At 32.1% G+C, this 142160-nt stretch overlaps 23 protein-coding genes and 1 non-coding gene across 31 annotated transcripts, besides 3 other annotated features; 14 read left to right on the top strand and 10 right to left on the bottom strand.

Annotated features, from left to right (window-relative positions):
• Nucleotides 1-1044: 1044 nt before the first annotated feature.
• Bm10532 (Uncharacterized protein) lies at nucleotides 1045-8910 on the top strand (the record flags this gene model as incomplete). Its single annotated transcript, XM_043082124.1, has 19 exons — nucleotides 1045-1113; nucleotides 2122-2253; nucleotides 2369-2524; nucleotides 2966-3100; nucleotides 3716-3906; nucleotides 4249-4314; nucleotides 4625-4768; nucleotides 4921-5075; nucleotides 5330-5439; nucleotides 5732-5821; nucleotides 6039-6175; nucleotides 6245-6466; nucleotides 6631-6724; nucleotides 6965-7122; nucleotides 7206-7322; nucleotides 7590-7808; nucleotides 8362-8413; nucleotides 8555-8680; nucleotides 8899-8910. 19 exons carry the CDS (start codon nucleotides 1045-1047, stop codon nucleotides 8908-8910), a joined length of 2385 nt encoding a protein of 794 aa, XP_042938058.1.
• Nucleotides 8911-10248: 1338 nt separating this feature from the next.
• Bm10533 (Uncharacterized protein) lies at nucleotides 10249-13182 on the bottom strand (the record flags this gene model as incomplete). The annotated part of the gene is made up of 4 exons (XM_001901528.2): nucleotides 10249-10794; nucleotides 11047-11210; nucleotides 11729-12071; nucleotides 12361-13182. 4 exons carry the CDS (start codon nucleotides 13180-13182, stop codon nucleotides 10249-10251), a joined length of 1875 nt encoding a protein of 624 aa, XP_001901563.2.
• A 3966-nt stretch (nucleotides 13183-17148) lies between these two features.
• On the top strand, nucleotides 17149-22675 carry Bm10534 (Uncharacterized protein; the record flags this gene model as incomplete). The annotated part of the gene is made up of 3 exons (XM_043082123.1): nucleotides 17149-17220; nucleotides 21128-21278; nucleotides 22539-22675. 3 exons carry the CDS (start codon nucleotides 17149-17151, stop codon nucleotides 22673-22675), a joined length of 360 nt encoding a protein of 119 aa, XP_042938057.1.
• Nucleotides 22676-23558: 883 nt separating this feature from the next.
• On the top strand, nucleotides 23559-26690 carry Bm2172 (Uncharacterized protein; the record flags this gene model as incomplete). Its single annotated transcript, XM_001901530.1, has 7 exons — nucleotides 23559-23757; nucleotides 23981-24172; nucleotides 24260-24365; nucleotides 24829-25078; nucleotides 25426-25512; nucleotides 25949-26193; nucleotides 26522-26690. 7 exons carry the CDS (start codon nucleotides 23559-23561, stop codon nucleotides 26688-26690), a joined length of 1248 nt encoding a protein of 415 aa, XP_001901565.1.
• A 3325-nt stretch (nucleotides 26691-30015) lies between these two features.
• On the bottom strand, nucleotides 30016-31564 carry Bma-dnj-22 (Uncharacterized protein; the record flags this gene model as incomplete). The annotated part of the gene is made up of 7 exons (XM_001901531.1): nucleotides 30016-30131; nucleotides 30243-30354; nucleotides 30438-30518; nucleotides 30676-30764; nucleotides 30857-30965; nucleotides 31105-31343; nucleotides 31420-31564. 7 exons carry the CDS (start codon nucleotides 31562-31564, stop codon nucleotides 30016-30018), a joined length of 891 nt encoding a protein of 296 aa, XP_001901566.1.
• A 907-nt stretch (nucleotides 31565-32471) lies between these two features.
• On the bottom strand, nucleotides 32472-37689 carry Bm5942 (Uncharacterized protein; the record flags this gene model as incomplete). Of its 2 annotated transcripts, none has more annotated exons than XM_043082121.1 (18): nucleotides 32472-32609; nucleotides 32930-33112; nucleotides 33243-33372; nucleotides 33513-33609; nucleotides 33740-33892; nucleotides 34055-34225; nucleotides 34316-34513; nucleotides 34744-34866; nucleotides 35016-35194; nucleotides 35374-35501; nucleotides 35641-35721; nucleotides 35967-36076; nucleotides 36132-36234; nucleotides 36479-36693; nucleotides 36805-36962; nucleotides 37058-37131; nucleotides 37331-37376; nucleotides 37595-37689. In XM_043082121.1, the coding sequence occupies 18 exons, from the start codon at nucleotides 37687-37689 to the stop codon at nucleotides 32472-32474; spliced, it is 2382 nt and encodes a 793-aa protein (XP_042938055.1). The 2 variants fall into 2 exon arrangements, with proteins under 2 accessions (XP_042938055.1, XP_042938056.1); XM_043082122.1 differs by having other exon boundaries at nucleotides 35967-36061.
• Nucleotides 37690-38514: 825 nt separating this feature from the next.
• On the bottom strand, nucleotides 38515-39819 carry Bm1692 (Uncharacterized protein; the record flags this gene model as incomplete). Of its 2 annotated transcripts, XM_043082120.1 has the most annotated exons (6): nucleotides 38515-38595; nucleotides 38713-38817; nucleotides 38909-39030; nucleotides 39095-39223; nucleotides 39326-39487; nucleotides 39774-39819. In XM_043082120.1, 6 exons carry the CDS (start codon nucleotides 39817-39819, stop codon nucleotides 38515-38517), a joined length of 645 nt encoding a protein of 214 aa, XP_042938054.1. The 2 variants fall into 2 exon arrangements, with proteins under 2 accessions (XP_042938054.1, XP_001901568.1); XM_001901533.1 differs by lacking the exon at nucleotides 39774-39819 and having other exon boundaries at nucleotides 39326-39482.
• A 618-nt stretch (nucleotides 39820-40437) lies between these two features.
• Bm1436 (Uncharacterized protein) lies at nucleotides 40438-40533 on the top strand (the record flags this gene model as incomplete). Of its 2 annotated transcripts, none has more annotated exons than XM_043082118.1 (1): nucleotides 40438-40533. In XM_043082118.1, a coding segment is annotated over one exon (96 nt), but the record flags the coding sequence as incomplete, so codon positions are not given. The 2 variants fall into 2 exon arrangements, with proteins under 2 accessions (XP_042938052.1, XP_042938053.1); XM_043082119.1 differs by having other exon boundaries at nucleotides 40441-40533.
• A 1099-nt stretch (nucleotides 40534-41632) lies between these two features.
• On the top strand, nucleotides 41633-45187 carry Bm10536 (Uncharacterized protein; the record flags this gene model as incomplete). Its single annotated transcript, XM_001901534.2, has 10 exons — nucleotides 41633-41728; nucleotides 42059-42183; nucleotides 42460-42535; nucleotides 43099-43142; nucleotides 43287-43335; nucleotides 43449-43517; nucleotides 43746-43796; nucleotides 44333-44410; nucleotides 44609-44762; nucleotides 45012-45187. 10 exons carry the CDS (start codon nucleotides 41633-41635, stop codon nucleotides 45185-45187), a joined length of 918 nt encoding a protein of 305 aa, XP_001901569.1.
• Nucleotides 45188-52626: 7439 nt separating this feature from the next.
• On the top strand, nucleotides 52627-55952 carry Bm10537 (Uncharacterized protein; the record flags this gene model as incomplete). The annotated part of the gene is made up of 6 exons (XM_001901535.2): nucleotides 52627-52731; nucleotides 53364-53487; nucleotides 53697-53789; nucleotides 55087-55255; nucleotides 55528-55572; nucleotides 55850-55952. The coding sequence occupies 6 exons, from the start codon at nucleotides 52627-52629 to the stop codon at nucleotides 55950-55952; spliced, it is 639 nt and encodes a 212-aa protein (XP_001901570.2).
• A 4173-nt stretch (nucleotides 55953-60125) lies between these two features.
• Nucleotides 60126-61986, top strand: Bma-mig-18 (Uncharacterized protein; the record flags this gene model as incomplete). Its single annotated transcript, XM_001901536.1, has 5 exons — nucleotides 60126-60308; nucleotides 60734-60927; nucleotides 61164-61288; nucleotides 61474-61597; nucleotides 61902-61986. 5 exons carry the CDS (start codon nucleotides 60126-60128, stop codon nucleotides 61984-61986), a joined length of 711 nt encoding a protein of 236 aa, XP_001901571.1.
• Nucleotides 61987-64353: 2367 nt separating this feature from the next.
• Bma-uba-1 (Uncharacterized protein) lies at nucleotides 64354-73831 on the top strand (the record flags this gene model as incomplete). 2 transcript variants are annotated; one of them, XM_043082117.1, is made up of 23 exons in its annotated part: nucleotides 64354-64437; nucleotides 67189-67298; nucleotides 67476-67644; nucleotides 67857-67991; nucleotides 68217-68390; nucleotides 68474-68627; nucleotides 68859-69076; nucleotides 69300-69410; nucleotides 69693-69878; nucleotides 70075-70165; nucleotides 70251-70396; nucleotides 70511-70676; nucleotides 70870-70984; nucleotides 71212-71410; nucleotides 71574-71666; nucleotides 71737-71865; nucleotides 72062-72166; nucleotides 72248-72338; nucleotides 72439-72626; nucleotides 72715-72921; nucleotides 73023-73106; nucleotides 73449-73549; nucleotides 73696-73831. In XM_043082117.1, 23 exons carry the CDS (start codon nucleotides 64354-64356, stop codon nucleotides 73829-73831), a joined length of 3192 nt encoding a protein of 1063 aa, XP_042938051.1. The 2 variants fall into 2 exon arrangements, with proteins under 2 accessions (XP_042938051.1, XP_001901573.2); XM_001901538.2 differs by having other exon boundaries at nucleotides 72715-72933.
• A 2147-nt stretch (nucleotides 73832-75978) lies between these two features.
• Nucleotides 75979-79709, top strand: Bma-lap-2 (Uncharacterized protein; the record flags this gene model as incomplete). Its single annotated transcript, XM_001901539.2, has 12 exons — nucleotides 75979-75995; nucleotides 76378-76522; nucleotides 76735-76889; nucleotides 77101-77242; nucleotides 77488-77649; nucleotides 77822-77960; nucleotides 78016-78152; nucleotides 78255-78416; nucleotides 78614-78802; nucleotides 79011-79171; nucleotides 79355-79438; nucleotides 79670-79709. The coding sequence occupies 12 exons, from the start codon at nucleotides 75979-75981 to the stop codon at nucleotides 79707-79709; spliced, it is 1533 nt and encodes a 510-aa protein (XP_001901574.2).
• A 162-nt stretch (nucleotides 79710-79871) lies between these two features.
• Nucleotides 79872-82109, bottom strand: Bm1437 (Uncharacterized protein; the record flags this gene model as incomplete). The annotated part of the gene is made up of 4 exons (XM_001901540.2): nucleotides 79872-79958; nucleotides 80046-80171; nucleotides 81445-81603; nucleotides 82014-82109. The coding sequence occupies 4 exons, from the start codon at nucleotides 82107-82109 to the stop codon at nucleotides 79872-79874; spliced, it is 468 nt and encodes a 155-aa protein (XP_001901575.1).
• Nucleotides 82110-82618: 509 nt separating this feature from the next.
• Nucleotides 82619-82643: a sequence feature (Short protein (BM_BM584, VIO98869.1) was converted to a misc_feature.).
• Bm584 (Uncharacterized protein) lies at nucleotides 82619-83928 on the bottom strand (the record flags this gene model as incomplete). The annotated part of the gene is made up of 2 exons (XM_043082116.1): nucleotides 82619-82643; nucleotides 83768-83928. 2 exons carry the CDS (start codon nucleotides 83926-83928, stop codon nucleotides 82619-82621), a joined length of 186 nt encoding a protein of 61 aa, XP_042938050.1.
• Nucleotides 83434-83455: a sequence feature (Short protein (BM_BM584, VIO98869.1) was converted to a misc_feature.).
• Nucleotides 83768-83789: a sequence feature (Short protein (BM_BM584, VIO98869.1) was converted to a misc_feature.).
• A 2256-nt stretch (nucleotides 83929-86184) lies between the features above and the next one.
• On the top strand, nucleotides 86185-91321 carry Bma-gck-2 (Uncharacterized protein; the record flags this gene model as incomplete). Of its 2 annotated transcripts, XM_043082114.1 has the most annotated exons (17): nucleotides 86185-86291; nucleotides 86481-86680; nucleotides 87079-87225; nucleotides 87309-87381; nucleotides 87481-87675; nucleotides 88000-88081; nucleotides 88203-88343; nucleotides 88460-88630; nucleotides 88727-88859; nucleotides 89046-89239; nucleotides 89371-89602; nucleotides 89772-89916; nucleotides 90025-90235; nucleotides 90341-90490; nucleotides 90681-90845; nucleotides 90979-91058; nucleotides 91228-91321. In XM_043082114.1, the coding sequence occupies 17 exons, from the start codon at nucleotides 86185-86187 to the stop codon at nucleotides 91319-91321; spliced, it is 2520 nt and encodes an 839-aa protein (XP_042938048.1). The 2 variants fall into 2 exon arrangements, with proteins under 2 accessions (XP_042938048.1, XP_042938049.1); XM_043082115.1 differs by lacking the exon at nucleotides 86185-86291 and having other exon boundaries at nucleotides 86560-86680.
• Nucleotides 91322-93036: 1715 nt separating this feature from the next.
• Nucleotides 93037-95973, bottom strand: Bma-pst-1 (Uncharacterized protein; the record flags this gene model as incomplete). The annotated part of the gene is made up of 8 exons (XM_001901542.2): nucleotides 93037-93246; nucleotides 93599-93751; nucleotides 94076-94209; nucleotides 94550-94709; nucleotides 94874-94985; nucleotides 95134-95255; nucleotides 95512-95732; nucleotides 95853-95973. The coding sequence occupies 8 exons, from the start codon at nucleotides 95971-95973 to the stop codon at nucleotides 93037-93039; spliced, it is 1233 nt and encodes a 410-aa protein (XP_001901577.2).
• Nucleotides 95974-98813: 2840 nt separating this feature from the next.
• Nucleotides 98814-103644, bottom strand: Bm13922 (Uncharacterized protein; the record flags this gene model as incomplete). Its single annotated transcript, XM_001901543.2, has 14 exons — nucleotides 98814-99064; nucleotides 99157-99268; nucleotides 99855-100031; nucleotides 100200-100301; nucleotides 100407-100646; nucleotides 100831-101035; nucleotides 101327-101466; nucleotides 101590-101725; nucleotides 101908-102026; nucleotides 102246-102446; nucleotides 102602-102731; nucleotides 102826-103005; nucleotides 103193-103329; nucleotides 103567-103644. The coding sequence occupies 14 exons, from the start codon at nucleotides 103642-103644 to the stop codon at nucleotides 98814-98816; spliced, it is 2208 nt and encodes a 735-aa protein (XP_001901578.1).
• A 1002-nt stretch (nucleotides 103645-104646) lies between these two features.
• On the bottom strand, nucleotides 104647-111251 carry Bm3469 (Uncharacterized protein; the record flags this gene model as incomplete). 2 transcript variants are annotated; one of them, XM_043082112.1, is made up of 22 exons in its annotated part: nucleotides 104647-104770; nucleotides 104965-105155; nucleotides 105387-105487; nucleotides 105587-105728; nucleotides 105838-106041; nucleotides 106136-106259; nucleotides 106400-106565; nucleotides 106687-106862; nucleotides 106968-107065; nucleotides 107135-107221; nucleotides 107291-107425; nucleotides 107626-107761; nucleotides 107955-108026; nucleotides 108141-108222; nucleotides 108346-108492; nucleotides 108588-108760; nucleotides 109120-109337; nucleotides 109509-109653; nucleotides 109782-110000; nucleotides 110206-110384; nucleotides 110550-110779; nucleotides 111125-111251. In XM_043082112.1, the coding sequence occupies 22 exons, from the start codon at nucleotides 111249-111251 to the stop codon at nucleotides 104647-104649; spliced, it is 3276 nt and encodes a 1091-aa protein (XP_042938046.1). The 2 variants fall into 2 exon arrangements, with proteins under 2 accessions (XP_042938046.1, XP_042938047.1); XM_043082113.1 differs by lacking the exons at nucleotides 108588-108760; nucleotides 109120-109337; nucleotides 109509-109653; ... (2 more) ...; nucleotides 110550-110779; nucleotides 111125-111251 and having other exon boundaries at nucleotides 108346-108451.
• A 2985-nt stretch (nucleotides 111252-114236) lies between these two features.
• On the top strand, nucleotides 114237-115940 carry Bma-drap-1 (Uncharacterized protein; the record flags this gene model as incomplete). The annotated part of the gene is made up of 5 exons (XM_043082111.1): nucleotides 114237-114359; nucleotides 114651-114817; nucleotides 115029-115174; nucleotides 115327-115510; nucleotides 115697-115940. 5 exons carry the CDS (start codon nucleotides 114237-114239, stop codon nucleotides 115938-115940), a joined length of 864 nt encoding a protein of 287 aa, XP_042938045.1.
• Nucleotides 115941-116759: 819 nt separating this feature from the next.
• On the top strand, nucleotides 116760-119734 carry Bma-fntb-1 (Uncharacterized protein; the record flags this gene model as incomplete). The annotated part of the gene is made up of 10 exons (XM_043082110.1): nucleotides 116760-116855; nucleotides 117108-117266; nucleotides 117546-117637; nucleotides 117752-117789; nucleotides 117938-118034; nucleotides 118191-118361; nucleotides 118502-118676; nucleotides 118861-119051; nucleotides 119295-119394; nucleotides 119651-119734. 10 exons carry the CDS (start codon nucleotides 116760-116762, stop codon nucleotides 119732-119734), a joined length of 1203 nt encoding a protein of 400 aa, XP_042938044.1.
• Nucleotides 119735-121181: 1447 nt separating this feature from the next.
• On the top strand, nucleotides 121182-126372 carry Bm3537 (Uncharacterized protein; the record flags this gene model as incomplete). The annotated part of the gene is made up of 17 exons (XM_001901547.2): nucleotides 121182-121353; nucleotides 121523-121711; nucleotides 121858-121925; nucleotides 121992-122117; nucleotides 122204-122293; nucleotides 122472-122620; nucleotides 122741-122943; nucleotides 123250-123364; nucleotides 123639-123801; nucleotides 124050-124154; nucleotides 124403-124601; nucleotides 124757-124902; nucleotides 125052-125219; nucleotides 125356-125515; nucleotides 125678-125871; nucleotides 126037-126186; nucleotides 126274-126372. The coding sequence occupies 17 exons, from the start codon at nucleotides 121182-121184 to the stop codon at nucleotides 126370-126372; spliced, it is 2496 nt and encodes an 831-aa protein (XP_001901582.1).
• Nucleotides 126373-127487: 1115 nt separating this feature from the next.
• Nucleotides 127488-128482, bottom strand: Bm10539. The gene has a single exon (XR_006227884.1). It is a non-coding gene; the product is annotated as an Unclassified non-coding RNA Bm10539 (non-coding RNA).
• A 4895-nt stretch (nucleotides 128483-133377) lies between these two features.
• On the top strand, nucleotides 133378-135147 carry Bm10540 (Uncharacterized protein; the record flags this gene model as incomplete). Of its 2 annotated transcripts, XM_043082108.1 has the most annotated exons (7): nucleotides 133378-133404; nucleotides 133550-133636; nucleotides 133976-134110; nucleotides 134277-134363; nucleotides 134523-134681; nucleotides 134846-134919; nucleotides 135078-135147. In XM_043082108.1, 7 exons carry the CDS (start codon nucleotides 133378-133380, stop codon nucleotides 135145-135147), a joined length of 639 nt encoding a protein of 212 aa, XP_042938042.1. The 2 variants fall into 2 exon arrangements, with proteins under 2 accessions (XP_042938042.1, XP_042938043.1); XM_043082109.1 differs by lacking the exon at nucleotides 134277-134363.
• Nucleotides 135148-142160: the final 7013 nt, after the last annotated feature.

Genomic DNA, 142160 nt, shown 5'->3' with positions numbered 1-142160 from the left:
TTTGTTGGTTAAATTTATAGAATTCGATGATTGCTTATCATTATTTTTTGTTTCCAAAAGTAAAGTAGTACTGTTATTGCAGGAAGTTTTTTTATTTTACAGCACATTATAAGGACTTGAATGAGACATATGTTAATAGCAAAAAAATTTGGTGTCCTTTGGGGCACTTTCTCTGTCCCACAAACAATGGAGTTCATTTGAACGTTTTCCGTTAAAATGAAAGATCCTTCAAACAATGACCTATTTCTGCTCCTAAAAAAAATTTTTTTTTTTAAATATCACATTGAGAGAATGTTTGTGCAGTTTTTGTCACATCAAGGACGGAAATTTTTTCCGCATGAAGCACTAAGCGTGGTATATCAAACCGGGCATTTACCGGTATGTGATTTGTATCCGGACGTGTTTGTCACGTCGTTATTTATAAGGTTTTTAAGTACGATGCTAAAATTTGTAGAATGCTAAAATTTTTCAAAGATAAGTAAGGATGACTAATTTATTTAGCAGATCCTATGGCTGAATGCAATTTCGCTAAATTGAATTTTGTTTCCTTCCAACGGTTCCCTTGATTCCTATCGACTTGCCAGGTAAATGCCAAGGTCGACTGCTTCAAAAAATTCTTGAACATTCCTTTATTGAAGTAACAATACTTTCTTTATTTGGCGAAAGAAATGGATTTTCAAAACAATTTAATTCATAACTGTTTAGCAATAGAAATGTCCTTGTTTTGCATAACTTTGAAAAAGATTCAAAAATCCAATTTAAAAGGGGGTGCAATTCTGTCTTTTTACAGTTCATCAAGTTTCTGATTTCAGTAATAACACTGAAATTGTACTCTACCATATTCATGTACTTTAAATGAATGCTTCATTTCATCTCTTTTTCATCTCAACTCTAAATTTATATTTTTTTCATAGTTTGAGAAAATGAATTGAATACTGTCTTGCTGCTTTTTTGTTAGTTATCATTTACCTAGCTTAATGGAAATTTTATGCTGGCATCATATGCTTTCAAATAAGAATGATGTTATTATCTTGGCTTAAAACTATGAAATCAAAGGAGATATTAAGCGAAAAGAAAAAAGAAGAAAACGAGGACCATTTGTCAACTGTTAAGGTTACATGAATTGATTTAAAATTCCATTGTTACATTCGGAAGGAAGTCATTAACTGCAAGTTCTGTAGTTTATCTAACTCTTTGTTTTGTTAATTTCTTTGACATTAATCTAGTCATCATCTTTCCTTTCAGTAATTCACTGGAACAGAATAAGTGGTGCGTCATTTAGTTTAAATAAATTTGATCAATTATATTTATTTCGCATCATTACTAAGAATAAATTCGTGTTTTATAAGGTTATTACTTAATTTCAGTTACGTTTACGATCCAGTCAATATTAGTATAAGCAATGATTGTAGTGGGAGGGAGTTACTGATAAAATGCATAATTTTTTCTTCCAGAAACTTACCAGTCAATAAACTGGCTGTCCTAACTGTTACTTTTCTTCCATCCACATTTTTTCTTTTTTTTAATTGTGCAGTGAACTTTCACAATGTCAAAATTTTGATGTGACTATCAGCGCATCAACATTCCAGAAATTACTGAACAACTGCTGAATTCATCGAATCATGCACTTCCCACTTTTTGCGATTCAAAAAAGATGATCGATATATGCCATACCTATTGAAGAAGAATTTAAAAGTAGTTAGTAAATAAATAAACAAAACATGGTACTTTCATAGAATACTTTCATTTAACAAATAATAGCATACTTTCATTTCCTAAAAAAGAATACTTATAACTTCTAATACTTTCAGAATTATTTTATCCTCTTTCAATATGTTAGTATCAGAAATGATTTAATGATAACACTGATTGCAGTTTTTTTTTTTTTTGAATGCAGTGCTGAATTAATTACGAATGGAAGAGTCTCAATTGTTTTAATGAAAAACGATAAATTCATATCATACAGTTACAGTGATGATATGAGTATCATTGACAACAAAATAACAGTAGTATACATGGTCAATGGATGTAATAGCAATTAGTTTTCTTTAAAAACAAAGCAGATCGAATCTTCATATTGTTTAGCATTTACAGATATTCTGAAAGTACCCAATATTGCAGAACAATGAGGATATTTTCTCAGCGGAATGGAAAAGCTATTGGATATCTGCTAAATATCAGTTGGATCATTTTCGTACTATCGGCGACAATACTTATCATTTTTGGAAGTGTGCACCTATACATGCGCAATCGGTTTGTCACTTTCCTTTCCGAAAGCTTTTTTAATCACCGATTTTTTTTAATCCTCTTTTTGTGCAAAGTATTATTTTATACTTTTTTCAATTTTTATGGAAAAGTTTCTGTTTAGCTCAAGCAACCGGCACGTTTGCTATTGTGGAAGGCCGAAAATAAGCAGTTAGAAACAGCAGGTGTGATAAACGTATATGAGAATTCAACATGGACTACAGTGAGACATGGCTGGCTAGCGGTTGTTGTCTTTAATGATGCTGTTGCAGTTATTGAGGTTTTATAAAATGAATTTTGATTGTTGTTTAAAGGAAAATTATGGAAAATAAGTTTTAATTAGACCAACTACTCAACTACTCAATGAATCAGATATTATATTACTATAAGATTGAAAAGGATTTTGGAAAATTATCACCGCCAGGATAATTTAAAAATTTATTAAACAAAGATAGGTATAAAAAAAAGCCAATTTTATTGGGAACCGTAAAATGTTTAAGATGAATTATGGAGCTAATACTATGTAGTTATTTAGCAATGCCAAGCACTCTGATTTTGGGTGTAACAAATGATTACGTTAATGATTCGCTAAAAAACCAATTATACTCTACATGTTGTCCATTACGATCATCATGCCGAAAGTTGAATATTTTCGGATACCTTGTTAGGTCGATTGTGAAAATTCGTAGATTATAAATTAAAAGTTACAAAAAAAATCCAGAGACAAGATGTTATTGTGCTGAACTTTCCGCTGGTGTGGTTGGAAGTAAATAGGAAAGAAGATGACGAATATCTAGTACGGGTATTTGGACCAGAAAACAAATTTCATATTCGATTTGCAAATATTGAGTGCAAGGTATTGTATTTGGCATATTTCTTGCATTTTTTATGCATATCATTAAATACACCTATCCTCATATTTTTAAACGAGGATAGGTATTAAACATAGCAATTCTCGTTTCTTGTTTAGGTATGGAAACATTATCTATTTAATGTTATTCTCAACATAGCATTCATGCTACATATAAGACATACATTCTTAACAAACTTTGAGACAGTTTGATATAATGCAAAAAATATCGCCTTTCGAACGAAATGAGACAATGTTTATTTAATTCCAATAAGATTACTTATATTTCCTGTAATTGTTCCCTCAGAATCTCAGAGGATCTGTACATTTTTTTTTTTTATTTTTATGCAGTCCTGATTTCTCCCTTAATCGATATAGAGATTTCGAAAAAATAAGATTTTAAATCGTTTTGATTTGTTGCATCATTTTGTTAGTGCAAGTATTAGTGCATATTTATATATAGCAGTGAACTGGTGAAGTACCGATGAAATGCCAAAATTATTCATTTTATCTGCAAAGAATCATATAAACACTATTAGTTGCCACTCGATTACCAACATTATAATGAATTTTACAGTTTAATCGTTTTAATTGACAGCTAACATGCGTTTATTATTTTAGAATACATTTTTGCATGCTATGCGACAATGGAGACATTTCGATGAACGATATACGGCAGATAACCTTTTGGAGCAATATACCGTCGACCTACCCGGACGGCGATATGGTTACTACAAATTTTCATCTCGTCATCCTGATTTTGGAAGTTGCACTTACGATGGTTATTGGTTATGTGGCAAACCTCATGGAAGGTTTTCTTTCTGGCTCATTCTTCCTTCTATAAACTATAAACTTAGAAATAGATTTAATTATTTTTATGATGTTTCTTTCCTTCAATTTAGGCTTTCAGTAATCTTTTGATATGATAACTTTTACGCCAGAAAAATTAGTCTGTCATTTTTACTTAATGATTTCTTACTAATAAGTAAAAAAATACTATCAAATAATGAAATACTCGTCTATAGCGCTAACTCTGTGAGATTTGCAAATCCTTCGCTTAGGTTCTAGTTTATAGTGTATTCTAATTATATAGTTGACTTTTTATAAACCTATTCATATGCTTTGCAGTTCATTTTTACATTTTCTCATTTCAGAGGATGTCTTGTGTATCCAAGCAAATGGGAATACCAAGGATACTTTGTTGATGGGCGTTTAGAAGGGTGTGTTAATTTATGCTGCAGTGATTTTAGCATTTTGTCTTCGTGCTCGTTACGTAGTTTTTATATGAGAATGATAGTAAATGATAACTGTAATTTATGATTTTTTTCATTTTTCAAAAATTTACTCATTTTTTATTCTAAATAATTCATGAAACTTTCTTTTAACTGGTGAACGAATAGAATCAAATTATATGATTAGCTTGATTTTTAGTTATTGATCACTTCAGTTGCTATTAACTTATAGAATATTATTGTTTTTCTTCCTTTTTTCCTTAGCAGTATTCTAATAAGAATAAGCGATGAGTTATAGGTTTGGGAAAATGTCAATAACTACAGGTGGAAATTTACGGAAGATCAACCCATATTTTGGAGTGAAGGAGGAAGGAACACCAGAAGTTGATGTACACATTGGTTTCTGGCGTAACGGCTGTTTAGAAGGATTAGCTCATATCACGTAAGTATTTTTACATGTGAAATTTCATCAGAAACTAGAGAATATTCGCAATCCTTATATTGATTGACTGGAGCTTTTAATGCTGTGGTTATTGTTAAACCATACAGTTCTTGTTTTATCTGACGTTGTACTTTTCGTTCAGTTCTTTTCAGATTTTCAAATGGTGACACATATGATGGCTATATGCAAAGAGGACTAAGACATGGTTATGGATTATTACATGTATCTAAAGGTGATCAGACGGAAACATATTTCGGTGGTTGGCAAGCTGGAATGCGTTCTGGATATGGAGTTTCTACAAGCAATAGTATTATCCTTATTTCTGTTAAAATTTTGACAGAAAGTTAATGCCCCAAATTAATTTGCTAGCTATCGAATTTTAGAACATAAGTGCTAGTGGTTTTTTTTTTTTTTTCTTCTTTTTTTAAGTATTTCTTCTGCTGAATCTTGTACTGGCGCGAAATTCGCAGTTTCTAAAGTAATATTTAGTGCCTCCAAACTTATTCTAGATAAGTTAATGTTTTTATCACATTATGATAATATAAAATACTCTTTTTTCAGAAGAACGTTATTTGGGCATGTGGAAGAATGATTTAAGACATGGCAACGGTACTTTGATAACCATTGAAGGCGTGTATCACGAAGGACTTTTTGATAACAACCGTTTAGTGGTTCGTTTCTAATCTAAAGAAATTTCATGCAGTTTCTGGATTTCTAACTGAAAAAATAGCAGTTTATATAAATAAGTCGGAGAAGTAAGAGCAAGAAAATTTCAAGAACTGCTAGATCATCATCGTACACGTTTATAACTCATCTTTCATAGAAGAGATTGGATGATTGTAGTTTTCCTGTTCTTAATTTGTCTGCTAAAAACATAGTTGGTAATTGTCCGTTTGAAATGTATTTTGAAGTTTGATGGGTTTTCCAAGCTATTTAAGTAAGTTTCTTGGAAAAAAATTACAGCGCGGTCGTTTGATGCTGTCAGCAGCGGACGATTGTTCCGAAATAAGTTTCGAAGGCGATTTCGAGAAAGCTGGTATTATTTGTGGGAAGGTAATCATAGAAATAAAAGATATGTAAAAATAAAAGATTCACACATAAAAAAAAAAGATCTATACAATAACTGTTTGAAAGTATATGTTTGCTATTACATTATAAATGAATATGATTCGTTTTTTTTTTTTTTTTTTTTTTTTTTTTTTTTTTTGGTTTTTATAAATCTGTAAGGTAGATTTCAACCTATGAAAAAGAAAAAAAAATACGCTTGCAGGGGACGCTTTATCTGAATCAGTTTGATCGTGTAAAAGGGCGGATGACAGGTGACATCATCAATGGTGAAGTAAAAATTACCAATGCCACTTACTGGAGAGAAAAATCTGTACTGCTGACATCTTTTTCATTAGACAAGTGAATTCTGGTCAACTTCATCAATCTGAACTTTACGATTTTCTTGGAATTATAATTTCTGCATTTCAGTAATATCCTATCAACAGGAATTCAATGGACAACTGATGCAGAGCTGAAATGGAAGGAGCTTTTCCAAAGTTTCTTAGTGTATGATCTTGGTGTTCCTGTCCATATAACAAATGCTGCTGATGTTAGCGAAGTTGCTGACGATGAATGTCGTCTTGCTGCGTGGAATTCACTTGCATCGAGTATTGCGAAGATTCGTTTAGGAATGAACAAAGAAGAAATTAAGTATGTTGTTTATTATAATTTCTAATAGTGAGGACTTGCAAGTTATCGGTAATTACGAGTTATAAAATCAGATTATCAGTATTTATATCCACCAATAAATTAACAAAATTGATATCTGGCAGCTTTTTCCTTGTTATTTATCCCTTGGCAGTGTCTATTTTAAGAGTTGTATTTGATGAAAACCTTGAGAAAATCCCGCAATATACACAAAAATGGTCGAATGAATACTATGATATGGTGCAACAGTATTGGAGCCTAGTACATTTTCAAAGTTCTATATAATTTTTGCTATTTTATTCGAGGCCCTCTTTGTAGAACAAATTCAAATTATTTTTGTCATGAAAATTTTCATTTGTTATCTCTGGTACAAAACCTTTTTGACTGGGAGATCAGACACTAATCTTTGCTAAAACTGTCATATGATGGGCATTATTGCTTATTTTCTTATATAATTCTTTGTAAAAACTGACCCCATTTCTACACATTTTTTTATTACAGGCCCTGAGACACAAATATCACCCACTTCGGCGATTAGTGTTTGGTTTATCTGAAGTTTTCACGGGTTCTTATGGTACAATTGGCACTCATCGAGCTGTTTGTAGACAGGCTGTTTGCGAACTGCACAGTATACATTCGAGAATTTATTCTGTTATGAGGTAAAGCTAATAATGTAACTGTAAGTAGTCCTTACAAAATGTGTCGCGGAATGTTTTCATGCAAGCATTTTTCGTATTTTCAGATTATTATTTAACAATCTACCTCATACATTTGAAATGTTTGCTCCTATACCAGTATGTACTGATAATAATCTAGCATCCGGCAATATTGATTCTAATCCACAATTAGCTAAGAACAGGTGAGTTTTCGTTCTCCATCCTTTTTTGTCCTTCACTAACTATACAAACATGTACCGTAAATGTAAAACGGTTATTAAATTAGGCAGATCTGTTCAGTTATGAAATGTATCAGTATTTTAGATTTTTCAACAATTCAATTATTTAAAATGTTTGACAAATCTGTCAAAATATTATATACGATAGGAGCTTTTAGAAAAGTTATAATTCATTTACTAAACTGATTCTCTCAGTCGATCGCTAGTCGTTACGTATAATTAATATTTTAGAAGTATAACTGGACGAAGTGTTGAATCGAGCTTCACAACATCTCTTTTATATCCTTCATGCAATTTTATTATTGAAACACTCTTCTCTGAGTGCTATCCCGTGATTTTCACACTTTATTCAGTAAATTGTTCTGACTTGGATCGACGATATTGGGAACGTGTAGTTTATTTGAATGCCTTCACCGATGTGAAATTACTCGCTTATCTTGAAATAAATCGGTAAAGTTTGAATTTTTTTACGCGAAGAATTTTTTCCGGATGGAAGGGTTTTTCTCAACTGGAACATCTCAAAATCATCTCTTCTCATTTCTCGCAGAATATCTACGAAACCTGCACCCCCTATTTTTCTCAAGCCTACAGTATTTCGTCCTCAGTCTTTATATATATATATAAGCAACCAATACTCAAAGCGAAGCTTTCAGCTGAAGATAAAAAGTTTAGTACTTTAAATTTTCCTTGGGCCTTTGGAAAAGAAATTCTTATGGGAAGTCTCGTGGAACTTAATAAACATTATAAAATGCGAAAGTTTCATGGATATTAATGAAATTCTTATTTGAAGTTTTATGGAATTTAATAAAGTGCGTCTGAGTTTTCTCAATTTGGTTTGGTTCAATGCTCTCTTTATGAATTATGAATTCCCTGCTGCTTATTCGGTGTTTGTTTTGCATACACTTTATCTAAAGCATCGGCCAGCTCGTCCGCAACCGTTTCTAGAAATACTGTATGACCAAACAATTATAACTTATTCAAGTAATAAACTAATAATTTATAGGGATCTCTGGCCGATTAATACTGAAAATGTCGATGATTTTGACATGTCACTGGTAAGTTCTTAATCAAATCTAAATAGTGCTTCTTGGCTATTCTCTTACCTGCAGGACAAATGATAGTGATTCATCCGGGCACTTAGGTAAGGCATCCATGTGCTTAGAACTATTCAGAAGTAAATTCGGTCCATGATTTAGATTCGTGTAACTGCTCGTAGGAAGTTCTATAAATCGGCTATTCAAACATTACAGCAAATCAGTTCATATTTCAACCCAGTATCAAAACTTGCAGCGTTAGCGGATACATTCACGGAAATTGGAACGGTTAGTTTCTTGCTGTTATACCGTTTTGTAGTTTTTCAATGAGGTTTAGAATATCTCATGGAAAATCTTAAGCAGTGGAACATAACTTTACTGTAATTCCAACGCTTTATGTAAAATGATAGGCTGTATTTCCTTTTCTTGTCTCACTCCAATATCACTCGTCTATAGTTTATTCATTCCGAGTTCATACTTTCTGTTGGCATTGTTCTATACTTCAGCGACAGGGTTAAACTAGTATAAAAAACAATTCTTGGCAGCTGATAACAAATGAGTTTGTCTTATTGACTATATATTAAAGCCTTTCTCACTGTTAGAATAATACCGTTAAAACTTAAAATAAGTAAGTACTCAAACAGCTTGATCAAAATCGAGAAATTTGTCTTCGCAGATATGGGTTAGCATAGTTTCCCCGCATCTCTTTTCGTTCATGAAAGATGTAAACAAATATGAATGAAAAAGTGCAAATTATTTTCAAGTATGAAAAAATCAACCCTTATATATAGACAAAAAGCATATAGGCACACGACAACAATAAAAACAGTATCCATGAGATTTAACATTACACGTCAGGAAAATTAGTTTTTCTATAAAAAAAAAAAATTCAATCACTTTAACATCAAATCAAGCGGAAATTATATTGAGGTAGAAAATAGGAAGACCGTTTTTAGTGATCAGTTATGATAACAGATAAATGATGAGGTCTGAAAGCATTACTCCTGAACTATAATTCAATTATTTTCAGTTAATGAAGTTATAACAACAATAAAAGATCTCATGAAAGAAATTAGATATGAGGTACCACATATACTTATCCTGACTTTAAAGTTTAGTGTATATTTTATTGATGAGTAATTGCTATAGGAACAGCTCCTAAGCTTGAGATTACCAATTTATTTGATTTTTTTGAAATTCATTCAGTAACGACTAAAAACATCTATGATATAGGAATCAAATAACGGAAGTAAACTCTTAGAAAAAATTCATCAAGTACTAATAAGGGCACGGGATGTCCATGTTCCGATTTTTAGTTAAAATTTTTAGTTTGCCAAAGATCATTTCTTTTTAGTGTTGGTCATTTATACCTTATATTTCTATTTTTTGAGAGACCACTAAGCAAAATTTATAATACAGTTTTGATTGTCGGCAAATTTGCCATAGGATTGGGGTGGTTTGTCTTTCTAAATAATAAAAGATTACCAGAACATGAATTTGTGTTAGAAAGTACCGTTCTATTGAAAATCACGAGCGACTAATAAAAAAGTAAATTAACAGGTAGGGAGATTCAGGGAATACAGCTAGATTTTCAAAGATAAGAAAATTTTGAAAGCGCACTTACGCATGAAAAATTGACATGCTCAGCAGATTACTTCACTGAGAAGTTGTATTGTGATGAACATAAGTTTGTCTTAATATCAAACTTGATTTAACTTTCTTTCCTGATTGCGTTGGGAACCCTCTATGAACCACGAGTTCCACTAGTTCAAACACACGTTGATTTCTTCCGTCTTCAACTTGCATACAGAGCATGTGCTCAAAAATTTCAAAAATTCACATAAAAACTTACATAACTAGGAATCAAGCATAGTTTGTAGTATGCGATCTAAAAGTGTATTGAGAATTGGAATCGGCAAGGCAACTGATTCTGGTACCATTGTACATGGTGAAGCATTTTCTTGAGAGCATTTTTCGTCGGAAAAAGGTGATGAAGCCGAATCGGATAGCTTTGCCGGCAAAACGAATGCATGAATCACCGGGACATCCGAGTCCTTATAATTTTCTAGTTCTCTGCACAGTTCTTCATCTATTGCTGAATTTGGCCAATATTTTTTTTCATTCTCATTCGAAGTAACAGAAATATTTTCATTTGATCTACGCCGATCAGGTGTTGATATGTTTCTCAAATCTGTTCTGTTTGAATTTTCTGGTTCTGTATCGTTTATAAATTGCTTTTGTTTTTCCGATTTACCATTACCACCGTTTTCCTCCGCTCTACTCCTATTGATGTTTGTACTGCTGATCATATTTTCATCTTTGATTGGCAAAGGAATGTTTGAATGAAGGGCAATAGCTGCCATACATTCCAGGAATCGTGCTTCCATGGCTGGTGGACGATGCTGGAATAGTCACAAAGGGTGATGAAAAAAACATAAAATTGCATGGTCAGAGATGAGGTAACGTAGACAAACGACAAATGCCTCCATGTATCACCCAGCAAACATTACAAATTTGGTCGATTCAAAAGATGAAAAGAAGAAAAGAGTGGTGTCCGTATGTTCATATGCAACACACAAAAAGACCTACAGAACTTAGTGAGAGCGTATGGTCGAAAAGTTTGTAAATGGAATCATCAAGAAGAATAAACGAACATTTAGAGGATGATGACGGTCTGGCGAATTTTCATCATACGGATCGGATGTTACGCATTTTTCAGCAATTTTCTTGCTACTTTTCGAACTTTCTTCCAATAAATCTTTATTGTCGAGCTCCACCAGACACTGCTGTTGCTGTTGATTTTTCCCTGAATTACATGCTGAAAAAGAGAAATTGTCATACAAATCATCCCAGGTAGTCACAGAAAAAAATTTCTAGTTTCACTTACCACCACAACGCTGTGAAACACTATCCGTTTACAACTGATATGCTCTTAAAATACAGAGTCAGCGGACCGTAAAACTAATCTGCTAAACGGTTTTTGGTAATAATAAAAGTTTCTTGTGGTGACTTTTCAGTCTCTAATATCTATAATATGCTTCAGGTACAAAAGCAGACAAATCTTTTTGTAATAGCGCTTTCCCTACATCTTACAAAACACAGACTGGGGGTACAACCCATTTAGCAATGAAATCTCGGAAAGAAAAAAAAAAAATGCATGAAATAAAACAAGAGGGAAATTACACTGACTTTCTTGTGCTCTTAGATGATGCTGAAATGTGTTGAAAGAATATATAATGGAGAAAAGATTGAACTAGCAACGTTATAAACTCAGAACTGTCATAAAACGCTTCTAAAGTTCATTCTTTTTGTAGCCTAATTTATAATATAAAGAACCTTTCGTCAATTTCTGTAGGCTTCGTCGTCCACTTTCATCGGCTACAGCTAATTTACTTCGTTTTCCATACATCGTCGCCATTTCTTGCTCGCTGGTATAATTTTCACTACAAAGAGATCGTAGTATTGACATTTCATCATAAGGTCTTTTCATTTGCATGCGCTGTTGTTTATTGCCATTATTGGTATTATGTAGTGAGGAGTTATGATTCAATGTAGGATTTAGCTGTTGCACCAGGGAAGATGTGACACCGTTAGGTGATGTATCAGATGCCGTACCACTTACACATGTATGGTCACTGACAGCAGGCGATAATGACGATCCATTTGTCAACAAATTAATCTATAAATAGGATGATTAAATTAAAGCATAATATACTATGTCAGAATATAGAAAGTAGTGTATATTATAAAATAAACATGATGCCTGTAAATTTCTGAGGAATCTGACCAGTTGCATACTGAGGATTTTAAAATTTAGTTTGGATGTTACTTCCCTAAGATTCAAATTTGATTTTACGCATTCCTCCTTCAAATTTTTTTATGCATTCCCTTCACACATTCGCTTGAATCATAAAGTAGTGGTTTGACGTCTTGCAACTTAATTATGAAGAAAAGTTATAAATAAGGACCTGTGTTTGTAATAGAGATCTTTCGATAGCAGATGTGTCAGTGATACCCTTATTCATTACATCAGCCGCAAATATGCCATTCGTATTTGTTGAAGCTGAATATGGTGAGAAATTCAAATCACCAAGTTGTAGCATTCGAAACTGTGGTGCTAAAAGTCCTAGTGCGGCAGCAGTAACTGGTGGAAGGACATTAAAGGCAGCAGGGAAAAACCCAGCACTAGCAGCAGCCGTAGCCATTTGCATTTGCATGAGGAGTAACTCTACGGACTGCTGTGGTGCTACTGCTGCTATAGGAGGTATGGGAGGTGGCTGTGTAAGTAAGGAAGGAGCAGTGGACGTAACCGTACTAGTTAAATCCGTATTTATAGGTGAAAATGCTGAGAAATGATGTGTCAGTGAGGTATTCATTGATTGTTGTTGTTGCTGTTGTTGTATGAAGTTTCGTTGCTGTTGCTTTAAACAGTAATGTACTTGTGGTGACAGTAAAGAATACAACCGGTCATTATCAACAAATGCTGGTGAGGATTGCAGTGTTGTAGCTTTCTGTATTGCTGTGTGGATATTGTTGGCAGTAGTAGTAGATGTTGTTGTGATAGTAGAAGGTGATATAACAGCAGTTGTATTAACAGTAGCAACATTAGCAACAGCAGCAGCAGCAGCAGCATTAGCTAAATGAGAATTTTGCTGTAATTGGTTGTGTAGCTGAGCAGCAGCAATGTATGCTGTTTGCAATGCAACCGGATCAAATAATGGATTGATAGCAGCGGCTGAAGTAGCTGATACAATGGACGAAGTAGATGTAGGTAATTTGTTTGTCTCCATTTCCTTCACCACCACTACCTTAATACCAACCGTATTGCATCAGTTTGGTCTATAAAAGTACCGTTGAATTAAACAAATTTGCAAAATAAGAGGAAGAGGGATGTAGTATACGTATGAACGAAATGAATCCAAATAACGATGCTGCCCGTCTGTCACTTACGGTGACAATGAGAATGAATGGTGAAGAGTGAAAAGTGAAGAGCTGGGTGCAGGGAGAGGGCTGCTGTTACTACTACTGCTTTAGTGCCCACTTTTAACCGAAGTACAAACATCCCGTAAAATGAGAGAGGGAGGCAATTGTACTACACTACTCGTAAATATCAATAGGAAAAAAACATAAAGTGCATTTAGTGAAGTACTTCTTCTTTTCTTCATCTTCCTTTCGTTTCGCTTCAGTAGCGAGTAAAGAAATATTAATGGCATAATGGGCTGTACTTCAACGGATCGTTTCAAGCAGAATCTATCAAGCTCAGAACAAAATGGAAATACAAGTTTTAAAACAGTAAAGCAATCTTCGCTTCTTGCAGCTCTCTGTAACTGTACTATTTGTTGATCTCTTATAGTACCACCTCTCACTGCTTTTCTGTATTTTATTACCACGGTTGTTTTATTGTTTTACTGCCTATTTGCTACTGCTTATTTACTGATTCGTAGCTAAATAGTGCAAATAATATGGGTCTGTTCCTGAGCGGAAGAATTGACCCATTCCTTGTACTTAGCTGATCGATGAGCAGTACTATCAAAGTGCTAATATCTAGTGAAAAAAGCATGGAAGCATAGCTCTTTTTTTTAGTTCTGCTTATTTTCCAAGATTCTAATCATATAAACATGTACTGATGATAGGTGATCCACAAGAATTGAAACTGCAATCTTAAAAAGAATTAGTCAATTTATAGTGAGACAATCAGATACTCTCAAAATACAACCAAATATCGCTTAATATGTTAACTTCCGATTTTTCCCGAACAGTCCTGCCACCTACGCGACATTACCTACGAAACTCTAATCCTACAGTTATCGAATAACGGACAATTAAAACATAATGTGTGCATATCATCGGATATGCAAATTGTTTAAAATCAGTTATTACTGGGATGAATCGCGATTTACGACAAAATACATCCATTACTGTCCATTACAATTATTATTATGCTGTAACAAAATGCAAATTCCTTAAAACCCCATAGTTCAAAAATATTACATAAAATTTCGCCTCCTTGGTTAAAGGTATTTCTTGAAATTTCAGTTGTTCACTATAACTTTATGTATATTTATTGTTGATAGCATACTTTTCTACGGCTATATCACAACACTTGATAATATTTGGCCATAAAGTAAATTCAATATTGACTTCATAAGAGAAGTGTGTGACATTTGTTTCGAAAAGTGATGAAATCATTACAAATTACGCACAGTTTCTGCAGTCAAATGACAGCCTAAAATATATATAGTGAAATCTAACAGTTTTTTTCGCAATGAATTTCAATGAACAGAGATACCCACCTAAATGACACAATAACGTTTAATGTCTCACATTCAAAAACTTCTATGTCATTATACAAACGATCAGTCTGATGCTGGGTATAAATATAGAAGCGTATCATTCACGAATAAATAGGACAACAATGAACTATAAAACATTCTCACTAATTTTAAATTAAATTTGTATAAACCGTAAAGCATAAAAGAAACATCAGCAAGTTGAACTTAATATGTATGAGATAGTAAACATTTGTAATTACTTCTTTAGGTGCAATTATCAGTTTTAGTTTAAGAAATGTAAATTATTGACCAGTGAAATGAGATGAACTTACTTACTAGAATAGAGCAAGCTGTATAGTTCTTAAAGCACAGCAATAATAATATTTGCGTTAGCCTGCAAGGGAGTAGGATTATTTAGAATTGAACGTGAAATGAAAACAGATAGACAGCTGGTCGATGCAATATACAAGTATTTTTCATCAAATTTACCAGATAAATTTCTTCAGGAATGTTTAAATTTAAAAGAGAAAGACAGGAAGAGAAGGACTGCTCATAAAATACACAACCAATAGTACTATCAACAGAGTAAAAAAAAAAACATTGAGCAAAAGAGGCCTATGAAAAGAAATATTTACGATGGCCCAGACAGCAACAGGAAGATCAGTACACCCGAAACCTCTCTCCAAGAGCAACAATCTTGTTTTCAAACAAAATCGGCACCAAAGTGCATAGCTTTTTCCTCCGTAGAGTGCAATGTATACGAGGAATTTGTCATTTCTCCATTTATGTTTTTCGTCTAACAAAAAAACAACAGTGTATTTATATGGCCTCAATACATTTAAATCTCAGCTTTTTTTTTTCATTTAATTGGATGACAGAAGCTATTAAAATTACAGCTATTGATTATAAGTACGAAATGTTTTGGGACCTACTCTTATATTTTCTTTTTCTTCAATTTAATTTAAACCAAACTATTAAAAGTCTAAAACTAATCAATGAATTAAGAATAAATGTATGACTACTAGTTTTGTGATTTTTTTTTTTTTATTTTTTGAGATTCCCCGTATTCGTGTGAAAACATGCACAATTATACTTTCTTTGAAATATGTAACAAAATCAAAATGTCCTTCATAGACGAGGTAGAAGTAAGAGTGGACTGTATTTCTTTCTGAAGAGTCAAAAGTTATAAAATGTAAGTAATGGAGAAAGTGCATGTATACTTCTAATTAACTTGAATCTTCTGCATATATTCTATAAATCCATTTAGCCAACCCTCAACATATATGATAGTCTCGATTTATGCATGCTATATTTTACTTTTATTCTGCTTCTTCGCTCTCCCTATGCGATCATTTTGAACTCTGTCGTTGGGAAGGTTTAAATTCATTTCCCCGCAGGGAATCATTAATCGTTATCTTCCTATCTCAAAATTTACAAGGCTAGCTATTCGAGAATGTGACATCGGAGCGAATGCTATGTTAGCTTACACTGCTTTGTAGTATTCAAGATTTTACTTTAATAAACAAATCAGACAAAGCACAAGAATCAAGTGGATCAAGATTTCAACTATCGGGTAATATATCAAAATTTCAGAGCGCACTCCTCTGTATAAACAAGTCCTGTTAAACTTTAATTCGAAAAAAAAATTTCACAGTGAATTGCCCTCTCTCCCACATAATCTTTGAAGAGTACATTTCTTTAACTGCTCACTAGCACAAAAAAGCTCACTACTCATTCATCCTGAAAACACATCTCGCTATTAGAATACACTGATTCGAAATCTGTTAAGTCTCACAGCTCTTCGAAAGGTCGAAAGGTCACAGTAAATATCACTAACCAAAATTAATCTTTCCTTTTTATGGTGTTTCCTTTTCCAATCTCAGTAAAATTGTCACAGCAGTTTCACTAAATAGTAATCAAATACTAAGTCGTTGACTGCACAGTTCTCATCATAAATCGTAGTAAGTTGAAAATCATGTAAGAGAGTGACCTCAATCATCTTATTATTAAAGAGTGTATTAGGATACTTGATGGATTGAATGGTGTTGGTTCAAACTGTTATGACGGATATCTGACACAACTTCAGGAAACAAGTAGAGCTTGGATATGGTCAAGGTAAACGTAAGCAAAGTGACCGAAGATCGTTTAAATAGCGCATATGCATGAGTGACGTTGATTGTGTTGTACAGAAAGAATTGTAATAGTGAGTTAAATGTATGTTAAAAGTGGAAGTGAGACAGATGAGTGGGAAGAAGAGAGAGAGAAACTTGTTTGAAACTATTTTACGGCGCTAAATGAAGATCTCGCTTGGTTTAGCATTCATGTCTTCATATTGACAGCGAATGAATCGACGATTAGGGACAAACGTTGAAATTTCTTCTCTTGCTGTTGATAGATGGGTACCGCCCAGTAAGGCGGACATTCTTTGTCATCGTGACGAAACGACTACCACACAACAACGTTATCGAAGGAGCTGATAAGGAAATGAGCGGATGTAGTCGGCCAAGTGTCAAATGCTCGCGCGGAGAAAAAGGATCACTGCTGAGAAGCGCACGCGTGAGGTTTTCGTCTGATTGGATAGATGAGATGAAATAATGGAAAAAGTGGGAAAACATGAGGACGAAAGAGAATGACGAGAAAGAAAGGTTGTTGAAATGCGTGCAGGATAATGCAGGAGACTTGCAAGCAAGCAGTTGCCAGAGGAAGTAACGAGGGAGAGCGAGAGTAAGTGCTGCAACATTTCATTATCAAAGGGAGGAGTGGCGGTAGCGACGGCAATGATGACAACTACGAGGAGAAGACATAGACAGTACTGGAAGACTTTGAGGAAGTGGAGCATGGGGAGGGGACAGAGTGGGTGTGGCAGTGCGTACCTTCCAGCAATCACACTCACCAGTTTTCACATATTTTGTCGCTTCTAGCGATGAATTTCTGTGAGAGGATAGCATGTATCATGTCGATCGGATAGGTAGTAGTGGACATAGCAGTGTCGCATAGCGTATCTCATAGCGGCTGGTCTCGAAGGAAAAGACCGGAGGAGATGCTTCTTTTCATGATTCGTTCCTTTTCTTCAGACATTTACTTTGGATGTTGCTCATTGTTCTCAGTGAAAGGGATTGTTCCGTTTACATTATAGAAAATGCCATTCTTTGCGATGCACTACTGATGGCGGAATGATAGAGTTGTAGAAGTTTCCGTTATTTGTCTGTGATGTTCTACCAGTGAGCGAAGCGGGTTGCCATTGTTCGCAGTTATTTGTAATCTCACTTAATGGTTTAAACCATTGTGTTATAAGAATAGAAAATGATAAAAATGAGATAGCATTGAGAGAGTGATTCGAAGGTTGCATGAGATTCAGGAGAAATTTTTTTCACTAAGCCAGGTTACTCGTGCTTAGTGCGCCTCGCAATGCATTATGCGAAGTAAACTGACAGCATGTCGATCTTCTTTTGCAAAGTGGTAATGTCAGTTTGGAGAGAATATTACTACATTTTACGGTGCAGTAAGAGAGCGTTGTTCAAGTTCTTAACTTCTGGCATCTGCTTGAAAGTTTCTGATGTTAGCAACATCATAGTGACAAATGACTGCTTAGCTTTTGTTCTGCAACGTTCGGAGAAGTGGATAATCATCAGTGAAATTCATCGATGTTTAACATGGAAAATGTTAATATCTATGATAAAACATAGATTTATATTAATGCATAAATAGATAGTTAAAGTGAAAGAACACATGCCGCAAACATCAAAGAATAAGGTTTGCTTGATAGGAAGTGATAAAAATCAACAACTGATTAGTGTTACTTCTTCAGTACACCATAACACCTTCCCATTCATCTTTCTTCTTCATCTGCAATATATTGCTATCCTGCACTTCATGATTTGCAATTTATTTTGTCGGGAATTCGATAGCTAAAGTTTGAAAAGAGGCAGAAGGTGCCATATGAGTGCTGTTTCTGGGGCAGTCTTTGTGATTTCATTAAGCCTAAGTCTAAAGATACTGATGCACTCAGTTAGCACCGGAATTCTTCGTCAGTATTTTCTCAATGAAGAAAAGCAAGTGAAATGTAGTTCAGTGGATGTTTACGATAGCTTTAAAATGACAATTTCATCTGGAAGTGACTTCTCGTCAACAAACAGTCTGCTCTCCTTGCACATTTAATTGTCTGGCGAACAACCACATTCTTTGTTTGTTTAAGACTACAAGAGAAAAGGCATAGTAGTCATTATGTGTTGTAAAAGATATGGGCGGGATTGGGTGGTGCATACTCGTTTTCTCGTTCAAAAATTGAGAGTGCACAGGTCATTTCGATAAGGAAGGATAATGAGCAAAAGTGGACAGATGGACCTTGCATGAAAAAGTGGAGAAAGCAGTTTGCTTCGCAGTGATATAGTTACTAAAGAAAGCATCGTATTATGGTCTTTTTTAGCTTATCATCACTCAGAGATAAGCTGCTTTCTTTTTTACATTCATATTAAGTAATCGATATATGTCTAGAGTATTATTAGTTACCGCTCCGATTTTGAGCTATTTTAAAGTTGGGAAGATAAATTAGATATATCACTGGGGGTGGATTGAATAAACTTTTTATATTCATCCCTGTCACTAAATGAGAAAGAGGAAATTATATGCGATTGATCATTTCATTACTTAAATATTTACGTTTAGTAATGAGTAATATAATATAGTGATCCAATTTCATTAACTTATCATACTGATTACTTTTTTTTTTCATATGTCATAAAATGACATCCACGCATGGCACTATCTCAGTAAATTATTCTTCGCGAAAATATTCTAGTAGGAATTGTCTTTTTCAAAAATTGATGCACTCAAATAACGGAAAGATTAATATGGAAGTAATGGTTTATGTTGTTGTGCCACAATTGAGACATAAGACTCAGTGATACTGACCACAAATATTTGCGATATCATTTGTCATTCTCATCAGTATGACAAAGAGAGAGTATGAATAGAAGACAGTTTGCAGTTTCAGCCTCAAAGCATTGGATGAATCGGTCTCTTTCGGCTTTGATTCATCTTTCTGTCCATTTAAATGATTTTGTTCTCTTTCTTTTCTTCAAAATTCTTGGCCAACTATACTCCTTCCTTTCTGTTTGTGCACTCGCAATGCCAAACAATAATAATTTGCTGTGGAAAGCATTGTGTATATGACTTAAGCATGAAGGAAATGAGCATAGCAAAAATATTGCTATGTCTAGAGAAGAAATACTATCTTTCAAATGGCATCATAGATCGGGTCATTATTATGCCTGCTTGTTTAGAAATGACGAGAGAATTAATTAGCTAGAATTAAAAATACCAAAAGTATCACTAGAGGAGTTTGGATAGATGAAGTAAACAATATAAATAAGATAATTATTTCACGTTTAAATTTAATGATAAATTGATACCTGGGAAAATGTCTTGCAGAAGCATATAAGTTGATCCTGCAGTTTGCCATTAATAGAATCAAACTTGCAACTAAAAATAGATTCGCGACTTGAAAGTACAATACAACGCTTGGGATTTGTAATATTTTGGCCAGATTTCGCAAAAAAAAATGTTTTAAAAATATTTTGTATTTAGCCTAGCAAGTTAATCACATCCAAAGATTTTCCGCCATACAAAAAAAGATATTATCAAAGATTAATTACAGATTTAATTCGGAAATGTTTCGACCGTTGGAAATCAAGCTTAGAATTTGAAGGACTTGTCAGAGTTAAAAAATTGCTTTCGGACTGAACTGAAGTCGACTTTTAGTTAGCCAATTACTTTAACTTCAATTTCCATTTTAGCTTTCCATCCCTTATCCACGTTTGTTCCAGTTCCGTAAACCTGAACAGAATGCTACCTGCTGTGAAAATATTCAGTCGTTGATATCATTAAGTGTAATAGCAGTCGATTTAACGTCCACATTTTTTCCATCTCTTACTCTTTGTATCAAAGTTGTGTGAAATTTGGAAGATATACGGGATTTAGTTACCACGACTAAGTCCCTTAATTCATATTATTTGAGAAGAAAATAAAAAAGAAATATTTCCAGAAAGATATTACTTCAAGAAGCATTGTTAGTTGAATGAATACACTTTTAGTGTAAATGAAATCGACCGGAACATATCCTTTGCCTTTTATGTAACTCAATGTTTGTCTATACACCATAAGATGCTGCAGAAATAGGGTTTTCTTATGTTTCTCTGAGTTGTTATTAAAAGTTGTTCTGTGTTGTGTTATGTAATGAATGTAAAAAATTTGAAGTAAGGCTGCGGGACGGTTCAAAGGTCAAGCGGAATTGAGGTGAATCTCTTATCCATCTTTATGTTTTCCTTCAGAAAGTGCCTATAAATAAGACTGGAATAGGCATGAGTAGATAAAATAATTGGTTATGAAATTTAAGTCCAATTTATAATTTCATTATTGGTCGTCATTTTAAACGATTGATTATAATGATAATTTATGATTTCAGTGTGTGTCGCAGTTTGCACCAGCTGGTGATAGCCATGTTTGGACTACAGATGATCTTCTTCCAGCATTCGTATATGTGACCGTACGTGCTCAGCTACAACATTTAGGCGCCGAGATTCGTCTTATTGAAGATTTTACACCGCAACTACAAGGTAGTGGACAAACTGAACTGATGTTCACCACCCTTAGAGCTAGCTATTTTCAAATTTGCAATGATAAGAATTTGCCTTGAAGCTTGTTTTTTTTTTTTTTTTTTTAAATCTTCAGTGCCTTCAGAAGAAACGAGAAATTTCTTAATAACATATATACCATTTGATGAAGGTTGATTAACTTCCAGTTCTACTACGAATCCTTGCACTTCATATCTCGTTACTATATCTTGTTATTGCATAACAAATTTTAAAAGTTTTAACCATTCATTTCAGTCTTAAAACTTTCGATATGATGATATTATTACGTGATGAATTCACATTTGTCACATCTTTGCTAGGATTATTTGATATGTACATATTTGCTATTGTTAAGCTTTTTCAAATAATAGGAAGGACTTATTTTTTGTGACAGATTTATTTGGTAACAGTCTTTTTTATGAAGGATCTTATAGTTTATAACAAAGATCATTTTATATTTCCATCAAGGAACGTTTTGGCATTATTGGTAGATCATTTCTGATGGTATCATTTGATTTTTTCAGAATAACTGTATTATTAAAATTTGAATTTCAAAGTCGATTACTTTGATTATCCAGGAAGTGAGATTGGATGGCATACAGTACTCAGAATATCTCATTCTCATTCTCGCCATTGTAAGCTGATATTTTTCTTTGAGCTTATCACCTTAACGTTGTATCTCATCGTCTATTTCAATTATTTAGCATATATTATATGGTCTTCAAACTTCTTTTTCATATCTTTTGAATAGTAATTCTACAAGTGCAGATATATGTTGTACAGATGTCTATCATTGTTTTATACGGATCTTTAGGTAAATTCATTGAATGATTTATGATTTCATGAAGTATAAAATTTCATCAGTCCATATATGAAGTCTTGCACAATGGGACAGAAATTAGAATACATAAATGAGTTGTGGGCTGTTAAGGCAAATGGTTCTTCAACTGGTGATATTCCAGTTTTCTCAGCAATTCCTATTCCTAACTATTCAATCATATTCAGTTTGTTTATTTGTCTTATCGATGGAATTGAAAGTTGATATCATAATGAAACATATTTTAAGAATTCAGGAGAAATATCGAAGAATTCGATCTCCGATGTTTATTAACACTCAAAGTACATAACATTATGCGATTAATTTTACTTATAGTGCTACTATGTTTATTTTGAATTACAGCCGAAACTGGTTGTAATATTTTGAAAACTTCTGAATTCAGTTGAGAGTGAAAAGTAAATTAGGTGAATTGAAAAATAAAATGAGATTGAACAGGCAGCAGAAAGAAAATAGAAGGGTACGAATCGAAAGAATTGTCGTAAAATGGCCGGTAGTGTCGGCTGACACCTTAGAAGCCCTTCGGCATTCGCATCTTCTCTGACATCATGCATTACCATTTTCTAGTAACCGTTTAGCAATCAAAATTTCAATCTACCAGTTGAAACTTTCCCTAAAATGCAGTGTTGAATTTATATGAGTTTAAAAATTTCTCCGTTATCAGATAACTTCGATTCTTTCCATTCTCCTCCCACGCAAGATTCTGTAACAAATTTTATAACTTAGATTAGTTTACTAACGGTAAAAGTTATTTTGCTAAATTTCGTGCTTAAAAAACTTCTACGTGTGTCAATTTAACATATGATACAGTGATGCAATATCATTTAGCATGAATGCATTTTACTGCATGCTTCCAACTTTCATTCATGTTGATTTAAGTTTAAAAATCAATGAAAAAGTTAAATGAAAATTTTCAGATCTCATTTTATTCAAAGTACTATTTTGCAATTTCAGTTATTTTTGGATGTGTTTTCTTAAATTTTTTTCCCCTATTCTATAATAATGTAAACAATTCCTGACTTGACATTACTTGACTATACTATTTCATATTCTATGCATATTTTGTACTTGAAGGCCTGAAACTCAACTCACGTTGCCAATGAAATTGTTATTTTATTTATAAGTACCATAATTGACATTACGATTAACAAACACATTTATCATTGTCATTTTATTACGATGGAAAATAGCAATTGATTTTGGAATCAAATCAGACCGATGGTGCATATGATACAGTGATCGTTCTCCATTTTCAGCGCAGTATCGTTGCCTGTCGTTACGATTGGTAATAAAAGTTGTTCAGCATCATTTTCTGGATAAACGAATATCCATCCAATTTCGTTTCTAATTCATTTTATATTCATTATTGCTCTTCATCAGTACCAAAAAGAGGAGGAAAAAATTGACCGGGTAATTCAGGGATAAATATGTTCATTTTGAATGGTTTATGGTTGTTAAATTCATCGAGCAGAACCAATAACCACGTCGTCTCAGTGCTTCTGATCATAGTTGTCCTATGTGTCACTCTAACAATCGTCCACTCTCAACAACGACAAACGCTTATTGACTATGACGATAATCTTTATATTCTCATTGATGAAATTAGTGTTTATACATGTCGAGGAGGTATGCATTTCTATAGTTTATTAAGGAAGAAAATACAGCAAATATCTCATTTTTGCCTTCCTATATTATCTTTAGGGTTTGATGAAAGAAAATGATTGGAAATGAATGCAACGAATTTTTACACTTGAAAATATCATTTATTTAACTGAACAGGAATTGTTATTACTTACTATTTAATTATACCTTCGATTGATCACTTTCTTTTCATTCATAATATTTGCAGCTAAAAATGAGATTAAGTTAACAGAAGATGATATTGATATTGTGAATGAGAAAGGTAATCGTGTGTACTTCATCAAGGCACCCGGCAGTTACTCTTTACATTTCAAGAAACTTGTTGTTACCAGAGATATTGGATATTTAAGCGGCGAGATTGGTGTCACACTTCAAGTGCCAATAATCGAAGGTCCTGCAGGTTAGCATTCAAATTTAAATGCAGATTTTCGAAATGTTTCGAACAAACGATATTATAGAAATATTTGTTTCGTAATTGGTACTTTAGGAATTCGTTTTGACTTGCCTTATACAGTAGTACCGGAAACGGGAATTTTGGATCAAGAATGTGACAAGCACAGCGGCGTTGTAGAGCGTGGCAATCGACAGTACTGGTAAAATTATAATAATTATGGATTGTGGGGGATTTCGCAGACTTTAAGTCTAGAACACTGGAAGCCTACGAGACATAACGTTTCTGGAAGGTCCCTCATTGAAGTACTATGGCAATGGTAGCGAATGCTACATAAAAAAGTTGATTTGAGTGAAAGATTCCAAACTTCCTTTTTCTTCGTTTGAAATCAAATTGTTCAGTAGAAGTTTGCTAAATTCAGATTTTTCCTGAATATAAAAAAATATATTAAAAATTCAGAAAAGAAGCCCATAAAAAGATTCAGAATCAAAATGTTTCATTTTTTTTGAAGGAATAATATATGGCAATAGATTCCCACCGGAATAGTACTTATCAAGTATTCAACGTTTTTCATTATCATTAGAGCTACTGAATCTTATCAGTGCAACATAATATTCCATTACTATTCCATATGTCACGCTTACCGAACTTACTGGATATTCCAGTCGTTATTGCGATATTTGTGGGCTTACCGCTAAGCTAGAGACAGATTTGAATGATAAAGGCCATTTATTTTTGCCTGAAGTGGCACGTGGCACAGAGGAGAAATTTGCGCCAGTTTGTAATCGAATTGCGTCGAATATTTACGAGTTTAATCGAACGATTAATTTGCCTGGTAGACGTGAACTGTTAGCACGGATCAACGAAAAGGTTCAAGGCCTGGATGGTGAGATTCGTGAACGCCTAAACAAAAAAGTATTTTGTTTATGTTCACTCAGCAGATTTGAAAGAAGATTCATTTCCTTTACACTAATTTGAGAACGAAAAGAATCGAGTATGTGACCTTCATAGACCGATAGGTTTATATTCCTGAACTTCTCAATCTTAGCAAATGCTGCTGAAAATGACGTGACCTAACTGAGTGCGCAAGTGAAGCACGTTACTTTCTATTTAATGCAACTGAAGTAGCAAGGTAGGAGAAGCCCTTTTCGCTACTTTAAGAAACTATTTCATATTGAAAGATAAGCATAAAGAAGGATTCTATAAATGTGTTCATAATTAATGTCTTGTTTTTGAGGTTCTTAAATAAAAAACATTTTCAGCGAGGCCGATTTCAAATATTTCTGAACTTAATCAGTGCCGAACAACCAGCAATCAAGCAAGATGATTGGTTTGCGAAATCTGCTGATGTAAAATTTTGTTGTCTTGTTAGGAACTCAATAGTCAGTTTACTTGATTCTTATTTGATTAATGATTTATCGTTGGGACGTTCAGATTCCCTTCTTGTTGTCATGATAATAAAAGACAAAAGTTTCTGTTACTCAATTTGAATCCTAAGCCTGAACTATGAGTAGATTAGGAAATCAAGTAAGCTCTAGATAATCTTTTGTAATTACTTAAATGATTACTTCATAAATTCAATTTTAACTAAAAATTTATTTCCTATCGAATAAATTTGTGCTTCAAATATTTTGAAATAAAAGTGAGGCACGTGAATCCCTTGCTAATCTACAACCTTTCATAATTTTTATCCAAAATTTAATAATTTCTCGCATCTAGGAAATAGTATGCAAAATTACAAGATTAAAAGGAAAGGAAAAAAAAAAACAAAAAACAAAATTTCAGTGTCAGTGCTGCTGGGATGATCGTGACGCTTCGTGCCATGGTGTACTAAGCTTCTTGTACTGCAGTAAAGAAGAGTGCAAGAATAACTGGGCACGGCGCTGTTTGCATCATACAGCACGCATCGTTGCATGCTATACAGTTGAATTTAATTATCGCACGACAACATCATATGCAGACGTTATTCAATTCTTGAAAGAAAACAATTATCCAAATCAGGAAGCTATTACTTCAATACCGATAATACAGTGAGTTTCACATTACTTGAAAATTTTTTGTTAAATTATATTGGAATTTAAATTTCAGTGATTTAACATATTTGTAATGTGCATATGTATATCACCAAATTACTCAACTGTGAAAGCTGGTAAGTCGATTTCTTCTGGCTCTATAATTCTTTGTCAGCAAATTCAACTTAAACCTATTCATTCATTCCATCATTCCCAAGATCATGTGACTGATCTATGATTTTAAATCGACCTCACACTAAAGATTATTGGGGAATTTGAATGTTACCAAATTTGTATAATATAATCGTACTGCAAGTTCTCTTTAACCTTAAGGATTTATTTTCAGACGAATTCCACCACATCCAAGGGGTACTGTTGAAGTCAAGGATATTGCCCAATCTCTAGCCGAAAGATGTGTGGCAAAAATGCCTCAAAGACTGACCCATTTACGACGTTATTGCACAATCTTCTGGAATGACAAGTTATGTTGTTCGCATTGTCCTGGTGTATGTTAATTTTTGGTTTTTCATGTTTCAAGTTTAACAGAATTTTCTTTCATTAACGGACGGGTCCATCACATACATATTTTGATTTGGTACTTGATATCGAGATAAATCGCATCGAGTGATACACAGTATCATCAAGACAACCCAGTCCAGTCGCTCTCTCTCTCTCTCTCTCTCTCTCTCTCGATGCTTCCTGATAACAGCTGTTCTTATACGAATTCCGCTCTTACTGCTCTCCACCATGGATTCTTTCCTATATCGTTTTCTACGTAGAGAGAGCCTTATAATATCAATTATCAAATATCCGACTTAAGCGATTTCTCATTATTAAGAAATCAGTAAAAGTTTGTATTAACTGGCGATATGCTTTGGGAAGTTTTATTCTGCAACAAAAAGAAAATTGCTCGTTTTAAAAAGAAAAGAAATGAAATTCAGAGATGAACTTTCAGCTGAATTTATTTTTTGTTTGTAAAACTGACATGTTTTTCCTCTTTAATCAGTAGTGATTAACTTCTCTCAGTACAGTTAGCCTTGTTATTTTAATTCACTTGAATACCGTGCAATATATGTTCAATAAACAAAGTTCTGTTATGTTATAACGAGTTGAAAGAGTAGTTTAATTTGAAATTAATCCTTAACGTACATTTTACTATCGTCATACCTCCCTTTATTTATTCACTAGAAGAGGAAGATAAAAGTAATTTAAATTACGTAGCAAATTTGAATATGAAATATCGTGCAAGTTGTTTGTGTCACCTCAAAATAAAAGAAATATTTTGCATTTATATTTTATTATTGTTGTAACAATATTATGACTCTAAATAGTTTAACTTCAAACCATATCAAATTCTGCGAAGGAATTCAATGAATACAGTACATAGTAACTGGTAAAAGTACACATAATGGATTATAGCGAAAGTCATACTGTAGAGAATCACTTTTTAGCTTTCCTTTATTGGAAATGTGAGAATGTTCAAAGATCAGATGAATCCTTCAAGAAGGATATTAGACTTTTTTTTAAATCATTCAGTTATTTGGAAAAATCGATTAAAAAGCATGTTTTAGAAACTATGGGATTCCGTTCTACATTTTTTGCTGTGGAATACAAATGATAATAGCTTGAGAGAATGACAATTGCTTCGGGACGGAATGATTGCATTCGATTGGGTTCTATTTACTATTTACAGTTTCTTTCTCCATAAATGGTTTCTATTAAGTGGAATGAGGAGCTGTATCGTTCGTATTTTTGAGAAAATTGTAAATGTTGTAAAAATTATAAATGTCTTTACTGGAAATGGAATAGCTTCAGGAAGGAAAAGAGAAATACACTGAAAAGATTCTTAATTTGATAATTCTATCATTTAGTGATAAAGTGGCTCATGCCTATCGTAACACAGCTAACTGATCAGAAAGCTGAGAAAATTGTCATTCTTTCACTGGCAAAGCCTTGATAAGTTTATTACTAATTTAGCTTACGAAGTAATCATGTCTAAATAAAACCCAGTGTAAATTGTTAAGATGGATTTATATCAACTGATGATCATTCGGATTTTGCTTGTGCTAATTAATGGCTGAGTAACGACATAACATACTATTGTCAATCTCTCGACACTCAATTGTGATGCCAACAAAAAATTGCTCTTTCTGATAAGAAAAATCGTTTTTGATAACTTCATAAGGATTGCGTTTCGCCTCATAAAATTAACTATGTTTTTAATTTAATGTTCCCAAAGGATAGTTTAAACTGAGAGGTATAAAAAGAAAGATTTGAAGAAGCTACTTGTTCGTATATGTCTATAACCAATAAGGAAAAGATGTCCTCTAAGAAAGTACTTTACTCAAAAAAAGTTTTTTATTCAGATTATATTGAACTGAAGAGAAATTAAATGATTGAAACCACTCTCCATTAAGCTAATATAGATTAAGCTGTTTGGATCACATATATTATAAAGTTCATTCCACTTCATTCTAGAATGAAACAAATTCAGCTAAACTGAATTCATCACCCATTTAGGGAATGAAATAAATTAAAATTTGGGTATTTCGATTGGTATTTTCTACTACTTTGCTTCAGCTCATTTTGATCTGACTAACAGAATGATACTACTTTTTTTGAAATAATGGTACATCTCCTGAATGCTACATCTTCGAGATGTGCACGTATTGAATAGAACCGTTAATTGACTGAATTGAACCTGCTAACCTTAACAGAAATACTAATGTAGTTATAAGCTCTTTTAAAATGACAATCAAAATACGTATGTGTTTTAACTTAAAGTATGCTACTTAAATCTCTGCTCATGCATTTTCATGACTGTCTAAAAACATTCTCCTATGAGCTTAGTTATCTAATCGAAGTACTGATGAAGAAGACATCATCATTTCTTCAATACCGATGACTAATGAATAAGAAATAAACTACTGTTAACATTAAAATATTGGATATAGTTGTGTAAACAAATATAATTTCTGAAGAGTGAGTGCAGTAAGTTATTCAACAAATTAATCAATGTTATATTTAGATTAATATTATCCGTCTAAGATTTTGATTGTACGATTCAGTGTAACTACGAACAGTTTCAGAAATTTTAAACTTCCTGTAGGATCCTATTAAAAACGATCCAATCCGTTACAGCTAAATTTGAACATTTAGAACAAACAGAAGTAAAATTAAAAGACTAAAATATAAAGAGAAAAAACAATCCTTCTGCCTGAAATCTTAAACTAATACATGAAAATAAAGAATAATAAGAATTTCATGAAAAACAACATCATCCACAACAAGCATTATTTTCAGTGTAAACAAATTAGGCCCCCTTTGCAAAACAATCAATATCATTAATGAATGCACAGACTATAAAAAATCATGAAGAATTTGCTTAAACATATAATGATGTAATCTTGTTTGCATTTGATGTAACACGAATGAAAGATTTTATATTGAGGTTACTGAGTACGTCGAGCGAGGTATGAAATGAAACATTAATCACATAAAAAAATAATATTTACAAATAATACATTACAAATTTCAATGAAGCAAAGCAGTGAGAGTTCCACTTGTCTAATAACCGCAAAAGTTTAGACTGCAAAAATCTGACAAAAAAAATCTAGCTGGAGATTTAAATTTTTAAAAATCCGAAGTACTTCAGTTTTACTAATTGCGATTTTTTTTTAGAGAACTGAAAAAAAAAAATTTTTTTTTCGACTCTGGTAACAACAAAATGATTCAATTCTAGTTTTTTTTTCTTTTTTTTTTTAGTCTTAATTTTTTTTTTCCATTGTGTTCTATTGAAAAATTGCTACCAGCACAAAAATTATCAGCTAAAAATTCGAATTAAAAATTATCAAATTTGCTTTCGCCTTTATCACCTTTCCGCTTTGACCCAGCCATCATCGTCGCCAAAACTTCAGCTTCAAAATCAGCGAATTCAACAGATGTCATCGGCCGTTCTGCAGTGCAGTATTTCATGATGGTCTCACTTTCTGGTCAATTATAAAAATTTATTTGTAGAACAAAAAGTGTTTTTAATCGAAGTTTTACGCAAAAGAAACAAATCTTACCTACTGGTCTACTTCGTTGTATTTCCGAACTTCTCAACCTGGAAGACGGTTTTTGCAAACATGTCGTAGCAATTGGAACATCAGGTTTCCCCGTTTCTTTTTCAATCCCATCCTGAAAATAAAGACAACATATGAAATTTGTGAAACCAAACAAATTTTCGAATATTGACAAACGTTTTCATCCACAATACTTACTACATCCAACAATTCATCGAATTCCAAAATTGCCATGCCTTTGCTATTGCTTGAAACGATTATATCGGAAATGTGTCCATACTGAAATAACATGTAACATATTTCACCGTATTCGAGGGTCAAACACCGCTAAGTTGACTGCATTTGAAGTAACCACTCTGAGTGTGAAAAAGAAAACAACCTTTCTCTTATTTGAGAAATTTAGAAATTCCACGACAAATAATTTTAAAAAATTCACCTTAGAGAATAATTTCCTTAAATCATCTTCATCATAATTACATTGATCAGTTTCACACTTCCATCTTAATTTATAACAGGCTAATAACCCTGGAAATACAAATAGATTTCTTGGAGAATTCAATTTCCTTAAATAAAGTAAAGTGATTAAAACCTAAAACGAAGAAGGCGTTAAAAGTTACGTTTATCACCGCTTTGCTCTTCCACAGTCGCATTTTTACGAATTTGTTGTTCAATATTTTCTCTTTCACGTTGTAGCAGTTTGGAACCTTCCTTCCGTAGACGTTGAATCTGAAACTTTTCTTTCTCAAATAAAATAAGAACTGTGAGTTATGAACTGACTTTGACCAAATTTTATAAATATCATAAAATGGAGTCATATTAAGTAAATTACAAGCCAATTAACAAGAATGGGCAAATTTGAAAATACCTCTTTCTCAAGCTCCCTTTTGGCCTTTTCTTTCTCGTGTTGAACGTTTAACACATTAGCCTCTCGCCTTTCAAGTTCCTCACGTAATTTCCGTCGTTTCTCGCCTTCATTATTTCGTCTTCTTCGTACATAAATGGTATGTGCTGTTCTAGCAGCCAGTACATGGTCATAAGCAGCTCGAGCCGCTGCATCCGACAACAACTCAAAAGCCTTGGATATCTTTAGGAACATTTCTTGTGCTAAAATTAATGAACGCACTATGTTTTGGGGAAGAACGGTTTAAAAAATCTTGATTGAATAAACGAAATAGAATACCTGCTTGTTTACGATCGGGATTTTTGTCGGGATGCCACTTCAGAGCAGCTTTCCTGAATGCTTTTACAATTTGCGCATCCGTGCAGTCCGGTTTCAAATCTAACAACTCATATGGATCGAAATCTATCAAGGAGTTGCCAGCCATACTGTAAATCTAATAAAACAATAATTAGAATTTCAATTAATAGCAGATTGCTCTAACAAAACACCAATGAAGATTCTGGGTTACCAAGCACAGAAGCATAAATACTATCATAAAGTATGACTTGTGCTACAGATTTTTGCTCTGATAACGTTTTAAGAATTCAAATGTTTTATTTGGAAAAGAAAGGCTTCATAAATTAACTCATAATATTTTTGACAGGTCAGAACAGCAAACGAGTTATATGATCCATTGAAATTTGGAAATGAAGAAAGAACAACGTGGATACATTTATGAACGAACTACAAACATTAAACATTATGAAACTGATGTTTATTTACTATCACAGTAATAATCAAAAAAACTTTGAAAAAAGTGTTTCTTGAAATACTATAAAGACATGTCAATAACAGGATGACCACACTGAAGTTACACGATATAATCAAATAAAATAGTGTGATGAAGTCCTGAAGTCTACACTACTGTTTCACATATTTTCACGATAATTATCCTTCTAATCATCATTGGCTTCACTATGCGTGACTGCATTTCACAACAAACCCTATGTCAATATACACATTTTCGAAACAAATAACACCTAGAAAAAACATATGCTATTAACTACATTCAATCGATGGTCTTTTAGTCATTTTAAAATGCAATCACCAAGTTTATTTGGCATTCCATTGAAGTGCGCGCAACGCAACATTGTAGAGATTTTCGCATATATATTATTTACAAATACAAAAAAATTTTTTTCGATGAAAAATCAATGAAAAATGAAAAATCAAGCTAAACTACAGAAACCATAGGGAAAAGAGTTTATTCAAATTAAATACAAATAATTTATCACAGAAGAATGAAAAAATATAACTTTCTGTACATTTATTAATAAATAAGAAGATTGCTTCTAGTAGTGGCGTTGACAATCCAGTTCGGATAAATGTACGGAGGATGCATGCGGTGTATTTGACGGTGTTGTGCTCAAGCTTGCACAACAAATCTCACAATCATCAATCAAACGGAGAAGTTCATCAGGAGTTGGTCCCTAAAAAACAAAAACTTTAAATCTTATGGAAATTACCCCTTAAAGATGGACTGAAATCTCGAATTTTTTAGAACTCGACTTCTAAACAACGTAAATAAAACACAATACATAAACCTTAATAAATGTCACCAAACCAGCCTAAATATTTATTGCAGCACCCCAATTACAGTAATGCTTCTGGTGTTTTCTATGTCTCCTGACTAATTATTGATTAAATAATTATTACGTTGTAGATAAACTGTTACTTATTACGTTATAGATAAAGTATTAACGATTTAATAATATACAACTATTAAATCGTTAATAAATGAAATACTGACTTGCCGTATGGTACCACTGGCTCGACCTGCAAAAAGTATAGCATTGGCGTTAATAGATGCTGTAGTAGTCGAAGATACAGTACCAGCTGTTTTATCAGCTGCACTTGTTTGATTACTTAAAGAAAAATTTGGGAATGATAAAGTAGCGTGATACTGGTCCAAAGCTGTTGTTAAGTCCCACATCTGAAATAAATGCGGAAATTCAACAGAAGAGATATTAAATCATCTTCACTAGTAGCATTACAACTCCTGGAACCAATTACTGATTTAAAATGATTCAGTCCTAGCAATAAGGTCGGAACAAATATCTCACTTGAATGGAACCATTGGAAGTTCCAGTGAACAAAAATCTCCTCGGTCTTGAATTTACGCGTGAACCTTCACATTCGTGAACCAAAAAGGCAGTTATTGCTGAATCACCAACGGTTCGAATAGTACAAAGCCTGCAAGCAACAAATCAATAACCTATAGCATTTTACAATTTAAGAACTAATTTCAAACAAAAAACACAAGAGTAATAAAGTTAGCAACAACAAAAAAATACTTTTTACAAATGGATATGAAGGAAACTAGCATTACTGACCTGTCACCGTTCGATGCTAATCTTACAAAGACTTGGTTAGTACCAGGAACCACACGCTGCACAAAAACTTGCTCACCATCTTGATCACCAAATGGTCCTATAGAAAAATCGTGCTAGTTCAATAGTGGTAATTAAGTTAATATGAGACAAGCTTGAAAGAGTTAAGGGTCCAATATATTAAACACATTCAAATTATTGATATTCAAAGTAAAGAAAACGAATAATACCTGGATCATTTCCGTCTGCATCAAGTATATCATCACTATTATCTAGGGTAAGCACCTTGAAAGATGCCAAAGATGTACTGCCTGGCTGCGTCGAAATCATGCCACGAAAACGTGTTACACCCCAGGAACGAACATGATTATATTCACTGCACACTAAAGTGCGATAAAACTTTCCAACTGGTACATAAACAGTGAGAACTGGATGAATATCTCAGAAGATTTTACATTTAAATTGAAAAAGTGTTCTTATGAGTAGATGGATAAAATCAAAACTGAACCATGAAAGGTATAACTACTACTTCACTTCATCCTCACCGCTGATAAGATGGTTGGTAGTGAGAGCGACTCGTGTAACTGGAGATGTATGCACAGTGTACGTTTGGAATAGTTGTGGGCCATGACCAACTGTTTCTGGATGCTGCACAATTACTCGGACACTACCACTTGAAGTCCCATAAGCAATTTCAATCCAATTTCCACGGAGATCTAGAAATTTCAAGTTGTGCAGTGAGAAAAGCAAGATTCTGCTTCTCATGATTCTAAATTTTTGAACAGCTCAAACATGCAAAAATATACTTGTTTTCGGTGTCAAATAGACGCTTATAGCAGTGATAACATCAGCGTTTGGATCACGATAAAGTTCCGTAATTAGCAAATCGTTATCTTTCATACGCAAAGGGAATTTCTGCATATCAATATAATAAATAGATCCATTAGTGCATCCAAGAAGCAAAAATGACCCGGCTGTATCATAACATGATATCGCGACAACATCTACGATGAGGGAAGCACTATGATTCCCAAAGGACTTTAAAAAATTATATGAATAAGCAAAATTGCGTCAGAATTCATGACTAAAATGAGCTTTGTGTTTTATATCAGCAGAATAAAACCACGATTTTATTTCATAAAAGCATGACCTTATTTTGGTGTTAAATGCATACTTATAGCAGTGATAAAAAACTTTCCTGATTTTCAGCAACAGCATGAGAACATTTACTGACCTTGGACTTGCCAATTATGGGTCATTGAATGCCAGATTCCAACCTTTCCAATTTTACTTAGCGCTACCAACTGGCTCCCAATAAAGAACAACTTATCAACAGCAACCAAGAGAGTGAACGTTCCTGCACAGAAATTTGTCGAAATATTCAAAATATGGCTTATCCCAAATTTGTTAGAGATTTATAATCTTATTTGCAAACTATCACTTCTGTGTTGTTCGCCGATCACCAAAAATTCAATAATTTTATAAAAAAAAGAAAAGAAAAATCACCAATTTTGGTCCCGAAATTAGCATCTCCTTCTGAAATATTCCATAAATGTATAGCATTATTAGTTAATGAAACAGCCAGCATTTTTTCGCCAAATTTTGCATACAACGCTACATGACGAACAACAGCATCCATACGTGGCGATATATATAGTTGCTGCCAACCCAAGCTTTCCTTCATTCTATGTATGAAATTAAGAATTTATCCAGAAATTTTAAAAACTTTTCTCCTTTTGCTGTAGGTGAAGGTGAAGATTTAAAGTAGGATACTGGATCATTTTAGTAGTGGTGTTTCTTCTTAGTGCATGCAAGAAACTTCGTGGAAAGGAAAGCTAATGGTGGTAATAAAATAAACAATTACCTATAACAACACACAAAATTTGCATAACCTACGGCAACTGCATTATAATGTGCTCGAATCACTCGAACTCTTAGTGGTTCCGACAAATGATCAGAGTAACGCATCAACAATGATAACTCCCCTTTCAGCTGAAAGAAAGTAGAAATATTACAACAAAAGGTTCAGAGTAGAAAAGTAAGCTAGTGAGATAAGTGTCATTTGTAATGCAACTGGTTGTGATAAGCAGTTGTATCGATGTGTATCACAAAAGCCAATTCAGGTGATTACCTGACGAGTTAATTCAGACGAGCTCTTCTTCATAAGGTTTGAGTAATTTTTAAAAAGGTTACTGCAAACATTGTGTGTGCTCTGAAATAGCTATGCGTAGAAATTATTCATTAAATTATTAATATAAAACAATATCAGTTGAATTTCTATCGAAGCATTTCAAAATTTTTCTCTAATAAAAGACATATATTACTGGGAATACATAACCTGAAGGATATCAAAAAAGTTAAGTCTTGATATTTTATGTAGTCAAAGTTGTTAATTGCAGAAATGAGCAATTTCCTTGAGAAGGAGAAATTACATATCATAAAATCCAAGCTAACTACTGGGAGATGTGAAGCAAAATTCTGTGATGTGTTCCTTGACGTATTGCTGCTACTTTCCACTGATAAGTTTGTTGCTTCCGATTTTTCCGTACTGACTGGAAATTTTGGATCTAGAAAATGAAAATGTGTTTGAAATGAAAATATACATAACGAGTCAAGAATTACCTTCATTTACAAATGATGCATGGCTTTCAGACGGTTGTTTTGTTGGCAAACTTGGGTAGCCCTTTACAGTTTTGTCGACCAATACTTCGACGGCATGTGGAACCTGAAAAAAAAATTAATTTCAGTAGAACTTTTGATCGTCCACTCAGTAAATATGTATAAAAAAATATACCACTTTTCTTAAAATTTAAGCAATCGTTTAAGCCTATTCATTAATCAAATCTTAAAATGTTCACTTTCCCACATCGAACTTTTTCATAAGGAAAGACAAAATCGGGAAGAATCAATGATACAATCAAGCTTAATTGTAATAATAAGTAACTTATGCACATAATTCTAATCCACACTTGAAATTTAGCTTCCATGCTTGGAAGCAAACGTGGCTGTTGCGATGCTTTGAATGGAGAACCATTTAATACGACTTCCACTGCAGGCACTGCTGTATGTTCAGTTAGATTGCAAGACTGAGAAGGAATGGAGACCGAAACTGCACCACGTGGTCCTGGTGAATTGGATGACTTCTGGTTGTTTCTTGTAAAACTTGGTGATGGAGATGAATAACCTTAGAAACATGGCTAATTTTTGAAGTTCAAAACAACTAGTTTAAAGAGATGAATGAATGAATTTTTGGAATATTTATTTTTAGTTAAGCTTAACTACTATCAAAACATACCTTCATTTAACGGTAATGCAGGAGGAGGTAAACAGGCATTAAAAAGCACATCACCACAAGCACATTCGTCTAATTCTTCACACAAAGTCAACCGTTTCACTAAAGGTCCCAAGCCATAGTACTGCGCTTCATGTTTCAGATTCACTAGACTCACCCCCCTAGAAAATACATTAAGATAAAAAAAAACAAAAATAAGTGAGGATATACCCGTGAAGAGAATTCACAAAAAAATTACAGTGGAAATTAATTTCACCTTAAATCAATTTGCTTTGTGCGTAGGTAATTTAAAATTATTCGAAACATTTCTGGATCTCGATCAATGAAGATCTGAAATAGTAAAAATGTGAAGGATGGCAAACAGCGAAAAAAAAACCTTCATCCGGCAAAACCGAAACTAATAATGCTAATACTGAACTGATTTTAAGCGTCTACTAACTTACGAAATCAAAAATACAAAGGCAAATGGGGAAGAGTCAATAAATTCAAATCAGGCTAAGAATTCATCTGTAATAGCAAAAAAGTTTACCGCGTTTGTTTCATCATGTACAGTAGGAATTCTTCCACTTAACAAACTGAAACAATAATCTGTACAAGAAAGCTCAGTAGATATATTACAAGTATCATAATGTATGCAATTCATCAACATATGGAATTAAATCAACTTTACAACAAACTTCTAGCCATTTCGGTTTACCAAACTTTGTCTTAAGAACTGTCACAATATCCCTTCCGTATACTGATTTTAAGGGTCCAAAAGCTTCCACAGTTCATAAAGTTACAAGTAATCAACCTTGTGAAGAATGTATCCGGCATCCATGTTAAAGTCTGTCGCGAAGTTGCAAATCTGTGTCCGCCAACATTCAAATTAACAATCTGTTCCGCCATTAAAAATTGTGTCACTGTCCTCAACGATAAAGAAGAGACACTTATTCCTTGATGCTCTAGCAATAACACCAGAAAAACTGACCTCCAGTGTAAATGAGCTGCAAAAATAGAGCTCTTTTCTCTTTTTCAATTTGACAATAAAAACAAACTTCTCACTTGAAACACAGCAAAAAGTAGATTTACTTTTATAACAGTTGCAAACTGCTCTTCAAAAGAATTAACAGCTTCTCACTGATTTTTATTGGTGAAATAAACACATAAATCCAACAAACAAATAATACGAAACATGACAGCAACAAAAAAAAAAAAAGAAAAAGTATGATAAATTGCAAAGCGATGTTTATTCCGCTGAACAGCAACACAAATATACATCGACGAAAATGCTCAACTAAAGGAATCTTTGTATCATAGAACGAAATGAGATCCTTAGATTTATTTAATGAGTCTCATAATAAACTCACTACCTATTCTGACGAACTAGATCAATCTTGAACAACTAAATAAGGTAGCCTTATCTTAGTTTCTGTAAGTGCAATGTGCTTGCCACGAAATATAATTTCTGCAATCATCGGAATAAACTTTTTAATGAAATATGGTATGAAATCGTAAAACTCATGCTCCATATTTTTGGAGTTGGAAATAAATAATGTCGAAAATAATGTCTTCCAAGATACATTAAATTTGATTCATATACATTACAATATTCTGGAAGGAATCGATAAAAAAGCAGAAATTATAGCCGGAAACAAGTTGATAACCCATAATATAATATTATCAAGCAGAGAAAGCAAATTTAAGTTCATGTACAATTATTTCTTCTTACATTTAAGTCAGCCTTTCTTTCAGGCATTTTTCGTACAAATCATAGTCTTTGTCCAAAAATGTAACGAAGATTATTCTATCAATCTAAAAATTAGTCAGCACGCCATTGTCACTTTTGCTTGTTTTGTAAGAGACATTATTCATAACATTAAAAGAAATTATGCTCAAAATAAAAATCTAACGGAAGTTGAAAAATCTTACTTTGTCTTTATTTTCTTGCAACCATGCCAAAACAGAGGTAACAACGACGTCACAAGCTTCATCATTTGGATAACCATACACGCCCGTTGAGATACATGGAAAAGCCTGAAGCTTCTCTCTCTCTCTGAATGCCACATGATAAAATTCCACAGAAACATATAATTTTCGACTGCCTTTTCAAGAAGCAAGTACTTACAATAGTTCTCAAATTATTCGCAATAGCAATATTGAGGGATTTAATGTAGCAAGACTTCAACAAATTTCGCTGCTCTTCGGAAACCCCAGAGTGAACTTGAGGTCCCACCGTGTGTATTACATCTGAAAACAAAGCTTAACACGTAACAAATTATTTTGAGAACAGAAATATATCTTGAAAACATACTTTTAATGTGCTTCATGTCATAAGCACCTGTCATTTTAGCTTCCCCAACTTTGCAACCATTCAGCTTTTTACATTCATCATACAAACATCGGCCTGCAGCACGATGAATGGCTCCATCAACACCGCCACCTTGAATAATAACACAAAAATGGATGGATGAACCGACTTTTAGAGGAAGTTTGCTGTAAATGAAAATATGGTGGAATCGTTTCAAAAATAAAAAAACCATACCACCCAAAAGTGAGCTATTGGCAGCGTTAACGATGGCGTCAACTTGAAACTTAGTGATGTCGCCCTTATCAATGGCAATAAGTTTAGCAAGCGGATTGTTTGATTTTGTCAATTCAGCAGCTGTTGCCACTTCGCTCCACTTTTTGATCCCTGCCATATTTCCTGCATTGATACCAATTCATCATAAAAATAACTTATTTTATATTCAGCAAACATCCGAAGATCGAAATTTCACAATATAAGATTATCCGGAGATGATTAATGACTTTGTGATATAGCCATACCAAGAGAGCCTAATCGAGTCCATTAAATCATATGCTATTAGAAAAACCATTACTCTGAATAAGTTTCACACAAAAATTGCTCTAACCCAGCTAATTTTACACTATCATCTATCTAAAAGAATTTCTGAAATATCAAAATTAGAACACATAGCACTGAAACCAACCTAAAACTGAAAAAGTGCTAAGCCTTCTCAGCAGTATGCCTTGCATTCTTGCATGAAAACGAGCCCAGAACTGAGCAGAAGCCTGTCCTTAGACCCCAACTCACACAACGCAAATGCAAAACAAAAACATCTCTTACGGATCACACGGCCGCATCACATTTTTACGAATGGATCGTAACTACGTGGTAGGTATGTTGTGTAGTTAACGTGATGTGAAGTGTGTTGGTCATGTCTTCTCTATCCAGCAAAAGTGATCAGTTCACTTAATCAGTTGTCACGTGAGATTACGTGGTACAAATGACGAATTTCTTATTTCAAAATAGCAAAAGCATACTACTGTTAAAAAGGATGTGATTGATGGAAATTCAGGCATTATTACATTATGAGTATTGCAAGGTAGTTATATCCACTAAGGTGGTGATAAATTAGAAATGCTGAGGTGATAAGTTAGGAATGCTGAAATGATAAAAGCGTCAGTTGTAATAAAGTGTTATATAAAGTTATCTTAAAGGATGACGTTACAAAAAGAATTAATTTTAAAAAACGTTGGAGATATTAATTAGCTTTGCTGTAATCTCCTTCGTCTATTCTATACTTTTTCATTTTTGACAAGTATTATAATCTCATGTCTTAGTTCTATTTATTGGAAGCCAAATTTAAGCATTTTAGCATAAGAGAAAAGTTTGACGAACGGCTTTCCTCAAAATTTTCATCTGAATTTAATTCAGAAGATCAAATTATCGAACAGAAATTTATAGGTCGTATCTATCATTTTTTCTCTTTCCTTTTACTTAATAAAGAAGAATTGGTCAGCAGAAATCATTTACATTAAGTTGAATTTAAAATGACTAAGAAAGTCGGAGTTTATGAAATTGTTATCCAAGAAGGTTAAAGTGATGAAAATTGTTGAGCCAATGAAACTTTAGAATATAATACTTTATGATTTTAAATTATGTAAATTACGTTAGAATATTATAGAGAGCAAAATATTCTAATTACTGACTATAATTATCTGATCACAGTCCTTTAAAATAATTTGACAGTTCGGAAAGAGTGTTATTTTTCCACTCAGTGCTTTGTCGATCGGTTCACGTATTACAATCAGGTAATCGTTTTCTTTAAGAATTATGTTGACCTTTATGCTAATGTTACAGTTTATGGTTTGAATAAATTTAGCTTTCTTGCTTTTCCTTTTCGAGTTAATAGATTTTGAATCAAATTCATAGAGTTTTAGAAAAGTATTGTGAAAACGGAAGCAGTTCATATTTCTCAGAATAATGCAGACATTTTCAGACCGAACTTAACAAAAAATAATTTTTTTTTTTAATATTAAATGTCATTTAATGATTGATTGATATACTAAGTTCGTCCGAGAAATTAGTGATGTGGAATGGGATGATTAGTTTCAAATAGCAAAAAATTCAAATAGCTGAAAACATGCGTTGCAAAATATACGTCTTATTATTAATGAGAAATAAAGCAAAATAAGGCCGAACTGAGTATAATTAAAAGCATCATTAGGCCAATAATCAAACAAGTGATTGAATAGCTTAAATTATGCAATACCTCAACATTCCACTATTTAGGTATTCTCGAAACAATTCCAAACATTTAAGATACACAGTTGAAGTCTCTATGAAATTCGGTAGTAATAATTTTCTCATTATAGCTTGGAACATATTATTTGAATCATGTTAAAAGTAATAATTTTCTCATCATAGCTTGGAACATACTATTTGAATCATGTTAAAAGTATCCCAAAGAAATAGAAGAGTAGACTGAAGAGACTAGAACATACTATATTCCTTATGAATTTTAATTCCATAATTTGAATAATTTTGTTTTTAAGAAAACTAAGCATGAAAAGTAAAACAACTATTGGAGTGTACGCTATAGGAGTATGTGTCACCGTTGCCGCTTGCTCCGTCCTATTATATTATTTCTTGAAGAAAAAGGTGTTTCATTTCGAGCGTTACATTTGTTCAATTTGTTTAAATTACCAATTTGTTGTTGTATTAAAAACTTATTACTAATGGTCATTGTTAACTTGAATATTTCAGTTAAGGAAATTTTCAAAACACCATTTGAGAATATTTTTATCAATTAATAGCAACTGATTTGATGTTAACTTCAGAAGCAAAAAAAAAATTTGAATATATTATGCCATTATCAGTATATAAGGAAAGGAAATCCTGAAAATGTTTACTGCTTATACCTGAAATTTTTGCTTTTTCATGACTATCCTATTCCATCTTTAAAAAATAAATTAAGAATTACAATTATAGGAGAGAAGCCATAAAGATATGAATTTGGATAAAGAAATAAAAACAGCGGGAAGACCACTACGGAAAAAGAGAGGACGTTTTCAAACGCCTCGACGTATTATGTTATCGAAACACGCCTTGCACACGTAAGTAAGAGCTACGTCGAAAAGATGATGTTGCGTTTCGGATAGCAAGATTTTTCGAGATTCAGCAGGGAAGCTGTCGTAACGAAAAAGCCAGTATGGTTGTTGAATCAGTTGTTTAATCTCAATGACAAATTCTGCAGTTGAAGTATCATAGGATTTATAATTCAGAAATAGAAAATTTTGAATTATCTCACAGCATTTTTTATTCTAAAAGCCTTTTTTTTTTAAAAAAAAATTCAACATTTCAAAACCATTCGTTCAACTTTCGTTATTCAGGAAAAAAGTCACTAATTCAGCAAAAATGACTCACACCACTTCTAATGAAACTTTTGGCAACAGCTCAACTAAATTGGTTCGTTTTATCAAAAGAAAATGAATCGTTCTTAAATTTCCACATGTATTTAAAAAACGATGAGAAATGATGATTATGCCAAATTTTCATCTTCTAGTCTTTCCATTAAGACATTTACATATAATTCATGTCATGTTTCTAATAATTTTAATTATTATCTAGTCAATTTCATTTTTCTTCTTATATCAATTTTCCTACCAAATTTTCAATGCTTATTTCAATATTTTGGTGATGATTTAACTTATCACATGCAGTTAGATTTTGCTATATCTGATTACAACTCATCTAGAATTAAATTTTTATCTGGATTCAATTTAATTAAATTTTCTTTTTTTTTTTTGATTCAAAGATTTTTTCCAAAATTTCGGTTGGTTGTTTAAATTTTTTGGTTTTTCTTTCTGCTAATTTTACTTGAATTATATATGAAATTTTGATAGTATGTAGGTATTGCATTAATATTTCATTACTATTTTTAACTTTTTATTATACTGCAGAGAATGCTTTTTTTTTTTAAAAAAAAAATGTTAATCAACCGTGCTTCTTATTAAGGAAGTACTTTTTAGGATATATCCAGCACATCAAGAAAAATTAAAGATCATTCGCCATCGTAAAGATTATTCGCCATTTTTTTTTTGATTCTTCTTTTGATTTTTGACTCTTAACATTTTCAGTTATTCTGATAAAAAATTCATCGCTGATGTGAAATTTGTGTATTTTTTAATTAGATTAATGAACACTCATTCATCTTTAGCAGTTATGTGCAACCACTGGAAGTTGGCATCTCATCAACTTCTTCACCGGTAATTTTTGTTTCAAAAAATTCTACTTATTTATTGTTTGACTTTAGGTCTAAATGACCTACTAAACTTTTTGTAGTAATCTGACTAATCTTCAAATTGTTGATTTAATGTAGGAAAAGAGCAAGGACCAATATTCGAGTGAAAGTTATCCACCTGTAATTATCCGGAAGCACAAAGAATTGGTAAATATTATTAGACTTTGTGCAAATCGCAATCAGTGGGTAGTTGACCACTTCGGTCCACGGATGGAATGATGTATTAAAAGGCTAATTTCGTTCGTACGGTATTGTTACTAAAAAGCATACTGCATTTAATGTATAGTTTGAATTAAAGTTTTTGAGGTTTGATGACATTTTGAAAAGCTCGAGATTTTATGATGTCTATTTATACATTTGCTTTTAAAATTTCAGCCAAAAATATTACTGCCATCGGAGAAGTCAGAAGAATTGAGGGACGATAAGGTATATAAATACCAACAGATTATAATTTTAACGAGAAATCAAGTTATTGCGTAATGCATTTTATTGTATCTTTTACAATCATAGTACCTAATAATACTTAATGCAATCATATTAATCATTTGTGAATAGATTCATTCGAGTTAGAAGGCATTATCTCTCTCTCTCTCTCTCTCTCTCTTGGACATCTTCCGAGGGAATCTTCGATATTTATTTTCCTTAATTATTTACCATTGATCATAGATCAATGGTAAATAAATAACATGTTCTTTCTGCTAATATTTTCAAACTTGAATGTTCTAATTTGCCCTCAAATATGATTCATGTTAGATATTAACTTCGAATGCAGGAAAATTGTCATCAATGCAATTCCTACAATCGAAAGATATGTAAAGATTTTTTAGCATTCTTTATATTCTGTCGTTTCCTATCTTTAATTTTAATTTAAAAAATTAAAATGAATGAGAAAGAATGGTTTCGAATGATTGGTCGAAATAATTTTTTCAGATCATAATTAAGAATTTTCTCACTCATTGCAGACCAAATCAGTCGAATCTGTCAGTGCTACAAAACTTCATATAGCTGAAGAAACTCCTTCACCCACAGAGGTTATTCCGGTAAGACAGTACTGTTAGATTTGCAGGATTAATAAGTTGTTGACTAATATATATTACCATTTCGCTTTATTTATTTAATCCTAGTGCTAGACTCTGATTCATGCTTTCTTTTTGTCAGCATTGCATCAAACTTGTCGTCCATTGAATAGTTTGGTTCTTTATTGATATGTGTCACTTTTGCTGAGCATAAATAATTAGATTGATTCGTACTGCTATTGTGGACAAGATGTAGGAATTTATTCGGATGCAGCAGGAGAACTGAACGAAAATTGTAAAGTGAAATTGCTGCCAACAATTGTGAAACCAGTTTCATTTGATCCTTATTCGCCGGAAGATCTTACTCAAGTGGAAGGTATCAGTTCATTTCCGTTTTTTCAAAATATAGAAGATTGTTGAACGGTTTCTAACCTACTCATCCGACTATCTGTCCCTGTCTCGAGAACTCTTATTTCTTAGCTGGAGAATTTAATCAACATGCAGTTAAGCTACATCGCGGAATGAAGTATTTCATAAATGTGGAATTGTTCAACTAAAAATTTATGGAAAAAATAAATATTTGAAATTCGTTCTATTCTGTGTATTCATAACTTAGAAATTGTAGGTGCGAGTGAAGAAATGAGTAAAAACTCGACGCAAATGTACCTAAAACCAATGAATCATCACATTATCATACCTTTCTTGCCTATATTACACGCTATTACCTATGCATCCAAACATGGCCAACTTCTGGAAGAACTTTTGCAGAATTATGATTATTTCGAATCACAGTTCACTTGAAAATAGCTGAATTGAAATTCATTTTGACGTTGTGCATTGTATATTAGAAAAAAATCATAACTGAAAGCACTCCTTAGAAATTGACCCATATATCCCACATATTTGAATAATTCATATGAGGGATCCTTGAAAACTTAAATGTCAAAAACCTCACTTTCTTTCCAAACATGTCTAAGCCATAAACACAACGGAAATATTCATTCTTTGAAAACTTTAAATTGCTTCTTACAGTTGAAGAAATGAAAAATAAGAATAGATTTAAATTAAATAATTAGCACTGGCTTCTTATCATTTCATCCCGTCTACTTGAGAATTGACAACACAGTTTTGACAAATATATTTACTACTATATTTTTTGATTTACATTCCGAATTTCATTGATGCGTAACCAAATGAACAGTACCTTAATAGGTTTAAACATTATAATAAATTTTCTTTTTGGAAACAGCATACGATACCAATCGGACAGTATACTATGCCGACATCCCAGCTAGCTACTATAGCAATTAAATAATTAAAGCATACCTGCATGAATATCTGTCGTTTATTTATCCATTTAATTCGGTTCAATCATTCGTAGGGCAATTCGTGAAAACAAGAAGAGTCATTAAATTCCAACTTAATTAGGCTGTAAAGTTGAATCAATAAGTTGTTTATTACATGCAATCAATAGGAACTAGATGAAGCAAAGGAAAATTTTCGTTGTTTATGAACACATTCTTACTATTACTCCTTTCTTAATGTTTCTGAAGTGAAATCGATGAATTACCGTGATGGTAAATAACGCTTCTCCTCTTTCTTTTTCTAGTATTCACCTATTCACATACTCACCTGTTCACGTTTCTAGTATTCACGTATTTACGTATCCAGTATTCGCGTTTTGAGTATTCACGTATCTAAGTGTTTTCTACTGCATTTCTCCTTTTATTTGTTTCTATCCGTTAAATATTTCTAACGATTTTAGTGCTATTTCTCATCTACTTGATCACAATTAAAATACAAAAAATTTGGCAATTATAATTTGAATTTCTTTTAGAGTTTCACTTATAAAATTTGGAATGAGCAAAAAATGAGTGAACTTAAAGAAATTATTGTTAATGATATTCTTTCAAGCTTACTGATAAAATATAGACTTATTGATAAGAACATCATGCTAACACGTTGACATCTTTCAACACAAGTGATCAGCAGTTACCTTTCAGTAACCATATTATTATCATAGTTTTCAAGTTTAATAAAAATTACAGTAAGAATGTTTGTGGAATATTTCTGGGATGTTTGTGGCATAATACTTTTAAATATAAAAGAATAATTTAAAAATGCTGATTATATAAAAGAGAAAAAGTTCCGAAAGATTGGAGGATAAGTTGATAGTTGATCATAAAGGAAGGATTCAAACAATTTTGCATCAGTTCGATTAATTCCTGAAAGGCGGATGTTGTTACAATTACAGTAATAAAGTTTGCAGCTTGGTACTTGCAATTGATAATTCACAGTTGTAAATTGATTTTACAACAAATACTTGTTTATAAATTATTTATGTTTATGAAATTTACTTGTTTAGAGCATAATGAAAGAAGTTTAGCTCAATTCAGCAGCTCAGAGCTATTTGCAAATCTTATGTTAGATCGACCGTAATGACTAATATGGATCTCCAGTAAATTTTGAATCATTTAAAGGATATAAATTTCGTAGATAAAAAGTAAGTTACCAGTTGTCATGTCTTTAGATTAACTTAACTGGGAGATTTTTTAGTTGGGTTTAGTACGATTAATTTAAATCATTTTCTAAGCGGTTTTTTTTATTTTCCAAACCGTTTTTATTAAAGAAACTACTTGTGAATCTAATTTGTTCTGAAAACTTCATTTTCATTTTTCTATTCTCTGATGTGTATAAGTAAAGCAGGATACAATATTGCCATAATTGGTTGGTCATAAAGGGTTAGAGCTCTACCATTAAAATCCCATACCTGTCGGATTTCATTTCTTTTTAAATAACGTTTTTCTTTTTTTATATCTGTTTCCACTCACTCATGAAGGAAATGAAAGTGAAGACATTTGGGATTCAACCACCTTTGTAGTTACAGGCCTTAATGTTAATGTCAGAAGATAATTTAGGACAGAGAGTTAAAGTATCTGAATAGGTATTGCCGGTATGTTAGACATTTTCAGTCAGGTTCGTCTTGATTTTTCGGTGTGTTTCAAAATATAACTGAAAAACAGTGGTGGTTTGGCTTTTGAAAAAAAGTGAAGTTCTTTGCAAACAATATTTATTTTGTCCTCATGACAGGTGTAAAGAGCGCAAATTGTCATCTGTCAACTGTTAATCAAAGGATCAATAAATAAATAGGCTGGCTTGCGCGTTTTAGCATTTCTTTCGGCCTAGGATTTTGCACCCAACCGATCCAGCTCTATTATGAACAGCGAGAATTTTTGTTTTAAAAGATAGCTAAAAAGGCTATTCCTTCTCAATTTTATTTGTTTGACACCAACTTTGCGCTAAGGATTAGTAAAGTTGTAAGTAATTTTTTTGTTTTTAATATTGTTGTTGTTCCAAAAATATACTGAACGATGAAAACTGAGGATATCCAATTCGATGACGAGGTCATTCTCTGTTTGTTGTCAAATATATTGATAACTCCTTTCGAAGAATATCATAATAATTATCATTTTTGAGTTTTATATAAATGAGCGAATATATGCAATCGTGCTTTTCACAATCAGACAATTATTTACTTTTATTTTAGGTTATAATTAAAATTTTAAATCAGTGATTTTCAATTATATTAGATTTACAAAAAAAAAGCTTCATTTCGAGCGTCACTTTTTACGAAATTTAAGTGATGCATTTTTACCTGATTCTTAAGTTAACTCGAATTTCCTAGAATCTAGCAGAAAATGGCTTATCCAAAGTCATTTATGAAAACTTTAATGATTATATTTGGGTGAAAATGTATTAAAATTCTTTCTTCTGAAGTAATTTTTGTGCGAAGTTACATTTGAAGCTAAGTTGTCTTTCCTTTTTGAGTTTGATACAAATTTTGGTGACTTATGGCATATAAAAGAAATTTGTGTTGTTAATAAGCAGCAAGCATTAAGATATTGTGAAATAATTAAACTGTGATTATATTATCTCCACCCAATCACAGCAAACAAATTATATCACACTTTATTACCTATTCATTAGGATCATGGAATAATTAATTAACGTTATAATTAATTCCTTCCGCTTTCATTATTCTGTTTATGGAAAGAATAAAATTCACTTCAAGATACTAAAATCAGCTCTTTATTGATGCTAATGGTAATAAATCAACAGAAATCGAAACGGTTTCATTAAGCTGAAATTGTTTACTTTATATACTTCAAGAATTCAAAATTATTGTAATGCTACCAAATATGTATTAATGAGAATTCATCAGTGTTGTGATTTTAAAAACTGAAACCATTCAATTATATATCTAAGATTACCTGCTGCTTAAATCCTTCAAGATCCATATTTTATTAGGGAATTTAGTATATTCCGAAAGATTGTTGTGATATGATTTCTTTTTTATTTTTCAAATTTGATATTGTCAACGAAGTTGAATTTTTCGTTGATTAGCTGCTTGGGTTTTTGAGTGGAACAGTTAACCTGAAACTATTACTGGTATTTTGATTTGTGTTAATCATCAGTATGAAATATTTTTGATAAAAATGTCACTGAGAAAGAGTAGAAAATTTAGAAATTAATGCGAATAGTTCTATTAATATTTTCAAATAAAAAGCATTAAAAATAAATAAATAAATGACAAATAATTTCAAAATAACAATAATAGTTTTCAGGTTAACCGTTCTATTCAAAAATCCAAGCAAAAATTCCTGTGAAATTCTTTCAGTGTATGCTAAGTTCCCCAACCAAATATGATATTTGTTTTGAAATTAAGACAATTGAGATGTTACTTACTACTATTCGAAGGAATAGGAATACGAGAAGAGTTCTTAACCGGGAACATTCTCAGAAGTTTAACCTTCAACTCTTTGCATAATTAGGAATTAGTGAAAATTAATTTCTTTCTTATTTTCGTTAACGAGTTGATGCTATATATCAAATACTATTTCGACAGCAACTTTCAGATAATTTATTATATATATAAAAATTTTTTGTTTATATTGAAGTTCTATTTTCATGCAAATCATTTTAAGCAACAAAAACCTTTGAAAATAGGAATTCATTTATTTATTTATTGGTTGCAATAAAATGTATTTTGTGAAAACAATGTGAGTTTTTTTTTTTTTGATTATCATTAAAATCGGGAAGTTTTTCATGCATTTTCAGCACTTCAAAAAGTTTTGAATAAATGATTAGGTAGTGCTTTGAAATACTGAATTGTATCAAATTTAAATTAATATGAAATAAGCTGAAGCTAATACGAGATTTTATCATCCAGTTACAGAAGTAAAGGAAATTTTTTTCCTTTGATGTAATAATAAAATATAATTTTGAAATAAAAGAAAAATATTAGATTTATGAAATTGAATATTTATGAAAGTATGTATTTGTACGTAGACGAATTTTTTCTTAAAATTTTGAATAAATAATTATATTTTGGAATACTGCATTCTACTAAATTTAAAGACAGACAAAGATAGGCAAAATTGTTATCGGATGAAAGTGGAAGAGAAATCAATCAGTCTTACACCCATCCGAGTAATTAATTATTGATTTTTCTGGAACATCAGTTCATTTCAGCTCTTGTCTGCTTTCAATTTGTTTAATAAACTGTCACTTTGGCAAATTGTCAGTAGCAGACATAGCTATTTTCAATAAAAGTTAGTATAGCAATTATTAACTAAAAGGTTATTTGTTGTATGATTGAAGCATCAGAAAAAAAAAGAAAAAGCAGAAGAGAGGCATTCAGGCCATTATTTGAAAGAAAAATTGGACTTTCTCGTTATAGTGAGTCTAAATGGCGCTGATGTGGAAGTTTTCAAATTAGTGTAGCCACTAAAGAATAGAGAAATTCATTTTTCCTTCCTTTTTGAACAGGAAAAAAAATAAGAAATCTTACTTTGCTATTCTTAAAGAAACTAAAAGCTATTCAATCTTCTCTTTATGGATAAACTAATACTGTAAGATTTTCTCTTCTTATCTCATCATCTAAGTATAATATAAAGGAAAGTATAGTTTATTTGTATAATTAATTTTATTCAATTTCCTGTTCTTATGTTATTCATTTATTTTGTTTTCCGTTTCTTTGTTTCATTTTTTTGTTTGATCTAAATTAATTCGTGCGATTTACTGAAACCCAATTTGATTAGTTTTATCACATTTCTTTTGTTCCAAACAATCAGAGAAATTGGATTAACTGAATGATCGAATCATCGTTCCATTGATTGGTAATCCATCCACATGACTATCTGTTTATAAAATAATCAATTTATGAATACCTGCTATGTGAACTATTATTCTTCTTCTTCATTATATGATTATCCAAAGCTTACGACCACTGATGTCTGGAAAGTAAATAATTGTCACAAGTTGTCTTTTACTTTTATTTTATTTATTTATTTACTTTTTGTCCTGAGAATTGTAATTTGTATGTTATATCATTCACTTATTAATAAATTATCTTTCCTTATTGAGGAATTCAGACTAATTTGGGCTAATAAGCCTTGCTAATAAAACTTTGAGCTGAACTCAGAAAATCCTTTTTATTTGGAAGAGTTTAATTCAAGCGTTCAAATTCCCTGTTTTTCGAAAAGAAAAAAAAAAAAAACAATGTATTACTCAATTCACGAATTAGTTAGTACGATGTTAACACGCGAAGATAAATGATACGACTACTATCTAGTACCAATTATATTCAGATGACAATGTCAGATCAAAAAAATATCAACTCTTGAAGATAATTATTGGCTATACAAAAATTGGTCGAAAATTTCTAAGTCATAGAAATAAAATTGACTAATTTTTTGATTTTTAAATAAGCTTATTTCTAAGACCCTATTACATCATGCAATCGCTATATATTTTTAATAAGCTCAGGTGTAGTTGACAACTTAAGCGACTGAGGAAAATGAATTTCTGAAGAGTTAGTTAGATCCATCCAATCTGTGTATATAAAAGTATGCAAATATATGCATATAAATTTAGATCTGAGTGTTTACGCTTATGTCTAAAGCCTAACAATGCATGTATCTTTCATATTCGCTTCTTTTCAGCATATGTTAAGAACTCTGCAACCATTGTTATATATCAAGCTTAATTTCTTTCTTATCATCTATAAAAATTTTTTTTCATTTATCATTAACAAAATTTTTTAGGATTAATTTTAAAAACGATCACCCGAATATAACGAATTTTCTCAGCTGTTGTGCTTTGAATATTCGTTTCCCAATGTTTAAGATTATTTCAAGCATAAAAAAACTATAATATAAAAGAAATATTTGTATGGTGTAACACACATGTTGTAGAGCTAACTAATTAATTATTACCTTTCATTCATCAGTTTCGTTGCATTCCATGCCCTAAGTATATTCCACTGCTTTTTATGTCTTATTAAGTTATTTTAAATTTAACAAAAAAAAGACACTTAAATAGGTGTTGAATATGCAGTTTTTGTTGTTGGCTGCCCAAGTATGCAGGATTAAATGAATCTGTTACTCAACTTTACTTAAGCTCAAACATTCATAATTCTGTTTACATTTGTCGTTATTGTGCTAGTTAATGGTTAACCTAGAGATACTCGTCCTACAAGACTGCTATTAAAACGATTTAATTTTCTTTTGTTCTCCGTTCTTTTGTCTATTTTCAACTTGAAGAGGCTATTTCCAACATAGCGCTCGAGGACTTTATCAGTGCTACCGTATAATCCTGTGCCTTCCACATTTCCATAATGTCTCATCCAATTATTGCATATAATTGATACTCACAAATAAAAGGTGATCCCGCATCAGTCAACTTATCTAGACTTTTACTCGTCCATGTATGATTGCCGCTTCTTGATGACATGGTATTACATCAAGCAATTCTGAAAAATAAACTGAGCGCCTACTTCTGAAGATCTTTTCATATACCAATACATTATGAGGCACTCCAATTCTTATTCCGCTTCTCAAATCGTAAACAGCTAATGTCTGGAATAGATTTCACATGGCATAATTGATTTACAAATTTATTTTGATTCGTTATCACTTTCATTTCACCGCTAACTAGAATTCACAAATTAGAAATGTATTCTCAAGCAATTTCTTCGGAATTCTATTTGCTGCTCTAAACTTTACAATGAACTTATTTATTGGACAAAATCAGCTACAAATTTTGTCATCAATGACAATTAGCAAATTTCCGCCCCGTCTGATCGTATCAGATCTTCTATCTTCTTGATTTTCAGAACAAATAACAACTCGAAAAGTGAAATTAGATTATCTATCAACAATGAATAGTTATTTTTGCAGATGTCTGATTTAGATTTACAAGACAGATTGGCAGGACATCGTGGCTTCACAATCAAAGCTCGTGAAGTGTTATTAGAACCACCAGCACCATTTGCAGTTGTGAGCGTAAGTTTCTGTTTGTTGTTTGTTTCCTGCATTTAGTTAGAATTTTGGTCTCACATTTAATTAATGCTGTCATTTGAACTATCTATTATTTCATTTTTGAGGTTCTGTTTTCATTAAACGGTTTGATTCAATTTAATTCAAAAGCTGTTTTGTTAAGGAATATTACTTTATGATCTAAAGTGGTCCATTTTTAATCGAAAATATAAATTCATGTTGTAAGACTAATGCTACTACTTCCACAAATGAAGTTTTTAAATATATGAAGGTCAATTCTGCTGCTTATTTGTCTTTTTTGACTAATTTTTAAACTTCACAAAATGCAATAAATCGATTTCATTAAAATTTCAAAACGCATTTTATTATTGTTAAATAGTTCCTTTCTGAATGAACAATCTCATTAATTGCTATTTCTTTTCTTCCTGCCATATTTTCGCCTATCTTTAATTCATTTATCACTTTCAAAGGCTGTCAGTACGATTGACTTCTTTTGTGTTTTAATTTTTTATAATTATTATAATTTGCTATAATATATTTAATATACTGTAATTTCTTTATCGAATGCATAAAAATTATCAATTCATATCAGAACAAAAATATGAGTTTCAGACTATCAGAATAATCTTTCTTTTCAGGAAAGCACTGGAAGTTTATTGAATGAATTCAGTAGTCCAAAATCACCTCATCGTGGATTTACGGCAAAAGCACGTGAAATGCTTGTTGAAAGACAAACACATGATAGTCATCACAGCTCAAAAAGTGAATTTGCAGATTACATTACGCTTACGAATAAGTTTTTTTTTTGTGTGGAAAAATTAACATATTTTTTAAGTTTTATGGTTTTTTCAATTTTTTATTATCTTATATGGATAATCTAAAAGAAATTTATATTCTACAGTCTTCATAAAAGTATTAATTTAATGCAGAAAAAAGTGCCTGATATCTTATAAAAACTTTTTTTTTTGAAGCAATTCGATCAGATTTTGATATATGGCACAAGCAGCAATCAAATCCAATCCATGTGCCTTGGAATAAACAGCCGATGCAACAAGCAAACGTTGGTATGTTTATGCATATACTGAATGTACAACAGAGACTCTGAAAGCAAAAAAATTCTTTTCTTCATTTAGTTAAGGTAAAGTAAAAGATGGCAACAATTTTTCAAGTGAAAGTGTAACAGATATCACTCGAAATTCCAGAAAAAAAAGGAATTAGATTTTATCTGAAATTTTATAATGTACGTTGCATTTATTCTTTATGTCATTTCAAAAAGCTACCTTGGTCCATCGTCATCATCATTATCATTATCATCATCGTCATCATCGTCATTATTATTATCACCAATTATCAATTATTCAGCAATGAAATATTAATGCAATGCAGAGCTAAAATTGCATTTATTTCTTTTTCTACAGACTGTGGAAAGGAAATGTAGGAAATTATATTTGAGATGCATCATTGCCAGCATTCTATTTACTAAGTGGATGGATTTCTTCAAATCAAAATAATAAAATGTTGGTAGTAGAAAATTGATTGGGTATGCATGCATGCATGGTATCGTATGTCACTAAGTGTTTGCTGAAAGAGAAATGATGATTTTTGATGTGTTGTCGCAATTAATTCAAATTCCAACATTGTTGCATTAAATTTCAATTCCTTGGAGAATTAGACGATTGTTTTATGCTTTCAGTAACGAACAGATTAGAAGATAAATCTATAGCTATCGGATTTTACTGCATCACAATTCATTTTATCTATTAGAACATGTAATTATGAATATAAGATGAAAAATTTTCTTTTGTATTTAAGATTAACTTTCAAAAAGTTTTGCATGTGATCATTTCTTGACCCTTGACTTGAACAAAACAAGATTTCATGCTAAGGAATCAAAGCACATTTGAAGAGCAAAATTACTTATAATAATAAATTTTCAACTCCAGACGCATATAATTGGCCAAAATTATTGCGTTGATAATTCTTTAGTAATTCTTCTGGTGCACTCTTTTTACATAGCTTAGAAAGATTTGCTTTGAAGAAGCAATATTTGTATCTGATTGTTTCACTTTCATCTTAGAACTACTAAGTATACTAACGAATTCAATTCAATTTATTCTAGTAACAAGGATGTTTCATATTTTCCTACAACAGAATATTTTGATCTAATGAAAACGTAATTCAAAATTTTTATCTCATTTATGGCTTCAGATCCATAAACCTATATTGGAAATGAGTTATCATCTATATAAGTATTTCAATCTATCCGTAACCTTTGTTACTCATATGTTCATTCGTAACACATTAATCCTTGATTTTTAGCAAAGAAAATAAAATTTCGAAGTTAAAAGAATTTATTTATAGGTTATGAAAAGAAGAAAATTTTGATTCCACATTCCAAGTTGTCACGAATAAAAGCTCATAAACTGCTCGGTGAAACTGGAAGAACGCGATCAGCTAATGAAATTTTCTATGATAAATTTATGAAACAAGTACGAAATCCACTATTGCGCTCTGATTTAGAAGTTGCAGGGTAAACGATTTTGTGCTTTTTTTCCGGCAGAATAGATTTTACTTTATATAAGAAATTTAATAAGAATAAAAAGGGAGGATGATAAAGTGATAATATTGGACCTACATAAAATGTAAATCAGTAGAATACATGGGATTCAACAAACTTAAAAGAAGGGATAAGTAAACGAGAATTTTCATTTCAATTTATAAAGTTCGGTAAAGAGTGACAGATTATATTTCCGAGAATGCTTAAAATGAAGTGAAAGAACTCTCAACAGTAACAATTTTCAGTTCCTCGCATGGAAACTTCACAGTGAGATGTTCAGATTCACAGCGGTTAGTGGCCGTATTCTTAAATACGCTTACAAAATTACTTTTAAACCTTATTCCAGAATATGTTATCAACAGCAGTAATCAAATAATGAGTAGTTAATGGTAACAATAATCGTAAATGAGCTTGCAGTAATATTAGATCTAATGACAAAAGCATAATTATCTACTACTTCCAATGAATGTTTATATAAATTTTAATAAATTAAGAGATTAATGTTCTAACCAATTTTTAAATTCATGATCAAAATGTAGTATAAATTTTGGCATTAGCTTTTTTCAGAAGTAGTGAGTCTGATAAAGCCAAAGTGATGAATTGTGCGATGTTTGATAATCTTCAAATAGATGTCAACAACAAAGAAGATAATACAGAATGTCCAAAATAAAAAATCAATAGCTGTGAGAGCTGTTAAAATTTTTGACTACCTGCAAATCCCAATGTTTTTTCTTTGATGTTTATATAATAAATTCAAAATCCAATTATATTATAATATGCAAACTTGGATTTTCATTGATAAAAGCTGTTACTCATAATTCAATAGAGATACGATGATAATGACCATAAAATATGTACAATGAATGCTTTTGTGATTTTTGAATCTGAAGAAGTTTGATATAACCTGAACAAAGCAATTTTAGACTTATTTCATAAGAAGTGTTAATTTTTAAAAGCCAACTAACTTCCTGAAGGCATGGCCGTTTATCAGTAGAATTACTTTTGGTTATCAAACGAAATAATTTTGCCAATTATTATTCATGCCCAAAATACACATTAGAGTTTCTAATCGTATCTTTAGTTGAGCTGATAAATATACTTACTTTAGTACTTACTTTATTTATATAACTTCCTTTTCTTGGTATTTGAATATTAATATGAATATATCGCCAAAATCTTTATTCTATATTTTCTTTATCTTTTTTGGTGGCTGACTGACTAAGTTGACTAGAAATTGATCTCACTTTATTTCATTTACATTCATTTTCTGCAATCTTTTTGATTTCACATAGAAATTTAAAGCAACAACTCTTTTCCCCTTTTTTCTTTATTTTTCCTTTTCTGTTAGTATTACTTAATCTGAAAAGATTCAGCCTTTGCAGTGTAAAAGAAAAAAGGCAATGTTTTTAACAATTTCCTGCTTCAAAAAATCACAAAGGGCCATTATAAACCGCTTTCTTTTGTGACATGGAAATGACTGCTTAAAAATGAAATCGGAAAATAATTATACTTGAAGCAAAGTGAATTCACAGTCCATAAGCAAAAAAGGCTTCAGCTAAAATTGATAGAAAAAAATTATAAATATAACACATATTCAGCAGGAAAATATCATCGCTAATTTTCACCAGATAAGATCAGAAGATCGAAATTATAATGAATTTTTTTCATTGTTTAATTATATGTGTAAAATTAAATGCAATTAATAAAAACGACAATTTCGTTTTCATCTCCTTGCATAATTTATACGATTGTTGTTGCATTAATTACCTACATTTCTAAATTTTATAGTAATTCTATATAATTGGTTATTAGTATTTCTGTAATAATTAACCAGTTGATATGATCGAGAAATATCAGCGTTCTTGAGTAAACAAATCAGTTCTGAGCATTTTTTAGGGCTAATATTTGTTTATAGCTTTATTCCAATACGATATGTGCTTAGTTTCTTTTTTTTGTGTGCTTAAAAGTTGGGAAATCTTTAAATCATGATATGTATATCTTAATTTGAAAATTTTCTTAATGAATTCTTTGTTGATGCGTGAAATTATGAAAATTTATATCAAAGCTTCTTTCTAAAATTAATCCATCTTTTCAAAAAAGTCATAGAGGTCATTTGAAAGATAAAAAACAACTGTGGAGCTTTTTTCAAATTGCAACAATTTTAATGAAATGAGTTTGATTTTCTATGATAATATAGATTTAGCTGCAAAAAATCCAAAAGTAATAGTTTGCATAGTAATTTCAAAAACAATTTGAAAAACTACTGGAATACCGGTCATCGACATTTCAACAATAGCAGCGATAAATAAACAAATTTATACTATATGAAAATGATATGGTATGAATGTTACAAAAATTTTAATCCATTTTTTTTTTTTTGCATGAAAATAAACAAAACCACTGGCATATGCCAAATAAATAGTGAATAAGCTCCTGACCGAAACTGAAAAATATCCATCAGTCACAGGACTAGGAAAATTTTACTAGTCTTTATAAGTAAATAATGAGTTTTTAAGTAAGTAAATAAAACAATATAAAATAAATAAGCAAATAAAACAACATAAAATAAATAAGTAAATAAAATAAAGTACAAAAAATAAAGTAATGCAAAATAAATAGGCAAATAAATCAATTAATTAGTTAAAAAAATTAATAAACTAATCAATTAATTGCGTAAATAGGTAAATTGATCAGACAAACAAACACATTAATTAATTAAGTAAATAGATAAATAAACAAGCAAATAAAAAAAGAACATTATCATAAGAGTAAATGTCAGATTAAAAAAGACAGTTTTTAGTCATTGTAAATAGATTTGGTTTAGAACAAAGATCATTAGTTGAACAAAGAACTGATAATCTGTTGATAGGGAAATCTGAATTTGACTGTCAAATTGTAAAATCATGATAATAAAATTAGAGCAACTTCTAACACATAAGCAATGCACATATTTTTATTAAAGTTCCAGACAATGCAGATGAGTATTGGATAACAATTTCTTAATTCAAACATTTATCTAAGGTTTATTCAAATGAAACAATCTTTGGCCTTATGAATTTAACACAAATTTATTTCGACATCTTATAATCGGTCCTTCATATACATATTTATTTATTTATTTTTTATTTACTATTTATTTTATATTTATATTATATTTATGCATAAATTTGCCTCATTTTCCAATATTTTTTTACAACCATTATGAAGCATAAAGAAGTTATCTCAATATCTTCCGGTACTTCTAACATTTAAATATTTTTCTAATTAAAAAAAAAAAAAAAAAAACTGAATGCCTAATAGAAAATTCTTCTCCTCATAAGACGAAAAATATTTCTATTTGAAATTTTGGTGCACTATTATCTGCCAATTAATAAATTTGTGCTATCAAAGCATAATGGTTCTAATTACAATTTAACTCATATTACGTATGCATGTTCGTCTGAACGAATGACTTATGAATAAAATAATTTTCTCAAACATATTTGTCCTTACTAATGACATGTTCATTATCCGAAAAAGTTTGATATCATTAGTTTTTTTATTTTCTCACAGATAACTTTCCAGAATTTTCACGCTGCTTTTATTTTTTATTTTACTTTTCACTATCTTAAACTCTTCATTTGAAATTATTGTATTTTGGCTAAATTATCTTAATTAAAGATTTATTGTTTTTGGTTGGATTCCTAAATCCATTCTCAATGTAATTTAACATTAAATACTAAACATTGAAATAATGAACTTTTTGAAAAAAATGTCTCTTCGTTTCTTTTGATATGGCATAATATTTTTTAAGACAGTGTAACAGCTCGGATTCTTAAATTTTCAGTTATTTGCTTTTTGTTCAATTTTAATGGTCAATTTCAATGCTTTTCTGGTTAAAACAAATTTGGAAGAAGTTCACGAATTGTTATAAATGAATTCTTATATTGAAAAAATGCATGTGGAAAAGGCAGTCTAATTGCAATCAACAGGTGAATCTTGGACTTTGGAGACGAAATTCTTTCAAATGCGTTCTTCAAAATCTTCGCCGCACTATCGATTACAACACCAAATTTAAGTGAACACAAGAAGCAAGAAACATTTTAATTTTAGAAAATTTTAGCATGTTTTAAATAACCTCAAAAACGAAATAGCCTAACTTTCACAATATAGCTTCTAAATGCTTAGTCAAAAAAACGACAAAAAAAGATAGTGGAAATTTGCACTTCGTAAATCGTTTTTTTTTTTTTTAAAGACTTAGCAACTTTTTCATAAATTTATAACTATTCATTTTTCTTTTAGCTTTTTGTTTTAATATCCAGCAACGATGTGAAATGAAGCTACAGCTTTTCACTAACGGATTCTTCAACTTTCTTTCTTTTTGAGGTCAGACTTTCAAGTGTAACGTTTGAATTGAGGTGGCTACTGATTGAATCGATCACAATTATAGAAACAATGAAATGATAAAAATATATGATAATTTCAAAAGTGATAAAGTTATTTGTTACAGATGCAATGATAGTAATTCATACTTAGTTACAGGTAAAGCTTAATAACTGAATTGAATTGGTGCTAATAAATTTTTTTAATATTAAAAAGTGAAATTGTTAGTTAGAAGTAGGTAACAAATGACGACATTGAAAGTTGCTGTAAAAATCTGAGTGCGGAGATATTCAAAGATGTTTCAAGGTGGGAAGTGAAGAGCTATAATCATTTCACATTGTCTTCTCGTTGGAAAAAGTTCAAGGAAAGTTGAGATAGAAGGAATGCCGAAATGATGGACAAGTAACACTAACTGAACTGGCGGATAGACTGACAATACTCAAATAAGATCTCAAAGAAAAGATAATCCTAAAATTTCGTTATGTTTAACAAATCTTACTGCCTTATTTTTTACAATCATTCCATACTTCTCATTGATCTGCTAAACTTCTACTTTCTACCGATCAGTTCACAGTGCATTGATCAAGGATCACATTATCCTGAAAATTTTGTTTGGATTCAAGATGATCATTTCAACGTGACGTGCAGAAAAGGTAAAATTGAGGTTAGTTTTTCTATTTTCATTGGAAAAAATAATGGTTATGACAATAACAGTTAACATCTGCAGAAATGATCAGTAGATGATTGTTCCATTGCATAATAATTTTTATTATATTTGTCAATATTATCAGCTGCAGCAATTCTAAAAAGAATTGCGGACATTTAAGTAAATTTCAGTATTGAAACAAAAATTACTTCAGACAAAAACGATATCGAAAATTTTTTATTAAAATCAAAAAGTCTAAAATTTTTCTTAATATTTTTAATAGAACTAGTGACATAATGCTAAATTTACAGTACGAAAGAATTAGTTTGAAGTTCGGTAATATTTATTTTAAATCGAATGTAAAATTTTTTGACATGAATCTAAAAGAAATTACATTCTCCTATTATTTCCCAAATTTACTAAGCCTCTATCATATTTATTAGGTGCTGAACTGTGTAAGTGACCGTGGTACTTTAATACCTCTTATGACACCATCATTCTGGGAAAACGATATCGAGTATTCCTGTATGGACGATGAGATCAGGAGTGAGGAAGGGTCAGGAGAAGACATTTCCAAATGCAGTGGTCGAGAAGAGTATTATCACAGTCATTTCGTTATTTCATGCATCACCAATAAGTAAGTTTAAATAATTGTGTGCAAAACAAGCAATAGACTTCTCAAATCTGTGATCATCGCAATATTAAAGAGACAAACCGGTTGAGAGGGAGACAATATTCTTTCATCAGTGAATATCTCGTCACATCATAAATAAGGAAATTTACTTCTCTTGAAGCACAACTGTTTATCTAAGCTACCCGCTCTTCACTCTGAACTTATATCATTTTTCATTTCTACAACATGCAAAATTGTAGGTTCATAGCGTGTTTGGATAAAAATGGTGACACTTTAAAAGAAGGGCTTTTTCTGTTGGAGCATAAACAACTCAAGAACTGCTACATTTACAATAATGGCAAAAGGGCCAGAATTGAAAATAAAGGTTTCATTTTGAAATTTTATCCTCACACCGACTTGATGATATGCTTATTATGAGATCAGTAATTACTTGGATGGTTTCTAATTAATATAAATGCATGTCGTAATTGGCGCTTCAATTTCATTACTATGCATGTTTTCGAATGGAATTCCTACCTGTCAGTGGCATTTAATTTTATTATGATTTAGGTTGCTTTAACGGAACAGAATATGATGATATCATGGATGAATCATTACATATCAAGAAATATGTGGTTTGGAGAGAAGGTAATTATGACATGCGATGTGGTGACGTTGGAGTTCACATCTACAGGTAAAAAGAGAAATTCAGTTAGTGTCTATGAATTACAATACACATTCAGTTCTGATGTTATAAGATAATTGTAGACCAGATAAACTTTTAAGCCCCTAAATTATCGAAGTGTGTTGTAAAGATGAAATTCTAAAATTTGATTTAGATGATTGTTGCATTGAATTCCTAATTCTTTTAATTATAATTAAGTTATCTCGGTTACATCAGACATTGAACGACAGATTGATAATGGGAAGTATTATCAAGCATTTTTGAGCAATAATTTCGAATTTTGGCTACAACTTATCAGTGTTTGATTTTGCAGATGTTACTTAGGTAACGATAAGAAAATATATGCAGGAACAGCTTGGATCGATGCAACTGGTACAATACATGTTTGTGGTGAATGAATTATATTGTGCAAGAATTTAAACGCATTCATCAATGCTGAACTTTCAGTTATTGCGGTGTTCTCCTAGGGTCTGAACATATCCTTGTTAATGTTTTTAACCTAGAAAAGGAGTTTCAATATAAACTCCCCTTCTGACTACTACTATACGTTTGCTATTATATCAATTAAGAGCATAAAGTGATTTCTTGATTAACATCAGAGTTTTTTTCATAAAATGAGTTATCAAAGCTACTAGGCAATTTCTGTGTTTAAAGTAATTAAACAGAAATTAAATTCTTTGTCAAAATTTAGTTTTATTAATTTTAAATAGTTTTATTTCATTGCCGAAGAACGCTTAATTTTTGTCAAAGGACAAAGCGAAATTCATTGCATTTTTCTGAGGGTAAAAAATTTCCTAAAGGATCAAAAAAAAAGTTTAAAATGCCAATAAAATTCGAGATGTGCTCATTGGGTTTCCGAATGCTCTTTGTAACAATCAGTGGTAGTAGAAGTAGCATCAATGACAGTAAATCATATAGTAAAGGCTTTCTCAGTAAGTTAAGCATAATGCAAATATTTATCAGTTTTTCACATTTAAAGCCAATGATTATTCTTTGATTCGAACTCAAAATTACATATTTAAGAAGGACTTTACAAGAATTGAGTAACCTGGACAATCATTATTACTTCTTTATAAAAGCTAACAAACCGCTCATTCCAATAATGTTTTTTTTTTGATTGTTTATTTGTTAATAGCAGTTCAATCCGATACAGAACTGTAACAAATTCTATTTCTTTCTACTCATTTATTTCACCTTCTAAATTTAATCGTATTAGCACGCTATGATACAACTGGTAGAAATGCACATGCTTTCTCAGCATTTCTTATAATTATAACCGTTCTGCTGTTTGACGTACACAAGGAAAACAACGAAAAGTGCAAAGATAACTTAGCAGAAATAATTTCAATATAGGAAGAATAAGCCTGAAAGAAAGAGTGAATGAGAAGGACATGATCAGTTTACACCCATATATAATGTGCGGAAGTTAAATTGGCATGTAGCATTTACAGAATGCACACGTGATCACGTGGAGAACGTGGAAGAAACTAACTAACTCTGACATTTCGTCAAACATATTATACGAAAATATTAATGAAATATTGTATTTTTGAGCTGCAGCAATTTCATGAAAACATAGAACGACTGCTCAGATGGCGGTAAGGGAATAGAGGCGATGCGGTCCGTTTGCGATGCGTACGGGGTTAATCGTATCGGAATTGAAGTGTGCAGCGTATTGGTGAATTCATCCTGTCATTAGCTCTCGCGTTGTCAGGGGAGGATAGTCAGTTACTGCACTCGACTGAAGCATTGAATTCTCCAGAATTGCATTCGAGAAATTTATTCTCTCAGAAATTCATATCTGAGATATAGGTACTGAAGTCAAAACTTAATACGAATAGTTCGTAGCCGTCCATCCACCCATTTCCAGAATTGTCCGTCGTGGTGCTCCGGGAAACGCGTTGCAAGCAGGAACAGTGCGGACAAGGAACGATTGGTTCAGGTCGGTTTCATCTTTTTCTGCTAACTGTGCTGCTACTATGCATTTCATCAGAGAGACTTCTGGATTGTTCCGTTGTCGATCACTTGAGTTCTTTGTTAGTGATGGATTGGTCGTTTCGTTTCAATCGCTTCATTTTTTCAAAGGGATGGCATTTGTTATTCTTCATGAAATCAACTTTCTATTTCTTGGTAAAAGATGACATTTTAATCAAAGAATTTCGGCTGAAAAAAATCAAAGCTGAAAAAAAGAAAAGAAAATTTCCAGCAAAATAGAAGAATATTCAATTTTAGTTTAAGTGGACTTGCAGGACAGAATTTGCAGACCTTGGTTGTCTTACAAATATATGTACATGTTGGTCATAGTGATTCCTCTACGGTTGTAATTTCATTCCAAGAAATTAATGCCTTACTGCGTTCCTACTGCATTTCATGAGTCACTGGAACTAATGTGTTTATTACTCTGAAGACTTGGAAGTTATCTCAGTGCATACTGTTGTATTAGATAGCTAATTTTGTTAGGATTCCACAACATAAAATCGCTTCTCTCACTCCTACAATTTATAATTTCAAGCGGAATATGTGAAGCCTTCCAGTTTGCCGTTTTCAAAATGTGCAAATCTCGTCACTCTGGCAGTCGTAGCCTCTAAACTTTCTCACACTTTAACCGTGAGGTGCACACATGCTATCTTTACTTAAAAGTAGATTCTTGGAATAAAAATAATATGAAAATTCGTGGCACGGTAGTTGCCAAACCATGTTGCGCGTTCTGAAGTGGCAACATTCAATAAATAATCCATTTGTTTCAGTGTATCTGTCAAGACTTGATGTTTTCGGGTGATCCCGCAAGTGAGAAAAGGAAGGAACCCATTTCGCCTGAACCAGCCAAAAAACGGCCGAGAATTCAGGAAGTAAGCTTACCAGATCACATGTTTAGTTTAAGAGTGCAAACAATCATTTTTTAGTTGCCAACTTTATCTTCTATTTAAGCAACTCTTTAATATGGTGCTTGATTTTCTGTTATATAGCACATATCAATCTTTTACATCTCTATACCGAATTTTTAGAATTTTTCGTGGTTTTTTTACAATTACATTTTTTACAAAAGTGGAGGTTTTTCTTCCCAAATTTAGAGTCGATCTTCCGTGTCACTGTGTGCATTGTTGGATGTATGCAGACTATAAGCTGACCAGTACCAATTCGAAAAACATTGCTACTGTAAGTCATCTTGATGCCTGAACTGGTGGTTGAAACCAAAGAAATACGAATGCGAAGGTGTTATATTAGATGATTTGTATGAACCAAATTTTCTGCGAATCAAAGAAAGTCTACGCGTATCTGTATAATACATCTCTGATAGACTAATCAAAAATGTACTATGCAAGTTTACGTTTACAAATAAACAGCACATTGCCTTTGGTTTCAACCATCTCTTTCCTCAATAAATATAACAGCTTCGCATTTCTTATATCTTTAATACTTCACAAACTGAAACTTGTTCCTGATTGTTCTTTAAAAAAAAAAAAATCCAAAAATTTCGCCTATATTCAGCCATCAGGTTGGGCTAGACGGCTTCGTACGACATACACTTATCCATATTTCTGTTTTTTACAGTTACTACAATACATATTCTTTTTTCACAACTTTATGTACTTCTTTAAAAAATTTTGAACTGATATTCGATTTCATTTTTTCATTTTGTTAGTTTATTGGACATAGTTTACAAAATTAAATTATACTTGATGCAGTGAGAACGAGAGCTAACTGTTATATTCTGACGAAGGTGCACGGGAATGTCTGCTTTGCGCTTCATTAGTGTAATGTGAAAATTGGAAGAAGAATGCAGATTGACCAGTTTCTTTTCCTTTTCAAAAATACGGACTTGAAGGTTTTCAGAGTGATATAACACGAGATAGATAAAAATTAATGTTCGTACTGTGGAGTTTAGTTTGCATGTTGATAAATTTTGTATCACTAGATAGTTTTTGGGAAGCATTGATCTTTCTTACTATCAAGTAAGAATGTATCAGAATATGAAAGCTTCTAGTGTATGAATAAAAATGGAGACTATATACTGTACGTGGAAGCATTTAAAACGGCATGAAAAGATTAATATCTGATCGAAACATAAAGATGATATCTAAAAGGGATAACAAATTATCTGAAGTATCTACAAACGTACAACGACTGTTTCTACTTGCAGCTGAATGATACGGAATTTGCCAGCCAGTCATTTGATTTTTACATATAGTCTATTCGAGTCTCCAGATCGGCTAGTCCCCTTTCCCACTGTACCGCTTAGTCTGTACCGTTCATAAAAACATTGATAAAAAAAATTTTTAATCTGTACCGCTTAATTCTAATGAAGTTCTATGTTGTTATATTTTGGATGTTTCCGAAATTATGTTTTACAGATTATTTAATGTTAGTGGTGTAGCAACATGTGGTGTTATATTTTTTTATGGAATACTTTTTTTTATGAATGTTAATTTGTTATTGACTGAGCTTTAATTCAAATGAGTAAGCGATGATTCAAAAGAAATCTTAATCTGGAATTAATGTTGTTAAAAATCGGCTGCAGCTAATGCATTTTCATTTACATGTTTTATCTAATTTGCTCTCTCATACTTTTTAATAGTTGCTTTCATAATTGATGTCAACAGTTATGAGAACTGATTTATTTTGAAGTAGCGAAGTTAATGTATTTATAATAAATTCAGGAAGAAAATAGAACTTACAGTCCCCAGAAAGTTTTCATAAATTAATTATTGAAAGGGGTTCTTAGCATCATTGTAGAAGCGAACATTCTTATGTTCCTTACATATATTGCTGTGTGCATTTGTGTTGTGTGCGCTGTCAAATTTGATTACCAACCCCTCCGTACGACCATAAATACTTTTCAAGAGGAGATGTCGCATAAAGTTTACAAATATCACACTTTCTTATGCTAAAATGATAAGACGAATTACTTCTGCTTAGTGTCAGTAGTATTAAGAATTTATATTTGAATGTGAAAGTTGTACATTTATTACAGACCCCATACCTTACTTGTGTAAGGTATGGGCCTTTCTGATTTAGCGTGCTGTCTTTGTTTACTGTTTGTTTTATTAGCTTTTTAAAATTTATTGAGAAAACTGCAAATATAGGTTTATTATCTTGGCAAATTTTGCTATACATCGGACATTGAATTTGTGACAAAACTCATTCGTATTAAAATGTTTGTGGAATGTTTTATAAAACACGTCTGTGGTTACATGTACAATTTCGTAACTTTTTGTTAATGCGTAATATGCGTCATGTGCACAAAGAATATGAGTCATCCATTCGCATTTCAGTTTCAAAAATGTCTTAAAAGAATTTCATAGAAGTTAAGTGGTTACAAATTATTCTTTCATTTTACGCATTCATGCATCTTCTTTCGGTTGTCTTTGTCATCTGTGATTTGGCAAATTCTCGTTTTGATAGGTTAATAAGGAGAATTAGATGGATACGTTTAATTTTTCGTTCTTGTCAAAATCTTTTTTGATATCCTATTTTAGACAATGTCATTGTTTGAATTAATTTTTTTTTTCACTGATATATCACCACCAGCAATAAAGTTTCTGCACAATTTTTACTTTTTCTTCCAAACAAGGTACTTTAAGAACACCACGATTCTTCAGCGTCAGATCGATTCACCGACCAAATCCGCAAAAATGGGTATAAACAGTGAAAATGGTATGGCAGATAATGGTGATGCTGTCTTCGACAAAAATCTTTACTCGCGACAAATGTATGTTACGTTTCTTGTGAAAAGTTGGTTTCGGTGTTATGCTTTACTAATTTTTAACATCGGATGACCTTACACTTCGTGATGCAATAATCAAGTGATAAAATGGAGATTAGATAATTTCTAGTTCCAACCAAGTGTATGTATAAATCTCATGCAATTTTAAAATTGCATTTTCAGTTACGCTCTGGGTGAATCAGCAATGATGCATTTGAGAAAAGCATCTGTGTTAATATCAGGCATTGGCTCAGTCGGTGTAGAAGTCGCCAAAAATTTAATTCTTGGTGGTATTCGTCAGGTAACAATCCATGACACACGTGATGCGAGATGGCTAGATCTGAGCGCACAGGTTGATTTCTAACGATGTTGTGAACTGCAGTATATATGTTGTAGTTATCTAATAATCATGCTATATTATCTGAGAATAAGAATCGTAGTATTTGAGGTTGATTGAGAATACTTTGCCAGAAGTTATTGATTTATACTGGAGAAAAGGAAATAAAAAAAGATAATTTTTTTTATATAATTCTATGTAAATTTCTTATGAAAGAATTGTTTCAGTATTACCTGAAGGAATCAGATATTGGACGAAATCGAGCGGAAGCAAGTTTTGAACACTTGGCCGAACTGAATGACAGTGTTACTTGTCATTTATCAATGGATCCACTGAATGAAAATTTTGTAAAACAGTTTGACGTACGTCATGTTTCTCTTTTTATTTTCCAATTAGATGCATCACTGTATTTGGATATCATCTTTTTTAGTGTGATATGCAAACTTTCGAATGTTTCTTGAAGCTTTAGTTAATCAATAAAATTGAATTTTTCTGCTTGTCAGACTTTTCATCTGTTATTTTTTTTTTTTTAGAAAAACTCTTTTTTATTTCTTATTTCTATCTGTTTACTTCATATTTTATTTCAGTTAACAGTGCTTACTGATGCTCCTCTCTCCATGCAACTGATAGTGAACGATTGGACTCGCAAGCACAATCGTCATTTTATAGCTACCGACGCTCGAGGACTGTTTGGTATTGTATTCGTTGACGTAGGTGCAGAGTTTAAAGTAAATGATTTAAATGGAGAGCGATGTAAAGAAGTAAGTTTGACATTCAGTTCTGGAGAATTTTTGGGGTATATTTTAAATCTTCACATTTTAATAAATTTATTTGTTTGTTTTAGTTGCTGATTGAGCACGTAGATGCAGAGACAGGCGATGTAACAACGTTAGATAATGTGATGCATGGTCTTGAAGATGGCGATTACGTAACGTTTTCAGAAGTTAAAGGGATGACTGAGTTAAATGGTATTGAACCACTCAAAATCACCATTAAGAGTTGGTTTCTATGTTTTTATTTGAAGATCATTTTAAAACTGTGCATATCTAGGCTAGACTGAACTTGCTGATCGCAGATTAATCCTACTTAAAATTTTTCACATGACAAAGGGAAATTAAAACTAATAGTGAATTAGTTTAAAGTATTTAAAATTCTAACCTTACGTTTTTATTTGTTAGAATTATGTTATTTTACAAGTGCTAAGTGCTTATTGGTAAATGAAACTTTAGAACCAAATGTGTTCAATATCGGAAAAGTTGTTGCCAAATTCTCGCCTTATGTGGAAGGTGGACGTTTTACACAGGTTAAAGTGCCTTCTATTATTTCGCATAAATCACTAAAGGAGTCACTTATTGAACCGGATATATTAATGTGGGATTTCGCGAAATTCGAAAATCCCTCCCAACTTCATGCTTTATGGCAAGCATTGCACTCTTTTGAAGCTAAGGTATTATTTTTTTTTTTTTTTTTTTTTTCGGAATTGCAAAATGAAGTTTGTGGTTCATTTTAAGCATTTATTGGCCAATGCAATTGGTTAGTATCAAAAAGTCTGTTAAATGAAATCTGTTTTGATTAAAAGTTTTGAGTTTATTCTTAGTTTTTATTTTAGAAATAAGTTTAAGAGGGAAAAAAATTTTATTTCTTAACTGAACTATACAACTAAGATTTAGCATAAACGAAGTCCTATGCCACGAAGCAATGAGGATGTTGGACTTCTCAAGGTCGAACTCCCACCTGGTGCCGAGTTAGATGAAAATTTGCTAAGGATCTTCAGTTATCAGGTTGATTCCATGTTATTTTTGATAAATTTCTTATTTATTTACTAAACCGATGTTTCAGATCTTTGGAAATGCATAGAAAAAATTTAATCTCGTTGAATAAATCCTGTATAAATTTATGAAACACTGAGCTTGTACGTAACATGCTTCAGTGTTTTTTTTGTTTGTTTTTTGGCTTTTTTTCTAATATATGGAAGAAAAATTTTGTTCTTTTTTTAAAAAAAAATTTTTTTTGGGATTGCAATACTACTGAAAAAAAAAAATTACAGTTGACCGATTTTTAAGGCTTGCGGTAATCTTGCACCTATTGCATCGATTGTTGGTGGTATCGCTGCGCAGGAAGCAATGAAAGCTGTTATGCATCATATGACTCCGCTGAAACAGTTTCTTTACATTGACTGTATAGAAGCATTGCCGGGCGATTGGTCACCTTTCGACAATAACAATCTGACGGCTAATGATTGTGAAATGGTAGTCTTTTCATTTTTCAACGTAAAACGTAATGGACTTCAACAGATATTTAAAGTTTTTAATTTGCGATTTATTAGAATTAATTTCGGGATTGAAATCAAGTTGACATGGAGTGAATCAATATGGAGATAAACGGTGGGTCTGGGCATCTATCAAAAACAGTAAAAGTGTGATCTCTTTATCTACTTATTTGCAGAAAAACTGTCGCTATGATGGTCAGGTTGCTGTTTTTGGACGAGCTTATCAGGAAGCACTTCTAAAACAAAAATATTTTATTGTTGGCGCAGGTATGGATTATTCCGTCAACAATTCTTGCTTTATGCCTTGTTTTTTTGTAAATTGAATACAGGTCTTTGTTCTTGTCCATTAAAGGTGCAATTGGGTGTGAATTATTGAAAAATTTGGCCATGATGGGTGTAGCATGTGGACCTGACGGCAAATTAAAAATAACAGACATGGATCAGATTGAAATAAGTAATCTTAATCGACAATTTCTGTTCAGGAGAAATGATGTTGGCGTAAGTTTTCATGGATATGTAACGTTTACCTAGACCACTTATATCTGTCTAATTTGAGCATTCGGACTTTAGATTGAGAATTTTGTTCATTTAGTTAAAAGCGAAGTTTTTTAGAATAAAAAATCTGAGGTGGCTGTCAAGGCAGTAAAAGATTTCAACCTTAACATTAAAATTGATGCTCTTTCGGAACGTGTTGGTGCGGAGACGGAGAGTATTTTCACTGATGATTTTTTCAACGATCTCAACGGTGTGCTGAATGCACTCGACAATGTTGATGCACGTTTGTTATACTTTACTTTTCTGTGCAGTAATTTCATGGATAGTCATACATCATTGGTGCAGGAACATTCTGAAATTGTCATGTACAGTTTGATTTCTAAACATAGTTTTTTTTGCAGATATAGATCTTTTTTCTTGTAATTCTAACTGATTTGAAATTTCATCAACTCCGAAAATTTGTTTTTTGATTCTAGGGCGATATATGGATCGTCGCTGTATTTACTATCGTTTACCGTTGCTTGATTCGGGAACAATGGGTACGAAGGGTAATACGCAAGTGGTTTATCCCCATCTTACTGAATCTTATGGGTAACATTTTTAAGGAACCATTTTTTAAACTTATTTTATTAGTTTTTTTTGAAATCTCAAGAATTAAAGTACTGAAATATAAATGCAAATATAACATATTTGGATAAAATTATATTAAGACATCGAAATATTTTTGGAACAGTGATGATCGCAAAATTTTTTTTATAAAAATATTATGTTTCGTTCACTTTCTTACTTTCTTATTTGTAATTTATTTCACTTTTTAGTTCATCAGTCGATCCGCCGGAAAAAGATATTCCAATTTGCACATTAAAAAATTTCCCCAATGAAATTCAGCATACCATACAGTGGGCACGCGATTTATTTGAAGGTTTATTCACAACTCCAGCAGAAACAGCAAATCAGTTCATATCTGATGAACGCGGTTTCTTGCAGCGGGTTGATCAAATGAACACAGCTCAACGAGTTAGTTATATTTATGCATTTCATTCATTTACGAAATGAAGTGATGTTTTGATAGAGGTCCCTGTGCGAGATGTCCGAAATTTATGAGAAACTGGTTACGGAATTACTAAAAATTGTTAAAAAATTTTTTGCTTTGTGAGTTTTCATATTACTTAATTTGCAGTTGCACATGTTGTCCAAAGTAGAAGAAGCTCTGATCCGCGAAAGACCACACAGCCCGGAAGATTGCATAAAGTGGGCTCGGATGAATTTCCAAGTTTGTAGATTTTAAATTAATTGAGGCGAAAAACTGATATCACATTTTAAAGCGCTATTATGAATTTTAGGAATATTTTCACAACATGATTGCACAGTTATTGCATATGTTTCCGCCTGATCAGGTGACTGAACAGGGGATTAAATTCTGGTCAGGTAGTAAACGTTGTCCACATGTTTTGGATTTCAATCCGGATGAGGTAAAAATTTATATGCCGTATTTTACAGTAATAGAATAAAATTCTTGACACGTTGACGAGTCATATTTGTTATGAAGAGCTATAGCTTTTTTTTAGCTTATATGTTTTTTTTTTTTTTTTTTTTTTGTTTGATACTTTTAAATGATGTTACAATATTTTTTTAAATCTTAAATTGCCATATAACTCCATATTCTAGCCGGAACACTTCAATTTTGTTTGGGCTGCATCGATTCTTCGAGCACATCAGTACGGCATTACACCAATAATTGACAAGAAAAAGTTCTTGGCTGTCTTGAATGAAGTAACTTTAAAATGCACATAAAAACTTGCGAGTTTTTTCTAATATTTTTTGCGTCTTCATCGAGTTCTATTATATTTTCAGATCCACCCACCACCGTTCATGCCGAAATCAGATGTAAAGATAGCTGTTACTGAAGCCGAAGCAAAACAAGAAGAAAAAGCAACAGCTGATGGTAAATGTGGTTTGCTCTTCACCGAGCAAATAAGTTTTCAGAAAACTAATTTCCTTTTATTATTAACTGCTAGCTTTCGTTAGTAAGACTTATATTTTAGATGACGTCGACGAGAAACTGCAGTCAGTTATGATGAATCTGGCGAAATTGAACAAAAAAACAACAAAGTCATTGATTCCGATCGACTTTGAGAAAGATGATGACACTAACCATCACATGGAATTTATCACTGCTGCTTCAAATTTACGCGCTGATAATTACCAAATCACACCAGCAGATGTTATGAAAGTAAGGGTTCAAAGAAAAGAATTTCACATCTAAGTCAATTTCACTTGCTTAATAAGTGAATTGCCAACTGAAAATGAAATTAATTCAGACGAAGCAGATTGCTGGACGCATTATTCCAGCTTTAGCGACGACAACAGCTGCTGTTGCCGGATTAGTTTGCATTGAATTATATAAAATGATTGGTGATGGACATCAACCACCGAACGTCCCACTGAAAGTTTTCAAGAATGGATTTTTGAATTTAGCGTTGCCATTTTTCGGATTTTCGGAACCAATTGCAGCGCCAAAGAAGAAGGTTGGATTCAAGGTTTTGTATTTGTTTTTCTTCCACACTTTTGTTTCAGACATAAAATTAGCTTTTTCACCTCTTCATAAATTATCTTTCCGGTCTTGCAGTGTGCGGATGGGTATTTTACGCTCTGGGATCGATTCGAGATACAGGGACCGAAGAAAATGAAGGAATTAATTCAGTGGATCAAGGTAAATCACGCATTTCATTCATTTTATTTTTTTCTGAAATGTTCTGATGAAGAACCAATAAAGAGTTTTTAGATTGACTATTTTTAACTTATACTTATGAAACTGAGTTTTATGAACAAAGCATTCAACTTTTACTGACCTGAAACTGAGTTTTATGAACGAAGCATTTAGAATTTTTTCTTGTTACTTTGTTTTAGGTAAGTTCTATAAGTCATGCTTGTCGACCTCTTGAAAATCCAGTTTTCTCAAATTTTTGGTTTTCATTTAACAAATTTCGGAGCAGTTGTGCAGGAATACGGCATTGTTACTTGTTGTTTTGTATCTTAATTTTTAAATTTGCAGGAAGAAACTGGACTGGATGTAACAATGATGTCATGTGGGGTATCACTCATCTATAGCTTTTTTTTAAGTAGTGATAAAAGAATGGAACGCTTGGAGCAAGAGTGAGTTTTGGAGCTCATTTTTATTTGAAAAATTATTTACTTTATGGGTTGGATTACAAATTATTTGCTTTCACTTTTTTATTTTTATTGTGATAGTGGGAAGTAACAAGATAAGGGACAAATAATTCGTAATTTTTAATTTTTAGCATGAAAGACATTGTGGAAGAAGTGACGAGGAAGAAGATTCCAGACTATGTGCAGTCGATTGTTCTTGAAGTAATAGCCAATAACAAGGATGATGAAGATGTGGAAATTCCATATATCAAATTCAATCTCAGATAAAAAATGCTATTCTTGGAATTTTCATCGAAATGTGAAGAGTATAGAAGCTTACATTTCGAGTTAATTTGATCAGGTCAAATGGTTTTGTGGGTTTCAAAAAATGTCTTCTCCACTTAGCTCGATGATATGATTAGCTTACAGTTTTTCTAATTTCAACTGAATACTTTTCATTGTAAAAGTTTTGTCTTTGCATGCATAACCTCATTTGAAATGCAGTGGTTTTGGACGTCCATCTTCGATGATGAACGAAAGAATGAAGATTTTCTATGTAAAAATTCGCTTGGGCTATCAGTAAATTTAGAATGCTTTAAAAATTTTAGTGAAATGTTCCTGGTTTTCTCCTTTTTGCAAATTGCTTAGAAATCAATTAGTCACTACTTGAACGGTTATATGTGTTTCACAGATGTTCGATTATCATTCACAGCTTTGATTTATAACATTTTACGCAACTTGATGTAAAGATTTCAATATTACCGATATTTTGGTAAATTTTCACTCTTCTGAAATAGTGGTTCTTAGGTTATGCTTCTTTTATGAATTGAACTAGTAAATCTGACTTTATTTTTTGAAGCGGTACTTGAAATGATGGTTTGGCTAATCGTTTTTCTCTAATTCTCACTCAAGCAAATATTTTATATCGTTTCTTTTATGAAATAAATAAGATGACTTCGTGCTTTGTCTGTTCGTCACTTTTTTTTTTTTTATTTTGCTTTCCATTTCCAATTTCAAATAAACATTTTGGAATGCGAATCACGTGTCATTCAATTTTCACATACGATACTGCTCCCTGTTCCATTTTCTTCGCAAAGTGACGTGTCAAGTTAAACTTCATTTAACTTTACTTTCTTCTGAATGCTTGTTCGTTGCTGAAATGTGTTTTTTTCATGTCTTCACATCTTCACATTTTCGTGTATTTCCGTGAAGGTAATTACAGACGTAATTATAGATGTTGTCCCAAATACAAATGTATGTTTATTCAGTTACAGTTTCGTTATTTCTGAAAATTTTTGCTTTATACAAGCAGTAAAGATTTGGTTTTGCATCGAGTATTGCGTATTGATGAATGTTATAATTCAAAGTCTCTCCTTCATTTCGATAAGCTGCAATCAATTTCCATTTAGATAAGCCGATCAGCAAACTTAAGAATTATTTTACTGTATACCTTTGAGCTAAGAATTTGATATCTTATGGATGGAATATAATAGTAAAATGATTGATGTACTTTATTTCTGGGATGGAAGTGATTTTGGCTGATACCAGCGAGCGCTAGAAAAGACTAGACAAAGAATTCGATGGTATGAATTAGTGATGATAATGGGGTGTCAGCTGATGATGACGAATTATATAGATGACAGGAGCTGAGTTGAAATATTACAAGGAATTCGATGGTATGAATTAGTAATGATAATGGGTGTCAGCTGATGATGACGAATTATATAGATGACAGGAGCTGAGTTGAAATATTACAAGGAATTCGATGGTATGAATTAGTAATGATAATGGGTGTCAGCTGATGATGACGAATTATATAGATGACAGGAGCTGAGTTGAAATATTACAAGGAATTCGATGGTATGAATTAGTAATGATAATGGGTGTCAGCTGATGATGACGAATTATATAGATGACAGGAGCTGAGTTGAAATATTACAAGGAATTCGATGGTATGAATTAGTAATGATAATGGGTGTCAGCTGATGATGACGAATTATATAGATGACAGGAGCTGAGTTGAAATATTACAAGGAATTCGATGGTATGAATTAGTAATGATAATGGGTGTCAGCTGATGATGACGAATTATATAGATGACAGGAGCTGAGTTGAAATATTACATAGCACCGATTTTGCAATCAGTCTAGACAGGTTGTAGCTCTCCTGATTGGTCTTCCCATTGTACTTTGTACTCAGCTGTCTATTTACTCATTTACTGCTGTTTGCAATGGGCAACAATTATCCCCACTCGAGTTACTCAACAATCTATTATTTATCATACGCCCACTCACTCCAAACAATTTTCAAGTGTCATATTTGGTCTAGAGTTAGTTCCGCCCTATTATCATACACTGCAAAGCATTTATAAAGTGACGATAAATCAGTCTTCACATTACGTTACCTTCCGTTATTATTGCTATTTTATGAGTAAAATGTCATCCATCGAAAGGTATGATAATTTATTTCTTTATTTGTTTGATATTGACTCTCTGTTTGTTTGAAAAGTCACATGAAAATTTTGAAGTTGGTTATTCTGGGAAATATTTCTTTAGATTCATAAAATGTGGAGTTCAGGTTAATAACATTAGCTTATGTTTGCATCAGTTAAATTTCCATTAGTTTTTTCTGAGACCGGAAATGAGTCGATAATTCTGTGAGCATTACAAAGGACTGGGTATGCTGAAAGATCTGGAAATGAGAGGTTTTAAATAAAAAAGGGCGTAAGAGAAGTAGGCCTGGTTTCTTAGAAAAAAAGCTTTAATAAATTCATGTAAGTGGTTGAGAATTGATTACATGAAATAAATGATGTCAAATCTTTTTCTAATTTTCAGTTATTTATCCGCACAGATATTGGCTGCTAAATCAATAACCGATAATGTTTATGATGGAATTGTTTATGTTTCTCATTCGCTTTCGGAAACTGCAAAATACGAAATCCTGAAACCACTGTTACCAAGCATTACTGCTTACTCTGAGGTTATATTGAAACATTGTTTCCTGAATACCATTCTGTTTAAATTGATTTTAGAAATATTTTATCTAGTTTAATGTAATTTATCTAGTTCAATTATTTATAATTACAGTTTTCTAAAAATACAAAAAGTTCCCATCGATGGCTCACAATATTCTTGAAATGTGTTATGCTGGAATTTTCTAAATCAATACATTTAATGTCTAAATTCTTTCAGATCCATAAAGATATCGAAAATACTACTACACTGATTGCAGTCGATAGAAATGTTGTTCCGTCTAGGAAGCTGATTTTTGCAGGAACAGGACCAGTTAATCGCGATCACGATGACGTGCGCCGTTTCGGTATAGCTGCTCGAAACGGTATGAAATTGTAAGTAAACATATTCCGTTTAATTATGAAAATGAACAAATTTTATTATTCCTGGTTAAACTAGGGGGAAAAAGAGTCATTAAATGGAAGGGAAGTTTAATGGAAAATTAAAATTAAAATTTATTTGAACCAGAACTTCTTCACAATTCCTTTCTTATATCGAAATGGTATAAAGAAATAAAATATATTGCACCAATGATTGCTGTTGCAGAGCTTTGAAAACTGGCATGAAAGCACCGTTAATTTTAACTTTACCACATAAGAAATACCCACAGGCAGAGTTAGTATCAGCTCTTGGCATAATGCATGAACTCTATATACCACTGAATGTACGAGAAGAGAAAAAAACCAAAGTCAGCGTTGTCGGTTTCTGTGCGCTCGATTATGATCAGGAGTTAAGTTCTAGGTTTTTTTTAAATAGTTGAGGAAGTGAGTGTGAAATTTTTGTTATGTATTTCGAAGAAGTATTTGCAAAAGCAATTAGATAAATTCTATTCAGCCACCTTAAAGCCATTTTCATGAGTCATTTTGATTATATTGCCTTAACCATTCTTTACTGCGGATGTAAAGGTTTTAGAGTTTTTATACGAATTTTTAGACGCTAATGAAATTAGTAAAAGCACTTGATGCATCATTTACGGTTTGTCGCGATATTGGCGATTCTGATCCTCAAAGGATGTCACCACCTTACGTCGCAGAGTATGTTACTAATGCATTTAATGGAACAAACATCAGCATTCGTATAATATCTGATGTCACTGTAAGTTTGAATAATTGTAATACTGAGAATGCTGAGAAATGATTTTCGTTTAATATAAAGACGGTAAAGGCTTGGAATTTTAACATAGTTGATTGAACTCGTTTGTATTAATAAGTCAATATGCCTCGATTTTTGTTAATTAGTTTTTGAATTCATAAGTTTAAACTTTTAGGAAATTGAACGCGAATTTCCACTTATGGCAGCTGTAAATCGTGCAGCAAATAATGTCAAAGATCATCAGGCACGTCTAATATGGCTTGAGTACAATCCAGAAGGTTCTTGTAACGAGACGATCATGCTTGTGGGCAAGGGTTAGTTTTGAGACTTTAGATAAATAAATGATTGATGAGTCATGAGTTTTTTAAGGTGTTACAATAGATACTGGTGGCGCTGATTTGAAAACGGGTGGAAACATGTTTGGGATGTGTCGCGACAAATATGGTGCTGCAGTTGTTGCTGGTATTTTCAAAGCTTTGGAAATTTTGAAGCCAAAGCATGTTAAGGTTAATTCATTTGATAGTTTTGAGTCAGGTAAATGGAGAAATATCTTGAGATGTACTGTTTTGTAAACCAATGCCAATATTTCAGTAAAACTAAATTTACAGTTTTGTGGCTACATGTGCATGGTCCGAAACAGTATTGGTTCGAGCTCTTATACATGTGATGAAATAATTCGTTCACGTAGTGGTAAACGTATTGCAATATATAACACTGACGCGGAAGGTCGTATTACGATGCTTGATCCTCTGACAAACATGGTTGAGTTGGTAAGATATTAAATCATAACATCATTGGATTTAAGCACACGAAATTATTATGTACATTCCTTTTACTCAACTCCTTTTCTTGCTGCATACTAGTCAAGTTAATAGTTTCATGTATTTGGAACTCGTTCGGCCTGTGTTAGAGTTTGAAATTCCATCCTTTAAAGAAAATTTCACTCATTTCAAACTTTTAATTATAGGCCAAATTAGAGAAGAAGCCACGATTGTTCACATTGGCTACACTGACTGGTCATTGCATACTGAGCTACGGCTACATGGCAGCGGCAATAGATAATGGTCCGGCACGTGTAGATCATACCGCTGAAACAATTCGTGACTGGGGTGATGTATTTGGACAACCCGTTGAAGTATCGCGGTTACACTGGGAGGTGGAATTTTTAGGATTTAAAACAGAATTTTCAATTAAAGCTGTGCAGTTACGAACGAAAAACTGATCTTCCAGTCTTCCATGTTTAGTTTTGGATTTTCCTTCAGAATACTAAAGTTTTGTTCTTCCAATTTAGCACGCTTTAAAACGGTGATATCGACAAATTAAAGTATAAAAATAAGAGATGCATGGGGGATTTCTGCTTCCAGGACTTTGATTTTCACGAAGCTGAAAGTGAGGCAGCAGACATACGACAATCAAACACATTACCATCAGTGAGAACACTACGTGGTCATCAAGGGCCAGCTGCATTTCTTTTAAAAGGTTCAAGACTGGATGAACATGGATGTGACTCAGTGACTCCTATTGCGTAATATTTTCTTTCTTTTAAGAAGTTTGATTATTAAACTAGCTTTCCATACTTCCTTACATGTTCAATTTTAGAAGAAAGGTATGAGTAAAGCAGCAGTGTAATCATTAATGAAATGTAATACTTCAGGGCTTGTAGTACTTGTAGTAACCTTAGATAACACTTATAATTGTATGTTTGTAGATATACACACATTGATATGGGTGCTTGTATGGGATCACATCCTAAAGTGAGTTATCCCAATCCATTACTGGCGCTGGTTGCAACGTTAGTTTTCTATATCATTTTGAAAAAATATAAATGTTTTCATTTCATTTCCACTTTTATACTTTTCTTGAAAGATTTTATATTTTTCTTGGAAGAAACTTAGAATCGTGAAATGCTATGAACTGCAAAATATTAAAATGAAGAAAACCTTGTTTAATCATCGTCTAATCAAATCTTAACCAGTATAAATATAAATAAATGAGTATTATTTTTTTAGAAGATCGATTTCAGGTACATCTTTCCTCATATCAGTTTATCGTTCAAGATGTGAGGACATATAGCGCTATCAATGCTCCTACTTCCTTGTTGCTTAACTTTTCATATCATTTTCGTTTTGACAAAAATAAAGGAAAAAAAAACGCATGAATGAGCTGTGGATAACACGTGCACAGGAATAATCATTGCACATCTAGTATCCATCTTCCATTATACTTCAGCGGCTTTCAACAATAACGAGATTTCCATAAAATGCCCAAGACAGCATCATTATGCAAACAATTGATTGTATTAGGAAGCAGACCTGCAAATCCAAGAGGCCTAAAATTTTCTCAATCCTTCACAAACAACTAGTTATGAGTACAATAAATAATCCAGTGGACAAACTTACAGCTGTCCCGACCATCAACCGATAACTTTCATAACGGCTCCAGTCACTCCTTTCCAATAAGAATGACACCGCAACAATTAGCGAGCAAATTGCGAGCACTGTTAAAATTGTATTCACTATTATCTCCTGCAAAACGAGAAATGAATTATTCTACTTCTTGGAATTTAGCAATAACGTGTTCTTCAAAACTTCTAACTTGGAATTTATTGTGACCAGTACTAAATACTTAGGATATAAAGTTTAGTGGGGGTTGAGGTACAGTTGTTTAATTTTGGGACCGTTTCACTTGAAATTTGAATGTTTCACCCAATTTCAATAGGGAAAGTGGCTAATTGCCAAAAGACAATGTTGATTGATGACTTCCCATTGTTTCTCCTTTTGTTTCTGAAAAAATGCCAAAAAGGATTTTAGTAATACAGGGAATTTCTAATGTTCACTTGTTCGATAGTATTTAATTTTTTTCGTCATCTGTATGTAACATATGAAAACGATGGGGACAATACTATAAGGTAAGAATACAAAGCAAGATAAGTCTTAAAAACATTTCAATAGGTTTTCATAAAATACTTTGACTTAATTATTACTTCCAAACTTTTTTCGGGGAGAAAATTTTTTTTTTTTTTTTGAACATTTTTAATGGAATCTGGAACAATGTGCTGAACTCCTGGCGCCAAAGATCCAAACAAACGCAAAATAACCGCTACGTTACCCTCAAACTTCGGGGGATTGACTTTCTAAGTCCTTCTAGAGTATTCCCGGTTAGAAGAATGCTTATTTTTCATCTTTCTTATACTCCTATATACTCAATATATAGTGAGCCACCATATGATGCCATACGTTTTCTTTGCTTAGCTCATTAAAAATGAAAACGCTTTTATTTTTCTCTATAGACTAAAGCTGATTCGACAATCAGCTTTAGCCCACAAAACTTCCACGTCGATTTCCTGATCTAACATGAAATATAGCTTTTTAATATATCCTATATATCTTCCATATTTTTAACAGTTATTTTTACGATGCGCACTTATTGCTACAAATGCAAAAAACTTAAATTACTTCATAGTGATGCATAAAAGCAATCACTGTTACTATCACTGCTGTCTACTGTCTGCTATCAGCTACGATTACAACACTAACAGCGATTTAAAATGGTACTATTGAAGATGACAGTAATGTGGTAGCAGTATTTGTAGTGATAGTAGAAAAAAATGGGATAATAATAAAATAAGAAAAGTATACTACAGAACCTTAACATATCTGCAACAGAACACTTGCTTATTCATTTAAGCTCACACTTATTCTCCACTTTTCTTTTCACTTCCATTCTTCTTGCTTATATACTTTTCCATTTCATGAACTTTGCTCCCTCTTACCTCAGCGAATTATCACAAAAACTTACAACAGTCCTGATGAAAAATATTTGTTGTAGGACAGAACCAATACTCCATCCAAGTAACAATCCACAAGTAAGTGCGATAATAATGTAAGTTGTGGAGTAACTTGCACGAACACCCTTGTCTTGTAAATAAACTAGTAGTATTAAAACCAACGCAATGATCTAAATAAAAATGTTGCTGATTTTATGATATTATACTTCATATATCATATAAAAATATTGAACAATTTATTTATGCTAGTCCATCGGCTTTCTTCAATACGGTAGTTTTTGCAAGAAGCAGTAAAAATCGAAAATAGGATAAAGATAAGTAGAGCTTTAAAGAGTTCCAAAATTTTGTAGGCTAGATAGCTCCTCTAGCAATTAAAACAAGAAACATCAATTTCATCCTCAGTTTATCCATAGCCGATTTCCTCAGTTTGGTATTACGGTTGAACGCGTTATTTGCTTTACTGTCTTCAGTCTACAAAGACACGCTTTCCTTTGGTTCACACCCAACTGATCAAATGATGTCTTAAACTGCTGAAAAGATCAAATTTGAAAATTAGTCCTACTCGAAGTTAAAAACTAACTACAGTAAGTAGTTTAATAACCCAAACAGGAATTGTTGAACTTCGAAAACCAGTCGTACGAGTTGTCGTGACAGTTGTCCGGCTTACGATCGGCATTGCCTATGGTGAAAGTATTGTACTGAAATACTATTTTGGGCATGATAATGCTGAATGTACAACTCTGTCACTCTACTCCATTACTTATTAACATTCCTAAAAGTTATAAAAGTTTTTCTTCTGAAAAAAAAGCTGGAAAAGGAATAAAATCATAGACACTAAATTAATACCATATCCGGAAATCAATCAGTTATGATGACAAATCTATGATAAATCCACTATAATGGCTTCCGAATTAGGTTATGCTTTCCGAAGTCCTAACAAAGAAATTTACGCAAAACAGTGATAAGTAAGAGCAGCGAAAGAAGAAATACACTGCACTAGTTAAAAAAGAAATAAAAGAAGTATAACTTTAAAGAAAGCGGACTGTTGCGCCCGAAGAAGTAACAGGTGCTTTTATCAGAAATTCGACAAGGAGCAATGTATATGTGTTGTGGGTTGCGATGAAAATACTTCACAGCAAAACAGCACCAAACACTTCATTGGAAGAAAAGCAGCCAATGAGTCAGTCACTGCAGTTGTACAATGGATGTACTAAAGAGAAAAACATTGGGCAGAAGCTCTTAATTCAATTAAAAGTTGTCAGCCAAATAATGAAAATAATTATACAAAGAGATAGATCACTTATTGTTTAGAGCGTTGCCAGAAGTAAACGACTGAACAATTAATCTGTGGGTAGTGACCATTTTTTGAATCGATAAAATGTGGTAAAATAAATAACGCAGATTGGTGATGATTGTTATGAAATCACTCTCGAAGGATTATGTAAAAAATTAAAATTTTATTTTTCCATCCTTTTTTCTTCCATGCTACTTTTCAGATTATTTAAAGAATTGAAGTCTTCGAAAGATTACTTTCATCAGAGGATTAAACAAAAAAGAACAAAGGAAAGATGGTGCTGAACGCTAAACGATCGATTTATGCCTCACAATATGGGAGCCAAAGTATCTTACATATCTCTTCCCTCAGTTATAAGTGGTTAATGAATTGAAGAAGAGCGCCCATTGATCTCTTTTCCTCTTCTCTCCGTTGGCGGTAATAACCAAGGATATAACCACTAATTCAGTTCAAGATAAATATTAGAATCTATCATGATTTACTCATCAAGCATCATCAAAATAAAATTTACAAGTCAAATAAAGAAAGGAATGAGAAATACTTTTGGCAGGTTTTTCTTTCTTTCCTTGTTTCTCTATAATTTGTTGATTCGCTTTTCTCATATATTCATGATAATATTAATAGAAGAATGATGCGTACATTATTAGAGGGTTACGAGATAGCAATTGTTTTCAAGAAAAGTACGACAAAACGGGTTTTATCTCACCTGTATGTGTGAGATGACATAGCTGAAAAAGACTAAATAAGGGAAAAGGAATGAAAGAAGTTTGTAAAAATATGTTGCAGTGGTGACATTAAGGAAAATTTCAAAAATGACTTTCATTAAATTGGAAAAATCAGATTGATATAGAAGAATTAACATATTCTGAAGTCGAGAAACAATATCAGAAATTGGATTTTCACGTATTATTTTAATGATTTCTCTACGCTTTTCAAAAACTCTACACTCATTTTATGTATGTGTCTTTCCTCATTTTCATTTTAGAACAGAGAAAAGAAATACAAAATTGAAATGAATAAAAGCAAAGAAATCAACATACAATATATCCCCCTCTCCTTCATTCCATTTCTGAAGCTTATGGATCATAGCCATTTCTTCCTCGTGAGATTCATTCTTGACATCCTTCTCCTTCGGTTTACACATGGAGAGTCTAACTATTGCTAATGTTGCAAGCTCCCATACAGAGTTGAACAATATCATCTGAAGCTGATATTGACATAAGAGAAGCGCTGAATTTCTAAAGCATACATTTCTAACCTACTGATCAATTGATCAGTCGTAAAAGTTCTCATTTCTCAGATATTCCGCTAAAACTTATACAAGTTCCTCTTCCTTCATCTTTCTTATCTTACAAATTTCTCTCATATTTCCACCAATAAATGTGTTGTTTCAAAACTGAATTTAAGCACAATTCAATTCGTAATTTTTATTTCTGTCTAATTTATTTCAATTAGTTTAGTGCAAAACTGACAAACATTTACTTCTATGCAATAATAATAGTATATAGGAATAAGAAATTATCAGAAATGAATGAAGAAGGAGGAGGAAGAGGATCGGAGTGAATTACAAGCAGACGAACCCGAATATATCAATTTGCTCAATTGCCTCTAAGTCTTCTGCGCATTTCTCTCTTCTTCTTCTTCTTCAGAATGCAGCAACAGCTGTTCCTTCCTTGCGGAAACAGACTTCCTCAATTACATGTCACATGTCACATCAGCTGATGACCTTCATGCTTGTGCAGCTATCTGCAGCGCTTTCTCCTCCGATTATTGATTATGCAAGCATCCACTTGGGTTTACGTATTGATCACATATTAATTGTTACTGTGCTTTTGAGTCAAATCAATTCCTTATTGTTTCCATTTCTTACATTCGCTGATAACTTAGTTACCGATAAATGGTTGGAATAGTTTATGAGACAGACTTCCTCAATTACGTAATGATGTTTTCATCACTGAATGCTCTGTTTGGAAAAGCGAAGAAAATAATTTCACGATTTAGCATGACATAAATTTTATGTTGAAAAGTTTTGAGTAAATAAAAAAAAGTTCAACTTTAACTTAAGATTAAAAGATTTCAAGTGTGAGTTCCTACAATTTTGAGCTTCAGGTCAATAATTCACACTATCAGAATTGAACTGGAAGTGATTCCGTCTCGCAACATCTCTCTCCCTTTTTTTCCCTTCGACAGTTCTTTCCCTCGCAAACGTTTCAATAACTAAGGAAGAGTGACTGAAGCCGTAAGACTAAATTGTATTTTAGTCATTTTAGTTTGCTTCGAACTTTGTATTAGAAATACAAGAAATTTCTTATTTCCAGTTTTTGAAACATTTCTCGTTACTCCAAACCGAACTTTTTGTTTTTATTCATTGGAACAGTTATTATCTTTTATTTCTCTTGTAATGGAAATATAGTCATCCGGGAGTATGAGGTATCCTTATTTCACGTGATTCGTACTCACCTTAAAATCTAATCAAAAATTAACCATTCCCAGCTATAAATGTTGGTTGATACCTCATACTCCCTGATGACTATATTTCCATTACAACCCGTCTGTCACTCTTTGGGATGAAGTTATTGCGTCTTGTTATCATTGTGCAAATTTTCATTATTAGTTGAAGTGCTTGAACTTACGGTTATTTTCGAATGTATGTTGGAGTGTTAGGTCGTAAGTCTTCTCAGAATTTATTATTTGAGATTTGAATATATTATTTGAAATCTGAGCAGAACTATGAACGATATAACAGAATCCTTTTTGGTAAGTTTGTACCAGCAAGTAATGGTTAAGAACGATAGAAATTGAAAGATAATGAAGATCGGAAGTTATTTAAAAATATCATAAGAGCTAAGATTTTAAAGTACACAAAAATGACATATCGATAATAATTTTGCTGATGTCCTTTTCAAAAACTTTACTTATTCATTCTTTTCCTTCAAATTCTGATTCAAGGTTGGTGAGGTAAGGCATAATGTACAGAGAAAGAATCGTATGAAAGTAATATTTGTAGTGGATAACCAATTAATCCAGAACTTCATAATAAAACAGAATCATGGCCTTTCTCTTCTTCAGACTTCAGATGAATATTTGTTAGCGTTAACTTTTCATTAATTTCTAAACTGGGATGTCTGAATTCATTTCTCAAGAATTGATGGTTACTAACGATCAAATATAGTAATTATTTCTTGGTTTCTTGGTCGGAGGACTAATTTATTCCTTAAATATGTTGCAGACATGCGGCATTATTCTACAAGGAGAGAGTAATATGGCTTGTAGTACCATTCAGCATTTTGAAAAACATCTGTGAGTTCAATTTCGCAACATCTGTCAGCATTCCCTTCTATTCTACACATCCAGTCTCTGGCGATTTTATTAAAAACAGTGGGTTTCTGTTGTTAAAGCAGTTATTAGTGTTTGTCCATACCAATGAATAAGGTAAAAATATACTACTAAATTTCAGATGAGTTTAGATGTCATTAAACGAGCCGATCCAACAGATGATTACGAGTTGTTACAGAGAGTAGGTTCAGGTACATATGGCGAGGTTTACAAGGCTAAACATATCAGGTCATACGTGTTATTTGTATAATAAATCTCAACTCTTTTACTTTTACAAGTTTAAAAATTAATGAAAAGTAAGCCAAAAATTCAAAAATCTAGATGTAATTAAATCACATTGAAGTTGTTCTGATAGCTGTAATTTAACCTTATTTCGCTGATTTGTCAGCCCTGACTAATTTTCGAAATATTTTACAGGACAGGCGAATTATCTGCAGTGAAGGTGGTGAAACTGGAAGCTGGTGATAATTTCGCTGTTATTCAGCAAGAAATTTTGATGATACGTGGTTGCGTGCATCCAAATATAATTGCATATCATGGCAGTTATCTGCGTCGTGATCGGCTATGGATTGTTATGGAGTATTGTAGTGGTGGCTCGCTTCAAGACATTTATCACAGTATGCTGTTACTTTGCCTTGCTTTAGAACTTTTGAAATAACTGATGTTGATAAGGGGATGTCTATTTTGCGAATTATGTCGCAAGTGTCGTCACCTTTAATTGAAATAACATTTGACGTAATTTAGTTTTTCAAAATAGAGCAGTATGTCTTTCGCATTTGAACTTCATTCTCGGCAATAGCAACCGAGATAGTACACTTTCGTGTCGTAGTAATAAACTAGGATTCTTATTATTTCAGTCTCTTTTGTAGCATGTGCATATGAAATTAAAAGAGGACAAATTCATGCTACAATTGAATTTGAATAATATGAACAATATTTTTTCGTATTTGGGATTTGAAAGGGTATTACTGAAAATCCTACCTTACATGAAGATTTTATAAAAATTTCTTTTAAGTGACTGGCCCTCTGTCAGAGCTACAAATAGCATTTGTTTGTCGTGAAACGCTGAAGGGTCTTCACTATTTGCATTCGAAAGGTATGGTACATCGGGACATAAAAGGAGCAAATATACTGCTTACCCATTCTGGTGATGTGAAACTTGGTAAGTGGTACTTTCTAGGGTTTATGAGAACATTGATTTCAGAAATTGATGTTTGTTGAACTTTAGTTCGTGTCTTTGTTCAGCTGATTTTGGTATTGCTGCACAAATTACCGCTACTATTGGGAAACGGAAGTCATTCATCGGTACTCCTTATTGGTAAGTAATATATTTTCAGAAGTTTATGTAGTTCAGGATTAATTTATTTGCTTATTTTACCCTAATTTTTGGGAAATTCTGTTGTACCATCCTTATTAGGATGGCACCAGAAGTAGCATGTGTGGAACGTCGAGGCGGTTATGGTGTGGAATGCGATGTTTGGGCCATTGGAATTACAGCAATTGAACTAGCTGAATTGCAACCACCACTGTTTGATTTGCATCCTATGCAAGTTTTGTACCTTATGACGAAGTCGTCTTATAAATCACCAACACTTAAAGATAAATATAAGTGGTAAGAACTGTATTTACAATTCTTATTTACTTTTATCTTGATTTGAATGAAGTTCGGATCGAAAGTGTTCCTGTCAAAAAATAAATTTATTGCCTTATCTCTCAATGTTGTAACCACTTAATGTAACGCCCACAAGATTTGCGTGATTGCTATTCCTGATCACAATTTTGAACCTGTCTTCTAAAGGAGACTTTTGACAATTGTTAGCATTTTTTAGATAATTCCATTTGTTATTTGCAATCTTGGTAATTACTAATGAATCGTTTGAATTAACATCTTGAAGTGTCTGTGTCATTCTATTTTATTCTCACTTATGTTTTCCAGGTCACCATTTTTCCACGATTTTATTAAACAGTGTTTAACGAAAAATCCGAAAAAAAGACCAACTCCAGAAAAGCTCTTAGCCGTATGGTTTCAGAAATTATTAAGGAAATCATTTTTTGTTGCTCTGCTGCGGAAAACTTTTAGTTTTTGCAGGTTTTTACAGTTATGTTCAAATCCAGATTAGAACTCGTTCCTTATTTCAGAGTCATCACTTTGTTCTTGGAGCGCTTTCCTCTCGAATGACTCGAGATCTGCTGGATAAAGTTAACAATCCTGGCGGTATCTCCTCCGCTTCCGTATTTGTTAGACAGGTTTCTGCAGTGTATGCGGATGAAGATGAAGAGGTTTATCTTAAACAGTATTTAATGCTGTTTGTATTCATTTTATGGTAATTAATGAACTTTAATAATTAATGAACTCTTTTCTTTGCATTATGATCACTTTTCTGTTGCTTATTCAGGGCGAAATATTGACAATATCGAGAATTAAATCACGTGGTCATGCATATCCTCGTGCTGCGCAAGATGCAATACGTGTATGTGACGATGCAAATGCACTTATGGCACGAATTTGGGGAGAGCCATCAACTTCAGAAGTCTCCATATCGAATTTAGGTCGACATTATCACGAGGCCCGTTTTTCATTACAATCGGAAGTTGAAGTATGCAGTTATAACAACATATTTTGTATAAGGTCAATACATGTGAATTTTTCATCTATATTTAAGGATCGCACACTCCCTGCCAAAGAACATCCGCCATTACCAGATGTTGTGCAAGCGTTATCGTTGCTTAATGATAATGATGGTGTTATACATGACACAGATGATGGAACCTTGTGTTCATCAGAACAAATTAATGGTAATGTTTTTTAACGTGCTTCATTTAATTGTGTATTTTTGTTTATTAACTATGGTATTTGTTTATTTCTGGTTCATGACGTAGTTATCGATGGATATCTAAAAATTCTGTTCAGTCATTTTTTCACCCTTATTACTCCCTATTACTTATAAGAAACTTTCATATTCATCCATAATACCATTTCAGGTTCTTCGGGTTCGGATTTTTTTATGCCTCAACGTCCACCACGTACTAAACAACCAATAAAGCGATGTTCATCACTCGAGTCACCACATTCCGATCCATATCTAAATGAGCAAGTTAGACATCGGGTTAATGGGTGTTCAAGTTATGTTCTTCAACGACCTCAGACCTGTTTCGGACTGCCACCGACACCAAAGGTATTTCCCTAAAGTATAAATGCAAACATATGCTGCTGATTTATTAAAGAAATTCTTTATGAAGAGTCTATTTAATACGTTTTAAAAAACTTCCATAAATCCTATGCCATTTAAAATCTATACTTGTATAGGTCGCGATGGGTGCATGTTTTTCGCTTATTTTCCATGATTGTCCATTACATATAAATAGCACCGCAACATGGATTCATCCGAATACTTCACGACAATTTTTGCTGATTGGTGCAGAAGAGGGTATTTTCACATTGGACATGGATGAATTGCATGAAGCAGCAATGCTTTTGATACACAAACGACGCTGTTCATGGTTGTATGTGCAGAAAAATACTTTGATGGCCGTACAAGGTTTGATTTTCCTTTCAGTTTTTAAGCTTGAAAATGGATTTGGAGAAATGCATAGTTATATTTCGATATTGATGATGTTTATTCGTGAACAATGTAAGTCGAATATGCTGTGCAGAAAATTCATTTAAATGTTTGCTAAGTCTTTGAAATTTATGAGATAATATTTTAGGGAGAACTCCCTATCTTTACCGTCATGACTTAGTTGCTTTATCTCAGCGAAATCTTACACAAAGAATATCAAAACCAATGAATAAGATTCCTGAGAAGTACCTACCAAAGAAACTTGCTATAACAACACGCTTACCTGAAACCAAGTATGTCTTTGTAAGATTTATGTTGATTTATACTGAGCTTTTCATTTTGTGTTTACAAGGATCTGTGAACATCTTGATGTTCTCAAGTAAATTGTAACTAATTTATAGAGACGTTATCCATTGCAATGTAGCTCGAAGTGGTGTAAATGGTAATGTATATCTCTGTTGTGCAACACCATCTGCTGTAATATTATTCCAGTGGTACGAACCACTGGCTAAATTTCTAATACTGAAGACAGTTGAAATGCGCATTCCTCATTTCCCACTTCGACCTTTTCAGTTGATATATTCTGCCGGGACAGATGCTGATTTTCCAAAAGTATGGCTTTAAAAAACTTTGTGAAGCATTTTTTTAAAAATATTTTTATGTTTTTATTCGTAATAAGCAACTACATGCGTTTAAAGATTTATGCATTATCTGCAGGTTTGTTTGGCAGTATACAAGGGGGTAGGACATAAATTTCACCTTCATTATGTGAATTTTAATGACGAAAGTGTGCATTGTGACTTGGATGGACAAGATCGAACAGAAGCTGTTTGTCTTAGCGTTGTCGCGTTAAAACAAGTTGAAAGGGTGGGTTTTTTTTTTTTTTTTTAAATGCAATATTTTGAAATTGATTGATGCTACTCAAGAGCAGTGTTCATAAGAGTCATTTATGAGTAACTTGTAGTAAAAGTGTTTGTTTCTATGAGAAAAACATTGCTTTTTAAAGCGTATTTTGTTAACCTGCATTTGAAGTTCACGGTGTCTGAAATTTGTTTAGGATGCATTGTTATTGTGCTATGAAAATCGATGTGTTGTGATCAATCAGATAGGAGTTGTTAAATCGTCTCGTCTCTCGCCAGCACAGTTCAAATTTGGTTTTCAAATTGAAAATCTTGTTTCGCTTTCAGATTCAATTCTTGCTTTTTATCCACATGGCGTACAGGTATTGAAATTTGAAATATTCATCTCTGATAGCGATTAGTAAAATTGGCTTGTAATAAAACAGTAAAGTGAGGAAATAATTATGATAGGAAGAGTAGAAATTGTAGAAATGATAAAGAAGTCAGAAATTTCAGGGTCGTGCTTTTGTTGATGGCTCAATTACGCAGGACATTAATGATCCAAACAACATATATCAAGTTGTTGGGAGTGATAAGTTAGTTCCTGTGGAGTTTATATTGATAAGAACTATATACTATAAAATGTTCTGACTTTCGAATTTAATAAGAATTATTATTGTTTTGTCTTTCGTTTAAAAAAAGCTTATTATTTACACTAATTAATTGGGTCTCCAGACTGCTAAAGTAAAGTATTTACATTTCCAGATTGGTGGTTTTAAAACGGAGAGAAACATCTGCAGCCGGAGATTTATGTGATTTATGCATACTAACTGGACATGAGAGTACTTTGGCTGGCTAATGTCTCCTTATTTCAAACTAGTTTGGCCGTTCTAGCTGAAAAGTAAAAGTCCTGATATTTTATGATTTTTTTATTACTAGCTTTTTATTTCAACAATTATTCAGCCGTGTTGTATTATCCTTGGTCAAAAAGTTATGGTAATTAAAGGTAACTAGTATATCTGTACGATAATTTCGGATAAAGTAAGTAAATTTCGCGCAAACTTGTTAGATTTTCAAAGTAACTTTGGGTTAATCTAATTACAAAATTCACTGTGTAACTGAGGTCTTTCATTGTTGGTATATATTTTACTTTCGAAATTGTCATTTTCTCTTCTTGTACTATTGTCGTCCTTGTGGTAGTAAATATCGAAATGTAAGCATTGTGATAATACTCGTTTCGTGTTATTTATTCGGTTATCTTGAGAGTTTGAATAAAGTTGTTAAGTACTACAAAATAACAGAACTTTCGGTTGGGATCACCAGAACTATGAAACTTGCGGTTTATTAACTGAATTTGGTGGCATTCCTTAAGAGCATTCTCTCTGCTGCCAAGTATCTTGTTACATTGGAGAATCTTTTCAAATATCAGCTCTGCTTGTATTTTATTCGTTTTCATCCCTTACTTTGGAAACTTGCAATTCTCTATCTTACCGCATGTTTGGGATGTATTCATTTATTGTTAACTTTGTGCAACTTTGTCTCTTTCAAGCGTACAGTTTTTGATTTGGATTTTCTATGGAAATGAAGATTCAGGTGTAAAGGTCAGTTTTCGAAGTAACTGTCCAGGATGAGATTGAACCATTATCCGTCCAGTATTACTATGGTTGGAATTCGACTGATTGATTTAACAGCACTTTAGACCTGCGGTTAAACACCAATACTACAATTAACCAGTTCTTTCCTTTTATCTTATTTTTTTGTTGGAAGTTCTTATTTTATAAGCGATCGTTGTCAGTGTTCATTGTTCTTTATGCTTTAGTATGAATTATTTCAAACAGTAGCATAATGCTTCATTAAATCTGAATGGTTTCAGCTCACAATTTTGAATATCGTTGAAACCAAAAGTATCTGGAGGAGTTCAGTGTCAAGATTTCAAAGTCGGTTTAATTATAGTTTTTTTTTTTTTTTTTTTTTAACGAATATATGAAATAAGAAAATAGAGCAACAGAGGTTATTCCACCTGCTATTGGATTATATCCATATTTGTTCAACATTTTAACTGTTCTCGATGTTAGTGGATGAGTTGAGGATTTTCTACCATTTGCAAAAGACTATTTAATGGCTGGTGAATTGAGTCAGCTGCTTGAATGAACTCATATTGAAAGGCGAACGTAGAAAGTATGCTCTGCTCTTTCCTCGTGTTTCAGTAAATTTCCTGGATATAGCTAGGGATTGATTTATAATGAAATGTAAGGTATGGATATGAAAAAAGTGCAAAGACACAGTGAGAACAATATTTACAAATATGAATTCAAGTACTTCGGGTGTTAAAACTACTAAGTTAATAAATTATTATAATTATACCAACTTGTAATTTATTATTGGTCAAAACTGCTCTAGAAAGAACAGCGAGATCATTTGGTCCTGAAGAGAAGTCCCGTATATCCGTACAGATCAGATAAATTTAATAAATTTCAAGCTAACATGGGAAGGACTAGATTTAAAAATTCTCTATCTGGAACATGGGGAGGTAATAGCTGTGAGCTTCAACTTCAAAACTGAGTAATACAAAATCTAATGTTTGCTCTGTAAAGTATGATGACGGCGAGCATAAATAGTGCCAAAAATAGCAATAAATGTTATTAATAAGCTAAAAATAGACCAAACAGACATTGGGTGATCGTAAGCTACTACTGAAAGTAATATAGAAAGTATCTGCCGCAGTGTCATCATCACCGCAAATATCACAGGCCCAAATCGTTCAATAGTTGTGTAAATTACAATCTGAAAAGAAGTTCACGATATTAAATCCTCAAAAAAATATCAGGGATCCAAGTCCTTCTAATGAAAAGATTTATTAAGGAGATTATGGATCCGCAGAAAATAATGAAGTAACTGCATTATGTTATGGATAAATCTGGAGAGGACGTGGTTTTTGAGATCGTATAAAAGTTCTAAATAAGTTACGATTCAGAAATTAAAGAAAAAAATAGAAGTAGATAGAAACTTTCGTTCTCCGAAATATTGAATGAATTATAAAAGTTATGTTTCTATTTTTAGTATAAAACTTATACAGTGACTAGAAATAAATTCGTCCTAATTCATTTTCTCTTTCATTTAAATAACTTAAATGAACCTGTCCTAGAGCACCCGATAAAGACAACAAAAATATATCTCGGGCAAATCCTTTATGAGTTATTAGAAAATGGAATGACGACAGAAACGTTCCTTCCTGGATAAGTGTTACAGAGCACAATATCATGCTGAACACATTCACACCAAACATCATCTAAACAATAATGAGTGAACATGATTGAAATTTAAATATTAAATTTATTCAGAAAGCAGATGATTGTGCTTGCTATGGTAATTTCTCCTTTAAAAGACAAGTCTAATTGCCTCGATTATTTATTTTTCATCTTTAATATCCGCTACAAATAGAGCCCATTCAATTTGTTTCAGTTAAACAACGTCAGTCAATTCGCAACACAAAGAAAATTAAAAAATGTAGCTCATATTAGCCATTATGTCAACTTCAATTAGTGAAAGCTAGCTTGCTCTCAGCTAGTGATTTCATGAATTTTCATTAAAAAAGATTATTTCTTTGAAAGACCTGGTATCTGGAAACTCGTGGCCGAGCATCAAAGAGTTTTTTTTGCCAGTTCAAAGTGAAAGCATCAAATAAAAGATAACCGGACATCAAACAAATTCCAGAAATAGTATTTACATGATCGGAAGATAAAACTGCTATAACTTCATGAAATTACCAGCGATGTCTATATAAATTTGATGCAGATCAACAAAATTGAAGTTTTAAGAAAAAAAAAAAAAAAATATTTCGGCAAACTGATCCATTTTTTTGTTAAGTGTCTTTTACTTATAAAATACGGATAAGAACTCCAAGGCAACTAGCAAAATTCATATCCTTCAACTCGGTTACTTTTTACTTATTACTCTATACACTTCTATTTTCCAGTAAAATGAAGGGAGTTTAACATTTTCTTGTTCTATCCATTCCTTAAAATTGTTGAAACTTCTTAATCATTAGTTTTTTTGCAAACATTTTTTAAAGACGTAAAAACATAACCGTTAGATGTATGTTCCTTAGAGCTATTTGATAGAACAAACAACGTCGCTCCAAACGCAAGCATAATAGTACAAGCGCACTCTCCACATTTATAACGTTCACCTCTGACAATAAAGCCCATCAACATTGTCGGCAACACTTTCGATGCTTTGCACACTGTCTCAAAGCACATTATTTCATTTATTTTGGAAGATTAAAATTTTATCTCTCTGTTTCTGACAACGAGTTCCATTTTTATTGCATTTTTTTGGAATTATAAGTATACAAGGACTTGTAGTTATTTCACAATGATTTATTTTAGTTTCAGTAATTTCTGAAAAGTACCTGAGTTGGAAAAGAAACGAATTTAAGGGCTTCATACTGACACCACGATGAAAGCGTATTAGAAAATGATGTAAATGAATGTTTATAAAACGGTGGAACATGAGGAGGTTCTCTGTAATAAATTAGAAACTTTAAAGCTTCTTCTTTTGCTTCATTTATTTTTATTGATGTAAATTCTTTTCAAATCACAAAAGATTTCGAATAATATTCAACAAAAAATTTCACAAAATTTTCGCTAAGAAAATAAATTATAGAACAACCTTTTCCAGTTCGAAATCAGATAAACTGCACATAGGATAACGGCAAAAACACGATTTATGAAAACAAGAAACTGAGTGTTTTCAAATTTGTTTAGCTGATCATCCACAATTGATAAGTAAGCCTGAAATAAAAACAATCAATTCTTCAGCTTGGTTCTGAAAAATACTTATCTAATTTAGAAATAGGTCATTTCACCACAATGTTTCATCCAACCCATTAATTTTCATTCTTTAGCATAACGCTTCATATAAATCTCCCTACAATTCATGTAAAAAATGTATTTATGATAAAAACAAAAAATTGACACATTCAATTAGAAGTTCAAATTCTCAGAACGAGTAAACTATAGATAAAAGTCATTCAGTGAGCATAAAAACCTGTGTTATAATCCGTTCTTGTATGTAACCCATTAAAATAAGAGTGAATTGAAGACATGAAAAACATAAAATAAGATGAAGAGAGTCATCACGGAGATTTTTTTGCGAAACAATTGAGGTCAATTTTACGGAGTCAGAAATCATCAATCCATACTCAGGTTTCCCAAGCGCAAAGCTGCGTAAAAATGAATAAAACAGTGTTGTGGGCTGGAAGCCATCTTCTAAAAATAAGGTTTTTTTATTAAGTGAATAAATGGTAATAATTTACATTATTTCACCACAATCTGACATATGGATTAATAACAAAATTTCACGAAATATCTCATAAAAAAATGTCTTACCGGCAGCTCTTCGACGAACATAAAAAACCACGAGAATTATAGGGATAGAAATAGTTCCATAACTCAAAAGAATGACGAAAAATCGCATAAGCCAAAAGTCATTTAAATAGAACGTAATCATAACTAAAAAAAACTTTCAAACAATTGTGGAAAAGTCATTAAAATCTGGATGAATGATCGTCTAATTAAAATGCCATGCCAACTTTACTTCCATTATAACTTACATTTGATCATTAAGACTGCATTTCTGGTGGTCAATTTCTTCCTCACTATCATACCGTGTTTTTAGAAAAAAAATTTCTAACAGAAATCAGCCACGAATACAGTCATTTAAACGTGTCTTTTATTAACAAAAAATAGCATCAATGCAGAAAATTAAATTTTTTTTTTCGCATTATTAAAATAACATTACTGTAATTAAGAAATCAGCATGAAGAGGTAAAATGAATATAAAATTGCATACATCGTGACAGATTCCTGTCGGAAATTATTACAGTACAACTCTCATAATGTAACTTATAATATAAACTCTCATAATATCATAAAACGAATAAATGAGTCTTCAATTTTGCTTAAGTAGACACAAGAGCAATTATTTCAGTACCTTAACTCGTAATGAACGGTATCAAATGCAGTTGCCAAATGAGCGAGAATTTTAGTGATACTTAAAAATCCATCTGTTATTTCATTCCTTCTCAAAGAATTAACCACAATCTGAAAATACCACAAGTCAATTCTAACCGTCAATTTCAAGAAGGATTTGAAACATAAAGCAAATAATTGCTTATAATACATATACCTTTTTTCTTTACTGAGCAAAATCTAAATCCAAACAGAATAGCTGATATAACCGTCCTTTTTAATAGATACAAGAGGTAAAAAAAAGCACAATTTACTATACACAACACATTCTAAGTTGTGATTCATTTCAAGTCTGAGTTAATGAAAAATAGTATAATCATGCAACAATTTTAAAAGATAAAAGAATTTACAATCAAACTGAACTCAAAAAGCAAAGCATCCCAACACTACATAAAAAATGCTTCATTCTGAAATGTTTATTCGAATAGTCATTCTAATTTAAAAGTTGTCTATCAAATTCACGTTGAAAACGGCAACAAACAATGGAACGACTCTTTCTACAATTCTTCTAATTAAATGCACTGCATTTATTTGAATCATTAAAAGTGTATCAAATCATTAAAATTCATTAAAAGTGAATCATTAAATGTGAATAATTAAAACAGTCGCCACAGATACCAATCTTTCCTGGACTTTATAATATGCTCTATCTAATAAGACTACTGTAGCCAAAAATCAGTTTTAAATAACTGCTTCGCTTACCAAAAGCATTAACTAGATAAAAAATAACAAAAAACGAGAAACAAAGCCATCATGGTTACTTACCTCAAATTTCTACAATCTATGACTATTTTTCAAAAAGCAAAAAATGACTACCTTCGAGTACAGCCACTTTCTCTTTCAAAAAACCAAGGAATCTCTGAACCAATTCTCCTCTTTCTTCCCTACTCAGTCAATTCACCAGTAATAACAATCATGTTAAAGCATTGATGAATCTGCAAAGCACTTAGATATAATTTTAAACACTTTTTTTTTCTTTGAAGCTTCTCCATTTGAAACAGTGATAGACATGAAAGAACTTTTTTACTGGACTCGTCAGCAAATAGAAGCGACACGAAAAAAATCGATGATACTTATGCCAGCATTACATGCTGCCCTAAATCCTCCCAGCACATGCAAAACAATCCCACTTTGTAATATTTTTCAAAAACCTACCGAACACTTTTATCTCTTCTCTTATTATCTTCACAGAACCACTCAACAGAAAAGGGTAAGCAACCAATATTCACCTGTCATCCTTTACTTTGAATTAAAAAATAAAAATCAGGAATCTAACAAATTCGTCACATGCGGAAAAGAATTTACTAAGTTTTAATTTCAATACCAAGCATCCTTAAATTTTTAAATCCAAAAAAGATCACTTTAACTGATTTTAAATTCTTAAATAGTCCTGCGTTGAAAATATCAAGAGTAAAAATAAAATCTTTATGGGAACAGCACACATTCAACACATACAATGCAATGATTAGAAAAGGTATATAAAAAACAGAAAGAAATTGGTAGTCTTTGGTGCAAAAAATTGAATAAACTCAGGCACAACACAGAAAATTTATATTTTTAACTTCGTTAATATGTTAAAGGTTATACAAAATTATAGCAAGATTTAACTTAAATATCCACTGCACTAGTTTTAACGACAATTTTTGACCAAACACCCGAAACATCCAAGAATAATTTCAATAATCAACTTAAACATTAAAAATTGGAAAAATCACAACTTGCCATTATAAATGTACTAAATCAGTGTATATATGAACTCTCCCTTAATTACAAAAGCCAAAACCAGCAAAATGGGATAAATTTCGTGATTCCTGAAAATTTAATTATAACCAACTTACTACACAGAACAAACAAAAATTAAAATGAAGTGGGCGTAAAACTGCCCAACTATTTTTAACACATAGAAGGAAAGCCGACCCACTACACAAACTCCAATATACAACAGTTCATTTCCTCATAATAAGATATCGACCGCTCACGCTTTATGTTATTTAAAGCTAGAAAGAAAAAACGAAGTCTACTGATATATTACAAAGATTTGTTCGAACAAGAATTTATTTTATCGAATATAACTGGTGAAGAAATTACAAACATATGAAAAAAAAAAAAAAAAAAAAACACAACGAACTCAAAAAGGATGTTCTTTGATTTCTTTTAATACGTATGAAATTTGGTTGATATGTACAGGTTGATATGTACTAAAATAAAACAGTGATTATGAAGATCTCGAGGGCGAAATATGGGAAACAAATGAAACAACCATTAACCCTCCCATGGTTTTTTTGCATTTCTTTGTAGTCACTCAGACTTTTCGGGATTTTAATCCGAATCACTATCTTCTGACTCACTGCTTGATTCAGAATCACCATCCGATGAAGATGAGGAGGATGTCGATATGTCAGTATCTGAATCATCTTCACGCACTTTCATCTCCCTTTCTGTTGGCTCGTCTTTAATATCACTGTCTTCTGCATTTTTGTCCGCATCTTTTTCAACTGACAAAGCTACTTGCGTAAGTTTTTCCTTCCATCTGCGGGCAGCTTCGAATAGCTTCATACTTCCTTTTGAAGCTAAAATAAAAATTATGAAGTAACTGCCAATTTCTGATCGCACTATTAATAAACAGCATATATAAGTATTTACAGTCAAGATTAAATCTTACTTTGTTCATCTGGAAATACATAATCGAAATATTCTTCCCAACCAGCATCTACACCATCTTCTGTCTGAATCTGACGACGCCTTTTCACTTTTTTTGGCATTAAACGAGAAACCTAAGAAATTGTTCCGATGATTCATAAATTCTGTATATATTAAGTAATGAAAATGGAAAATTTTGAAGTCACATTGCGAAGGAAATTCGACGAAATGAATTCTGCTTGGAGAACTAATCATACAAGAAGATACAAATTTAATAGACGATAAGCCTTTTAGTCGTGGTTTCTATCTCATTACGTTAAATATACTGGTATTACGAAAATTCCGCTTATCTCGACAAGGTATAATAATATGCGCACATCAGCAACAAACAAACATGTTCGGACGATGTAAAGGAACTAACGAATGCTACATTCATTAGCATTTTAAAATTAAAGGAATATAATCGTAGTCACAAAGTCTAATAGAACGGTCAACAAGCATTAAGCAAATTAACGAGGGTCTCAATATAGATAAGAAACATACATTTTAAAAACCATTTTGATTCTAAAAACTGTAGAATAAAAACCATGCAAATCTTGAAATCTTAAAGAAAGTACAAATATAAAGCTCGATGGAATGCATAATTTAACCGCCAGTCTAGATTAATTGGCGTAAATATGTTATGTTATAAATATTCTCCAAATCAGTAAAACTGCTTACTGCTGTTACAGAATCCTCGTCACCATATTTGTTTTCAAATAACATCCATGACTCCAGAAGTAACAACCTTTCTTCTTTTTCACTACTTGCTAGATTCCTATTGGCGCGTTCGTATGTCTTCCGTGCGCCACTCACATCACCTACCAATAATTCAAATTCCGCTAAACTTATCCAAACCTGCAATACTTATGAGGCAAAACTTATCCGCGTTATTCTGGAATTTTTTCAAAGCCAGATAACGAAGGTAAAGTAAGATGAGAAATAAAGTTAACTCACATGAAAAAAAAAAAAAAAAAAAAAGAAAATAGTTAAGAAGTTAGAAAAACACGGTTGATAAAAAAAAACTTTTATGTGGTTCGTTCGTTCCAAAAGACTACTATACAACTGACGAGCTCGACCGTATTCCTCTTGACTCACTTCGAAATCAATATAAGCTTTCCATAACACCTACAACAAACCAAAATTGAGATCCTGAAATGTTCTATTTATCCAGTTAAATTTTTCTACTCCAAAATCATTTTTTCAAATTGAAGAAGGGATTTATAAGCTGGCCTCAGGCATGTCTAACGCAGGCTGTTGTGCCGCCAGAGCAAAAATTGCGCGAGCACGATCGACGTCACCAAGAAGCGTTTCCATTTCAGCAAATTTAATCCAAGTATTACTGTTTTCTGGAGCGTATTCAAGAAACTTTCCATACAAAATCCGACATCGATCAAATTCACGCAGTTGCAATTCAAGATCTATATAATTTCGGAAAAGTTTATTTCGAGGACACATTCCAATTGCATTTCCCTGCAACTGTCCATCCATAAAATTTCATCTTTGAAGTAGTGCCTAATCACTTTTCGTATGTAATTATTTATCAATATCTCAAAATTTCACTTCAAAGGTTTTACTTATTTGTTTTCATAGAATTTACTCGAAAACTCTAAAAATAACAAAATCCAATTTCAAATGAAGGATCCTAAAAACACACCATTATTTTACGTGCATCAGATAAGCGAAGCTGACGCACTTCGAAATAAGCAAACATCACCCATATCTTTGAAAAAGTAAATTTTTTATGAGGAATGACTTGTAAGCAAATCCTGTAAACGTCTCGCGTTTTCTCTATGTCACCAATATCCAATTCTTGATAGAGCGCATAATTAATCCATAAATAAATATATCGTCGCCAATATCTGTTCAACAAAAGCTGTGATTTTAATGAAAGTATCGGCTTCGTCTCATCGTTAAAATCGCTTTCAAAATGACATTTTTTTTATATGTTATAAATTTCATGTTTATCAAACATTTTACCTGGACGATTTCCTAATGATTATTATTTGCCTACTGCCATGCTCCCAAAATTGAAAAATCTGGTTTAACATCTCCAACTAAAGACCCTACCGAATTTGCTTTTATACCACATGGTATAGATGCAAAGTATATATAAAATTAAATTATATGGCGTGCATTAAATCGAAAAATACCTTTTTTCAGGTTGCAGAGGTACATTAGCTATCGCTCTCTCAAATGTATCTTCCATCTCTTCGCGATGAATTTTCTCATTTTGCAACAAACGAATGTAATCAAACCATGCATCGTAATTATAGGAATTTTCAGCAATTTGCTGAAACAGATCTAATCATACAAAAACAACTAGTATTTGAATGAAACCTTCGTTCAAAAGCTTATTTTATAAAAATATGATACCAAACACCAACATTTTGGTAACACATTCAAGATCATTTACCTCTTCGTATTGATGACGCCGTTTACTAACAATTACATTTTCGATTCCCGCTCTCTCACCATACTTTTTCTCATGTATGGTATAGAATTTGAATATTTCACCAGCTCGATCAGGTGGAAGATGATCCAGTCCATACCTATAAAATCATAACTACAATAAAATAGAATAAATTCATTTTTAACTTTGATTGGCCTAAAATCAGTCAACAGTAACTACAAGCCTAACACTGATTACTCAACATTAAAGATCAAATCTTCATCTCTTAGCATATGCTAGATAAAATATAAAAATCTAAACTTTTTAAAATGATTAAAGCACCTATAGATAACTCTCGATCTTTCGTGCTCCTTTTGTCGTTCTTCAAACTGAGCAAATGCAATCAACAGTGCTTCATTTAAATTTTCTTCTCCAAAATATTCCAAGGCTCGCTCATAAACCTACAATCAACAATTTAATTCATTATATGATTTTGCTGGTTGTTTGAAACTATAAACCCAACTCCTCATGTAATTTCTTAATGTATCGATTTTTTTGAAATACACATTTTGTGTTATCATTCACTTCTCTTAATTATTATTCTGTATTATCAGGAACTATCTTTTCAAACAGTGAAGTAAAAACTTGAAGTCTCATTTTAGAATACCCAAAAGACCTACAGCACGAGCATTTCCAATATAGCCGAATCTTTCTTCAAATTTTGCATAACGCAACCACTGCTTCACATCATGTCCATGAACGTGAAGAAATCGCTGCCAAATAGTACGCGCACGATCGATTTCTTTGTAGCGCAATTCAAAATTGATATATGTTTGCCAGGCTTGTTCTGGTGGTTCCCAATCCATCCAGCGTTCGAACACCTAATAAAGCATGAAATTACAGAAATCTATGTTGATAATGATAATCACAGATGTGAAATAAGCTTATCCCTATTTTTCGCCAAAAATCCTTCAGTACGCATCAATCCTGATAAATTAAATAAAGCATTTCAGATAAAACTGCAAAAAATCCTTACTTGTCTTGCGCCAGGTATATTTCCGATCAGTTCTTCCATGTATGAATATTTCAACCAAAATTGCGTAGCTCGAGGTAAAATGGTGATTGCTCTATCCCAAATGTTTCTTGCATGATTAATTTGCTTGTTCCTAAAACCTTATAAAGACTGAGTCCAATTCGTAATGAGTGGTGAACTTCTCTCATCAAGCTAAATTGATACTACAAGAAAAATGAAGGATTTGCCTCATTTCCATCTCCGCATACTGGAGCCATAGCGTGATAGAACGATGATCAGTATCAAGTGCGCGCTCAAACACTGAACGTGCCCTTTGCATTTCTCCTATATTTTCTTCCCATTTTGCATATTTTACCCAATTTGCTATCTGAGAACGATTTTTACGGATGTTGTCTTCGAATTCTTTTCTGCAATAACGAAAACGCACTAGGAATTCACGTTTTAGCTTGTTTCTTGCTTGATTTTTTCAAATAACAACGAAATCCCGCAAAGTTTTGAAATCGAAAACCTAAATCCCAACTGGACATGAATTTTCATTTCCCAATGATTAGATTTAAAAACAACATTTCCTATATGATCTTTTCCGATACGCACCTCCGTTTCCTCTGATATTCGGCTAACTCCTCGGGATCGGATATCTTAGTTTTTGGCGGTGGTGCAACAATTTCTAGGTCACGTTCCTTCGCTTCACGTAACAATTGCTCCGCTGTTATTTGCAGAGCAGCTGGAGCCTGAAAACAACGACAGAAATGCATTGAAAACTTCTCAGACTACAAACCAACACATGCAATTTCTTAGCTTTACGTAAAAAACTTATTGACAGTTAATACATATGTAAAGTGCATAAATTATCTACTGATATAAGAATCACAAAATTCCAACATCACTGGTCCCTATCTACTTCAAATCAGGAATTGATAGTGAAACTGAACATCTAGCTTAAGAGTACGTTTTGGAAAGTGACATACTTTGTTCTTTACTTTAGCTGCTTTCTTTGGTAACCGCAGCGGTTTATTACCCGGCACTTCTTCGAAATCATCCATCATTTAGTTCTGAAAGAAAGTCTATTAAAGATGTTGGTCCTATCGACAGAACCCAGGTCACAAATCCTCACAAAACATCATTAAAACTTAGTCTCCCACTTCCCGCTCCGTATCTTACCACAGTCCAGCTAACTTCAAATCCGAAGTAGAACACCCTTCACACCAAGCTCTGTGTCACGCCTCGTGGACCATTCTGAAAACCTATGTCCCAACGAGGGACATGAAGTCTGGCCAACATCTATTAACATAATCCAAGACTACAAATTCGGGGGATGTCCGCAAATTTGAGGTGGATCATCAGTTCTGATACCTTCTAGACGACATAAGAAAGGGAGGAGGTAACATTAAAGGCCTGACCACACAGCTAAACCGAACCACCATTTGCTTCGCCACAAAGGTCACTTTCTCGAACGCAACAAAACCTTTACTAAGAAAGACATCTACTCATTAATCTGTCACAAAATAACCCCAAAACTATAAAATCTTCTTATTTATTTAGCATTGATCAAATACAACGATAATAAAGAATTAGGATACCAATTTCTCTCCAATAAAATGAAGATTCAAGTGTGCTAGCAACATAAGTCATATATGAAATAAACAAAGAATTTATGGAATTTTAATTTAAATTCCCATAAGCTGTAATTCCAAAAATAATAACAGTAAAGGACAACACTTAATGGAACATCATTAAAACATCGTATTTCACGCTTCAGAGAGGGAAAAATAGCAATATTGCATTTGGATTCGAAAACTTAAAGAGAAATAAATGACATGAACAATAATGATCTTTAAAAATTGTAAACAGATTCCTCAAATCTCAATAAAAGGCATTGGTTGGTGTGATAAAATAGAGGGTGACAAAGAGTATAAATAGGAAACATCACCGCATTACTGACAATAATTGACAATAAAAGGCAGAATCATAACATTATCGGCACGAAAAATCATTCTCAGAAAGAATTATGGCACCTGAAGTAATGAGAAAAAGCGCTGATTTCTTCCTTATGCATTGGCTCGTGTCAATTCCAATTCAGTGTCCATATAACAAAGGCGTCGTGTGACACGATTCCAATCAATGCTTCCACCGTCTAACGTTGGTAAACGCTCTTTACCGCCAACACGTCTCCTAGAGAATATTCACTAATTTATATAATAATTTCTCATTTTAATACCTAAATTGGAATAAGTTAATAAGTCAGCAGTCTGCATGAACATACGTACAATAAACAAAAGTTATGGAACTTTGAAATCAAATTTCGTGGTAGCCGAAACTTTTGGCCCAGTAAAGCAGACGTTAAAGAAGAAATTAAAGTAACTAACAACATAGCCCTGAAGTTGTTACGCCCTCGTTTAGCCCATTCATCTGCCTGATAAATTGGTTCTGGAATTGAAATTGCTTGATTAACAATTTGATGCGTAAAGCATAGAGCCATCATCAATGATTGCGCTTCGTCCATAGTTAAATTTGCTTCATTAATGGGCATTGAATATGCAGGCAACTTTCCGGTACCCTTAAATTTCATAAAATTTATGAAATCTTTCAAGGTCCAATCTCATCATTTCATTTCTGTTATGCCAAACACAACATACATCAATTTCATAAAAGAATGATTAGAGCTACCACTGTATCCAGAATAAGCTAATTATTCTCAAAAGAAATTAGAAATATCCTTCGAAAAATTTAAAAAAAATTTTTTTTAATTGTTAAAAAAGAAATTAGAAATACCTATTGGAAGAAATACCTTTATAATTTTATGCGACTGCATAAAAAATTCCGTAGTGTCCGGACGTGTAATATCTCTATCAATCACTGTCAGTGGCAAACAGTTTCCTAAGGAGTGATCTGAAATTTGAATATATTAGAAAAATCGAAATAATATAACGATGTCACACAATTTCCGATTTAAAATTCTTGGAAATTTCGAAATCTAGTAAAACCAACTATTCTCAACTGCAAAACGCTTGTTGTGCCTTTTGCAAGCAATTATGCATACTATATTCGGTGAGTAATTATCGGCACCAGCTTCAGCCTTCCCAAAATTACGCATTCCCTGCCGAATGGCTTCAACTTCATCCTCCATTACCTTAAATATTTCGAACGCAGCAGAATCACTACAAATTTCGAAGATACTGTTTTAACAAGCAAACCACATATCTAAAGCAACAAAATGAACACAGTTATTAAAATCTCACCATTTTGAACTGTCCCTCGGAAACGCCATCACGTGTAATAATCACAGTTTCGGGAAGCATACCATTACGACTACCATAAAAGAGGCTCAAAATCCAGTAAATTCGTTCTTCCAAAATGGAGCTTGTCACTTGTTCTTTACGAGGTTCTTGAAATGAATAATCACCAATAAAGGTTTCCGGACAAGATGCTCCATTAAAACTAATCTGAAAATGGTGAATATTTTATCTATTTGGGGAATTCAGATTCATCACTCTATATGTTTGTATCCCTTCTTTTCAAACTTTTTTTAGAACGAACTCCAAGAACGCTTGGCTGTGTAGGCGGCATCCGCATTCTTCTTTCATGTCTTGGCTGGGGTTCTGGATGACATACATCATAACCGATTATGAGGGTCTTCCCAGTTGAAATCCATTTATTTGTTCTGAAAAACGTTGTTAAATAACACATCTGAACCATATAAATTTTTACATTATTAAAATGTGTTATTTCAACAGCAATAAAAACACTCAAAATGAAAGCTAACCTAAAAAACGTAGATTTTTGAATGAGAGTACAACATACGCAAATGATTCTGGAATAATTCCATAACATTGCCCAAAATTCTTGCAATTCAGTTTGTTGACGATGTTTTCTAAAGTCGCAACTTTTTTCGGTGCTTCACGAGCCCTCGATCCATGGATATGTTGTGTGACTATACGATGAAGAGCTTCATATAATTTTAAATCATCTGAAAGGAATAAGCAATTTTTAAATATAGATTTCTTTGTTTGGAATTACAACGATGTTAAAGTTTACAGAAATTTTATGTAATTTCAACAAGGTTTTTTAACTAAGAACGTGACAAAAACCATGAGTATCATCACGTGAGTCGATATACATCACAAATGCTCGTTCATTTGGATAAGTTTCACGAATTTGTTTTAAACAATCTTCCAGTTGTTCAAATTGAACATTTTTAATGATAGGATCCATCATCTGTATGCCTTTTTTGCAACATTCGCGAACCAAAGTCTTCGAAAATGTCCTAAAATTCTATTACTGACCTCATCAGCATCAGATTACTTATAAATCAATTAACTGCAAATTTCATTTAGCAAAAAATAAATTTAGTTGCTTGCTAAGAACTCACATAACCATGTCCCCATCTCTAGCATCATCATAAAGTATGAACCAACAGCGAAGATGCGCCCCAACCAAATATGCCTTTCCGTTCATTCTCCAGCTTGCCTACAAAATATGATCAAAATGTACATCAAATTCTTTTGGCTTCAAAATCATGAAATCCAATTCTCTTACATTTCTGGCATCGATGTCGACGACACTCATCCCACCTTGCACATCGGAATATCGCACCTTCGGTGCAAGACGTCGATGGCCTTCAACCTAAAATTAAAATAAAAACTTATTAAAAAAGGAAATAACTGTATGACCAGAAGAAACAAGAAAACTTACAGTGATTGGAGCTGAACTAATCCGTACTCCAAAAGCGGCCATAAATGAATTATAATGTGTCGTTCCACCTAGGTCCAGTGCCTGCAAATTTCGGGTGATGTCGCGGAAACGTGCATGCGGAAGTATGGCACATTCCTGTAAGGCGTCTATTTATAGTAAGAGTTAACCATCTTAAATGTCAATATAATGGAGAAAACATATATATCGCTTCCACGAAGTAACTGCGATTGAGAATGCGAAGTAAGACTGACAAAAATCCATAACCCATAATTTGTTATTTACGAATTCCAAATCTACATGCCTTCTACATCTCTTTCAACATAAGAAAATTATACTTTGATTGTATCTTTCATTTGTGATGGTGTCTGCTTACTCACTGGCACTCTTTGATAAGGTGCAACGCGCAGTACTTCAATCGGAAAATATGAAGTACCAAAATTCGTAATCAAACGAACGGCTGGCCAATCTGCTCTTAAACAATTTTGTTCTATCAAATCAATCAAAGACTTGCAGCACTTTATATTAAAACAAAAAATAAAAAAAAAAAAATAGAAATCAACCAAGTTTATTTCCACTTTTTTTATTGATAAAGAAACAGCTTAAATGAAATACGGAAGCATATTACAATGTAATGTTACAAATCTGTAAATCAGTTTTAACTTACCGAATAATATAGCCTTGCTGCTTGTAATACTGCAACATTGGAATTGGCGGTGTGTTTTTGCCAACGGAAAGTCTGAAAGGAACGCCAAGCCAAGTTTTATACCCCGTCTAATTTAAGTAAAAATTATGCAAAAATAAATAAGCATAAAATGTAAAAAAAAAAAAAAAAAAAAAACAATGAGCATGCCTAATCTGTCCGACAGGCTTGTCTGACAAACCAGATGCAACAAATGACTTGTTGGTGCAGCTTGAATGTTGCAATCGAAGATCTGAAAAAAGTTTGGCGAACAATGCAAAAGTCCCACAATTCTTCATTTGGTTCCAAGAAAAACCCGCAAGAAATTGTAACAACTCAATCAAATGAACGTTTATATATTCCTCCGGAATTATACCTCGAATAATATCGTTTAATTTGCGTACAAAATGATTGAAAAGATTTGCATCCAAAGGAGGAATAGGAGAAGACAAGTGATTTTTCATTAGTACATTATGCGCCATATCCGCCAATGGAACTGCGTCAAAGAATGCTGCTTTTTTTACTGAAAAGAACTCCTTTTTACAATTCAGCAATTTAAGTATGAACCGAAAATTTCAAAACTATATAGTCAATTTAAAAGAAATAAACCAGTCATACAGTCAATGACAAGTGCTGGGATGATACTGCCACTCGACCGCTCGATAATCCGAATTCCCTTTTCGACACCGGTGATCAAAGTTCTACTCTCACTCAACGGCTGTTCCCCAAGTTTATACTTCTTACCATCCACCAAAAATAGTTTACCGCAACCAAATGCATAGTGCGTTCCCCTTTAAATTTCAAGAATTTCATTTAAATTCAGATGTATATAACTATAGTTTTCTACTATGATATTACAAACAAATAGTGTTATCTACGAAGTGATACACATTCAATCTTCACTTCAAACAAGCTGCAGGAATATTCTGGATTTTGAAAAGTGCACAAATTAATCAGTTGTACAGCAAACAAGCGTTGAAATTGCAACCAAATTCTATTCCTTGCAGGACATGACGTAATCATTTTGTACCCTCTGTTTGGATAATTTCTGGTAAAAAATTTCAAAAAAAAACCTTGATTACCATATTGTAAAAAAAAAAGTGATTTTAAGTTATAAGATATTGACTTAGTCAATAGTCAAAACACGTACTTTTGCAAAGCACTATTATTTGTGAGAATTTCAAAAAACTGTCGAAATGAGCGATTCTGACGAGCCAAATCATTCGTAACCGAATCACAATAATCGATAACATTGAAAGTATGAGAATTTTCTGCACACGGTGTTATTTCAACAATCACGTCGCACGCACCAATTAGATCACGCAATTTTGGCGTTAACTGCTCCATCGATATTTTCAAGCGAGGAAGCTGAAGCAAATTTTTAGGTTCAGTCAGGCAATTTAAAACAAAAAGTTAGAGAATACAAACGACAAAAGTCTTTAAATTCAAATATTGGAGAGAAATAAATAGCAAAAACTTCAAGTTGAAATACTGTGAAATTTTTAATTAATAAATTATGTTTATAAAACAAAATTTCACCAGTTCTTTATTAAGCGGCTCATTGGTGAACAAAGTGTTTGACAAATCATACAAGTAAGCACCACTCTCATTCAGAACGCGGTATAATTCCAAAGCACGTCTCATCAATAACATACACTTTTGATGACGTAAAGTCACTCCAGAGCTGTAAAACAATTTCAACACTACTATAATTAAATATATACATAAAAGAATTACTAGAATGCACAAGTTACCTCTACTTCAGTTGTCTGACAAAATGTCAAACGAGCTTTAAATAAGAATCGAACTTACTCATCTCTTTCGCCTCTGCACAAGTCTGTAGTTCGTTCCTTCGATGTATCTGCACGGCTTGCATACATCCGCACATCATAACGATATACAATTTGGTTTCCAACTTCTAGAGGGTAAATATTCGTTTTTACAATAACCGTTTCTCTTTGATGAGCTGGTGGTAACTTTGGTGCCATGAGACATGGTGTGGGTCTACGACTGTGAAACATATTTTGGTCCCTGCAAAGATTTGTAGGTAATAACCGACATGATTTCAAATATTCACAATAATGTTTTTTTCATCTGAGCATTATTTCAGCAATCTATCGAAAGAATTATTTAATTACTATTCAAAGCTACTGAAAATTATTATTTATGAAGCCATTAAACATTATATAAAGCAAGAAAATTATGATTAAAAAAAAATCTCGATTTAAAGAATCACCCTGCCGATTGAATGTGGCCTCTACTATGTTCTGGTTTCACGGACTGATGAATATTCAGGTTTTCAGTTTCGAGCAAATCAGAGTCCATTAAATCACTAAACGATGTTTGTGAATGGCAATCATCCGATATTGCTGAACTGCGTATTGAATTACAACATTTAACTGCACCCTCCGAGGCCTAAACACAAAGCCTAAACACAAATCAAGCATTTTCTAACATCTTTTAAATTCAAATGTTTCTATTATTTTTCTGCAAACATCTAAAATTTAATTTATGTATACCAAACTTCCTACTGCAAACATGCCGGATCTTTTCTAAATTTTTGCAATCCAACGTATGTACCGAGAAAGAATCATCAGAAACTGAGGGAGATGTAGATTCATGAATGCGCAATTGCAGCACAGATGCATTTTTTCGAGACGATGCTGACTGCAATGAACGTGTGTCAGCCGAAACGTGTCTACCCGCTCGAAACGCCGTGTCTACCCGCTCGAAAGTTGGAGGCCGTCGCGAGAGCGTGTCCGAATTAATACCAGTCCAAAGCTCCCTGCCTATCATCTCCATTTCTTCACCTGTTTTAAATGAATGATTTTAATTAATTAATTAAAATTAATGTTAAGATTTTAAAATAGTTAATTAAATTTGAATTAGATGTTTTGAATTAATGCATTTAAAGAAAGTATATTCAAATGATTTGCCTATGCTACACGAAAAATTGGGAGTGTTAGTTAAAGCACTGTCCAACCATAAAGCATTATCCAACATATATGGTTTTACTTGGGTAACACAAACGTGAAGAAATTTCGATAATGAAAAAAGCTAATAATCAGTGAGAAAAGAGAGTTTATCAGTGTTCATTTTGACCATCTGAAACTTAATTCTAAGAAAATATTCAATGGAAAGGATAAAGAATCAACCTCCAGCTGTTGCCATTTTTAATGTGTGGGAAGATTCGTTTGAGTTTGGTTGTCTTTTGCCTCGTCCGCGAGGACGAAATGAGGAAATACTATTCTCTTCACTTGGCGTAATTGGTGACATGATCATTAAACTCTTCTGCAATCAAACGGTCTTTTTGTATTTGCGTAATTCAATCCAGTAATCATGGAAAAAAACTTCAACGTTTGCATTTGCATGCTTAAAAATCAAATGATGAATCATATGAAGGATGCAACAGCTTACGCATACGCTTATTTCATTAAGTTTACAAAACATGAAGGATAGCGACAGAGAATTATAAAAATATGAATTTTGATTACAAAGAGAGACACGAAAGAAAGATAAATTTAGAAACAAAACCGCCCTAGTGTTGTTGATGGCAGAACCAAGAGAAAAACTTAGCCACGGTAATGGAATGGAATTCCAGTCTTTGTATTTACGTAATTCAATCCAGTAATCATGGAAAAAAACTTCAACGTTTGAAAATTACCGTATACAATTGAGGGAGATAAGAAAAGTAATCAAAACTGAAGAATAAATAGATCACACCAGTGTCTCGATTAAGTCATTCGCTTTACAAAGACTACACAACTACTTAAACATATAGACACATATATATATATATATGTATAGATTTCATTAATTGAAACTTATGTCTCTGTAAGAGTTGCATGAGCCACCATAATATTTGCAAGGATTGTTCTACCCGAAGTTCGGGTAGAACAACCTCTGCAGAGCGACGCATGCATGAGTGCAACCGCGAAACTGTTAACAGCTGCCAATCTCACCGCAGCACGGAACGACTCAGAATGACTGTTTTGCTACTGTGGACGTTATCAGGAGGCAGCGAATGTCTATTCCCGGTTGATCTATCCAATGTGAGGGTGGGTAGGATACGGTGGACGATGAGTGTAGAGATAATCCAAACCAAATTCTATTTTCTATATCCGCTTTTCGTGTTGATAATGTTTTCTCAATTAAAAATCCAACAAATATCTCAGAAAATTAATATAATTCAAAAATGTGATAATAAAGCAGTACAAATGTAAGTAGTAATACTATAAAGCTATGTCACCTTTATTTATACAACATAAATGATTGACGACTATGACAAAAGCCCTTGAAAATAATTCAGAGCTATCACCTCAAGCGGAATTCCTATTGCACGTGTAGGGTTGCAAGGTATGCACGTAAAGACTCCGTGAATACTCGTCTCCTATAATGTAAAGGCAAATTTTTGTAACCTTTCCGCACGTAATTCTACCCCTAATTACATGTGGAGAGAAAGAGAACTGACTGACTGCACGTATATATGTGAAGGAAAGAAGAAATATGAAGGAGAGAACACCGACCGAGAAAACATATAGTAACAGCAACCACCAACGATAAAAAATAATGCACTGGAAAGCTCCCAATGGCAGGTAATCATTTAAATTATATTTGTATAATAGTAAAAATTTGCATATGGTAGAGGACATTAAAGTACGAATGCCAATCGACTGATCACTTCATTTACTTTTCCTTTAGTGATCAGTGGATTGTTTTCTTTTTAAATGACATAATTCGACATTTATTTTTTTTAAAACATGCATTAAGTAAGGTCTCACATGAACGGCAAGTGAAATGCGCGTATAGTTAGTCCATTACGTAAAGTATCCATGTTTTAGTGTAATAAACGAGAAGATAGTTGTAAATTTTTTCTGACTTCCACAATCACTCGTTTATATGAATGTTTTCAAAAATTTTCAAATGTCACTCTCTACTACTGATTATTTTAGTACACTTCCTACGACAAATGTCCCATCATTTCAGGTTCGTCATGTGCACGAAATCTATCAGACTAGTCTGCCCATTCAAAATGTTTCTTCTCCACTGTAAATTCAGATATCACTTTATCATTCTACGAGATGACCTTTCACAATACAATGATTATTTCTGGAATGGATGGTACATAATATGGCGACCTTGTCTATTGTCTCAGTATTCCAAGTGCACTCCTCAATTCACCACACCTATCACACTACATCACACATGCTTCATCTCGAACTGTTTTCTTGGACGTCGAGAACGGGAGACATCCATTTGTTATTTAAGTGCGCGTTGATCTTTGATATGCTATCAACTGCACTGTCATCATTCATCTTCACTATTCTCGCATTCTGCAGTTCTTAATTGTCACTTCACTAATTACAAGGATAAAAAGGACTGACTAAACTGTTCAGTGAAAGAGAAAAGATCAGAACATGAACTGATGACTCGAAAATTAGTGTTGACTCGTCCAAATATCTCAATCTCTTTGTTCCGATGAATCATCCCTGTATAAATCTATTCACAGTGATATCCGTGCTAATGTCATTATGGTACCACTAGAATCTTATTTTGTTAACTTTGCATAGATTGCTAGAGTAATTCTTTCGTTCATTCATTAGTCTTAGCTAGCAATCTTAGTAGACGTACGATAAAGTTAGGTGATACGTCAAACTTTTCATAACGCAACTCGCATGACGCGTTAATTTTTCATTCATGTCAACACACAGTTTGATAGTATTACGGACGTTACTTGCGTGAGGAATGTGTGAGGAGTTTTTCCCTTAGGAGGATTTAATGGCCGATATTAATTCAAGTTTTTTCAAGTTTTTGACGATTAAATGACCCGGACGGGTTTTTATGATTGGTCCATCATCACTATCTTAGCTCACACATCTATTTTTATTGTTTCAGTAGCACCTCATCCATTTCTTAAGTCTCTTCATAAAAGATAATTCTTCAGAAATTACTAAGTCCATTTTTCTGATAGAGTGTAGTTCGAAATGAAGCAATAATTGAGAGAAAATTGAAGTGAAGCAAGGAAAAGGATGATAAGATGTAAATGAAATGTTGTGATTCAAATTTATGTAAATATTAAGACATTTGTGCAAGATGGCTGGTTATAGTTTCTTATTTTGATGCTTATCATGATGGTTTTAATTCCCTTTTGTTTGTACAAAAGATATAATTTCAGGTGACACGTGCAGGATTGCCTAGAGGATCGCACATCTGGCAATTCTTTGTAATCGAGATCCCTCTTTTTCTTAGCCCTTTGGACCCTTCGTGATGAATGTTAAAAGTAGTGGGAATTCTGAATATGTTGGACCATGTTCCAGTGGTATGACAAGCTTAGGTGTGGTACCTGCACCTATTCGTAAACGGCGTTTCAGCAGTGCAAAAATTCAACCGGCTAGTTTCTTATTTCTTTTCTTTGATTTAATATTTCGTTAATACTTCATTGTTTATGACGTTTCTATTCCAGCAATACGTATTATATGCAAATGGGCAAGCAAATTCTGTCAAAGATTTTCAAGATTTTCTACAAATAAGATTAGTTCCAGAGATGGTTAGATTCAACGGCTATACATTTAAGGTCATGCTTTTGGCGTGGCATCCGATTTCGAGATGCAAAGTGACGGCCTTCAAGGGTTGGAAGTGACCAGGTATCAGTTCAGAGTTATTTTAGATTATCCATTTCAGACTCGAGTAAAACGGGTGATGCAAAGTGATGATGAAATTGGCCGTATGGTTGCATCTGTACCGGTAGCAGTTGGTCGAGCTATGGAGCACTTTGCTGAAAAACTGCTTGAAACTGCTGCGCAGTGCGTTTTATATTCGTCGTCGCGCACTCTTTCTCCATCACATATGTAAATTTTTAGATTCATTATACTGTTAGACTTCAAAAGTTTTTCATTTTTTAATTATAAGTTCGACATATGTAATTTAATCATTTAACTAATGCACCTTAACTGTGGATTTTCAAATCAATGTGTTGCTAACACTAGTACCATGAAAGAGGTTGATGTATAAAAAAAAATGAATGTTTGTCAATTCGAAAGTGTTTATGCATGATTTCAGAAAACAGGCTGTAATGCAAACTCCTCATTTTAAATTTTTGGAATCACTGGTTCGAGAAATACCTCTACCACCATCAGCTGGATCTGAAGTGCATTGGAAAACTGATTTGGCCGATCAGCCTTCGTTTTCGGGTTTTTATCCGCCAGGTTATCATCAATTTTATTGCATATATTTGTCCCCATTGCATTTATCTAACGTTTGGAACTGTGCTGCGGTTTCTCTCTTGTAAGAATTTATTTGATTTTTGTGTCTTTGAGTATCATTCCCAAATGTTTTTTGCCTATAATTTGTTATTCAGGTCCGGCGACAGATTCCTCCTGCCACATGGGTATATCGATGCTAGCGGCCCAAATAGGTTTACCAAAATTGCCATCTAGTGGAAATCTATTGAGTACTAAAAGAAGACAAAGTAATGGTGAAGTGGATAGCAATGAAACAAAGCCAAAAAGAGGCCGGCCACGAAAAATGAAGAGAGAGGAAAAGTACAGTGTTCTTGGTATTGATATACTAGAAGTAGTGAAGAGCAAAATAGGACTGGAATTTAACTTCAATTTTTTGTTTTTTTTTGAATTTCCAGGAAAGTACAAACTCATGATTTTGTGTTACACTGATCACAATTACTTTGAGGTGGTATTTAAAGTAATTATTAGCCAAGCACCTTTTTTCAGATGCGTTGATGACGACGATTTACTTTTGGATGAAAAGCCTTTGAGTCGTGTTACAGATATAAATGAACTATCAAATGGGACAGTGCTTAGCGATCGAGAGCTTATGCCTCCTCCTAATGTTTTACCGATACGCATTCTTGCATCTACTGCATTTATGGATAATAAGCGGAACTCGCCATCAACAAGTCTACTTTCTTCATCGAAAATGAATAATAATAGTGAACAGAGGCAGTCAGCTGTGTAACAGCCAAATTGTTTACGATTACCAGCAGCAGTCTCTACAACTTTGACTTTGTAAGTATGATTCCAAAACTGCTGTTACTGTTACTAATTCCAAATTACCACAGTGATTTCGTTTCATTTTAACTTCTTTTTTTGTACATTAATCATTGTTATAGTACTGTCATTTTTTGCATAAGATATTCATATAGTTTGATAATGAAAGTAGTTTAAGAGCTTTCTGAAAACAGATTAATTAAATCAAATTTTTGCTCAGCTATTAGGATGAGTTGCTATGATGTGACTGTGATGATTTATAATGTATAAATATTTTTGCATTTTTTTTTTTTGGTTTTTCCTGATAACAAAAAACGCGATGGTCTTATTTGTTACTGCTGAGCCTCGTTCCGGATAACCTGCCGTATATCTTTGTTTTGTTATCACTTCATTTGAATTGATTTGTTCTTATTCCTGTTGATTTTTCACATCCGAAATAGTATAAACGTGTTATTCGTTCTTTATTTTATGCTTAGTTCCGCGGTTTTTTGTAATCCTCGAATCCTTGCTATCCATGAAGTATGCATATTGGAGCTTAATCCAGGTTGTTTTCATGTTCATTTGGATCATGTATAACAATTGAATTGGTTGAATATATTGTTAAGTTCTTAATTTATAAACATATTGTTCAACATTATCAAGTGTCGAACAATGAACGGGAACGTTAAGAGGAAGAGATAGACTTCAGTTTCATAGAAAACGTTATATTGGGTTGGTACTTCTAAAGTTTGCGATTAAAATTATTTGGAATTTTTTCGTTATAAAAGGCGCAGTTTTACAAGAATTAATGGATGGGTCATCAGCGGTGTACAGTTTTAATGCCTTCGACGAGAAATACGCTTTCAATGATGACGGCTTCTTTACGTACAGTAGTACGGAACAGGTATGTTAGAACAGTAAGTTATCGTAAATATTCTAAACTGTTTGTATATAGTATCTTCAGAAACAGATACTATATACAAAACAAGGTCATGTTCAAGTCTTCCACTCATTTTAAGTCTTTTGAAGTTCTTTGTACTTTCATCTGATATGTGACATATGTGATCTTTAATTTTCATACCTATAGCTGATAACTTCCTGTGATAATCTCCTGTGTTCGCATAAAGAAATGATTAAGTAGTTCAAATAAATTCAGAAGCGAGTTGAAGAACTTGCCAGAGATCAGGCTAGAAAATTCATCGACGCTTATTTGGATAGTGTGGATGAGGATTCAGATTATGCGCCAACATTGTATAGGACGCTTCACACTAGACTGGTTTATCGGTCTTTAAAAAAATTGGGGAGATCGTGCTCGGTATGAAAATTTGTATTCAAAGTTGAAGTTAAGATCTAACAGCTTACAATAATTGTCACGTTCTTTGAAATAACAGCATCTTTTTTCTCTCAGAGATCTCTTGTTCAGTAATCATGGCATCCTTTATGAACTCCTGCATATTACAAATAGTTTTGAGTAAAATGGTTTGAGATTTCTCTAGTTACACTAATTTTTGTTTGAAGGATAACTATAGATGAGAAAAAGTTGAAAAGGATTTCTGCTGTGTCATTTCAAACTTATTCTTTTTTTCGTATTCAGCATCTGGATGCATCGCGACCATGGTTTTGTTATTGGGGAATGCACAGTTTAAGGCTTTTGGAAGCATCACTTGATGAAAACCTAACTTCCAGGTTGTTTTGTTAGAATATGTGTTGAATGGGTAGAAATGATGATTTATATATAAACCTATATAAATGATTTTTGACTGAATAAATATGAAGCCTTTTAATGATATTGCTTTGCAGCATCGTTCGATTTTTGAAGACCTGTGAATGGCCTACTGGTGGATATGGAGGCGAGCAGTTTCTTTGGTTCATTTGACAGACATGTATGCGAGAACTCTTTTTTCAACCGTTAGTCATGAAAAATCTAGCGTGTTGAATGTATTTTATTATTTGTTGTCACCTTAGAGCTGAAATTTAAGTATTAAGGTGGTCCAGGGCAGTATCCACATTTAGCAACAACCTATGGTGCAATAATGGCACTAGTAAGCATTGGTACAGATGAAGCGCTTGCAAGTATCGACAGGTTTGTGTTTTTTGGAATATCTCTCCTTATAAATCAAATTTTTTTCTTTCAAAAGGAAGCTTGACTTGGTAACAATTCATAACGAATCCTTGTGCAAAAAGTTTACTTTTACTGATATCATAAAATGCATATAAAATAAGATCAATTGTACTTTAGGAAAACTCTGAAAGTTTTTCTACACTCTGTAAAACGCCCAGATGGTGGGTTCGCATTACATATTGGCGGTGAAGCTGATATGCGAGGATCGTACTGTGCTCTTGCTGTTGCTTCTATTACGAATATTTTAGATGATCAGCTAAGGAAAGATGCAGATAGTTGGGTTATCAGGTTGTTTTTTCCAGAATGTATCCAGTAAGATGATTGTTACGGAATTAATTATTGATTATTCCTGTTTTCTCTTCTCGTTATCATCTTTACTTTCGTAATTAAGAAAATTTTCTTCCAAAGTAAACAAAAGTCCAATTTAGCTGTCAAACATATGAAGGTGGTTTTGGTGGCGAGCGCTGCTGTGAAGCGCATGGCGGTTACACGTTTTGTGGTGTGGCCGCATTAATGCTACTGGGAAAAAGTGCATTAATTCATGCATCATCACTGTATAGATGGCTTGCGAATAAACAAATGAAATTTGAAGGGGGATTTCAAGTAAATAATTAGTGGTTTTGAATTTTAAATATAGAATTAATGGTTTTGATTGTCTGAAAATATTTGCAGATTTCTTCAATTTGTCACTTTTTTCTCAGGATGTTTTAAGAAACGAAGGAAATTGCGATAGTAAATTTAAAATTCCAAAGATATTACTAAAAAAAGATTCCAAAGATTTTTTCAGGGTAGAACAAATAAATTGGTTGACGGTTGTTATAGTTTTTGGCTAGCTGCTGTATTTCCAATATTAGAAGTTGCCCAACTTGCTATGGGGAACAAAATCTCATCATCGTTTGATGGAAAGGCGTTACAGGAATACATTCTAGTTGCTTGCCAAGATGTCGAAAATGGTGGTTTACGGGATAAACCAGACAAGTTCGTACTATATTCTTGTATTTTTTCTATGGAACGTAGTCGATTTATAAAAAAAACTCTCATTTGAAATAACTGGAATTTGACCTAAGATTTTATTTTAATAGTTGTTATTAGCTATTGGCAGTGGTTGACTTAACGGGATTTAAGATTTTCAAAAATTGGGAAAACAGTTTTGGGACTTTTGATATATAGGATAACGATTAGGTCTAATTTCCAGATTTAGATGAAAATCTATTATTAAAGGTCGAGCGATTTATACCACACGTGTTACGTTTTGAGTGGGCTTTCTATTGCACAATATTATACAACGGACGCTATTGTTGGTGGAGAAATTAATCGTTTGGTATCAATTTGGCTTATTAGTGGCTGATTCCACCAAAGTCGCTTTCATTTCCATTATGATTTAATACCACTATTAAACTAAATTGAAAGAATTCACATCATAAGCATATGTCGAAAGAATATTATGGTGTATTTAAGTCTATATACTACTTTTCCACGGCCTATGACATTGGTGGTAATGATTTGATACACTATATATCTGTTTTATTATAAGCAGTTTCTTAAAAGCGAAGCGGTTAGCTTAATATTGCTTATAGGCAAGGTTATCGCCAGTTTATAACATATGCGAGAATGCCGAAAGGAAGGCACGAGAATATTTTGGAAAATCAAAAGTAATTTGACGAAGAATCAAAAAATTTATTGAAGAATATTCTTCACAAACAGTTAACGTTCTCTATCTTTATTTCCTTATATCATTGTTTCTTATTACTTTGATTTCCGTTTTATTTGTTTGGCTGTTTTTGGAATTTACAAAAATCTGTCTTTAGATAGCATATTGTAGAATTTGGATTACACAGCATAACTTTAATTCTTTTAAAATTACTTTTGTTAAGAAGGAGAATAAGATTTATTTTAGAGGATGTGCAGTGGTTGGGAAAAATACGTGGATTCAATATATATCAGGATTACTAAATACTAATTCATAATTTAAAGTATCATGTGGTAGTGCATGCATTAAGGTGCTTCGATAGTTAACTCTTAAGAGGTAATATCTGACATTGTTTTGTTATTTGAGTGGTAATATGCGACTACACTTCGGAAATGACTCGTATCATTTTTCTTTAAGTTATACATTATAATTTTATATGGATATTAAATTCAGAAATTACTACTGACTCATGACACTATAGACTTCAATTAATGCGCAGGCCATGTACTATTAGTTTAATCTGAGCTTGGGAGCTAATTTTCCCGAAGCTTTTTATTCTTTTTGCTTGATAAAGTAGTTCTTCATGTTTATTGCTGCTGAATACGTTTTTATGTTATTTCTTTTGCTATTTTTTAACGTTATTTTTTGGTTGGAAGCTATGTTTTTTTTAATTTTTGTTAAAGGTATTGTTTTTCTTTTCTTTTTTAAAGACATTTTACAATTTTGATTCGGTAAATTTCAAATGATTAAAATTGAAAAGTAAATTTTTTTTTTCGGTGCTATTTTCTGAATTTATTTTCCGTTGAAACGGAAGTTTCATTTACCATTTTCTGATATCGTACGAAATTTCATTTTTGTGTTTTGATTTTTTCTCAGCTGGTTTCATTTTAGAGTAGTTTAATCTTCATATCGTGACAAAAAAAAAACAAGGTATGAACTAGTGAAAATATTGGACATAATAAGAGGAGGGTATTATTTGGACAAGACTTTTTTTTTAGTGATTGGATCTGTTGAAAAATTACACACTAGTGGTAAAGCGATTGCTGCTTATCAACAATGGTCAACTTAAATTTTGTATGAGTTGACAGAGTTTTTTGCAACTAATTTTTGATTTTTCAAATCTATTCATTAGGTTAATTTCTCTGTACTTTATTTTTAGAGGTTTGTTTGGAAAAGATGATGTCCAATCAGAAATTTTTTGGCTTTGGGATCTGGTTTTTCTGATTATTCGTCCATTCCCTTTCTAAGCATTAGAAAATTGTTTGTTTTAGCTTCAAATTTTTAAGAAAGCTTTTTGACCATTATATATCTGAGAGAAGTTTTAAATTCTTGTTGTTTGCTTGTTATTATCGAGAATATCTTTCAAGTTTTGTGATTCTGCTGATAACTGCTGGTTTTTTAATTCAAAGGTTGAACAAATGGCACCCGCAACAGCTGAACCTTTAGTTCGGCATTCACCTGAAACGAAGTGGTACGATTATGGGGATTTGGAATGTACTGAGCAACTGACATCTGATTTGAATTGTTTTAACAGTATCGAGAAGCAAGCAGAGATTTTGTTGAAAAGGGACTGTGAATTACAGTGGCAGAGTATGTTTGTGTTTACATGTATTCTTACTCTAAAGTTATAGAATTTAATATCTGGAATGCTTTTTATGAATAATTCGATTAAGTAATTAAACGATTTATTAGCTTAAGTCGCTCCTTCTTAGTTGCATTTATTTTCATCACTTCTTCTGGAAATGAAAGTGAATTATAGTGCAAAGTAAGAAAAACATGACTGAAACAGCATGGCTGAGCACAATTCTGACTCGTGGTACTGCCAGAGATAAAGTAACTGCTATGCAGATATTGACACAACGACATCCAGTTCATTCCATTTCATATGTTGCTGCATTGGTTAATAATGTTGCCAAGAAAAATGCAAGAGAGGCATTTTCTGTACTCGGTTAGCTCACTACTTACATATGATTTGTTTCACCCAATGTTTTACGTATTTTCATCTAGTATGTTTTGTTTTATATCTAGTGTATTTTATGCGTTTTCACTATACTATGGAAATAATTGTTTTCAGTTACTTCTCTAATTTTTCAGGCTTGCTAAAAGACTTGTTTATCAATGAATTATTACCGCCAGGGCGAAAATTGATCCCCTTCTCGGCGGTCGGTCATTTTTTGGTTATATTAATTTTTGTAATAATTATTGAGCTTTAAGTTAATTAATTCCAGAGACCAGTGGAGAAAATAAATTTGTCATCGTTGGACAAAGATTTTAATATGAAAAGGAAACTTATACTGTGGAAATTTGAGTCGGATTTGAAAACTGTGTATGAAAAATTTGTCGCTGCAATAGAGGTATGAATTTGTAGATGTTTGAACATTACATCTAGAAATAAATGAGGCTGGCATTAGTCAAGAAATATCATTATTTGCCATTTCAGCGATTGGCTGGAGAAAATATAGAAAAATTGGGCATATTATCTTGCCGCTATGCTCTGGAACTATTGATTGCACGTGCTGAACAAGAACAGGTATTTGCATGCAATTTGTCTAGTAAAATATTTCATGTTTGGTTGCTTTAAATTTTGAGTTGAAAATAACTTTCGTATTTCGTGTTTCATCAGACTCTGAATTCTTTATTAAAAGAGCTGCCACCTTTTATTGCTACCAGTTTTGGTCGCCAAAGATTACTGTTCTGTTTTTTATTAGAAGCTGTTGTCTTTGCTTATAAACAAACTCGGACATCCGAATAAAACATTAGCTACACGTGTTTGTGGATATCTGCTACAGTTGACCAGAAAACAACCACTCATGCGTCATATCGTTGCTAAAGAAGTAGAACGACTTATCTATCGAAAGTTGGTTTTTATATCCGATTTTATCAAAATTTAGTTTTTTTTTAGTTTTTTAAGCTTTGAATAAAAATTAAGAAAGTAATAATCTTTTAATATGTTAGGTGTAATTGTTACTATTCACAGGAATATTTCATGCTGCACACAGCTTCATGCAGTCTCATTTTTGTCCCAAATGAACTTGCATGGTTGTGACCCAACGCTTGCGTCAACGTTGCTTAATATATACATAGGATTATTTCGAATGTTAGTTTTTAATAAGAAAATGGATGACAAAATATTGAATGTTTTACTGTTGGCTACGAATCGAGCTTTTTCATATGCGAAAGGTTTTCTTTTACTATGAAGTTTTCTTTTCCTTCCTTTTATTTAGCTTTAGCTGGTCATATTTAAATTTACTCGAGACAAAATAACGATTGTAGTTATAGGTAATTTAAAGTTATAGATATTTAAGCAATACATTATGGTTTTTTTGTAACTTGGCGACGATATTTACAATTTTACCGACTTGTTTGTTGGTTATAAAGAACCGCAAAGCACTACTGCAAATATTTTAGTGTGTGACCGAAAACTTTGCCTGTCTGAGATATTCTTTAAACCATTATCTCTAACTTGTATTTAAGAGGAAATTTTAGGTGATGTGGATAAATTGATAAAAGAAGTCGACACTCTATACAAAATTTTGCATCAATCAAGTTTTTCAACTGCATTGCAGACACTGAAGTTATTATATCAACTTCTTACAACAAGGTTCTTTATTTTTAATATTTTTCAGCTTTGTCTTTATCCCTCCAAGCATTTTTGCTTTGATAGCTTGGTTTAGGGATGTGTGGTGATGCATAAAGAACATTAAATGGAAAATATTCTTTGCTCTAAAGAGAATACCGATTCGGATAAACAACCACTGAAAATACTGTGAACTGTTGGTGTTAACGATACCAAACAAAACTTATAATTTTATAAATATTTTATAAATAAATTTTATAAAATTTTTTATAAACATTATTTATTGTGTTATTTATAGTGAGGGGATTTCGGACCGTTTTTATGCTGCTCTTTATCGACGTATAATGGATCTTCAACATGGCACAAATGTAGATAGGCAGTTGTTTTCACTGTTATACCGAGCTTTATCTTCAGATACTATTGAATGTAGAGTTATCGCATTCGTCAAACGTCTTCTACAAGTTTGCATTTCTGGTTTCTCATGTGGAAATGAAAAAATTTTTCAAATTCTATAAATCTGATTCAAACGATTTTAAAATTTAAATACTTGCAAAAGATTTTAAAATTTAAATACTAAGACTCCGAAGATAAACAATACAAATGATGGCATCATTAATCGGACGTAAATCATATAAATTTTTATAGTAACACAGCTGTTATTGACTAAAATCTTTTTTGCAAAAGAATCTTAGAAATTCAATCTTTTCAGCTCTCTTTATGTCGTAACGCTTCATTTGCTGCTGCAACGTTAATTTTGATCTCACGATTAACTGAGAGTCGACCGTCATTATTAATAACTAAGAAAACTGCTGATGTAAGTAACTGCATTCTTGTGTTGTCAAACCGCTCTTCTGAAAAGACCGGTTTTCACTACCAACGTTATATCCTTAAAAAATTAGTCTTTAGCATAATGCACTTTTGATCGTAGAATTAAACGGCTTTTTTATTTTCGAAGTAAATTGAATATATTCTGTTATATTCTTTATATGTTGCAACAACTTTTTCTACATTTTTGATTGGTTGTATTTTTTTTCTTGACATCAGATTGATGATGTTTTTTAGTTCACAAAATTCAGTAATGAAGCGAAAACAGAAGCTGTTGATGATGACGAAGAAGTGTATTATGATTACGATTCCTCCACAGAGACGGTAAATGCCGAAACTTCATTAACATCAACATTTGAAAGTAATGACAAACTTATTAGTGATATCAAACCGTGTGGAAAAAAGGTTTTTGGATGGATGCACAAAAATAACATTGGTATGAATCATTTTCTTTTTAGTATTTCACAACGTCATTAACGATTTACTAAAGCTCATTCTGTCGTTCTGTCATTTACAGTGTATTTCAATTTATGATATAGTTACTTCTTTGAAAACTGTTATTCTAATTGCATTTAAAATTCCGTGTTTCAGTGGTGCGAAGTACTGCAACAACATACGACCCAATGGTTAGAAATCCATTGTTCTGTCGTGCTGATAAAAGCATCGTTACAGAATTGATACTATTAAGTATGCATTATCATCCTTCAGTTGCTGTGTTTGCGTCAAATCTGCTTAATGTAAGTGGAAAATGTAAAACTGATTTTCAAAAATGTAAGACTTTTATAAGAGCATATTTATCAGCTAAGCAGACATTACTATGAATTGGTAGTGTTTTTATTCGACTAGTAAGTTAGTCTTCAGAACTCTGATATATATATGACTGCAGGGCATATCAATACGATATGATGGTGATCCTTTGCTCGATTTTACGCAAATGCGCTTTCTCGATCGTTTTGTCTTTCGAAATCCGAAAATAAAAAATACGAATGAAAAAATTATGCGACGCAAGGCCTACGATCCTCACGGTGTTAGAAAGCTACCAGTTATATCGAAGGTAAAATTCTGCAGTACATCAGTTCTCTAGCATGTTTGGAATTAAAGTGCTTCGTTTTTTTTTTTTTTTTTTTTCTGAATATTTTGTGTCGTTTTATTTTTTCTGAATTTTCTGAAAATAATTTTCTGAATTTTAGGAATACGCTGCAAAAAGCAGAAATGAAATACCAATCGATGAAAGGTTTTTACACCGTTTTGCATTAATGAAAATGCGTATGAAGAAAGAAGGTGAAGAAGAAACTATTTATGATGATGATATTCAAAGTGTCAATTCCGATGAATTCAATATGTTGCTAGGTAAATAATTTATCATATCGTTCTGTTTTAAAGATGCTTAAAGACTCTTGATACTAAGACTTGTGATTCCCTAATAATTAATTAATTAATAAATAATTATTGAATTAATCAGCAAGCCCCTTCTTATTCCATAAAATTAAAGAATATTTTTCAATTTTTCAGATCGTTTCGAGCCGGGTGAACGAAGGGAAGTATTTGATGTTGACTTCAGTCAAGAATTCAGTATTGAAAAGAAAAAGGAAATGAAAAACCGAAAACGACCACTTGAAAATGAAACTGACGATGAGGAAGATGATGTGGAAAAAAAGAATATGATTGATGCTGATGAGGATGAGGAGCTTGAAGAGGATATCGAGGTGAAATAAATATTGACAGAGTAATAGTATAGTGATTTTTTTTATAAAGCAATTTCCAAATTTCAGTTGGTCAAAATAGGTTCTCATTTAGTTATTATTAGGCACCATTTATCGCGTGTAATGTTTATTGAGAAAAAGATAAACATAGTGGAATTGATTTTAAAGGATGAATCTAGTGTTGTGGATGAGGAAGAAGAAGGATCAATTGAAGACGAATTTGTTAAACCGACAAAGGAAACTTATGATAGTGATGATTCGGATGATTTCGTTCAACAGTTTAATTATGTAGAAGATGCTGCAATAAGTGCTGATAAGGTTTCTTTTTTATTTCTGTAGATACTGAGTTTTTTAAAGTTTTCCGAGTTTACTTTCTTTCCGACCAAGTTTCGATATTCTTTTAAGTTCACGGCGATGTTGGAAGAAGAAAATGATTCACACAAAAAAAATTCGAAAAGGAGGATTAAAAAACTTCATGGGTTTAAGAAGCGAAAGGATCGATAATATCTCAACGGAATCTAAAGCAACATGAAGTTGTTGTTTGTTGCTTATTACTTTTTTATAAAAATTTTGTTTCAGTTTTTTGTTTCTGCAAAGAAAAGTATACTTATTTAAAAGTCTATCCAAACATTTCGCATTTTGAGCTATACATTCTAAAGATTCCAAAGAAATAAGTAATCTGTGTAAAGATTTACGATAAAGCCATGAGGAATAATAACGGGTGTTTGAGTATGGATACAACTGTGTAGCACTTAGATGTCATAGCATTATATGAAATACAACTGCTAAATAGTTTCATATCATTTCGCCACTAATATTTAATAAAGCTCTTGATTGTCATTGTTGGTGATTAGATGAGTAATTCATTGAATATTCAAGTTACTTTGTTATATTCTTCTTTCCTATATTCTAAAATTAGGGATCATATTCATAATTTGTTATCCGAGAAATATTTTACGCCAGACAAATGCTTGTCCTTCGTGCTGAGATGTGCTGTTGCAGTATCAGTTGCCTGACTATTTTTTGTCTTTATTGGATTTACAGAAATATATGAAGAAAGAGAATGTTCTTCTATTAGGCGAACAGATCTTTCAAATTTTTTGAGTTTTCAAAATCCTTTTAAATTACAGTTCGAAACAGGTGCAACAATTCTGTAGTTTTATTTGCCATGAAAATCTAACTAATTTTTCATTTCGAAATGTTACACTGTGCTGGAAATTTGTCACTCATTATTTGTAGTAATGTACTTCGTCTTATCTGAAATATCCTTCCTCTTTCTTCCTGGGCATATTCGTTAGAGAAATTGTCTGAAAAACTTGTTTTTTCTACTCATATTTTACCTCTTTACATACGCTTCTAATTTCTGTTTTGAATGTTTCTTATGTGCTAGACTAGCAAAAGTCAAATATTTCTGATTCAAAATCATAAAACAGAGGTTGTATTTGAAAGTAATTTGGTACACATTGAAGCCAAAATCAATATTAATGATAGCTAATATCTATCATAGGAGTCTAATATATATACTAGTTTCTTTTTTTTTGGCGGAAATTGGTTGTAGCAATGTTACTGTCGAATTCATTTAGAAAAATTAATAAAATACGCAGAAACCCCCATTAAGCAAAATAAAAAAACACCAGAATAATCAAAAGACATAAAAACAAAAAAATAAGGCAAAGTAAACCAAAAAAAAATCATCAAAATAAAACTACAAACAGGCATCAATAAAAAAGATAGTCATGAAGAAAAATAAAAAAAAAGCTGTTCTTTCTTTAATAATTTAAGACCATCAAACAACGCCTGAAAAATACCAGAGTAACCAACTTTATTGGGACCAATACGACACTGAGTGCCACCCAAAAAATGACGTTCTATTAAAGTTAAAAAAGCAATGGCTTGTAAAATAAAAATAATTATAAGAAAAATACCAATATAATAAAAAATAAACAAAGTAAAATCCAAAGAATTTACAATTCTTTATTCTAATATAAACTAATACTTTAAAAAATAGAGACAAGTTTCCTTACCTCTACCATACTACAACTTACGCCCCTATAGGCCATTGACGGATGGTTTGTACCACTTTGTTTATTAAATTCATTAATATATAAAAAAAAAATTACTTTCTTTTCCAATTTCAAAAAAAAATAAAAAAATAATCCAAAAAAAATTAATAATAGTAATACACGATCACAAACCCATAAGCCAAATATATATCTGTTTTAAATGACAAAACATAAAAGCATTACAAATAAAATAAAAACTAAACAATCATACATGTGCCAATAGAGTTAACTAAAAAGGAGGGCTCTCCATACGCATATTCCAAAGAAAAATCCAAAGTCAGTCAATATTTTTTCGGTTTAAATAAAACTTTACTCCCGAATTAATTAATTTTGATTACCTGGGTACTAATCCAGTTCAAAAACCAAATTTTAATTGTCTCTTCAAATAATAAAAAAAACTAAAACATTTTACAAAAATAACATAAAAATATAAAAATAAAAAAAGACAAAACAACAAATAGAGTTAAAAATTAAAATGTATAGCCGATTATTCTGGAACACTTATAAAACAATCAAAAAACTACCAGTGAACAAAAAATTACACATTAAATAAACTAAAAATAAGTAATATTATCTTAATACAACCAAAACCAAAATCAAACTTAATATTATTAAAAATAAAACATAACCTTATCAACACCAAAACTTTTAACACTAAAAAAAAAAATAACTAAACCAACAACCCCGGATATAAGTCCAAAACACAAAAAATAAAAAAAAACAATAGAATTAAAAAAAAAAATATAATAAACAAGTAAAGAAAAAAACAACAATTCAATACCAAGCAAAACAAAAATTAGATAATTATATTTAAAAACAAAATACAAAAAACAAAAAAAAAATAAAAATACCTAAAGAATAAACCTTTTGATTAAGAGTCAAAAATTCTAAATTTAAAATAATCCTTTAAATACGGTAAACCTCGAAAATATGAATCTCACAGACTTAAAAATTATCCTACCATATTTAAGAATCTTTAACCTACTAATCAACAATTAGTTATACAAAAAAAATTATACTTAAAATTCTAATAGCTTAAAACCAGCCGCGCTTAAAACGAATATACTTATTATACTAAAAAGCCATAGTGTATAAAAATCTTAAGATTGCAAATCAAATATAATAACTTTATAATATATACACTATAGTAAAAAAATAATCTTTAGTTAGTAATTTAAGTAGTTGGTCTATTAAATAAATACAATTCTAACAGAGTATTATAACTTTAATGTTATAATACTCTGAGAATTGTATTTAATTTAGTAATTATTTTTAAATAATTACTAATAATTATTCATAATTATATTGAACGTACAAAAAATAAAAAAACCAAAAAAAAAAAAAAATAAAAAATAACAAAAAATCATCATTGAAAATAGGCTCTAAAAAATAACAAAATAAAATAGATATCTTACAAATAAAAATTAAGAGCCTTAAACATATAATAAACAAAACATAATACCTCACATTCATTCTGAAAAACGCCAATAATCAATAGATATATCATATGCTTGAGTATGATATCAATTAAAATTATGCAATTTAACACGAAAAAAATTGGTAATAAGAAAAACAAAAACACCAATTAACACATGACTTCCATGCAATCCAGTACCAATATAAAAAACTCTACCATAAATTCTATCATTTATAACAAAGCAATTATGAGTATAATCAAAAAATTGGAAACATAAAAAAAATGCACCAATAAAAATACACAACAATAATAAATTCTCACATTTATCTATATTTAAGCACAAATATCGTCGAGAATATAAAAAATAAAAAATAAAAAAAAATAAAAAAAAAGATAAAAAAACAATAAAAATAAACGAAATCCTTGACCAAATCGATAATGCAGGTAGGTAAACACCTGTTTATTTTCTCAAGCATATAATTTCCGAGTATCCATTGGCATTATCGATAAGATATTTCATGCGAATAGTGAAAAGAACTGCTCGTCAGATATTGGTACAACTGTGTTATATTTAATACTAACAAAGCATGAGATCTTCTGCTCAAATATTTGAAGATGATATTGCATATTCTGTCAGTTTCTCTCTATTATAGTACTATTGTAACATCTTCTAAGTTCAAATGGCTTTTGAATGCATTCGCTAATTACACACAGTAATTTTATTGCGAATTTTAATTATTAGCATAATTCACCTTAGACTGTTAGATTTATGTTTTGCACTAATTCATGAATTTTTTCAAATGATTCCTATTAAAATCAGACTCAATCATCATACAAAGAATAGTATTAGCAATATGTTTGTTACTGACTTATCAGTACTGCTATCAAATTCGTTTTGAAAAATATTTCTAACCCAAAATATATATTTTATTACAGACTTTATTTTCAACTGAAAATATAAATCCTGCACTGAACCTTTTATCTCTTCCAATGTTAAGTACTGCGCATATTTCATATAGAGGGATAATTTAGAGTAAGAAGATATAACATAAACGTGAAAGTGGAATACTCTAAGTTATAAATTTCTATCTTTTGAAATTTTATGTAGATTACTGTTAGTTTTCAATAATCACTCACAATGATAACATCAAATTGGTCGACCTTTCAATTAAGTTTCCTTTAAAAGTGCACCTCATGGGAAGAGACAATTTTCAACCAATTTTTTGATAGTACATAAATATATGTATCATTTAGAGAAGTTTCTCGTCAAATTTTACTTGGAAATTAAAAAAAAAAAAAAAAAATCATTGCAATAAAAAAGATAAAATTTATTCAAATAAGGCCAATATTTAATGCATTCAAAATCATGTATGTTGATATTGATCCTGTGAAATCATCCTTTACTTCAGTTTACGTGATGATTTGTTGCGAAGTATTAAAAAAGTTTTCATAGCATTATAATCTTTGTCTGAAGTGTCTTTGCTTTGTTTCTTACCGATTCTCAATATATCAGTTAGTTTTATGGAAGGTCGCTTGTTTCAATTTCGCCTGTTTCTGTTTTCAATAGTAATATAAAAAAAGTGAAATGAAAAAAAACGAATAAATTTCAAATTGAGTCTATTTGCATATGACTTTTTTCATTTGCATATAACTGTGGAACAATTCTGATATATTATTAGTAACATCAGTTCTGAATAGCAATGAACCATAAAAAGTACCAAAATCATTCTCACTGGATTTTAGGAGGGAAATTAATTCAACTCAATTAAGCTAATTTTTATATAAGAGATAAAATCACATTCATTAGTGCGGTCTTGATTTTCTGAGTTTCTTTTTTTTTTTTTTTCGGTACCATGCAGCAGAAATTTAGATGCATATATTAGGTACTGCTGCTAAATCAGCACGAGTGGACATTACCTTTTCAAGTGATCGCCATTTGATGGAAATAATTCATTCATTACTATAAATGATGACAATTCAAAACGAAACTTTGTGGATCTTTTTTTTTTTGAATTTCAACGATACTTACGAATATATTATCATGCTGCAGTGCATTTACTAAGCATGCATATACATATTTCATACAACGTATTTCATGATTTGACGTTAGACTAAAATTAATTTAATAAGATATTCTATCATTATTAGTACAATTGACTTAAGAATTATTTAAATCTTTTAAGAGAACACTGACTAAATCCATTTCGCCCCATTTTTCATAACGAAGAATCCCAGTCTATCAAACCTAAAGATACAGACTGTAGAGAATAAAAAACATCAGCATTTTCAGCTGCGATTGAACAAACTATGATTGATTTCTACAGATTTTAAATACACTGAACTGCACAATCTCCTACTTTGTTATTAGTTGTTCCTACTTTATTGAAATTTCTCACAAAAGATTCCTTTGTTGAATTATCTGGAGTACTGGTTAAATGATAAATGTTGTCCTTCTTTTCCCATCCATTTGAAACTATTTTAAAAAGGATTGCAATCAAATGCGACAATCTTTGGAGAATGGTAAATATCGAAAATCTTTTCGATTTTGTTAATATTACGCTTGCTTCATAACTATTTAATTCCACTTCATAATTAATAATTTTTTTTCTTTTTTTTTTTTTTTTTTAATAAAAGGAAATCGTTTTTAACAAATGTTATTTTTGGCTCATTTTTGACCATTCTGTACAGGGAAATGTTCATAATGGATGTCCTTGTTGTTGTCACCAATTGAACAATAGCTTCACTGTTCTTTACGATCCGAACAGTGCCAACAGTCGGTCAGTCAGTCAGTCAGTTCGTAAGTGTCATCGTACTGTCACTCTGCCACCGCTGTCGCACACCGTCTGCTGAAGTGAACTGAGTGAGTGAGTGTTTGCTGTGACCACTGGCTTACAGCAAAACACGTAATTACAGTGAGTAAAGAGGAATTACTTTATAAGAAAAGTGAGTGTCACACTGGAAGATTTAAGTATTTCGACGTGGCAGGTAGATTGGGTTTACAACAAAGATCAAACAGTTTGCTTGTCACACTGAAAGGTCTTGATAATAAAATTAGTTGCAATTCTCGCGATATTAAGCAATGCTAGCAGTTCTTTGCTAACAGACTGTAATATCCCGGACAAGGCATATAAACTTCGTTACAATTGGAGGGTCAATCTTTTGGATAATGGCTTATCACTGGTGGTATAAATCTGAAATAATTTTATTTAGTTGAGTCAATCAGTCATTAGATCACAAATTTTTCTTTTGATTTTAACACAAAATTATTTTGACTCATTATAAATTTACTTCGTTTTTTCTGGCAGTCTGCTGAACAGGCAAATAAGCCTTCAAAGCATTTATTGCAATTTTTGATAGTATCACCATTATCATTGTTGAAATTTTGCAGTAACAATGGTGTGTTATTTTAAGTGTCCAAACAACAGAAAAATTACATATTTGCTTTTTAAGCTTTTACCACATACCCACATTCTTCATATCTTATAGTTTTTTTCATTTTTTCATATCTTATTTCTGTTCCGAGCATTAATCAATCTTTGATAGTATCACCATTATCCATTTCCATTTCAAGAGAAACTATATAAAATGTTTAGATTTATTTGTGTTTATGACATTTTTCTTAAATATTTTTTCTTCTGGAACAATATTTCATTAATAATAATCGAGTTCTTCCCTCAAAAACTGTATGATGAGAAAATATTTAGACGAGGCAACCTAGCGGTGTAAAAATTTATGGGAATATAGAAGTCTTAATTTGCTTCTAATTTACCGACAACTCTGACATTCCAGATCATTCAAGAAATTTGTTATAATGTTATCAAGTCAAATGATAAATCTATTTATGTTTGCAGAGAGTACAAATTGTTATCACTCTGCCATCAACTCACAAGACATTCTCGCTTTCATAAACGACCACAACAAACATTTCTAAATTGTCTCACTTTGCCGTAGTTATTGGGTCGAACAGTATCAATAATAATATCACTTAATATATTAATAATATCTATGCATGCAATAAGTGCATGTACAATGATTGCAGTTAATTGCCTAATTCTGGTAAGCATTTGCTGAGTTTAATATTTGAGTCGAACAGTATCAGTAATAGCATCACTGAAAAACATGAATTAAAAATATATTGAAGTTATATTTGTGACAGGACATGTTCTTTTCCGATTTGGAAATGATATATTTCTAAATTTAGGTGCTATCAGTGATGGAATTAATGTTGACGAGTTCAATTTACGACTTCATTGTCACTCACGAACTTTTTTACGCATATCCGAAAAAGGTCATGCCGTAGCAGCTCATTATGCATAAGAGTTATCGTAAAATAAATCATGCACTTTTTTTTTACTAACAAAAACTAGAAATTTAAAGAGTTTTTACATTATTGAGCTCGTTTTCATATCCACCTCTTTATTGCCCCCACATCATATACTAGTATCTATTTGTTAAAATAACTTTAAAAAATTCTAGAATGACTAGGTCTCAGTCCTGCCATCGCTGCCCAAATTGTAGAAGCAATGGTCAGATATTCAGCCAGATACAAGCAATTAATACAACTTCAACAAATTTCACTCTAAAAAGTTTTCGCTGCTTCTCCATATCCTTCCGATACTTTTTTCAGACGATACTGATTGCTCCATCACAAAGTCTTCTCAAGTACATCGCAATATCCTTATCGTTTTTTCTATCGTTTGCATCAATTACTCACTTTTCATATCGATATCAGCGTCTAACCCATACATATTTCACGATTATGGTAAATCCGACATACTTTCACTTATCAAACAAACATACGTTTCTTTCCTTAAATTCTTTTCTGTTTCGTTGAAATTCCGAGATTCATCATTACATGGTATATATGGATAACACAATATACCATAAAAAAAAAAAAAAAAATTAAAACGCAAGCTTCTATCTTTGAGAAAAGTATCAACTTTGGCACGATTGCTTCCTACATTAGCTACTCATCTACATTCAACATCGATAATCTTTATTATGTGCCTTCCAAGGTAAATTTGATGCATATAATAAAGTGAGAAAAAAAAGCAGCTGAATTTTTCGACCTAATTTCAAGAATATCGGCAGGACCAGCAGTATCTAATTTCCTTATCCCACTACTGTTGAAAGGAATTTCTTGTTATAAAACAATTTCTATTTGTCGCTTTCAGTATCGAATAGCACAATTTGCTTGTGCTGTACTTCATGCAATTTGTTCTTCAAATTCTTTTCAAACAACCCAAAAACTTGCGATTTTCATCAGTGGGGACGAAGAAGAAAACTTCATTGCTGCTGCTTGGTGGTACACATTACGTTTACGTTTCTCGACAGTAAGCTTTTCTGAATTGCATGATTTTGAGTTACAGATAACAAAGAGTTGATATGTGAAATTAAGTTTTGATTAAAAAGTTAGTTAAAAATTGAAACATTAATTTATCACTTCTTGCGCAAAAAAGCAAAAAAAAAGTTTTACTTTCAATGCGTTCTCTTTCAGATTTTATTCGCTGCTACTTCCATACTTATTTTATTCCTTTTCTTCCTGAATATCAGAAAAAATCATCGTCAAAGGTAAGCATATAGAGAGCTTTTTGCAACTTTCACTAGACAATCTTGGGAAGAATTGTGCAAGCTTGAGAATAAATAACAGCATTCATCACTTCTTTCGATGTGACCAAACAGAAATCAATAAAATAAAAAAATCAAATTACGTTTTGGTAGCTTTTCAGTTGCAAAATTTCCAGTATTTCATATGATCTATTGATTGTGGAACGGAAGGAAGGAATGTTTTATTTGTGATTTATTTAAAATGATAATTTAATTTGATAAATTACCATAAGCTATGCAGTGACTTCAAAGCATTCGGATTGCATCGAATATTTGCGTCAAAATCTTCAACTTTGGGAATAAAATATTTGAATCTTGAAAAATATGATATTTGCTGTCATCACTGCATCAGCATTTATTAATCAAAATCAATTTCATAAACTTCGAAAAGTTAAAAAAAAAAAAAAACCTAGATAAAAAAAATGAATGAAATCAAAAACTGAAGCGATCTTCAATTGTAATATAAATATCAATTAACGGGAACATCAATGGAAGTACGTTCCTTACTATCAATTCTGATAACTGACATTTATTGATCAAAATCATAACAATCATTAGAATGACACTAAAAGGCCATAAATAGCTTTCTGAAGCATTTCTCAACTGATCTATTGCCTTTGGGATTCTAAAAACTACATGTACCAAGAATACATGTAATTCAAACTCCACACGCCCCAAAAACAAGCAGTACTTGATGGATACCACCAACACCACCAGTACCACCAATTTTGTGCTTCTAATTTAGGAACTGGAGCTACCGTTAAGGAAGGCAAGATCGTTGAAATTAATACATCTCTTAAAGGAGGTTCTGTAAGCATCGTTCGTGGTGCTGTAGAAATAAGAGTGACACGTTTTGAAGTTGTTAGAGTTGTTGATGCCGTAGAGGGCATTTTTACAGTAGTTGCAGTTGTTGTTGATTTTGATGTCGTAGAGGACGCTGTTGAAGTTGTTACTGATGTTGTTGATTTTGATGTCGTAGAGGACGCTGTTGAAGTTGTTACTGATGTTGTTGATTTTGATGTCGTAGAGGACGCTGTTGAAGTTGTTACTGATGTTGTTGATTGTGATGTCGTAGAGGACGCTGTTGAAGTTGTTACTGATGTTGTTGATTTTGATGTCGTAGAGGACGCTGTTGAAGTTGTTACTGATGTTGTTGATTTTGATGTCGTAGAGGACGCTGTTGAAGTTGTTACTGATGTTGTTGATTTTGATGTCGTAGAGGACGCTGTTGAAGTTGTTACTGATGTTGTTGATTTTGATGTCGTAGAGGACGCTGTTGAAGTTGTTACTGATGTTGTTGATTTTGATGGCGTAGAGGATGATGCTGAAGTCGGCTATAATAATGTACTGTTAAATATGATGAAGTTGATAAAAATAGTGGAAGATGGGAAATAAAATAAAATTGATAAAATTTCCACAGTTCATTAACAGGCATCAATGATGTTTATTACTAAAAAAATTTTTTTTTTTGGTTTGATTATGAAAGAAATATAAAACAGTAAATTCAACATGGAGGAAAAAATCAATCGATCAATTGGATTTTTATTGACAAATCAATAAAAAATGATCATTTTATTCGCACAGTACTTCTATCTGATCAATTTCAGTCCTTTTATTTGTTAAAAACGATTATTCTGGCTGATAAAATTTAGAATAAAATTGTTACCATTATCATGTTGAACAACAAAATAGCGGTGAAGACAAAAGCAGATCTTTTTTTTGCGATCATCGTTTAATTTGATCAATCGGATTGAAATTAAATACAAAAGGAGTTGTTTATGAATGATATCACCAAGCGGATGCTTCATGAAATTTATTTACTTAATCAGGCAAGCGATGATTAAGCGCAGATTATCAACCATTCAAATTCCGTACACGAATTTTTTGCACATAACACTAACAGTTCCAGCATTCACTACTGTGTCTAATGCACTTCATTCAGAACGCATTGATGTAATCCTCGTTCTTCAAGTATGATAAGAAAATTCCTGTCCTACATTCCGTACCGGTAAAATAAACCTTCTGCCATTCACAAGTAAACTATTTTTCGCGCAACATTTGAAATGAAGGAATATAACTTCCAGTTTTTCTTTTCTAATATCTAGTAGCGACGACGAAGAAGCAGATGGCTTATAATTTGCAGTGTGACTGAAATGCACCGGAATTGTTATCGAGCCGAACGTCCTGCACTGAAAGATTTGATGACATTTATATAAGAATTGTTTTACTTTGCATTTATTTGGAATAATTGAATTGAATTGTAAGCATTGCTTTCCAAAATAGCACTACTCATCCAAAGCTTCAGGAAAGCGGGCATTGTTTAATGCAGCTACATCAATGAGGCTTCGCATTTGCATTCAATTGGTGAATTTTCTTTAATATAAGAGAAATCAAAAGATATGAAATGTAAACATCTTCAAATGGACAGAAAAAAGTAGTTCTTTCCATTAGAATCAAAATTGTACAACAAAACTCTGCTAATATCTAACTGTCTGTCATTCGAACATTTATCAAACCATTGTTGCTAATCATTTAGAAATAATGATTACAATGATATCATCCTTGATCAGTTATTTTATTATCATTCAACTATCTTTCAATTAATCTTATAGAAATCATTCAAGCGAGAATCAATAATTTATAAATTAAAAATATTAATCTTTTTTTTGCTGTGAAATAACCAAGAAATAATTACATAAAACCATTGCAAAAATAATTGAAAAGTTCAAATATTTATAATGTTAAGATTCTTGTGTAATTCTAATATATGATTTTACAGAATGATATAAGTAAATGAGGATATGTATCGATATTCACTTTTTTCCATGATCTCCCACAGACCGGTTGGAAAAGTTCGAATTGTTTCGTTCATTTAAAATTAATGGATAATTTCAGTTCATATTGCAAAGCAAATCAAACTTTTTGTTCCCATTTGTTTTTTTTTTTTTTTTTAAATATTCATAAAAAGGTCAAAAAATTTTTATCACTTGGAATATTTTAGGAGTCTGCGATCGGTAACCTGTTAACATTCACTTAAGCTAACAAGAAATGGTATATTATAGGCTGATTGATTTGTGTGCTTCGATTTTAAAATCTGAAATGAATAGCTAAAAGAAGTTGTATTCCTCGCTGAAGTGAAAATATTTGACATGGATTGCCGGTTTTAATTAGCTTCATTTTGCAAATTTATGTAAAAGTTCCGGAACGCTGCTTTAATTTTTACATAATACCTTTCAATAAACATATCGGAACATTGCTTGAAAATTTTTAGATTCCTAATTTTCTATAAAACAATGAGTTTTTCTTATCAATCAGTTACTGAAATAATCCATAAATCAATTAGCACACAGCAAATATGTTCTCTTTATAACGTTTATCCAAGTGATTATTATCATCACAATACTCAGTTATACTTATCATTGTTTATTCTTTGATTTATACCGATTCATCATGATAAATTTGATTAGTCGAAGAAGAATAAATCCAGTAGATTTGTGACAAAATATCTTTGTAGACTCTATTTGTATTTATATGTGCAACTAAATGGTTCATCATGTTTCCGCTTTCATGTTGTTCAGTATTTCGGAAAATCTTTATCAGAAACTTTTGTTGACATCAAATTGACAAATTGTGAAAACGTTAAATTATACATGCATACATATTACTCTTTCACTACTCCGTATTCGTTTTCTTTTCTCCCTGATTCCGCATTTCAGCCGTATCCTCTTCAGGAAACCATTTAATTTCATCATGCACTGATTGTGTTGTCTGCTCGAAGCGAGCTTCCAGGATACCTTAATGAAAGCATAATTATTCATTCATTATAAAATGATTTTTTTTTTTGAAAGTGTAAATGTAATTTTGAAAATATAAAACGAACTAAAATGAATCAATTTAGTTTTTGTTTCATTCAAGCTATCCAACTATATTCTTTAATTTGTGTGATTATTGGATCTACACTCACTATTATACTCATTTTTGATAATGATTTTAATGATCATTTTTGTTATACAGAGATAGTTTATCTTTGCTCAAGTATCGTTCAAAACATGTATTATTGAAATGATCATGCAAAACGAATTCTGAAATTAACTATTGGCGTCACTTAGACTATTTTGGATAACGTAAATTTTGCAAACTAATTATGCTGTATAAAACATAAAAGGATTGAAAATAGCATTATTAGAAGTATGATATTTCTGACATTTGTGCATGAAATTAACATTGAATTTTAAAATACTTAACAGTTTTATTTCACGTTTCTTTTTGTAAGAAGTTCCATAAAAAGTAATATTCGATAAAGGTGAAAAGTATACCAAACACTAGAAGTCATTTTAAAATTTGAACAACAAATGCAGGATAAGTAAGAAAAAATCTGAGAAAGACGTAAATTCTGAAAATTAGTCTTAATACATGTTTTGAAACATAAATGTTGTGGCGAAGAAATAATGAAGCGAATGGTCCATGCAGAAAAAAAGGACTAAATCTAATTTCATATCCTAATTTCCATTGAACACATGAAGTTTCATGGCCAATGGTCGCAAAATACTTTAACTGGGATGGAAATAGATGAGAATGATTAAAACGCGAAGTAATCGTAATTAAAACAAAACTGTAACTAGCAAAATATAGGGTCAGATTATCATTTTCCATTAACACTAGTTTTTTGTTTCGAACTTGAGTACACTTTTTTAAGAATTCTAATCAAGTGATTTGTCAATTAATGACTAATCGATTAGTGCTTTTATCTATAATCTTTTCAGCAATAACCTATATTTAATGCACAATTTAGATGAGCAACGTAGTTCATGCATCAAATATTCTTTTAAGTGTAAATGAATGAAATTAAATTATTCATAAATGAAATAACTTTAACAAAATATTTCATGGCTTCCTACAAAAAAAGAAACAGCTAACCGTCCCATGTTGGCATTGTCATAATTTCGTTTTCCACATTTAATAGATTACCGCTTGCTTCGCAATGCTTCTGAAATCTTCTTTTGCTTCCGATGCTTTAATTATTACAAAATAAACTACAATGTTTTATTGTAATGCTATCTTGTATTGCTATTGCTATATTGATGTCTTACCGCAGTTGCCATTGGTGCGATAATTTTACGCCAATGCAATCGAAGATTTTTCCACATAAACAAAATAATTGCAACCCAAATGAATACGGGTATTAGCATCCAATAAATAATTAACATGAAAATCCATATTCTGCACAAATTACTCTTTTATTAATTCTTTATCATTTGTTAATCATTTGAAATTTTTGTGGAGCTAAAAATAAGTTGATTTAATACAAACATGCTGCCGTTATCAGCTTGTTTGTTGATCATTTGAATAGTTTCTCCAACATATTTCAAGCAGTTTAATTTTGTTGCGATATAACTAGAAATGAAAATGAAACTGAGGTAAAACATACATTTCAGTGATTTATTCTCTTTAAAGAAATTTCTGAAACTTACTTTTCTATCCTTTGCATGTAAATAATGTTTGTTCATTCTATCTCCCATAATCATTTTGCTGACAACTGATCAATATTGCCTTAGTCTCAGTGACATTTGAACTCAAATTGTTGGCGATAATAGTATATGTTTTAAAATTCATTAATGATTAGTTGAAAAATGAACAAACACATTTATATCGTTTAATTCATAAATTGCGATAGTTGTTATCATGCTAGCAACGGTATTATCAAGTTTCGTAAATATCCGATTAGTTCCCAAATATGTTGGTTCTTCAATTTGCCGCTTTTGACGTTCCTTTTTGGTTACTGCATTTGTGAAATACATCATAGTCTATTTTTACGTTTCCCATAGTAATGATAAAAAAGTGTTGCTACTATTATTGTCATTATTAAGGAATATAGCTCGAGTTCTAGCATTTTGATGATAAGATTGCCATGTCATGCAATATGGAAGCACTGTGGAATATATAACTGAACACGTGAAGTATTTATGCTAGCAATTTCAAGCCAGCTTTTAAATTGTGTCCGTTAATCTAGACGATGATCGTTCATGCTACACTTTGGTGACAAGAATCGTGGGAGCATGCATCACATCTCTTGATATTGACGTAATTAACTTGTAATGAACATTAATCAGTGACACTGTTAAATTGTAGATGCTAACAAATACTTTGAAAGTGATGAATGTTACATACGCATCAAATTTAAAAGTTTTTGGTAATATTTTGAATTGATTGTCTGACGTAAGTCATCCATTTTTTGCATTCTTGCATCGTCAATTATTGACATCGAATTATTAACCTGCAGGAAAAATGGATACAAAGATCGTTAATATTTTATATCTTTACCCTGCTGCAATAATTCATAACTTGTATCAAAATACTTGGCAGTGCAATTTCTTGATCAATCTTTAAAAATATTTTCTATATATTGTCTAGGAATAAAATAACTTTATTGCAATATGAATTTTGCAGTACAAGTGTAACTTACCCAAGCAAATATAGAAGAATCTTCAACGATGCAAAGTATGTTTATTGATATAAACAACATGACATAAAACTTGCCTATAAATTTTCCATTTTTGTTCCTCTAATTTTTTTTTTGTTTGCCAATTTTTCCAGCAATCAAAATTAAATACTGCTTAACTTTCTTCTAAAGCATTAAAAGGTCTTTGGATTAATGATAAATGAAGCAAGAAACTTACTCATCATTTTTACACCACTGTTAGTATTAATGGCAATTAACCGCAATGGAAGCAATCAATTAAAAACAGTACAATAATCTTACCTTATCCAATCGTTATGTCTACATAATGTTTTGCCAAAATTTACATATTTTGAAACAAGCGTTGAAGATTAGCATTCGTTTGAATTCCCTCAGTGAATAAACGAAAGTAATTTATAAATTATAATAATGCTTAATTGTTGAAATCGTATATCACCTTATACCCAAAAATATGAAAAGTACGAAAACAGCGAGGGTCATTCTGAAATTTCAATAAAAGAAACTTCTGAACAGTAAACGTAAAAATACGAATTCAAATAACTGAATATATATTTTTAAATATAGACAAAAAAGAATAAACTGATCTCGTGTAGACGACCGATTTAAAAATTTCACCGTTATGGTAATGAAAAATCAGTGGTGATAAAACATATCACTAATAATATATTTTGCCTCCTTTTGTAAATTTGGCCTATTATTTCGTGTAATCGATTTCCAAAAGTAATTC

Source organism: Brugia malayi, assembly GCF_000002995.4.
Source record: "Brugia malayi strain FR3 genome assembly, contig: Bm_v4_Chr4_scaffold_001, whole genome shotgun sequence".
NCBI classification, from domain to species: domain Eukaryota; kingdom Metazoa; phylum Nematoda; class Chromadorea; order Rhabditida; family Onchocercidae; genus Brugia; species Brugia malayi.
The sequence above is the reverse complement of the archived record's forward strand: the minus strand, read 5'-3'. Positions and strand labels throughout refer to the sequence as shown.